Below are 127,510 nucleotides of genomic sequence, written 5' to 3'. Positions count from 1 at the left end.
CTTTATCCATTCATCTACTGATGGATACTTACTTAGGTTGCTTCCATTTCTTGGCTATTGTAAATAGTGCTGCGATAAACATAGGGGTGCATCTGTCTTTTTCAAACGGGGCTGCTGTAGTCTTAGGGTAAATTCCTAGGAGTGGAAATCCTGGGTCAAATGGCATTTCTATTTTGAGTTTTTTGAGGAACCTCCATACTGCTTTCCACAATGGTTGAACTAGCTTACATTCCCACCAGCAGTGTAGGAGGGTTTCCCTTTCTCCACAACCTTGCCAACATTTGTTGTTGTTTGTCTTTTGTATGTTGGCCATCCTAACTGGTGTGAAGTGATATCTCATTGTGGTTTTAATTTGCATTTCTCTGATGATTACCGATGTGGAGCATCTTTTCATGTGCCTGTTGGCCATCTGAATTTCTTCTTTGGAGAAGTGTCTGTTCAGCTCCTCTGCCCATTTTTTAATTGGCTTATTTGCTTTTTGTTTGTTGAGGTGTGTGAGCTCTTTATATAATTTGGATGTCAACCCCTTATGAGATGTCATTTACGAATATATTCTCCCATACTGTAGGATGTCTTTTTGTTCTACTGATGATATCCTTTGCTTCTCTGATCTTTATTATGTCCCTCCTTCTACTAACTTTGGGCCTAATTTGTTCTTCTTTTTCCAATTTCAATAATTGTGACTTTAGACTATTCATTTGGAATTGTTCTTCCTTCTTTAAATAGGCCTGGACTGCTATATACTTTCCTCTTAGAACTGCTTTCGCAGCATCCCACAGAAGTAGGGGCTTTATAGTGTTGTTGTCATTTGTCTCCATACATTGCTTGATCTCTTTTAATTTGTTCATTGATCCATTGATTATTTAGGAGCATGTTGTTAAGCCTCCATGTGTTTATGAGACTTTTTATTTTCTTTGTACAATTTATTTCTAGTTTTAAACCTTTGTGGTCTGAGAAGTTGTTTGGTAGAATTTCAATCTTTTTGAATTTACTGAGGATCTTTTCATGGCCTAGTATGTGGTCTATTCTGGAAAATGTTCCATGTTCACTTGAGAAGAACATGTATGCTGCTGCTTTTGGATGTAGAGTTCGGTAGATGTCTGTGAAGTCCATGTGTTCTAGTGTGTTGTTCAGTGCCTCTGTGTCCTTACTTATTTTCTGTCTGGTGGATCTGTCCTTTGGAGTGAGTGGTGTGTTGAAGTCTCCTAGAATTAATGCATTGCATTCTATTTCCTCCTTTAATTCTGTTAGAATTTGTTTCATATGTGTTGGTGCTCCTGTACTGGGTGCATAGGTATTTATAATGGTTATATCCCCTTGTTGGACTGACCCCTTTATCATTATGTAATGTCCTTCTTTATCTCTTATTACTTTCTTGTTCTGAAGTCTACTTTGTCTGATACAAGTACTGCAACATCTGCTTTTTTCTCCCTATTGTTTGCATGAAATATCTTTTTCCATCCCTTGACTTTTAGTCTCTGTCTGTCTTTGGGTTTGAGGTGAGTCTCTTGTAAGCAGCATATAGATGGGTCTTGCTTTTTCATCCATTCTGTTACTCTGTGTCTTTTGATTGGTGCATTCAGTCCATTTACATTTAGGGTGATTGTGAAAGATATGTACTTATTGCCATTGCATGCTTTAGATTCATGGTTACCAAAGGTTCAAGGGTAGCTTCTTTACTATTAACTGTCTGACTTAACTCACTTATTAAGCTATTATAAACAGTCTGATGATTCTTTATTTCTCTCCCTTCTTATTCTGCCTCCTCCATTCTTTATGTTAGGTGTTTTATTCTGTGCTCTTTTGTTTCGTTTGACTGCTTTTGTGAGTAGTTGATTTTATTTTTTGCCTTTAGTTAGTATTTGGTTGGTCTGCTTTCTTTGTTGTGATTTTATTTTCTCTGGTGACATCTATTTTGCTTAGGAGTGCTTCCGTCTAGAGCAGTCCCTTTAAAATATCCTGTAGAGGTGGTTTGTGGGAGGCAAATTCCCGCAACTTTTGCTTTTCTGGGAATTGTTTAATCCCTCCTTCATATTTAAATGATAATCATGCTGGATACAGTATCCTTGGTTCAAGGCCCTTCTGTTTCATTGCATTAAATATATCATGCCATTCTCTTCTGGCTTGTAAGGTTTCTGTTGAGAAGTCTGATGATAACCTGATGGGTTTTCCTTTGTAGGTGACCTTTTTTCTCTCTCTAGCTGCCTTTGAAACTCTGTCCTTGTCCTTGATCTTTGCCATTTTAGTTATTATGTGTCTTGGTGTTGTCCTCCTTGGGTCCCTTGTGTTGGGAGTTCTGTGGGATTCCATGTTCTGAGAGACTATTTCCTCCCCCAGTTTGGGGAAGTTTTCAGCAATTATTTCTTCAAAGATACTTTCTATCCCTTTTTCTCTCTCTTCTTCTTCTGGTACCCCTATAATGCGAATATTGTTCCATTTGGATTGGTCACAAAGTTCTCTTAGTATTCTCTCATTCCTGTAGATCCTTTTATCTCTCTCTGCATCAGCTTCTCTGTGTTCCTGTTCTCTGTTTTCTATTCCATTAATGGCCTCTTGCACCTCATGAAGTCTTCTCTTCCGTTCTTCCAGAGATTGGTTTATTTCTGTATTCTCCCTCCTAACTTGATCTTTTAGCTCTTGCATATTTCTCTGCAGGTCCATCAGCATGGTTATGACCTTTATTTTGAATTCTTTTTTAGGAACATTGGTAAAATCTATCTCCGCAGGCTCCCTCTCAGGGGTTGTCTGGTTGATTCTGGACTGCATCAGATTCTTCTGCCTTTTCATGGCTATAGAGGTAGTCATGGGCAGTCGGCGTGTGTGTTTGCTGGGAGAACAAATTCCCTTCCTGCTTGCTGGTTGCCTTGCCCTCCTCGGAGCAGCTTCCGGTTTTATTTCCTGAGCTGCCATGGGTGGGGCAGCCGTCGGGGCTGCCCAGAGCCCTGCTGCAAGGCACAGGTGTGCCAAGTGTGCTCTCCTGCAAGAACGGCGACTCTTGGCATGCTGTCCCAGCTTCCTCTGTCTGTTCATGCCAGCGGGGCCTCTGAGTCTGGTCCGGGCGGCTGCAGAGGAGGTTCTGGGCAGTTTCTGTGGGCATGGCTGCTCTCAGGGTGCTCTCCTGCTATGGCGGGGCCACATTAGAGGGGGAATGGATGGGAGGCTGTTTATCGCCATGAGGGGCTTCAGAGCTGCGCTGCCTCCCAGGGGGCTGGAGCACCTGAATTTCCCCGGATTCCCAGCTGCTGAGCTGTGTGCTGGGACACTGCCATCCAGCTGTGAAGCCCCTTTCCCTTTAAGACTTTCAAGAAGCACTTGCTTTTCTTTTGTCCCAGGGGCGCCGACTGCAGGGACCCGCTCACAGATTTTACTGTTCCGTTTCTCTAATATCCAGCTCACCATGCAGTGTGTGTCTGTGCTCCTGGTGCAGATGACCAGGGCTGGGTATTTAGCAGTCCTGGGCTTCCACTCCCTCCCCTCTCCAACTCCTTTCCTCCCACCAGGGAACTGGGATGGGGAGGGTGCTAGGGTCCCGCTGGGCTGCAGCTTGTGTTTTTTCCCCTTTGTGAGGCACTGAGTTCTCACAGATGTAGATGTAGACTGGCCGTTGTACTGTATCTTCTGGTCTCTCTTTTAGGAATAGTTGTAGTTGTAGTTGTTGTAGTTCAAAAATATATATGGTTTTGGGAGGAGATTTCTGCTCCCCTACTCACGCCACCATCTTGGCTCAAGATCAACATGTAGTCTTTTGTGACTGTCTTCTTTCAAGTAACATGTTTTCAAACTTCATCCATATTGTAGCATGTATCAGTACATCATTCCTTATTATTACTGAATAACATTCCACTGTATGGATATACTGCATTTGATTATCCATTCATCAACTGATGGACATTTGGGCTGTTTCTACTTTTTGGCTACTATGAATAATGCTGTTGCGAACATATGTGTACAAGTTTTAATATGAACATGTTTTCATTTCTTTTGGGTGGATACCTAGGAGTGCTCTCTGTTTAACATTTTGATAAACTTGCAAACTGCTTTCCGAAATCGCTGCACCACTTAACATCTCACCACCAATGTAAGACAGGTCCAATTTTTCTACATCCTCATCAATACTTGTTTATCCTTTTTATTCCAGCCATATGGTGGCTGTGAAGTGATACCTCATTGTAGTTTTGATATTCATTTCCCTGATGCTTAATGATATTAAACAGCTCAGCTTTTCATGTGCTTAGGCCATTTGTAGATCTCATTTGGAGAAATGTCTATTCATATCCTTTACCTATTTTTAAGGAGCTGTTTATGTTTTATTACTGAATTATAAGAATTCTTTACATATAAATACAAATCTCTTATCATATATGATTTGCAAATATTTTCTCTTATTCTGTGGTTGACTTTTTACTTTCTTGACAGTATCACTTGCAGTACAAAAGTTTTTGATTTTGATGAAGTCCAACTTTCTTCTTTTTGTTTTACAGCATGTGCTTTTGGTGTTATATCTAAGAAACCATTAAGGGGCAGGATTTGAATACAGATTTCATTCCAGAGTTCATGTTTTTTATCATTATACTACATTGCTTGTCTAGAAATTAAATCACTGTTAGTTAATATTATACATAAAGTTATTATTATTAGAGTTTCATATTTTCACCTAAAAAAATGCCAAGGCAAAAACACCCATTAATCATCTTCGAACCCTAGCACAGACCACAAAAGGATTCTGGGTAGGGACTCTGAGGCCCATTTCTTAGGCTGGGAGTGAAGGAAGAGCCAACAACCAGGCTACCCACTGAGCTGGACCCCATGCTGCACATGCCACAGGGCTGTCACCCTCATGAGCTTCCTCTCAGCCATCAGTCTCTCCCCAACAGAGATTCACACACAGATACATGGAAGGCTGGGTGCTGGTTGGGGTGGGGTTTGTTAACTCATTTTACTGTAATTTTCTAGAAGGGTAATGGGAGGAAATGTAGTGCCTCTAGGACTACAGATATCCTGCCAGGAGCTACACCAGGCTCTGAAGTAGGCAGCCTCTCCATAGGGTCTGCTGCTCCCTAACAGCCGCAGCCAAAGGGATCTACCTGGAAGGTGTGCCCTGTGCAGCCTGCAACTCCCACCTGCTGTTTAATGCTCTCAGCCAAATCCAGAGTATACAATAGTCCTCGGTGTTGGAAAACAGCTGGAGAAACCAGAAAAAAGGCATTAGGAAGTGTGAACATAACGAGGATTGAGGTAACAACTGGGAGAGTAAGGTAACCTATTCCAGGGGAATAGGTAGAAGCAGCAGGAACAGTCTGGAGTTCCAGGCAATAGGCCAGGGCTGAGGTACTATCCCAGGACACTAGGAAACACACATGGGGACCAGGGAAGTCACTGCAGTGATGTGAACAGTCAGAGGGACTATCAAAAAGTCAGAGGGCCAGTGAACAGTCCTTGTCATTAGAAGACAGTCAGAGAGACCCTAGAAGAGCCAAAGGGAAGAGGAAACCATCCTTAAGTGTCATGCAACAGCCAAAAACATGTAGGAGAGCCAGAGAGTTAAGGGAACAATCTCAGGCTGAGAGAACAGTCAAAGAAACAGGGAAACAGCTGGAAGGACAAAAGAAGTGTCTGGACCTGAGGCAGCGGGATCATCAAACATCAGGAGAGACCACAAAACAGTCCTCACATCTGCAAGACACTCAGAGGGACTACAACATAGCCAGTGCAACAGGGGATAGATTGTGAGGACCAAGCCACAGTCCCAAAGACCAGCAAACAGTCTCTGAAGCGCAGGTAACAGGAAAACAAGGAAGCGGTCTCAAGGCTAGGGAACCATGAGAGTCCAAGGAACAATTCCAAGGATTGAAAGAACAGCCAGCAAACAGTGTACAGAGATCAGGGAACAATGACTGGTCCTGATATAGGGTGATCAGAAACTATAGGCAGAAATCACAGAGATCAAAGACACTATATTGATAACTAGTGGGAATTCAACAGATACAGTCATGGGAGCTAATATAGCACCAGCAGACATGTCTAAGGGGACACATGGGGATCAGACACTGTACTGTGGCTAGTATAGGAGCATCTGAGACCATGATAGGCTCTAACACAGGGTAGGCACCAATGAGTCCCATGCATTATGCTGGGGCTCATGAAGCCAATACGCTGAAGTAGGGGATAATGAGGGAGCAGCATCCACAGGGATGGGGTAGTGAATGGCCTAATGCTGGGGTGGAGACTAAATCACTTTAGAGGTATCAGCAGTGACTAAGGGCTAATACGGGATCAGCAGACACTGGACTGATTTTTAATGCTCAAAAGCACTGTACTTGTGACCAGTATTAGGAGACATAGTGATGACACTAATATAGGGTCAGAGCAGATACCATAACTGAGAAAGATGAAGCAAAGACTGAACTACTGAGCAGTCAGTGTTGAGGCTAATACATTTAACCTTTGAACACAGGTTTGAACTGTGCAGGTCCACTTATATGCATATTTTTCAATAAATGTATTTGAAGATTTTTTGGACATCTACAACAATTTGAAAAAACATTTTCTCTCTAGCTTACTCATTTTAAGAATATAGTATGAAATACATGGTATGTGCAAAATCAGTGTTGACTGTTTATGTTATCGGTAAGGCTCCTGGTCATTAGCAAGTTTTAATAGCTAAGTTTCTGGAAAGTCAAAGTTATATGCAGCTTTTCAACTGCAGAGGGGGTCAGCACCCCTAACCCCTGCATTGCTCAAGGTCTAAACTATACTGGGTTAGCATACATGGTGTGAGCTCTAATGGCTGGAGCATTGTGTTCAGACACTGTATTAGTGGCTCATGAGGCATCAGCAGGCACAATGATGAGGGCTAATGTACGGTCAACAACACAGTAGTTGGGGCTTATCAGGGTCAAAGACAGTGTGCTCAAGGCTAAAGGGTGATCTGCAAGGTGAGGCTAGTGTAGAATCAGCAGATACTTTCTGGAAGCTCACACAGGTTAGTCTTTGTTCTTGTGGCTAACTAAAGATCAGCAGACAGTGACGGTAGCTAAAGTAGCAAACACACTGCTGGGGCCTCATGGATCTTGAAGAAACTGTACTGTCAGCTAACATAGTCTCAACAGACACTGTGATGTGGGCTGATGTGGGGTCACGAGACCCTACTGAGGCCTCAATGGGTCAGAGACACAATACTAATGGTTAAAGCAGGGGGATTCAGCAGACACAGTGATGTGTCTTAAGGCAAAAAACATGGTGATGACTCCTCAAGGAAGTCCTAATAAATCAAAAGATATTGGTGTTTTGGTCAGTAGATATGCGGAGAGGCTGTAGAGTAGCATCAGAATGTTAGGCAGAAAGACAGAAATGAGCAGGATGGAAAGGAGAAAGGGCCCCCCAAAGATGACTTGGGGAGTTGATCAGGGGAACCAGAAAGCCAGAAATGACTCCGAGTTAATTAGATGAAGCCACAGGGTCCAAGGATGACTTAGGAAATGTCCAGGGTCCCCCAGATAAGAAATATCAGAGGCACAGGCACAGCACAGCCCCTGTCCCCATTTCACCAATCAGAACAAGCCTAGAGAGCTGACTGCTGTCAATCACGGACCTCTCTGCCCTGCCAGAGCCACATAAAAGAAGTCTCAGAATGAGCATCCAGGCCTGTCTTATCTTAGGCAGGCCCGCTTTGCTACTCTATGCAGAGTGTATTCAAACTTACTTTGCTTTCTTGACTTTGGTCTCTCATCTCACTATATCTGACTTCCCTGCGACACCGAGCTGAGTTCTTTCCTTCCCAACATATTTTGGTGCCATGCCTCAGAGAAAGCAGTGGTAAGTCACTCTTACTTTCAATTTCTGTTGGGCAGCCATTCTGGCCAAAAGCAGGCACGGGTCAGCCACACTAAAATGCCACTAGGGCAGGCCACCACTAGAAGACTCCCATGATAAGGTAAGATGATCGCAGATCGGGGACAGAGCATTAGGCTCCCCACCACCCGTAAGACAACATCTGCACAACCAGGCACACAGTAAATCACACCCAAGTCCAACCCTGGCCATCTCCAAAGTAGGTTTTTTTGCTGCCTGACACTACACCCTTTCCAGTTTCCATATGGTTGAGCCACCTTCTGGCACCCATAAATACCTGCCAGCCTTGATTTTCACTGTCTCCAGCTCTCGGGATCATCTCAGATCACTGTAAGCCTCCTTTAACCCTTCACTAGGAAGCCACAAGACTAGTCCTCCATATCCCACTTGGAGATGTCTGACGCGGAATGTATTAAAGTCCTGGGCAGCTAGCTGTGCCAGGACCTCTGGGATAGACCCTGGGACACTGGGCTCTCTAACCCATTCCACAGGATTAGTCTTTCAGTCCTCCGTCCTGTTGCCAGAGACGTCCGAAACAGGAATAGATTTACAGGTCTTGGAATGCTGAGACCTCTGAGATAGACCCAGGAATACTAGGCTCTCTAACCCATTGGTTTCTTCCTAGATGGGCAACCAGGAATCCATTCCGGCTACCATGCCACTAGGCTGTATCCTTTCTCATTGGTCCCAAATAGATGCAGAGACACTTAAAAAGAAAAGCCTGATATTCTTTTGCAACACAGCCTGGCTCCAATATCAACTAGGGGACCAGGAACAGTGGCCAATTAATGGAACTCTTAACCCAAGTCTCTGCCAGACTTGTAAGTTAAAAAGTCCTCCCAGCCTTCTCTCTGCTCCACTGCCTGCTTTACCTCCACCCCAGTACCCAGGACCACCCAAGGGCAAAGTGTCACAGCCAGCCCCACAGGGCCATCAAGAACAGAGTCCTGGGTACTCAAATCTCCCAAAGGCACCTGCTAAAGTTTTCCCATTAGTAGAAATGGCAGGTGGAGAATTTGGCACAGTACTAGTCCACAAACCTTTTTCACTAACTGAATTAAAACAGCTTAAAGCTGATCTTGGCAGCTATACTACCAATCCATATAACTGTTGTCTTGCCAATGGGTTTCAGCCCCGGGCAAGTTCGCTAATTCAGTGTGACCAAAGAAAATGACAGCAAAACGTTCTTGGGGTGAAAGGATTATACCCAACTTTATTTTCACAGTGGCAGGCCAGTCACTAAAATCCCGTTCACTCAGAGCGAGTCTGCATGCAGCAAGCCAATCTCTGCCTCTGGGACCCTCTGTCCGCATAGCCGTCCTCTGGGCTTCTCTGCACAGCCATCCTGCACAGCTGTCCTCCGGGCCTCTCTGCACAGTCATCCCTCACAGCTGTCTTCTGGGCCTGTCCTCGGCACTGCCACCACTCCAGCCTCTGCTCTGCTCTCCTATAGCCTTGCAGCCCTGCCACCGTGTATCACACAAAGCACTGGGCGGAGCTCTTTATATAGAGTCAACAGCCATGTATTGCCCACAGGTGTGCAGTGAGCTAGTCAACCACGGCTAGGTGAGAATCCTGGCCACAGGAACTCTCCTTTTATCCACACTGTATTGATCAATTCCAGCACATCAGTCTAGCTTATGACTTCACCTGGAAAGATGTCATGATAATCCTGGGATAGACACTCTCTGACCCTGAACAAGAGAGACTTATTAAAGAAGCCTGTAAATTTGCCAGTAGTATCCACTTATCAGATACTAAATTTCCCACTGGGGAAACAGCTGTCCCCTTTACAGATCCTAATTGGGATTATAATGATAAAGACAATATGTGGGGAAGAAACAACTTCCTCTTTTTCATAAAGACAGGGCTAAAGAACGCCAGGCAAAAAGTTATTAACTATTCGAAAGTTGCTGCCATTAGTCAGGGACCAGAGGAAAATCCTGTTACTTTCTTAGAAAGACTGAGAGACACCCTCACTAAATATACTAATCTAGATTTAGACACATATGAAGGACAAGTAATTGTGAGAAATAAATTCCTCTGATAGTCATCATCTGACATCAGGAAAAAATTACTAAAACAGACCCAGGCAAACCCTAATAGCAGTATAGGTGAGCTCCTGACCACGGACAATACTGTGTTCTATGGCCATGATCAGGAAGAGAGGCTAGGGCTCAGGAAAAGGAAAGAAGGAAGGAGACCCGACATACTCAGCTACCAGCCGCCCTTGCGGCTCAGTCCATGTCCAGAGGCTCACCAGGTCCTGACCAGAATTCTAAGAGAGATAATAAGTGTAACATCTGTCGTAAGACTGGTCTTTGGGCTAAGAGTTGTCCTAATAGAGATAAGCCTCCACAGTCTCTCTGCTACAAGTGTAAGGAAATGAGTCACTGGGCTGCCCTTTGCCCCATGGGCTGCAGGGCCCCTGGGCCATTGGAGCCGCCCATGGTCATTGAGCTCCTTTTGCAGGAATGAAGAGGCCCTGGCCAGTCGGCCCCAATCCATAACATTGACATCACTGGACTAGAGCCTAGGGTAACTCTGGATGTGGCAGGTAGGACAATTTTCTTTTTAATTGATACTGGGGCCTCCTACTCTGTCCTCAGTTCCTATTCTGGACCCCTATCCTCTCGAACTTGTATAGTACTCGGAGTGACAGGGACCCCTACTACTCGGCCCTTCACTCCACTTAGGATGTCTCCTCCATAGCCATTATTTTTCACATCCATTTTTAGTTGTAAAAGAATGCCCTATTTCCCTCTTGGGACAAGACATACTAGTAAAATTACACACTAGGATGATTTTTAGCTTTCCCCCAGCTAGTCAGACTCCTCTACAACTTTTAGTTGTTCCCAAAACCCCCTCATCAGCTTTTCAATACTGGGAACAGTCTATCAATCCTGATGTTTGGGATAAGGGAATCCCAGGAAGGACTAAGTGTGCCACCCCAGTAGTCATCCAGCTCAAAGATCCAACTAAGTTTCCTAGCCAAAAACAATATCCTATAAAGCCTGATGCTCCTAAAGGCCTCTAGCCTCTAATTTTCAATACCTTAAACATGGGCTGCTAGTTCCAACTAAGTCACCTTACAATACTCCAATCGTGGCCATCAAAAAAAAAGTCCAGACTTATCGTCTAGTCCAGGATCTAAGAATTATCAATGAGGCAGTTGTGCCTCTCCATCCAGTGGTTCCTAACCCATATACTGTATTAGGAGCTATTCCACCTGACACCTTGTGGTTTACAACTCTAGATCTCAAAGATGCTTTCTTCTGCATCCCCTTAGAAAAAGAGTCACAGTCACTATTTGCTTTTGAATGGACCACTCCAGGAAACACCTCTAGCCAGCTAACTTGGACTGTCCTTCCCCAGGGGTTTAGAGACAGTCCTCATCTATTTGGACAAGGCTTGTCCCAAGACTTAGCCCACCTGCACCTGAACAATGGGGCACACTCATACAATATGTAGATGATCTTTTAATCTGTTCCCCCACAAGATTCCATTAATCATACCATTCAAACCCTTAATTTCTTAGCTGAGCGGGAATATAAAGTTTCAAGGGCCAAAGCTCGGTTAGTACAACAAAAGGTCACTTACCTGGGATTAATCTCTACTCCAAGAAAGAGAAGCCTTTCTCCAGACCAAGTTCAGGCCATTTCCCTTCCTCAACCTATTACCCACAAACAACTCAGGGCTTTCCTAGGACTAACAGGATATTGCAGGTTGTGGATCCCAAATTATGGACTCATTGCACAGCCTCTTTATGAAGTCCTAAAAGGAAAGGATGACTCTAAACCTTTAGACTGGGGACCGTCACAGCAAAAAGCTACAGGTCTGCTTAAGAACCTGTTAACACGGGCCACTGCCTTAGGACTCCCAAACCCAGCCAAGCCATTCCAATTGTACTCCCATGAAAAACAAGGAGTAGCTGTTGGAGTTCTAACTCAAAAATTAGGCCCAACTCACCAACCTATGGCTCATCTGTCAAAATATCTCAACCCCATAGCGCAGGGGTGGCCTCCTGTTTTAGAGCTACTGGGGCCCTTACTCTTTTGCTAGAAGAAACCCTTAAACTAACTCTAGGGGCTCCCATCCAGGTTTATACCTCCCACAATATCCCTAATCTTTTACAATACAGTGGGTTCCAGTGGCTATCTGACAAGACTCCTCAAATATCAAGCCATGCTATTAGAAAATCCTGATATCACACTAGCTACATGCTCATCTCTTAATCCAGCTACCTTGCTCCCAGATACCCAGGAAGAGCCCATCCATTCATGTGAAGAAGCACTATCGCTCTCTCTTGGCCCTAGGCCTGACCTTACAGACCAACCATTAGATAACCCAGATCTTACCTGGTTCATTGATGGGAGCAGTTTTTTTCTTAATGGGCAAAGAAAAGCTAGATATGCTATAGTCTCCCTACATGAAACAAGAGAGGCCCGGTCTCTGCCTCCCGGAACTTCAGCTCAATTAGCTGAGCTCATTGTTCTATTGGGGGCCTTAGAACTAGCAGAAGGAAAAAAGCTTACCCTTTACACTGACTCCAAGTATGGATTTCTTATTCTCCATGCCCATGCGGCCATCTGGAGAGAAAGAGGATATTTAAATACTAAAAACAGTCCTATTAAATACAAAGATCAGATCTTAAGGCTGCTTGAAGCAGTACACGTCCCCCAACAAGTAGCTGTAGTACATTGCAAGGGACACCAGAAGGGAGATACTGAAATAGCAAAATGCAACTGTCTAGCCGACCAAGCTGCCAAACAGGCGGCTCTCCAAGACCCCTCAGCCTCAGGATACTCTTTTTTTTTTTTTTTTTTTTAGATAATTATTTTTTATTGAAGGGTAGTTGACACACAGTATTACATTACATTAGTTTCAGGTGTACAACACAGTGATTCAACATTTATATACATGATAATTCTAAGTACCAGCTATCACCAAACCAAGTTGTTACAATATTTTGACTATATTCCTTATGCTATACATTACATCCCGGTTACTTATTTATCTTACAATTGGAAGTGTGTACTTTTTCTTGGTTGTTGTTGTTAGGGCATCTCTCATATTTATTGATCAAATGGTTGTTAACAACAATAAAATTCTGTATAGGGGAGTCAATGCTCAATGCACAATCATTAATCCACCCCAAGCCTAATTTTCGTCAGTCTCCAGTCTTCTGAAGCATAACGAACAAGTTCTTACATGGAGAACAAATTCTTACATAGTGAATAAGTTCTTACATGGTGAACAGTACAAGGGCAGTCATCACAGAAACTTTTGGTTTTGATCACGCATTATGAACTATAAACAATCAGGTCAAATATGAATATTCGTTTGATTTTTATACTTGATTTATATGTGAATCCCACATTTCTCCCTTATTATTATTATTATTATTTTTTTTAATAAAATGCTGAAGTGGTAGGTAGATGCAAGATAAAGGTAGAAAACATAGTTTAGTGTTGTAAGAGAGCAAATGTAGATGATCAGGTGTGTGCCTGTAGGCTAAGTGTTAATCCAAGCTAGACAAGGCCAATAAAACATCCACAGATGCAGAAGATTTCTCTCAAAACAGGGGGGGTGAGGTTCTAAGCCTCACCTCTGTTGATCCCCAATTTCTCACCTGATGGCCCCCCTGTGAATGTGCCTGTCTTAGGTTGTTCCTCCCTTGAGGAATCTTACCCGTCTCTGGCTAACCAGTCATCTTCCGGGGCCATACAGGGAAATGTAAAGTTGGTAAGTGAGAGAGAAGCCTTATTGTTTGAAATGGTTAGCTTTTTATTTCTTTGCATATTTATGCCCTGTGGCTTCTATGCCCAGCATTTGTCTTGAGGTATCTTTACCACTTGGAGGAGTTATGATACTCGGTAAATTTGATATGAGGCACGAATTCTATTTAAGAATTCGTTGTAATTAGGAAGGAAGAAGAAAAGCTATAGAAGTAGCAGGCGGGAGAAAACATGGGAAGATTGATTATTTCTTTGACATATCTTCTTGTAGAGTAACTTCAGCATGTATAGATTTTAAGCTACTACTTAAATTGCGCACACACATTAACATAATAGGAGTATAGTTACATAACCAAAGCATACCTGTAATTACCAGCCATCTCCAGTGAAACCAAGAAAACCAGTTAGGCACCCTAGGCATTTGTGAAAACTTATCAATGATATGATGGTTATTATCTAACTGAATTTGAATAGTTTGAGAAAAATCAGACAAATTAAAACAACCCATTCCTGGGCACTGTTCACATCCCATATGTTCTTTTAACAGTAAATAGTCTGTAGTTGTAAGATTTTGGAGCGCTACAATTTGCACTTCTCCTAATTCTTGGTTGAGTTCCAACAGTATAGATCCAGTCAAATTTGTTGTTTTACTGTATGCACAGGCCAGCTTAGATATCTCCTTCATTCCCATGGCAAGTCCAGGAGCTGGTGGGATGAGTGCATCTACAGCTGTAGCAGTGCGTGGATCTTTGTTGGGGTTTTTTGATGATCATCTTCTGGCATGAGTCTTCCCGAGAGTGCTGATGTTGGAAGTTCTCTTTCATATCGTTTCTTAGTTCATTTTCGGGGTAGCCAAATTAGGCTTTGATCCTCTGTATAAACACAAACAGACCCTTTGCCTACACTTTTATATGTCCTTTATATCATTGTGTAGAACTCATTAGAGGTCACCACATAGGAACTGCATTTTTTTTTTAATCATTAATCTACACTTACATGACGAATACTTTGTTTACTAGGCTCTCCCCTATACCAGGTCCCCCCTATATACTCCTTTACAGTCACTGTCCATCAGCGTAGCAACCTGTTGTAGAATCACTACTTGTCTTCTCTGTGTTGTACAGCCCTCCCCTTTCTCCCACCCCACTATGGATGCTAATCTTAATACCCCCCTACTTCTCCCCCCCTTATCCCGCCCTACCCACCCATCCTCCCCAGTCCCTTTCCCTTTGGTACCTGTTAGTCCATTCTTGAGTTCTGTGATTCTGCTGCTGTTTTGTTCCTTCAGTTTTTCCTTTGTTCTTATATTCCACAGATGAGTGAAATCATTTGGTATTTCTCTTTCTCTGCTTGGCTTGTTTCACTGAGCAAAATGCCCTCCAGCTCCATCCATGTTGCTGCAAATGGTTGGATTTTCCCTTTTCTTATGGCTGAGTAGTATTCCATTGTGTATATGTACCACATCTTCTTTATCCATTCATCTATCGATGGACATTTAGGTTGCTTCCAATTCTTGGCTATTGTAAATAGTGCTGCGATAAACAAAGGGGTGCACTGATCTTTCTCATACTTGATTGCTGCATTCTTAGGGTAAATTCCTAGGAGTGGAATTCCTGGGTCAAATGGTAAGTCTGTTTTGAGCATTTTGATGTACCTCCATACTGCTTTCCACAATGGTTGAACAAGTTTACATTCCCACCAGCAGTGTAGGAGGGTTCCCCTTTCTCCACAGCCTCGCCAACATTTGTTGTTGTTTGTCTTTTGGATGGCAGCCATCAGGATACTCTTTTGAGGGAGGCCTCTTCCCCCCACTAATCTCCCAACACCTCAGTATGCTGAGGAAGAGAGGACTTGGGGTCAGCAACAGGGATATACTTTACAGACCAATGGGTGGCTCACCAAAGACAGTCTCCTTTTTATACCATCAAGCCTACAATGGAAAATCATCAAATCACTACAAGATGCCACCTATATAGGACAGCCATCTTTCACTACATTAGTCCACTGCCTATTTACTGGTAAGGGGCTAAAAAATACCATCAAACAAGTAACTGAAGCTTGTCATCTCTGTACCATTAATAATACACAAGGAAAACCATGATCCCACCTAGTACAGCCTATTCAACAGTGAGGATCTTATCCTGAAGACTGGCAGTTAGATTTTACCCAAATGCCTCTATGTCAAGGATACAGATTTCTCCTGGTATATATAGACACCTTTACTGGGTGGATAGAAGCCTTCCCTACACGGACAGAAAAGGCCAGAGGGTTGCTGGGAGCCAACCTACTCTGCCTGCCTGATGGCACAGCCCAGGAGGCCGATGGATGGAAGCTGCATAGCGGGCCTCCAAAGGGAAAGCTACTGATATCTCTTCTATTGCTTAATTTGACCATTCCCCTAGATTTGAGCAGCCCTCATGAATCAGAAAAAGTCCCTAGAGAAAGGACTGTTAGGAGCCATAGAGCAATCATAAAACTCAGCTTGTGACTCTGCACATTCCTCTCAGGCCAGTGGGTTATTATCCCCGGGTTGGGAAATAGAAGAAAGCTCAGGTGAATTCAGGGTACAACTCCCTGGCCAACTTGGCCCCCAGGAGAAACAAGAGGTGACCAACATGGGGTGTGGATCAGGAAAGCAGGTGGAAAAATATTGGTAGAGTCCCCTTATGAATCATTACTATAGAACTTAGAGCACACATTGTTATAGTCAAGATCAACAGAAGGAACGCTGCTCATTCTACTGTAAATGGTTTCAGGAAACTGGAAAACACATGCCCCCACAGCGAGTTTAGGTGGGAGTCCAGTTAAGCAAGTTTTAAGACACATTCAGAAGACATTGTGGTGCCTTGTAGAAATTTAACCTGAGATTAGAGTAACAGAAAAATCTTGAGGAAAAGACCATAATGACCTTTCATGCTTGGGAAAGCAGGGGAACATTCCGAGAAGTAGAGTATGCCATAAATCACCTAATGACACATGCTTTATGATGATTTTATGTAACCAATCCCCTATATATTGCTTGAAGTTTCTATCAATAAACAGGCCAGCTTAGCATCTTTGCTAGTGTCTATGTCCTCACTCACCGACACCGTTCCTCCTTCAGGGACCCCTGGACTTGCTGGAGCTGGACTCCAGCAAGTAGTGGCAAAAACTTTACTACATGAAATCATTCCACGGTTTGGGCTCCCAAAATCACTCCAGTGACAACGGTCCTGCCTTTGCATCCCAAGTTACCCAATTTATTTCACAAGTGCTGGGCATCTCCTACCACTTACATTGTGCCTGGAGACCCCAATCTTCTGGGCAAGTAGAACAAGCTAATCAAATCCTTAAGGCTACTATTCGAAAGTTAGTACAGGAAACCTCTCTAAATTGGGTCAAAGTTCTACCCATAGCCTTATTAAGAGTTCGAGTAGCTCCAAAAGCCCGTCTTAATTTCAGTCCATTTGAAGCCACCTACGGACAGCTTTTTCTATACACTGACCTTTTATTAGACCCTGAGGCCAGTGACTTATCAGAATATGCCACTTCCATACACTAGTTCCAACAGGCTCTGAGAGAATTTGGACTCACCCAGGTCCCAGTCTCTAATCAGAGGACAAGCCTCTGTTTAGCCCAAGAACCCAGGTCCTCATCAAAGTCTGGAAAGATGGGTCACCTCAATCTCAGTTACAGCCCATTTGGAAAGGACCCTACCCTGTCCTTATGTCCACTCCTTCAGCTGTCAAGGTCCCTGGAGTCACCAGCTGGATACATCGCTCTTGAGTGAAACCTTGGAAAGAACTGACCGCAGAGGACAATATCACCCGGGACCCCAGCTATACCCATGAACCACTAGAAGACTTAAGACTTCTTTTCAGATGACAACTGCCCAAATAAGATAAGTCACTCATGACTGAGCTCACAAATTGTCAGTCAACTTTCTTTGCCTTATTTTTCCTTCTTTGGGAATTTTCCCTCCCTTGGGCTCTTCTGTCTTATGTCTGTGGAGATAACAGCTTGGTCCCTGTGCTTAAACATAGCTTTTCAAAAGTGGAGTTAAACTAATTATACTATAACCAATACCACTATACCATAACCAATACCTCGGCTATGAATATGAATCTCTCAAGACTTTCCCTTTAGAAAAACTCACTGGCCTTTGCTTTCACACTTATTCTCATTTCCTGGCACATAACCAGCCATGGGCTACTCCTAAAAGAATTCATGGACACTGGATCCCTTCACAAAACCCTAAACTTAACACATCACCTCTTAAATATTACCAATCCTCAGCTAGCACGTGACTGCTGGATATGTCTCTCTATGTCCTCTACCAAGTACACAGCTGCTCCAATTCCAATCCTCTTATGGCCTAACCTTACCCTCCATTCCAAGTACGAATGGGAAGCCCCTCCCAACTAATAAATTTAAATAGTCTTTATGACTTCCAAATCAGTGAATATACAAAAAGAACAATTACAGGAAGAGCAGTCCAACTCTTCCGATCCTATTTAGACAATTTAACTCAAGCTTCCGCTACTGACCTGCCTGTCTGGGCACCAATAACTTCCCACACTTTTCAGGCACCACTGTGCATAAAAAGATATCAAACTTCAGGCCAAAAGTTAGGAGAGCTTGAAGAGCATCTCTGTAACTTCACCTTAGAGATCAAGCCCTCAAACAACCATGCCAACTTTCAAGTCACTCAAGCAGCCCCTTTTTCCAAACCTGTACGATTTTCATGGAAACCTTCCTTACAGGTCAATACATTAAAAAATAAGCAGTCAGGATATTGACAAGGCAGACCTGCCTCTTGGATAAATATTTTCCCTTGGGAAGTATGTTCCTATCCTACTCAACATGAATGCTTAGTAGTCCCCACTTGAGAAAATTCTTCTGAGTGGGTTCTAATAGATACCAAAAGGAATTTCATACAATGGGAAAACAAAACTTCTGGAGCAGTTCACTACATGCCTCAGGGCCCTTTTCAACCCATAACTGGAGCTGTATTAGCAGGAACCCTATCTGCCTGAGAAAATGAAAACAACAAACTCACCCACTTATTTTTCATTGAAACTAATTTCTGCCTCAAAAACCAAGGAGTCATTTTCTTATGTGGATTAAATACCTATTTATGCCACCCAGGTCATTGGTCCGGGACCTGTACCCTAGTCCACCTGGCTCCAGACACTGACATAGTCCCCAATAACCAATCACTAAGCAGTCCTCTGTCCTCTCACATAAGAGCTAAAAGAGCTATACAGTTCATTCCTCTCTTAAAAGGCTTAGGAATCACCACAGGACTAAGCTCTGACATAGCTGAACTATCTTGCTGTCCTATTATGAAAGCCTGTCCAAAGATTTTTCTGACAGCCTAGAAGAAATTGTCCAAAGTATTATAACTGTTCAAAATCAGATAGACTCCTTAGCAGCAGTCACGCTTCAAAACAGAAGAGGATTAGACCTCTTGACTGCTGAAAAGGGAGGCCTATGCCCCTTTCTAGAAGAAGAATGTTGTTTTTATGCTAACCAGTTAGGCCTAGTTAGAGACACAGTCCAAAAGCTTTCTGAATGTGCCTCCAGAATCTGACAACAACTATCAGAATCCTGGGGCAACTGGTCCCAGAAATGGAACTGGGCATCCTGGTTACTTCCCTTAACAGGACCCCTGCTGATGCTTCTCCTAGCCCTACTATTTGGACCATGCTTACTAAATCTCTTAACTAAATTTGTTTCTTCCAGACTAAAGTCCATCGAGGCCAAAATCCTGTTGTCAGGATTCAAGCCCTTGCCAACTGATGAATCAGCTGTCTTCCTGGGACCCCCTAGATGGACACCCTTACTGTCCTACTCTTCACCATCCCAACAGTCAGCAAGCAGAGGGACCCAAATGACCACACTGTCCCTCACTAACAGGAAGCAGCCAGAGTAGTCGTCGTACCTCATCCCAATGACTTGGGTCCTACCTGCTTGAGGGGGGAATCTTAGGCAGAAAGACAGAAATGAGCAGGATGGAAAGGAGAAAGGGCCCCCCAAAAACTCAGGGAGTTGATCAGGGGAACCAGAAAGCCAGAAATGATCAGAGAGTTAACCAGATGAAGACACAGGGTCCAAGGGTGACTCAGGAAATGTCCAGGGTCCCCCAGATAAGAAATATCAGAGGTGCAAGCACAGCACAGCCCCTGTCTCCATTTCACCAATCGTAACAAGCCTAGAGAGCTGACTGCTGTCAATCAAGGACCTCTCTGCCCTGCCAAAACCACATAAAAGGAGCCTCAGAATGAGCATCCAGGCCTGTCTTATCTTAGGCAGGCCCGCTCTGCTACTCTATGCAGAGTGTATTAAAGCTTACTTTGCTTTCTTGACTTTGGTTTCTTGTCTCACTATATCTGACTTCCCTGTGACACCGAGCCAAGTCCTTTCCTTCCCAACAAGAAGACAAAGTGATGGGGGCTATTTTAAGGCAAGCATACACCACTAGATCTTAAGGTTAAAAAACCTGAAACTTGGTTAATGGGGTATCAGGAGGCAGAGCGACATGGTCATATGAGTTCTGCTGGGGCTCAGGAGGATCAAAGTCACTATATTGGTGGTTAACTGGGGAACAGCAGATAGGTACTGGTACAAATATAATGTGCTATGGGTTCACTGAGGTCAGGCACTACCAGAGGCTAACAAAAAATCAGCAGACATAGTGATGGGATCTAATGTAGGGTGAGCAGATGCTGTGATTAGAACTCACTGGGTTAAATACATTGTATGGTAGTCAATGGGGGATCAACAGATAAAATAGTGAGGGCCAATGTGGTTAAAAGACAGTAGGTCTAAAGGAAGGTATAAGACACATTGCTGTATGTGAATGGAAGGTCAGCAGTCACCATGCTGAGTCTAAAGAAGGACAAAAAGACATGACACTGAATTAATGGAGGATCATCAGTCACTAAGCTGGAGGTTAAAAGGTGAAAAGACACTATGCTATAAGCAAATGGGGGTCATCAAAAGTTGTAATGATGGCTAAAAGAGGTTGTAAGCCATGAGGCTATGAGCTAATAAGGGTGGGGAGTCAGCAGACTGCTGAAGCAAAAAGTTTTGATAAGACAAAACATTCTGAGTTAATGGTAGGTCAGCAGACATTGCACTCTGGGCTAAACGAGGTAATAGAACTGCTGTAAGCTAATGCAATATTAGTAGACACTGTGTTGATTTGTCATGGGGGTAGAAACTACTGTGGAAGTGGTTAATGGAACATCAGGAGAAACTGCTTACGCTATTGGGAGTGAAATATACACAGCAGTGTTGGCCAGTGGGGGATCACCACATAAGGGACAGTAGCTAATGGAGGGCCAGCACAATCCATCAGGCAGCCTCAGTAAATGTCATTTCCATGGAGCAAGTCCACTTCTAAGCCTTGGGAGGACTAAGTCTCCCATTTCCAGTGTCTTTCATGTGCTCTAGTGATCAAGATTCCTCATTTTTCCCAGGCAACCCACATCTGACTCCCGGTGTGGGAACAGGGAACTTAATATTGTTTTTAAATTTTAAATGAGATATAATTTACATACAATAAAATGCACAAATCTTAAGTTTACTCACTGATTACTATTGTATACACCCATTAACACACATTCCAGTCAAGACAGAGAATAGTTCCATCCCCAGAAGTTCCCTCCTACCCCTTATGAAAGAATTCTCACCCCAGAGGCAACCACTTATCTGCTTTGTCACTAAACATTACTTGTATATATGTTTGAAATTTTCCATAATAATTATAAGACATCAAATTTAGTATTTTTAATGGATGAGCTGAAGATTGGAAGAACTAATGAGATGGCATCTTAATAAATTTAATTAATACTTAGCAAATGAGTGCGAGGGCATGCTATATACAAACTGCAGAAATTAGAATATGTATATTCATGTGTATGCTGTATTTGGGGGCATCTGATGATTAATTCAAATATCCTAGGTTATCATAATCATTATGGAAGATTCAGGAAAAAAAAAGCAAGAAGGTCTTTAATTTAGCATCAAATTATCATGGCATAGTGCTACCAAATACTAAAGGTATTCATTTTTGCTTATCAAAAAAGGTGCAAGAGACTTGATTATGGGGGAAATCTAGTAACCACAATGTTGCTCATGTGACTGTATATTAATGATACCACAATAAAAAAAAATTTTTTTAAGGTGCAATAGAAAACATTCTCAGACAAAGTTGAGAAGTTTGTCCCTAAAAGGTGCTCTTCAGGCAAAATAGAAAATAACCTTGGATGGAATGCAGAAAGGAATGAGAGCAACCAAGATGGTGAATATGTGGGTAAAATGAAATAAAGAAATGAAACAAAAATGTTTTCTGAGTAGATGTGTGTGTGCATGCACATGTGTGTGTGTGTAGACACATATATTACATAAATAAATACCGCAATACGTTATATTTAAAAATATATATGTATATACATGTATATAAGCAAAGTTTATATTAAAAGATTAATTTTCAAAGACAGTTTCTTGGAGAAAACCATAAAATACTGAAGGTCAAAAGATGAGTTACAAAAAAAAAAGACAAACCACATTTATGGATGGAAAGACTTAAGGCCATTTTTTGCCTTTCACATTAGTAAAAATTTGAAAGACTGATAATAAGTACTGGTAACTATATAGGAAAATGTAAACTTCTCTTAAACTGCTCATGAGAGTATAAATTAGTACAATTTAGAGGGAAAAATTCCATTATTGAATAAAGCTGAAAAAACTCTGCATCAATCAGAACCCAGCTAGGAAACAGAAACCATACCAGTTATTTTAACAGAGAGAACTTATTATAAAGAATTTTTGACTAGTTATGAAGTTATTAATCACATAACTAAAAAACAAAAAGAAAACATTAAAATTACCATGGAGGTAGCAACTGGTACCTGCCAGGTTATGGTAACAAGGGAAGAAATTGGAATTATTAAAAATTAGGAGATGGGAGGAGGGGTTTCATGTGGCCGAAGTCATATCTCTAAGGAGGTGGCACCAGTCTGAGTGTGTGGGGTGCCAGAAAGCTGTTCTGTGCATGTGGGAAAACCACATACTGGATTAATCTGCTGCTGCCATGAGGAACTGCTTTTCCCAAGGTAAAAAGCAATGCCAGCTGACACTCAGATGAACAGAGAGCCAAGGGGAAGAACAAAAATGGATCAAGTCCCTTCTTCCTTCCCCAGGCTCAGAGTTTACAGTTAGCATCTCTTCTTGGCAAGGTCCAACAGGGAGCACCTGGCAAGGCAGAAACACTTTTTGTAGTGTCACATACCAGAATCACAAAACAAAGGTGGATTTGGCACTAGGGCACAACATAATAACTGCACACTGCCTACACTTGGCGACCCATCAGTTCTGCTTCTAGATTTAGATACTGAACATAGAAACAATTCAAATGTCTTTCATGAGGGGACTGAAGAGATAAATGAATAAACCAGACATATTTATTAACACGGATTGATTGTGGACATTCACGTTCATACATAATTGTATAACATTACATGAAAAGATCCAGCTGCAGAACTTTAAACATAGTGTGATACCATTTATGTGAAGGTTTAAATTGCAGTATGGTTTTCCATACTGCATACTTTATACTATACACAGAAAAAAACTCAGGGTAGATTAAAATTCTAAATATTGAAAGGAAAACTTTAGAGGAAAGTATAGGAGAATATTATCACATTGAAACTGGTAATATTAGAACATAAAACCTCAGCAGAAGAAAAGAGTTCATGAAATTAAAGAACCAGCCACAGTCCAGGAGGCGATATTTGCAACATACATGACTGAAAAAGGATTTTCATATTCTCACATATGAAAAAATAACACTTAAACCAAGAAGTAAAAGATAAACAGCCCATTAGAAAACATTGAGCAAAGGATATATACAGTCAATGCAAAAAAAACCCCAAATGGTCAATCAACAGATAAGATGTTCAACCTCACCACTAACTAGGGAAATCCAAAAGAAATGAAAACAATGAGCTACTCCTTAAGGGGATCAGGACATATTTTCACACCAGCATAAAAGCCAAATTGTTACAGGTGCACTCTGTGTGCCCTGATGGTCAGATGGTTCAAAGGGTGTGATCAAATGGTGAGGGGAGTCTTCACAGAGAAGCTTTCTCCATGGTACAACACAAATGCTGGCCTACATGAGTTCTTTGATGTTCTGCGAGGTGTGCTTTCCGGTAGAAGGCTTTTCCACATTCTTGACACTTGAAGGGTCTCTCTCCTGTATGAATTCGCTGATGTTCAACGAGGCGTAATTTCTCATAGAAGGCATTTCCACATTCACCACATTCATGAGGTTTCTCTCCTGTGTGAGTTCTCTGGTGTTGACGAAGGGATTTCTTCATACTGAAAATTTTTCCACACTCACTACATTCATAGGGTTTCTCTCCTGAATGCATTCTCTGATGTTCAATGAGGCGTGCTTTAACATAGAAGGCATAACCACATTTAATACATTCATAAGGTTTCTCTCCTGTGTGAATTCGCTGATGTATCCTGAGAGATGAATGCACCCCAAAAGATTTCCCACATTCATTACACTGATAGGGTTTTTCACCTGTGTGAGTCCTCTGATGATTATTGAGAGTCATCTTAATTCTGAAGAATTTTCCGCATTCACTACATTTATAAGGTTTCTCACCTGTGTGAATTCTTTGATGTTGACTTAGGGATTTCTTCGCACGGAAGCTTTTCCCACAATCGCCACATTCATAGGGTTTCTCCCCTGTATGAGTTCTTTGGTGTTGGGTAAGGGATATCTTAACTCGAAAAGTTTTCCCACATTCACTACATTCATAGGGTTTCTCCCCTGTGTGAGTTCTCTGATGAATCATGAGGGTTGCCTTCTCAGAAAAGGTTTTCCTACACTCAGTACATTCATAGGGTCTCTCTCCTGTGTGTGTTCTCTGATGTAGAAGGAGTTGTGACTTCCTGCCAAAAGATTTCCTACATTCATTACATTCAAAGGGCTTCTCCCCTGTGTGGGTTTTCTGATGAGCAATGAGGTATGATCTTGCACTAAAGGTTTTCACACATTCACTACATCTATAGGGTCTCTCCCCTGTATGTTTTCTCAGATGTTCAATAAGGTTTGATTTCCTGCAGTAAGTTTTCCCACATTCATGACATTCAAAGTTTTTTTCTCCTGTATGTGTTCTTTTATGTCCAACAAAGCCTGTTTTCTTGTAGAAGACTTTCCCATATCCTCTGTATTCAACAGTTTGACCCAAAGTTTGAATTTTCTGATGGTGAAGAAGGTCATTATCATGACTAAGAGCATTACCCTCAACAGAATTGTTGCCACACAGCAGTGAGAGAGATCCTTTAAAAACAAATTAGATCAGATCACACTTTCACTTAAAACCTAACAATGGTGTCCCTTGTTACAGTAGGGAAATTAAAGTGATTAACAGAGCCTAGAAAACTCACATAATTTGGCTCCTACCTAACTCTCTGATACCACCTTTTAACACTCTCATCACCTACCCTTAAGCTACAACAGCACCGTTGGTATTCCTGGGATATGTCACTCAAACTAGGCTTGGCACTTAGTGTTCTCTCTCTGACATATACATGGTTGCACCTCTCACTTCACTGATGTTGGTGCAGTAATGTCAACCTTACCGAAAAATTTCCCAACCACATTCCCTAAAAGCACATACCCCAGCATTGTCTATGCCTTTTGCACATTGATTTTCTTTTCTCCACCAAATGTTATGTGTTTACCTCTGGTCTCTTTCCCGCATTAGACTGTATTCAACTCTGCTCCAAGAGAACAGAGATATTAATATATTCACTGCTGGATCCCCATACCTAGAACATGACCAGAATATAGTTGATACTCATTTAAGATTTGGTGGATCAGTAAATGGATGCATGAATGAATGCCTGACAACAGAAGGCATCCAAGGCGATGGAGGGAAGGAAGACAATTGAGAATACTAAAGAGAAAGTGTCTAGCTAAGAATAGATGTTTAAAATGGGGTGGGCAGGAACAGATAAGAGTGGTAAATAGCCACAAAAATCAATATAAAGTAGGAGAGAACACTTAAGTATGAGCAGTTATATTGGCATGTGTGATTTAGGTATATGAAGCATGTAGACCTTCTTCCCTCCAGTCATTTTCAAAGAACCAGGGGGCTTCTAAAAAGAGACTCCTGAAAAATCTGCCCCAAGTGTTTTGACCTTAATTCCAGTGTTCTTATTTCCTGTTTTCTACATGTCTAGTTCTTGCTCACTCACCTAGGTATCCACGGCCTGAGGATTCCTCCTCTAATATCCACAGTTCTTCTCCTCGCTCCAATTTGAAGATCATCTCTGGTTTGGCCACGCAGAGGCCTGTTAATGGAAAATGGCACAGGACATGGGCCAAATTGTCTGAGCTTTAGGGACTCTGATGGAAGAGGAAGGTGCATCTTCATGAGCTGCACAAGGAAGGGGGCCCATTTAAATCTTTCAGTGGGAGAAGTGAGAACACACACATTCTTTCTGGTGCCCCAAACTGATCAATCATCTGTGACCCTTGAATTTAAGACTAAAGTATCATTAAAGTCTATAAGGGCTACACACACTATAGCAACCACATAAGGAAATACATGCAACCAAGAGTTATACAGACAATAATCCTTACCCACAGATGCCAAGTTGCTGTAGTTCTCCAGCATTACATCCTTGTGCATGGTCCTCTGAGCAGGGTCCAGTCTGTGCCACTCCTGTCGGGTAAAATGCACAGCCACGTCCTCAAATGACACAGAACCCTGTAACAACAATCTTCAATGATCAGAATGGGACACATGGAAAAGCTGTGTGGGAACTAATTCTCTCAAAAGAGCACTATTGAGAGTTGACTATAAAAAGCTCCACTGGACACCAAACTCTGTGTCTTGCTTGGTATTATACTTCGTGGGAGAACCCAGAACCAGCCTGTTACTGTGTTAATTTATCAATTCATGAAAAGACTACTGACTACTGAGTTAACACTCTGTGCTTGGACCTGTCTCAATCAGTGGGGAAACCAAAAGGAGTAAGATGGTGTACCTTCTGTCAAGGAGCTCATTGCCCGGTAAGGAGACTTGTATATGAATACATATCTGTGGTGAGGTGTTACAGGAGCTATGGGGAAATGTGCACAGGGCATGATGGGCTTTCACAAGGGACGGAACAGAATTCTACTTTGTGTTATCAGATTGAACTTCACTTGGGGAGGTTTAACGGGAATAACATTTCCTCACAAACATGGGGCAACAGACACAGTCAGGCAGTGGAGGGATTTTCAACTTTTTTCCCCTATAGATGTTTAGTCTCTATAATACTTGACTCCTTACACCATCAGAATATTTTCTGAACTTCTCACAATATATTTATAGTTATATAGAAGTACCACACAGTGGAAGAAAGGGAGAGAACATTACTCCTAGGTTAATGGCATGAACAGCTAGGTTGAGGCTGGTGCCATATATTGAGATTAGCAAAACAGGAAAGATGATGGGTTGGCAGAAAGGGAAAGTGAGACAGATCTTGAACCAGAGCTGGAGTGTTTATGGCACAGATAGAGACATCCAGCTATCAAGTAGATATGATTCTGAGGTTCAAGAGAAGGCTAGGATAGACCAAGGATTGGGAAACAATAGCATTTTAGTACTAGCTGAAGCCACCAGAATGAAGTGGTGGGCTAAGAGAGAACAAAGAGCTTGAGAGAAGCAGCAAGTACAGGGCCATGAGGAACACCAGTATGACTAGAAGACTTGAGAGGGTTGGCCCTATGGGATAGAGAACACAGGAGAAATATTTTTTCTCATGCATCCTGCCTCAGAGTAAGCCCCAGTGCCAGAGCTACAGTCTTGCAGTAGCAGGCATCTCAGACTCTAAAGGAAAGGATACTTTTCTGTGGCCAGAGGTATAGTGGTCTGAAGAGTGTGGGAAAGGAACCTCATTTCCTTCGTCCTAACCCCCCACCACTTGGCCCTAAAAGCAAACCTAGTTGTAGAAAGTGAGTGCCAGAGTGGAGAGACTGATACCCCAACTGTCCAGCCAGAGGACAAGGAAGGGAGCATCCTGGGAGCAGGAGAATGGGGGAAACCACCCTAAGACTGCACCTTCAAAATACATGAAGCCAAATGGAAAGAACTGAGAGGAGAAACAGGCAAATCCACAATTACGGCTGCTGACTTTCAACACCTCTCTCCTAGCAGACAGAAAATGAACAAGGATATAGAAAAACTGAACACCACCAACCAACTGACTTTGCAGAACATTCTACGCGAAAATAGAGAGATTAACAGTTTCTTCAAGTCTACATGGAATATTCACCATGCTATACCATATTCTGGACCATAAAACAAACACAATCAAAGGGCCCACTAGGTACCAAAGAAAATTAACCTAGAAAATTAACTCTGAGATATGTCTTAATAAAACTATTAGAATTTAAAGACAAATAAAAAATCCTTCAGAGCCTTCAGGCAAAAAGATGAAACAACTTACAAACCAAGAGAATTAGACAGGCATCAGTTTCTCACACACAAAAAAACATACAAGGCAAAGCAATAGTAGAACGGCATTTTCAAGAAACTTAAGAAAATACAAAGGAAATTATATTTCTAGCCAAGATATCCTTCAAACATTAAAACCATTAGAAAAATAGTTGAATATGCCAGAATACTTGTTCCCTTCCTAAAGAATTTAATAGAGCTGCACTATCCAATATGGTAGCTGCCAGCCACATGTGGCTATTGATATTTAAATTTTGATTAATTAAAATGGAATAGAATAGAAAACTCAACCTTCAGATATACTAGGCACATTCACAGTGCTCAATAACCACATGTGGCTAATTACAGTACTGGACAGCATAGATACAGAAGAACATTCCCATCACTGCAGGAAGTTCTACTGGACAGCACTGTACTAGAAAAAGAGCTTCAGTCAACCAAAAAAATGAATGGAAATGTTTTGGCAGAAGGACTGACAGTGAGCATTTCATATATTTAATTGTAAAGCTAAGACTAAAACAAGGCTGGGTCATGGATTGAAGGACAGTGTAGAAACATTTAGTGTTCTGACAAAGTAGAAAAACTGCAATTAAAAAATGGGAGGAAAAGAGCAAGAAATAGGGGAAAGCTGAATAAGATAATTGACTGTTGTATAGGTATAGGTGAGAGACAAATTAGATGATAAGATTAATAAAGAAAAAAGGTAAATTGGTATAGTCATTCTGGAAAACAGTAAGGAAGTTCCTCAAAAAAATTAAAAATAGAAAATACCGTATGATCCAGCAATCCCACTTCTGGGTATTTACCCAAAAGAATTAAAATCAAGATCAGGAAGAGATATCTGCACTCCCACATTCCCTGCAGCATTATTCATAACAGCCAAGATTTGGAAACGATTTAAGTGCCCATCAACAGATGAATGGATAAAGATGTGGTAAATACACACACACACACACACACACACACACACACACAAGAATATTATTCAGCCATGAAAGGGAAATCCTGCCATTTGTGACAACATGGATCAACATGGAAGGTATTATGCTATGTGAAATTGTCAGAGAAAGACAAATACTGCATGATCTCACCCATATGTGGAATCTGGGGGGAAAAAGTAGCAAACTCATAGAAGCAGAGAGTAAAATGGAGGTTAGCAGGGGAATGGCGGCAATGAGGAGATACTCGTCAAACAGTATGAAGTTACAGTTATGCAGGATGAATAAAGCCTAACGTATAGGCATGATGGCTATATTTACACTCTACAATGGAAATATGCTAAGAGTAAATTTCAGGTATACACATCACACAAAAAATGATAACTATGTGAGGAGATGATATGCCAATAAGCTTGAGTGTAGTAATCATTTCACTATGTATAAGCATTTCAAATCATCATGTTGTTCACCTTAAATATACACAACTTGTATAAGTAAGTACTTAAGTAAGAAGAAAGAAAAAAGAAAAGGGTTGACAGTATTAACACAAAGGTAACCACCAGCATAAAAGTACAAATGTTCCAAAACCTTACCAAAAAAATTTGGAGGGAAGACTCAATAGAGAAAAAAACACAGTAAATATAACATATATTCACAGTAATTACATCTAAGATAAAATGAGAGAATTGACACCAAACATATTTGTATTAGTTTTATTATCAAACAGTTAATACAAATAAATGTGAATGGGCTTACGTTGCCTATTAACAGGAAAAAGTTTTCACAGTGCCTCATAAAGCAGAACCTAACACAATACTGTATACCAGAGATGGACAAGGAAATCAAATGAAAACAGTATAAAAACAGGGGTTGAAAGCAGAAAAAGAAACTAGAATTCTAAAAGCAACTGTTTGAGAGAAAGTAGGACACTCTGTAATGATATAAGCCCTGTCTACTGAATGAAACAGATTCAGTGGACAGAAAAAAAAGTAATGATATAGAAGACCCGAACAACATAATAAGGTAGAATTTATTCAAAAGACCTAGAATAATCAAAGCAATTTTGAAAAAGAGGATGTATAAAGCCACAGGTCTCATGACAGTGTGGTATTTTTAAAAAATAAATATCAGACAAAAATAAAGTTTAGTAATAGGCCCAACACATATATGGTCAATTGATGTCTGACAAAGGTATCAAGGATATTCAATAGGAGAAGAATACTCTTCTCAACAAATGCTCTGGAACAATTAGTCATATTTAAAAACACTTCAAAGTTCCTGAAGGATATTTACTTAACTGTTAAGATGATTATTTCCACAAGGTGAGATTATGAGGAATTTTCAAATTGAAATTTTTATATTTTTGATCATTTAGTTAAAGTAGTTTCTCTCAGGTCTCTCCACTGTAAAGTAACCAATTTTCCCTATGTAATTAATAAGTCATCTGTGGGGACATAACTTAAGACTCTGTAAATATTTTATTCCTCAGATAGGATTAAAGATGGTGGTGGGAGAGATGAGACAGAGGCTTCCTCCTGAAACCGCACATAATATGAAAATATAATTAATACAACCAATCCTGAAAAAGCAACAGGAAAGAGGACTGTGCCAGATTGCATACATCTGGAGAAAAGAGCAGACGTCATGGAAGAGGGTAACGTTCCAAAGCTGTGGCCTGGCAGGACCCAAGCCCTTCCCCCACCCAAGCTCACTGGCAGGAGGAAGAAAAACAGAGCTGGGAGGGAGTGGAGGCCTGGGACAGCTGAATACCTAACTCTGGAGATCTGCTCTGGGAGCAAAAACCTACATTTCATGGTGCTTGCATGATACTCTCATGATAAGGGGGTTGGAAAGCCAAAACAGGCAGAATTCCTGGAGAGACTGAGATTCCAGCTGCTTGTGGAAAGCAGGGATCCATATCAGGCTGCTCTGGGACAAAAGAAAGGCAGGCAGTCTGACAGACTTCTTAACAAGGAAGCCCTTAGCAAGAGGGCTGCTAAAGGGGCAAGGATTGCACAGAGCTTACTGCTCAGGACAGGTAGACAAAATTGTCTGGGTGTACTCTGCCCAGCAGGTTGGGAGCTTTCACGATCTTCAGGTGCTCCAGCTCCCTGGCTGGCTACACAGCTCCAAGGACCCCCTCCGTGATACGCAGCCTACTGTGCCTTTCTCCCAGCCAGCCCCACTGGGCTCGCAAACTGGCAAACACTACCCTGGCATTAGGCCAGCCAGAGGGAAGATCTGTCTACAGCAACTACAAACACAAAGCATAGAGGCTTATACTTGTGTGCTCAGACCACTGGTTGAGGCACTGGAGACAGGCATAGCAGCCTGGAAGCAGGAAACAGCTCTTTCCTCCCCCCAGGTACCAATACCACTCCCCTGAGACTCCTGACATTGCTTCAGGGGCTGAGCAGGTCCAGAGAGTAGAGCTTCTGGGCACTAGAGGGTGCCATAAACAAATATGAAATGCCAAAGGAACCTGATTCAGAGAAAAATTATTAATACAACTACTGAGAAAGATTTAGATGACATCAACCTCAGGAATCTTCCGGAAAGGGAGTTCAAAATAAAAATCATTAACATGCTCATGGAGGGACATAAAGATATTCAAGAACTCAGGAATGAATTCTGGTCAGAGATCCAATCATTGAAGCGCACAATGGAGGGTATTAAAAGCAGATTGGATATGGTGGAGGAGACGATAAATGAAATACAAACTAGAGAAGAGGAATACAAAGAAGCTGAGGCACAGAGAGAAAAAAGGATCTCTAAGAATGAAAGAATATTGAGAGAACTGTGTAAACAATCCAAATGGAACAATATTCGCATTATAGGGGTACCGGAAGAAGAAGAGAGAGAAAAAGGGATAGAAAGTGTCTTTGAGGAGGTAATTGCTGAGAAATTCCCCAATCTGGGGAAGGAGATAGTCTCTCAGGCCATGGAGATGCACAGATCTCCCAACACAAGGGACCCAAGGAAGATAACACCAAGACACATAGTAATTAAAATGGCAAAGATCAAGGATAAGGACAGACGATTGAAAGCAGCCAGAGAGAGAAATAAGATCACATAAAAAAGAAAGCCCATCAGGCTATCATCAGATTTCTCAACAGAAACATTACAAGCCGGAAGGAAGTGGCATGATGTATTTAATGCAATGAAGCAGAAGGGCCTGGAATCAAGATTACTTTATCCAGCAAGATTATCATTTAAATTTGAAGGAGGGATTAAACAATTTCCAGATAGGCAAAAGCTGAGAGAATTTAACTTCCACAAACAATCTCTACAGTGTATTTTGGAGGGACTGCTATAGATGGAAGTGTTCCTAAGGTTTAATAGCTGTCACCAGAGGTAATAAAACCAGAGTAAAAACTAGAAGAGCTAATTACTAAGCAAATGCAAAACTAAATTAACTATCCCCAAAGTCATTCAAGGGATAGACAAAGAGTACAGAATATGATACCTAATATACAAAGAATGGAGAAGGAGGAAAGAAAAAAAAAGAACCTTTAGATTGTGTTTGTAATAGCATTTTAAGTGAATTAAGTCAGACTCTTAGAGAGTAAGGAAGTTAACCTTGAACCTTTGGTAACCACGAATCTAAAGCCTGCAATGGCAATAAGTACATACCTATCGATAATCACCGAAAATGTAAATGGACTGAATGCAACAACCAAAGACATACAGTCACTGAGTGGATAAAAAAAACAAGACCCATCTATATGCTGCTTACAAGAGACTCACTTTAAATCCAAAGACATACACAAACTAAAAGTGAAGGGATGGAAAAAGATATTTCATACAACTAATAGGGAGGAAAAGGCAGGTGTTGCAGTACCTGTATCAGACAAAATAGACTTCAAAACAAAGAAATTCACAAGAGACAAAGAAGCACATTATGTAATGATAAAAGGGTCAATCCAACAAGAAGATATAACCGTTATAAATATCTATGCATCCAACACAAGAGCACCTACATATGTGAAACAAATACTAACAGAATTAAAAGTGGAAATAGAATGCAATGCATTCATTCTAGGATATTTCAACACTCCACTCACTCTGAAGGACAGATCAACAAGACAGAAAATAAGTAAGGACACAGAGGCAATGAACAACACATTAGAACAGATGGACATAACAGACTACAGAACTCTATACCCAAAAGCAGCAGAATACACATTCTTCTCAAGTGTACATGGAACATTTTCAAGAAAAGATCATATACTAGGCCAAAAAAAGAGCCTCAGTAAATTCAAAAAGATTGAAATTGTACCAACCAGCTACTCAGACCACAAAGGTATGAAACCAGAAATAAATTACGCAAAGAAAATGAAAAACCCCACAAACACATGGAGGCTTCACAACATGCTCCTAAATAACCAATGGACCAATGACCAAATAAAAACAGAGATCAAGCAATATATGGAGACAAATGACAACAATAATTCAACACCACAAAACCTGTGGGATGCAATGAAGGCCTTGCTAAGAGGGAAGTTTATTGCAATACAGGCCTACTTCAGGAAAGAAGAACAATCACATATGAGCAGTCTAAACTCACAATTAATGAAACCAGAAAAAGGAGAACAAATGCGGTGAAAAGTCAGTAGAAGGAGGGACATAATAAAGATTAGAGCACAAATAAATAAAATCGAGAAGAATAAAACAATAGAAAAAATCAATGAAAGCAAGAGCTGGTTCTTCGAGAAAATAAACAAAGTAGACAAACCCCTAGCCGGACTTATCAAGAAAAAAAGAGAGTTTACTCACATAAACAGAATCAGAAATGAGAAAGGAAAAATCACAACAGACAGCACAGAAATACAGATAATTATTAGAGAATACTATGAAAAATTATATGATAACAAACTGGATAACTTAGAAGAAATGGTCAACTTTCAAGAAAACTACAACCTTCCAAGGCTGACCCAGAAAGAAACAGAAAATCTGAACAGACCAATTACCAGTGATGAAATTGAACTGGTAATCAAAAACCTACCTAAGAACAAAACTCCTGGACCAGACTGCTTCACTGCTGAATTTTATCAAACATTTAGTGAAGACCTAATACCCATCTCCTCCTTAATGTTTTCCAAAGAGTAGAAGAAGAGGGAAGACTTCTAAACTCATTCAATGAGGCCAGCATCACTTTAATACCAAAACCAGGCAAAGGCACCACAAAAAAAGAAAATTACAGACCAATGTCACTGATGAACACAGATGCAAAAATACTCTACAAAATATTAGCAAACCGAATTCAAAAATACATCGAGAGGATCATACATCATGATCAAGTTGGATTTATCCCAGGGATGCAAGGATGGTACAACATTTGAAAATCCATCAACATCATGCACTACATGAACAAAAAGGACAAAAACCACATGATCATCCCCATAGATGCTGAAAAAGTATTCGACAAAATTCAACATCCATTCATTATAAAAACTCTCAACAAAATGGGTATAGAGGGAAAGTACCTCAACATAATAAAGGCCATATATGACAAACCCACAGCCAACATCATACTTAACAGCAAGAAGCTGAAAGCTTTTCTTCTAAGATCAGGAACAAGACAAGGATGCCCACTCTCCCCACTTCTATTAAACATAGTACTGGAGATCCTAGCCATGGCAATCAGACAACACAAAGAAATAAAGGCATCCAGACTGGGAAGGAAGAAGTCAAACTGTCCCTGTTTGCAGATGACATGATATTGTACATAAGAAACCCTAAAGAATCCACTCCTAAATTACTAGATCTAATATCTGAATTCAGCAAAGTTGAAGGATACAGAATTAATACACAGAAATCTGTGGCATTCCTATACACTAACAATGAACTAGCAGAGAGAGAAATCAGGGAAACAATTCCATTCACAGTTGCATCAAAAAGAATAAAATACCTAGGAATAAACCTAACCAAGGAAGTGAAAGACATACTCTGAAAACTACAAGACACTCATGAGAGAAATTAAAGAAGATACCAATAAATGGAAACACATCCTGTGCTCATGGATAGGTAGAATTAATATTGTCAAAATGGCCATCCTGTCTAAAGCAATCTACAGATTCAATGCAATCCCTATCAAAGTACCAACAGCATTCTTCAATGTACTAGAGAAAATTGTTCTAATATTCATATGGAACCACCAAAGACCCCAATAGCCAAAGCAATCCTGAGAAGGAAGAATAAAGCTGGGGGGATTATGCTCCCCAACTTCAAGCTTTACTACAAAGCCACAGTAATCAAGACAATTTGGGACTGGCACAAGAACAGACCCATAGACCAATGGAACAGACTAGAGAACCCTGATATAAACCCAGCCATATATGGTCAATTAATATATGATAAAGGAGCCATGGACATACAATGGGGAAATGATAGTCTCTTCAACAGCTAGTGTTGGCAAAACTGGACAGCTACATGCAAGGGAATGAAATTGGATTACTGCTTAACCCCATTCACAAAAGTAAACTCAAAATGGATCAAGGACCTGAATGTAAGTCATGAAACCGTAAAACTCAGAAGACAACATAGGCAAAAATCTCCTACATACAAGCATGAGCATCTTCTTCCTGAAAGCATCTCCTCAAGCAAGGGAAACAAAAGCAAAAATGAACTCATGGGATTACATCAAACTAAAAAGTTTCTGTATGGCAAAGGACACCATCAGCAGAACAAAAAGGCATCCTACAGTATGGGAGAATATATTTGTCAATGACATATCCGACAAGGGGTTATAATCCAAAATATATAAAGAACTTAAATGCCTCAACACCCAAAAAGCAAATAACCTGATTAACAAATGGGCAGAGGATATGAAGAGACAGTTCTCCAAAGAAGAAATTCAGATAGCCAACAGACACATGAAAAGATGCCCCACGTCACTAATCATCAGGGAAATGCAATTTAAAACCACAATGAGATATCACCTCACACCAGTAAGGATGGCCAGCATTGAAAAGACTAAGAACAACAAATGCTTGTAAGGATGCGGAGAAAGGGGAAACCTCTTACACTGCTGGTGGGAATGTTAAGTTAGTTCAACCATTGTGGGAAGCAATAAGGAGATTCCTCAAAAAACTAAAAACAGAAATACAATTTGATCAGGGAATCCCACTCCTTGGAATTTACCCAAAGAATACAAGTTCTCAGATTCAAAAAGACATATGCACCCCTATGTTTATCGCAACACTTTTTACCATAGCGAAGATATGGAAGTAAGTGTCCATCAGTAGATGAATGGCTAAAGAAAATGTGGTATATATACACAAAATGGAATACTATTCAGCCATAAGAAAGAAACAAATCCTACCATTTGCAACCACATGGATGGAGCTGGAGGACATTATGCTCAGTGAAATAAGCCAGGCAGACAAGGACAAGCGCCAAATGATTTCCCTCATTTGTGGAGTGTAACAACAAAGCAAAACTGAAGGAACAAAATAACAGCAGACTCAGAGACTCCAAGAAGGAACTAGTGGTTACCAAAGGGGCGGGGTGTGGGAGGGTGAGTGGGGAGGGAGGGAGGGGATTGAGGAGTATTATGTTTAGAACACATGGTGTGGGGGATCACAGGGAAAACAGTTTAGCACAGAGAAGGCAAATAGTGAATCTGTGGCATCTTACTACACTGATGAACAGTGCCTGCATTGGGGTATGGGTGGGGACTTGATAATATGGGTAAATGTAGCAGCCACATTGTTTTTTCGTGTGAAACCTTCATAAGAGTGTATATCAATAATAGCTTGATTTAAAAAAAGAATTAGGAAGGAGAAAGAAAAAAAAATTTTTATTCCTCATGAAAATTTCATCAAATAGCTTTGGCATTCATCAATGATTCTTGCTTGGCTCAGTTATTACTACAATGGTTGCAAAATGGTTTTCCAACTCTCATTATCTCCACATTGTTAATTGGCACTGAACCTTAAGGTTTCTCTCCTCTCTTGTTCACTCATTTTATCATCAGTAAGGACTCATGGTTTATCCTGGTCTCCAGCCAGGCTCAACACCCAGCTGGGTACCCAAAGCCATTTGCACAAGTGTGGGTAAAATGGCCAGGGGGCAGAGAAGAAACTTTTCAAGGACTCTTTGATAGGTAAGAATAATACACTATGATCCCAAAATCTGTTAGTGAAGTACTAACAAAGGCCAGAGTTAGACTAGGAGAATATAGGGATGCAACAGTTCATGCAACTAAGGTGAAAGTTTGGATGAAAATAAAAATGTGTAAATGGGCTTTATGTGAAGTGGTTGCATCTCCTTCATCTAAATATATTCCTGAGACATATTTTGTGTCTGACTAGGGAACACTTCTCCTACCTAGTACTGTAAAACAGAAGGAATCTGAGTTCACTCTTTGGCCAGTATTAACTGCACATGATAAATGAGAATCTTCAGAACTACCTGAGCCCATACAAGTTGTTATTTTGTAACAGTATAGAATACAGGGTAGCCAAAGAGAGGCTATTACTTTAATTAATGACACGTTAGAAGAGTCCTAGTTCAACAGTCTCTTAAATTAGTTCTGTGTGGCCCATGGAAAAGGTGGAGGGCTCAGGGAGACTAACAGCAGTTTTTTTTAAGACTAAAGGTTTGAAAAATTAGTATTGCCTATAGCATCAGTAGCCCCTGACATGGTTTCAACAGTGGAAAAATACAAAAAGCTCAAGAAGACTGGTTCTCCATGACTGATCCTGCAAATGCTTTTCTCTCTCTCTCAGTGTAAAACAAGAGTCAACTGCAGTTTGGTTTCACATGGGAAAGATACTAGTTTACATTTATTGTACTGTCATGGTATTACTTGAATTCACCAGCTGTTATAATTCAATAGTCACAATTTGGTTAGAAAGGATTTGGTCTTGATGCAGGTCCCAAGTACAGTAATACACTACACTGGTGCTGTCATGATAATATCAGAAACTGAAGCTCAAGCTAAGACTGACTTAAATGCAACAGTGATACACATGATCAACAGAAACTAGCTGATACAGTGACTGTGAACGGGGATGTGGGGGGACTTGGTGAAGGGGGGAGCCTAATAAACATAATGTCCTTCATGTAATTGTAGATTAATGATACCAAAATAAAATTAAAAAAAAAAGAAACTAGCTGATAAAGCTAACAAAAATCCAAGGGCCTAGTGAAATGGTGAAATTCTTAGGAATACCCTGTGTGGGCAGAAGCCACTCCTGACGTCTCACCGGCAACAAAAAATGAACTGCTGTTGCCTACCCCGGGTACAAGCAAGAAACATACAGCACTTGATCAGGTTACCTGGATTTTACAGGATGAATGCTCCACATCTACAAATACTGCTAGCTCTTCTCAATAAAACTATGAAAAAGAAAGCTGTATTTGAACAGGGCCTGAAAAAAAGTAAGCTATGTCTGAATTGCAGAAAGTGGTAGCTCTTGGTGCTTTGGAGCCCTTATGATCCACACTCAGACATGATTTTTACGAGGGTCTGTAACTTGTACTAAGACAGGAGCCCAGCAGGCTGGTGAACAAATGACCATGGTGACAGGGATGGAGGTTATGCATGGACTCAGCTACATGGAGTTGCTCACTCACCAAGGCCGACCTGGATACAATTTGCCAGTAGCAGAAACCAACACTGAGTCCCTATATGGCACCATTGACCAGGGTTATCCGCCAGCTATCTGGTGGCAGGTCAGTTACACAGAACTACTTCCATTATGAAAGGGGCAGCATATGGTTCTTACTGAAATAGACAGTTACTCTAGATATGGATTTGCTTTTCCTGCATGCAATGCTTCTGCCCAAACTACCATCTGTAGACTTACATTATGCCTTATTCACCACTGAGGTATCCCACATAGCATTGCTTCTGAGGAAAGAACTCACTTCACCACACATGAAGTGCAGCAGTGGGTCCATACTCACGAAATCCATCTGTCTCACCATGTTCCCCACCATCCTGAAGAGCTTCCTAAAGACTCAGTTACAGTGCCAGCTAGGTGGTAAGCCCTTCCCTGCAGGTCTGGGGCAAAGGCCTCCAGGAGGCTGTACAGCCTCTGGTTCAGCGTCTAATATATGGTGCTCTTTCTCACACAGACAGGAGTCACAGGTCCAGAATTCAAGAGTTAGAAATGGGAATGGCACCACTTACAATTAACCCTAATGATCAACTAGCAAAACTTTCTCTTCCCATCCCTGTGACCTTATACTCTACTGGTGTAGAGGTCTTAGTTTCAAAGGGATGAATGCTTCCCACAGGGAGCACAACAATGATTCCACTGAACAAGAACCTAAGACTGCCTCCCAGCCACTTCAGGCTCCTCATGCCTCTGAATCAAGGTAAGGGAGGGAGTTACAGTGTTAGCTGGCATGATTGATCTGACTGCCAAGGAGAAACTGGGCCACTGCTACACAATGGAGGTAAGGCTGTATATGCCTGGAATATAGAAGGTCCTTCAAAGCATACCATCATGCTCTATGATTAAAGTCAGTAGAAAACTACAACAACCGTATCCAGGAAAGTCTATTAATAGGTAGACCCTGTACGGGTGAAGGTTTGGGTCATGCCACAAGATAGAGAATCACGACAAGCTGAGGTGCTTGCTGAGGGCAAAGAGAACGTGGAATAGGTAGCAGAAGGTACTTATAAATACCAGCTATGACCACAGGACCAGTTGTAAAAATGACTGTAATTTTTATGAGTATTTATTCCTTCTTTTGTTATGAGTGTGTATGTGTATTTAAAAGAAATATTTCTGTTTTGTCTCCTCCTACCCTCATATCATCTACCATTAAATCTATTGATAATCGTTCGCATTATATCACAGTATTTAAGTTACAATATATCAGAAAGAGTAAACATCACTTAGTGAACTTTGCATCCTCCTCTAAGAAAAGTCAGCCTGTTTTCAGTTGTACACAACAGCTGTGTCATGTTAGGCAGAAGTATGACCTTGTTATTGTCTATATTTAGAGGTTAAGTATGATTTCAGAAGATGTGTGTCGGTGCCAAGTTGTGGGATATGTGTGGGATGGCCCAGGGTGTTCAGTTTTATGTGTCAAGTAGACTAGCAATAGTTTCCAGTTACTCAATATTAACGTAGGTGATGTGAAGATACTGTGTGGATTGATTAGCATCTATGATTAGCTGACTTTAGTAAAGGGGATTATCCTTCATAATCTGAACGGGTTTCATCCAATCAGTTCAAAGGCCTTAAGAGCAAAACTGGGGTTTCCATGAGGAAGAAGAAATCCTACCTGTGGATGGCAATGTCAGCTCCTGCCAGTTTCCGGCCTGCCTTTGCTGATGGTCTACACTGTGAATTTTAGACTTGCATAGCCAGCTCACACAACTGCTTAATCCAATTCCTTGCAATAAATCTCTTAATGTATATATACATACATATCCCCTACTAGCTCTATTTCTCTGGTAGAACCCTAGAGTATACACAGTACCCAGCTGGGCCTTTAATTCAATGACAGAGTCCTTACAAGACACAGATGAGGAACAGATAGACACAAGGAGCAGGTCATGTGAAGACAGAGGCAGAGACTGTAATGATATAGCCATAAGCCAAGGAATGCCTAGAACCACTAGAAGCTGGAAGAAGGAAGGGTTCCCCTAGAGCTGTAAGAGTAAGCATGGCTATGCTAACACCCTGATTTCAGACCTCTAGAACTGTGGGAGAACAAAGTTGTATTGTTGTAAGCCACCAAGTTTGTGGTCATTAGTTATGGCAGACCTAGGAAACTAACACAAATTTTTGTTACTGGAAAGTGCGATGCTGCTGTAATAAATACCTAAAAATGTGGATATGGTTTTGGCTTGGAATAACTGGTAGAAGCTGGAAAAATTTTGATGTGTATGATAGAAAAACCCTACATTGCCTTCAAGGAACTACTGGAAAAACTATAGACATTAAAGGCACTGCTGGAGAGGGCTCAGAGGAAGTAAGGAAGATGGTAGAGGAAGCTTCCATCACTTTAGAGACTAAATATACCATCATGAATAGAACATTAAGAGAAATAGAAACACTGAAGAAGCTTCAGGAGAGGTTTCAGACAAAATGAAGAACATGTTACTGGAAACTGGAGGGAAGAGTATCCTTGTTATATAGTGGCAGAAAACTTGGTAAAACTATGTTCTACAGTTGTGTGGTAAACAGAACTTTTAAGGAATGAACTGGGATATTTAGCTGACAGTTTTGAAGTGGAATATTGAAGGTATAGCCTGGTGTTGCCTTGTTGCCTATAGTAAAAGGAGAGACAAAAGACATATATTGAGTAAGGAACTATTAAGCAAAAAAGAACCAACACATGATGATTTGGTATATTCTCACCCTATCTATATTGTAAAGAATGCTAAAATGAGAAAACTCACTGTTGGGGACTAGTACTATGGAGAGAAAACTAAGCATGTGGCTAGACAATCTTCTGAAAAGATTAAGTATGTGACTCATGGATCCACTAAATCGTCACAAGCAGAATCCAGGAATAGAGATGGGAATGTCCAGTAAACATCTGTGCGGTCCCATTTGTCTAAAGGGCACATACACAGAAGAGTCACAAGGCTTTTGAGAATGTTTTGATAGAAACACTGTCAACTTGAACTGAAAAGGATAAAGGACAAAATGAGAGAAGGCTGTCAGACTTCCAAAATTTTATAGGCAGGAAAAGGGCTAATGGAACTGTCAGTGGGCAGTTAGTTAGAACATAAGCAGAAGAAGGGGACCAGCCCATCACCAAGGAAGACTCCTCCCTGGCCAACCCCTAAGCCCTCCTTACTGCTCAGTTCCACAGTCAAGGACACCTAGATTGTCAAGGGGCTCAGGACCACAGGGGCTCCCCTGATTACAGGGCATGCACAAGATCTAAAGACCTTGCCCAAAAGTAACCCCACCTCATTAAAATAACATCTAAATCTAATTAGCACTGCAGTTTTGGCCCCACTGTGGATCTCGTTTACTTATGGTAAGGTGCCTGAGCACTGAGGGAAAGGTTATATAACCTAGAGCTGCCAATCAACCTGTCAATCAAATGACCTAAAATGCAGGTCAGGACTTCCTGCATCTTAAGAAAAAATAAAAGCCAACCTAACCCTCATAGCAATGATGCTTCTGGTTTCCAGACAGCCTGCTCTCCACACTTCTTGAGAGTATACTTACACTTCGTGTGATAAACTACTGTTGTTTAAAACTGTCCTAAGTCTGTCTCTTGATTGAATTCTTTCCTTCAAGAAGACAAGAATTGGGGAAACACAATGCATTCTGCCAGTAACAGACCTACCTAGCTGTAAACATCTGCTATTCTACAAGAAAAAGAGTGACTTCAAGGGCACAGCCTCGGGTGCAGTCAAGACAGTGGAGGTGTGGGTCCAGAGGCACAGGCCAGTGGCGCCACTTCAGGCAGTGCAAGTGCAGCGGCAGCACGTGTTGCCACAGGTCCAGCAAATGAAACCACTATGGTCCTCAGGGGAGAGCATCCAGCCACAGAAGATTATTTCCAGGCCTTAAAACCTAATGGAATTGCCCTGCTGGATTTCGAACTTGCTTGGGAGCAGTGACCTCTTTACACCTCCCAATTTTCCCCTTTTGGGATGGGAATGTCTATCTTATGCCTATCCTACCATTGTATCATCGAAGTAAATAACTTGTCTTCTAGTTTCACAGATCAACAGATTGAAAGGAGTTTTCCCAGGATGGATCATACCTAGAGTCTCACCCCAACCATACCTGATTTAGATGATTTAAATAATATGATCTGGGGTTTTCTGAGCTGATGATACTTAGATGATATTTTGGACTTAGAGTTGATGCTATAATGGCTTAAGATTACTTTGGGGTATGATGCAATAAGGTGAATGCATTCTGTAAGTGTAACAGATGTGAATTTGGGGACCAGAAGGTAGACTGTAGTGGGCTGAATAGTGGCCCCACAAAAATATGTCCACATGCTAACACCTAGACTCTGTGAATTTTCCCTCATTTGGGAAAAGGCTCTTTGCAGATGTTGGTAAGGATTTTGAGTTGAGGTCATCCCAGATTACCTGAGTGGACCCTAAATCCAATGACATATGTCCTTATAGCAGACAGAAGAGGAGAAGGGAGTGATGCTGTGGCTCCAGGGCACCATTCAAGTTGCCATCACATTGCCTGAGAGGAGCGGCATGGTCTTCATGGTGTTCATGACAGGTGATGATGAGCGGTCTACACAGATGGCTGCAAGTTGGGAATATGAGAAAGTGACAGAAGCATTCTCAAAAAGTTCTGTTGCCATTAAAATCCACACCAAAAGATGCACTCACTAACACTGAAATGTCAGTTGCAAATGGGAGCCAGTAAGAAAGTTTAGTCTCTATTTCATCCCTCATTTGAACCCAGTAACACTTCTAGAAAGAGAAAAACTAGAAAAAAAGATGTTGACTATTAAAAGAAAGAAAGAAGAGTTGACAAACAGCATGTAAGAGCAAAGAAATAGAGAACACAAAAGATAAGGCAGCTCAAGGGCATGTAAAATAGCAGATTGCATTGAGCCAGGCAGGGAGTGCTGGCTCTTTTCACAAAGACAAAGGAAAACGTAGAAGCTGCCAGAGCTGTTGCTTTGCTGAAAACAGGAAATCTTTACTACAGAGGAATTACTGATTTCTCTGCAGCGCATTGTAATTCATGTGTCTGACTGCACTTCTTACCCTGTTATATCTTCTCAGAATATCAGAGAGAAATCTAGAATTCAAAGTTTCTAGCTGTACAGGACTTTAAACCAGCATGCCTACATTCTAAAACTTGTGTTGGTATTTTTTTCTTTTTACTTCACTTTACCCTAGTATTTATCTATGTATACCTAGAAGCTTCCTAAAAACCATGGAAAACAAAAGCAACAAGTAAAGAAATGAACAAATAAAAACTGACTGGGAATGTGGCCATTTCTAATTCTTCTTTGGAAGATCTGGGAAGGAAGAGTTGGGGAGGGTTAGGGTACTGATAAGGAGAAAGTTGCCATGCATGGCTCAATATTACCAGCTTCCAAGTAGTATTACCATGTGGAGTGTGAAGAGGAAGATTTTTCACTGTCTTCCACTGAATTCCTTACAATTTAGTGCCCCCTCTCCTATAACACAAAAATTCCATCTCTAGAAAAATATCTTTCACCAATATTCACGGATGTGCATAAAGAAATAAACAGGAATTTCACACCCAAATAGCTAATTATAATGAGAACAACTGCCACTGCAAATGCTCAAAGGATGGAATGCTGTCACATTTAAAATCATGTAGAAAATTATTCCTGAACATGCAAAACTATTTATGTAACACTCTCAATGTTTCTTATTTTTTTAGGAAAAGGCAACCATTCTTATTAGTTTTACTTTATCCTCCCATTATTTTTTATATTATAGGATAAACCAAGAAAGTAATTATGTAAATGGCATTATGACCCCTCCACCAAAAAAGGTACATAAGAAATAAATATTATGCAATTTTATCTGAATTGGAAATGAGTACTTTATTTTTTTTCTCTTAAGAAAAAGTAAGCTGACTTCTGCTTCCAGGAAAATATAGGAAATATACTTTTCCCTATTCCTCCTGTTCGGTAAAACTAAAAACCCTGGACACTAGATAAAAAAACAAAGAAGAGAAGAGGAGCAGTTGGAGAGAAGGCAGAATAGCAGGGGACCTCAGAACCTACAGAACAACACAGCAGTGATTCCCTTGTTTTCCTTTTACCTCACATATCCCAGACGAGGTGCTGGAGATGCCGGCAACCCCCAAATGCCAATGGGCACAGAAAAAGGCCGCTCCAAGAAAGCCTGCTTTCTCTAGTCAAAGGACCAGGAAGGGGACAACCTAGCAAGACAGAAAACTGTTAAATAATAACCACCTCACTCAGCCAAGCATCATGGAAAAAACTATGGGTCCAAACTCCATCCCATCAGCAAACACCAAGTGGAGCATACACTTCTGTTTTGGTCTGGTTGTAACAAGGTGTTACATCTGTACAACACCAGGCTGGTATCAGAAAAGACCAAGTGGGGAACTAAAGCTCATCCATTCTGGGTAATGAGTCTCCTCACTCAGTGCCGTCAGTGGAGAAAACATGGGGAACCTGGGCTTTCACCACAAATCAGCAGTAATGAGGCATCCTTCCTCTGTCCTGCTAAAACAGTTCAGAAAAGGCCTAGTGAAGAGTCAGAATTTTCACCGCTACCAACGTGTAGAAAGTCAAGCCTCCCACCCAGAGGTAATAGGAAGCAACAATTAGCCACTACTACCTCTCCCACCTGGGAAGGTATTAGGACAAACATAGTAGAGAATCACTCATACCAAGAATCAGAAAAGTCTCAAACTTTGAAATGAAAAAAAATCAAGACTAAGAAAACAGAGATAATTATCCAACAAAGATTTTTAATCAGCCATCACAAAAATACTCCAATGAGCAGGTCTCAGAAAAAATAAGGGAGCTATGAAGACCCAAATGGAAATTTTAGACCTGGAAAATAAATAACCAAAATTAAAAACTCCATCACTGCCCAGAAGTAATGAGGAGCTCTCTACCTTGGGTGTCAAGGGAATACAAATGGGAAACCTGGACTTCTCCCCCCCATCTAGCAATAATGAGGTGGCACCCTCTCTTCCCCAGCTAGAGTTAAATCAGAGGAAGCCAGCTACAACAGGTTTGAATAAGAACAGGATTCTCATAACATAATATCAAAAATGTTTAGGTTTCAGCTGAGAATCACTCATACCAAGAACCAGAAAAATCTCAAACTGAATGAAAAAAAAATCAAGACTAAGGTAACAGAGATAATTATCCAACAAAGATTTTTAATCAGCCATCACAAAAATGCTTCAATGAGCAGGTCTCAGGAAAAATAAAGGAGATATAAAGACCCAAAAGGAAATTTTAAATCTGGAAAATAAATAACCAAAATTAAAAACTCAATGAATGATCTCAACAACAGAGGAGAGGTGATAGAGAAAAGAATCAGTGAAATGGAACACAGAAGTATAGAAATTACCTAATCTAAATAGCAGAGACAAAACAGACTGGAAAAAAATAAGTGCCAAAGGGATCTGTGGGACCATTACAAAAGAACCAACATTCATGTCATCAGAAAACAGGAAGGAAAAGACAAAGAGGATAAGGCTTTAAAAGTACATTAATAAATGATAGCCGAAAACTTCTCAATTTGGCAGACATAAGTTTACAGATTGAAAAACCTGAGCAAACCCCAAACAGTATAAAACCAAAGAAAACCACACCTAGACACATCATTAAACTTCTGAAAACTAAAGATTAAAAAATACATATTGAAAGCCATGAGAAAGAAATGACACCTTACCTACAGAAACTATTTGAATGACAGTAGCTTGCACATCAAAACCCATGGAGGCCATAGGTGATAACATAAAGTTCTCAAGAGCTGAAAGAAATGAACTTTCAATACAAAATCATATATCCAGTGAAAATATCCTTCAGGAGGGGAACCCTCCTATACTGTTGGTGGGAATGTAAATTAGTTTAACCATTGTGGAAAGCAATAGTTAAACTAGTTTTGTGGAGGTTCCTCAAAAAACTAAAAATAGAAATACCATTTGACCCAGGAATTCAACTCCTAAGAATTTACCCAAAGAAAACAACTTCTCAGATTCAAAAAGACATATGCACCCTTATGTTTATCACAGCACTATTTACAATAGCCAATATATGGAAGCAATCTAAGTGTCCATCAGTAGATGAATGGATAAAGAAGAGGTGGTACATATACACAATGGAATATTATTCAGCCATGAAAAGAAAATAAATCCTACCATTTGCAACAATGTGGATGGAGCTAGAGGGTTTATGCTCAGTGAAATAAGCCAGGCAGAGAAAGACAAGTACCAAATGACTTCACTAATTTGTACAGTATAAAAACAAAGCAAAACTGAAGGAACAAAACAGCAGCAGACTCACAGACTCAAAGAAGAGACTAGTGGTTACCAAAGGGAAGGTATTAGGGAGAGTGGCTGGGGAGGAAGGGAGAAGGGGATTAAGGGGCACTATAATTCACAATCACAACATAGGCAGGTCACAGGAAAGGCAGTACAGCATGGAGAAGACAACTAATGACTCTGTAGCATCTTACTATGCTGATAGACAGTGACTACAGTGGAGGGGTGGTGAGGACTTGATAATATAGGTGAATGCTGAAACCACAATGTTGTTCATGTGAAAACTTCCTAAGATTGTATACTGATGATACTTCAATAAAAAGAAAGAAAGAAAAGATGCTCCACATCACTGATCATCATGGAAATGCAAACTAAAACCACAATGAGATATCACTTCACACCAGTTAGAATGACCACTATCCAAAAGACAAAAAACAACAAATGCTGGAGAGGATGCAGAGAAATAGAAACCCTTCTACACTGCTGGTGGGAATGTAAATTGGTGCAACTGCTGTGGAAGGCAGTATGGAGATTCCTCAAAAAACTAAAAATAGAAGTACCATTCAACCCAGTAATTCCACTCCTAGGAATTTACCCAAAGAAGACAAAATCCCTGATTTGAAAAGATATATGTACCCACTATTTATGTTTATGACCATACTATTTGCAATAGCCAAGATATGTAAGCAACCTAAGTGTCCATCAGTACAGGAATGGATAAAGAAGATGTGGTACATACATACAACGGAATATTAGTCAGGCATAAAAAGAAAAGAAATCCTGCCATTTGCAACAACATTGATGGGGCTAGAGGGTATTATGCTCAGTGAAATAAGCCAAGTGGAGAAAGACAAATACCATATGATTTCACTGATTTGTGGAATATAAAAGCAAAGCAAAACAGAAGAAACAAAACAGCATTAGACTCAGACACTGAGAAGTGACTAATGATTACTAAGGAGGAGGGGAGGGGACAGGGGAGATAAAAGGGCAACAATAATTCACAATCACAATATAAGTTGGTCATAGAGACTGCTGAACCACTGTGATATACATTTGAAACCAACACAAGATTGTATATGAAGGGTACTTTAACAAATAATAATGAAAAACAAAACAAAACAAATCAAAGAAAATATCCTTCAAGAATGAAGGATAAAGATTCTCTCAGATAAAAGAAAACTAATAGAATTTGTCATCAGCAGACCTACCCTAAAAGAATGGCTTAAGGAAATACCCCAAACAGAAAATAAAAAATAAAAAAAGGAATCTTAGAACACTATAGAGAAGAAAGAACACAGTAAACAAAATATGGGTAAGTACAACAGACTTTCCCTCTTCTCTTGAGTTTTCTAAATTATGTTTAACAGCCGAAGCAAAAAATTACAGTAGCTTAAATATGGTTCTAAATGCATGTAAATGAAATATTTAAAACAATTATAAATAGAGGACAGAAAAGGGGAATAAAGGGAGGCAAGGTTTCAACATTTCACTCGAACTGGCAAAAAGATGACAGCAACTGACAATGATAAGCTATGTGTATATGATGTAATTCCTAGACCAACTATTAAAAAACATATGAAAAGAGATACTCTCTAAAACACTATAGGTAAATCAAAGTGGAATTCTAAAATAGGTTCAAGTAACTGACAGGAAGACAGGGAAAAATAAAACAGAAAATATAACAGAGAGAACAAACAAAACATAAAAAGTAAAATAGCAGAGGTAAGGCCTAATGTATCATTAATTACATTAAATGTAAATAATTTAACTGCATCAATTAAAAGACAGAGACTGGCAGAAAGGATTAAAAACATGACCCAACTGTATGGTATCTAAAAGAAAGTCATTTCAAATACAGCAATATAGGCAGGTTGAAAGTAAAAGAATGGAGAAAGCTGTATCATAAATATTAATCAAAAGAAAGCAGAAGTATTGTCAATTATACCTCAATACAGCTGGAGAAAAAAGAAAGCAGAAGTAGCTATATTAATATCAGATAAAGTAGAATTCAGAGAAAAAAGTTACTAGAGACAGAGAGAGACATATAATGATAAAAAATGTCAATCTACCCAGAAAGACAAAGAAATCCTAAATGTATATGCAGCAACCACAAAAGCAAAAGCTGATAAAACTGAAAGGAGAAGTAAGTTATACTTGGAAACTTCAACACCCCTTCTCAATAATTCACAGAACAAGTAAACAGAAAATGAGTAAGAATATGGAAGAACTGAACAACACAATGACTCAACAGAATTTGACATTTATAGCCACCCTTCAACAGTAGAATACACATTCCTTTTAAGTGTCCATGGAAAATATATCATATCTTGGGCCATAAAACAAATCTCAACAATTTTAGAAGAAATGAAATCATACAAGGTATGTTATCTGACCACAGTGTAATCAAAATAGAAATCAGTAACAGGAAGATAACAAGAAAATCTCCAAACATGTGGAAACTAAACAATACACTTCTAAATGATCCATGGTTCAAAGAGGAATTCTCAAATTTAAAAATAAAATAAATTCATAAGGGGCATTATAATTAGCACTCACAATATAGGTAGGTCACAGGGAAGGCAGTACAGCACAGAGAAGACAAGTAATGACTCTACTGCATCTTACTATACTGATAGAAGGTGACTCCAATGGGGTGGAGGGGGGACTTGATAATATGGGTGAAAGTTGAAACCACAATGCTGCTCATGTGAAACCTTCTTAAGATTGTATATCAATGATACCTTAATTTTAAAAAACCTTAATAAAAAATACAATGAATTCAATGAAAATGAACATACAACATTTTTTAGAACTTATCTAAAACAGTGCTGAAAAGGAAAATATATGACACTAAAATGCATACATTTGAAAAAGGAACATCTCAAATAAAAATATCTAAGACCCTACACCTCTAAAACTTAGAAAAACATTCTATATTGGGGATATGTTGTTTAAGGGTACAAACTTGGAACTAGTAGATAAATAAATCCTGGAGAGCTGGATTATAATCACAGCATAGCAATTATAGCCAACAATCCCATATTATAAACTTCAAAGTTTATAAGACACTAGCTCTTATCTGTTCTCACCACAAAAAAGAAATGATGCTTATTTGATGTGATACAGGTGTTAGCTCTATGTTGGTAATCATATTGCAATATATAAATTTATCACATCAATACAATGTATTCATGTAATCATATTGCAATATACAAATGTATCAAATCAAAGTTTAAGGTGTGTACAACTTAAACTTACACAAAGTTATATGTCAATTCTATTTTGATTTAAAAAGGAAAAGAGTGAAAAAAAGACCAACATAAACCCAGAGCAAGCAGAAGGAAGGCAATAATAGAAATGAGCAGGAATTAATGAAGTTGAAAACAGAAAAATGATAAAAATCAATGAAAAAAAGGGCTGAGACTTTGTAAAGATCAATATAATTGACAAACTTTTAGCAAGACTGACAAAAAAAGAGGGAAGACAAAAATTACCATATTAAGAATGAAACAAAAAATATTGATGCAGACTGAGCAGGCATCAAAAAGATAATAAAGAGAGTACATAAACAATTCTTCACACATAAATTTGATAACTTAGATGAAATGGAAAAATCACTCAAAAAATACTATACCACAAATCACCTGATATGAAACAGATAATTTGAATAGCCCTAACTATTAAGGAAATTCAATCCATAATTTAAAACTCACGAAAAAAAGAAATCTGGGGCAGAGGATTAAAGATGGCAGCATGAGACGTGAGACAGATGCCAACTCCAAAAAACCGCATATAATATGGAAATATAATTAATACAACTAATCCTGAAAGAGCAACAGGAAAGAGGGAAAGAGGTCTGTCCCGGACTGCATACATCTGGAGAAAATAATGAACCTCACGGAACAGGATAACGAACCAAAGCCGTGGCCCAGTGGGATCCAAGCTCTTCCCCCACCCCAGTTCACTGGCGGGAGGAAAAGAAACAGAGCTGGGAGGGAGTGGAGGCCTGGAACTGCTGAACACCTAGCTCTGGAGATCTGCTCTGGGAGCCCAAACCTACATTACATGGTGCTCTGGAGTTGGAAAGCTTAGACAGGCAGAATACCTGGAGAAACTGAGATTCCAGCCACTTGTGAAAAACAGGGATCTATATCGGGCTGCTCTGGGACAGAAGAAAGGTGGGCAGTCTGAGAGACTTCCTAACAGCAAGAGGGCTGCTAAAGGGGCAAGGACTGCACAGAGTATACTGCTCAGGAGAAAGGACAGGTAGACAAAATTGTTCAGGTGCACTCTGCCCAGCACGGTGGGAACTTTCACTGTCTTGAGGTGTTCCAGACACCTGGCTGGCTACACAGCACCAAGGTCTCCCTCCATGATACACAGCCTGCTGCACCTTCTTCCTGGTCAGCCCACACCTGGCTCACAAAATGGGAAACCCTGTCATGGCATCAGACCAGCCAGAGGGAAGCCCCGCCTACTGCAGCTACAGGCGCAAAGCACAGAGGCTTATACCTGTGTGCTAGGCCCACTCGTTCTGACAGTGGAGACAGACAGAGCAGCTGGGAATTAGGAAACAGCTCTTTCCTCCCACCAGGCACCATCAGGGCAATAGAGGGTGCCACATAAAAATATGAAACGTTAGAAGACACTGGTTCAAAGCAAAATCATAAATACACCAGAGAAAGAGCAAAATGAAATCAACCTAATGAATCTTCCTGAAAGAGATTTCAAAATAAAAACCATAAACATGGGGAGCGGAAGATGGTGGCGTGAGTAGAGCAGCGGAAATCTCCTCCCAAAACAACATATATCTATGAAAATATAACAAAGACAATCCTTCCTAGAATAAAGACCAGAGAACACAGGACAATATCCAGACCACATCTGCACCTGAGAGGACCCAGCACCTCGCGAAGGGGGTAAGATACAAGCCCCGGCCCGGCGGGAGCCAAGCGCCCCTCCCCCCAGCTCCTGGCGGGAGAAGAATAGGCAGAGCGGGAGGGAGACGGAGCACAGGGCTGCCGAACACCCAGCCCCAGCCATCCAGGCCAGAGTGCAGGGCCCTCGATACTAGGAAAACAGGGCAGCAAGAACAGTGAGCGGGCACTGGAGGCCGGGTGCCGGAGGACATAAGAAAAGCGCGCGAACATTTTTTTTTTTTTTTTGCTTTTTTGCTGTTTTGTTTTGGCGAGGGCTTTTTGGAAGCCTTAAAGGGATAGGGACTCCAATACTACGGAAACAGTGCAGCAAGAACAGTGAGCGGGCACCGGTGGCCAGGTGTAGGAGGACACCAGAAAAGCGAGCGCCCATTTTTTTTTTTTTTTTGGCAAGCGCTTTTTGGTAGTCTTAAAGGGAAAGAGACCAAATACTAGGGAAACAGGGTAGCAAGACCGTTGAGCAGAGGCCTGAGGATGGCACCGGAGAATAAAGAAAAACGAGCGACCACTTTTTTTTTTTTCATTAAAAAAAATTTTTTTTTTTTTAATTTAAAAAAGTTTTCGTTTTTTTTTTTTGGTGGTTGTTGTTTTGTTTTGGCGGGTGCTTTTTGGAAGTCTTAAAGGGGCAGGGCGGGACACTTAATCCAGAGGTAGGGAATCCGGGGATCTCTGGGCACCCTAACCCCTGGGCTGCAGGGAGCAGGGAGGCCCCTTACGGAGATAAATAGCCTCCCAGCCGCTCCTGCTCCAACGCGACTCCACCACTTTGGAGTAGCCGCCCGAGCCAGGCCATGCCCACAGCAACAGCGGAGATTAACTCCATAGCAGCCCGGCAGGAAGCACAAACCCTGTCTGTGCGCAGCTGCGCAGCACAAGCCACAACAGGTCGCTGTTCTCCCAGGAGAGGAGGGCCACAAACCAACAAGAAAGGAAGTCCTTCCAGCCGTCACTCGTCCCAGCTCTGCAAACTATTCCTATCACCACGAAAAGGCAAAGCTACAGGCAGACAAAGATCACAGAGACAACAACAGGGAAGGAGACAGACCTAACCAGTCTTCCTGAAAAAGAATTCAAAATAAGAATCATAAACATGCTGACAGAGATGCAGAGAAATACGCAAGAGAAATGGGATGAAGTCCGGAGGGAGATCACAGATGCCAGAAAGGAGATCGCAGAAATGAAACAAACTCTGGAAGGGTTTATAAGCAGAATGGATAGAATGCAAGAGGCCATTGATGGAATTGAAATCAGAGAACAGGAACGCATAGAAGCTGACATAGACAGAGACAAAAGGATCTCCAGGAATGAAACAATATTAAGAGAACTGAGTGACCAATCCAAAAGGAACAATATCCATATTATAGGGGTCCCAGAAGAAGAAGAGAGAGGAAAAGAGATGGAAAGTAACTTAGAAGAAATAATTGCTAAAAACTTCCCCACACTGGGGGAGGAAGTAATCGAACAGACCACGGAAATACACAGAACCCCCAACAGAAAGGATCCAAGAAGGGCAACACCAAGACACATAATAATTAAAATGGCAAAGATCAAGGACAAGGAAAGAGTGTTAAAGGCAGCTAGAGAGAAAAAGGTCACCTATAAAGGGAAACCCATCAGGCTAACGTCAGATTTCTCAACAGAAACCCTACAGGCCAGAAGAGAATGGCATGATATATTTAATACAATGAAACAGAAGGGCCTTGAACCAAGGATACTGTATCCAGCACGACTATCATTCAAATATGACGGTGGGATTAAACAATTCCCAGACAAACAAAAGCTGAGGGAATTTGCTTTCCACAAACCACTTCTACAGAACATCTTACAGGGACTGCTCTAGATGGGAGCACTCTTAGAAAGAGCACAGCACAAAACAACCAACATATGAAGAATCGAGGAGGAGGAACAAGAAGGGAGAGAAGAAAAGAATCTCCAGACAGTGTATATAACAGCTCAATAAGCGAGCTAAGTTATGCAGTAAGATACTAAAGAGGCTAACCTTGAACCTTTGGTAACCACGAATTTAAAGCCTGCAATGGCAATAAGTACATATCTTTCAATACTCACCCTAAATGTTAATGGGTTGAATGCACCAATCAAAAGACACAGAGTAACAGAATGGATAAAAAAGCAAGACCCATCTATATGCTGCTTACAAGAAACTCACCTCAAACCCAAAGACATGTACAGACTAAAAGTCAAGGGATGGAAAAACATATTTCAAGCAAACAACAGTGAGAAGAAAGCAGGGGTTGCAGTACTAATATCAGACAAAATAGACTTCAAAACAAAGAAAGTAACAAGAGATAAAGAAGGACACTACATAATGATAAAGGGCACAGTCAAACAAGAGGATATAACCATTCTAAATATATATGCACGCAACACAGGAGCACCAGCATATGTGAAACAAATACTAACAGAACTAAAGGGGGACATAGACTGCAATGCATTCATTCTAGGAGACTTCAACACACCACTCACCCCAAAGGATAGATCCACTGGGCAGAAAATAAGTAAGGACACGGAAGCACTGAACAACACAGTAGAGCAGATGGACCTAATAGACATCTATAGAACTCTACATCCAAAAGAAACAGGATATACATTCTTCTCAAGTGCACATGGAACATTCTCCAGAATAGACCACATATTAGATCACAAAAAAGCCTCAGAAAATTCCAAAAGATTGAAATCCTACCAACCAACTTTTCAGACCACAAAGGCATAAAACTAGAAATAAACTGTACAAAGAAAGCAAAGAGGCTCACAAACATGTGGAGGCTTAACAACACACTCCTAAATAATCAATGGATCAATGACCAAATCAAAATGGAGATCCAGCAATATATGGAAACAAATGACAACAACAACACTAAGCCCCAACTTCTGTGGGACACATCAAAAGCAGGCTTAAGAGGAAAGTATATAGCAATCCAAGAATATTTAAAAAAGGAAGAGCAATCCCAAATGAATGGTCTAATGTCACAATTATTGAAATTGGAAAAAGAAGAACAGATGAGGCCTAAGGTCAGCAGAAGGAGGGACATAATAAAGATCAGAGAAGAAATAAAATTGAGAAGAATAAAACAATAGCAAAAATCAATGAAACCAAGAGCTGGTTCTTCAAGAAAATAAACAAAATAGATAAGCCTCTAGCCAGACTTATTAAGAAGAAAAGAGAGTCAACACATATCAACAGTATCAGAAATGAGAAAGGAAAAATCACGACAGACCCCACAGAAATACAAAGAATTATTAGAGAATACTATGAAAACCTATATGCTAACAAGCTGGGAAACCGAGGAGAAATGGACAACTTCCTAGAAAAATACAACCTTCCAATATTGACCCAGAAAGAAACAGAAAATCTAAACAGACCAATTACCAGCAACGAAATTGAAGCGGTAATCAAAAAACTACCAGAGAACAAAACCCCCGGGCCAGATGGATTTACCTCGGAATTTTATCAGACATACAGGGAAGACATAATACCCATTCTCCTTAAAGGTTTCCAAAAAATAGAGGAGGAGGGGATACTCCCAAACTCATTCTATGAAGCTAACATCACCCTAATACCAAAACCAGGCAAAGACCCCACCAAAAAAGAAAACTACAGACCAATATCCCTGATGAACGTAGATGCAAAAATACTCAACAAAATATTAGCAAACCGAATTCAAAAATACATCAAAAGGATCATACACCATGACCAAGTGGGATTCATCCCAGGGATGCAAGGATGGTACAACATTCGAAAGTCCATCAACATCATCCACCACATCAACAAAAAGAAAGACAAAAACCACATGATCATCTCCATAGACGCTGAAAAAGCATTTCACAAAGTTCAACATCCATTCATGATAAAAACTCTCAGCAAAATGGGAACAGAGGGCAAGTACCTCAACATAATAAAGGCCATCTATGAGAAACCCACAGCCAACATTATATTGAACAGCGAGAAGCTGAAAGCATTTCCTCTGAGATCGGGAACTAGACAGGGATGCCCACTCCCTCCACTGTTATTTAACATAGTACTGGAGGTCCAAGCCACGGCAATCAGATAAAACAAAGAAATGCAAGGAATCCAGATTGGTAAAGAAGAAGTTAAACTGTCACTATTTGCAGATGACATGATACTGTACAAAAAACCCTAAAGACTCCACCCCAAAACTACTAGAACTGATATCGGAAAACAGCAACATTGCAGGATACAAAATCAACACACAGAAATCTGTGGCTTTCCTATATACTAACAATGAACCAACAGAAAGAGAAATCAGGAAAACAACTCCATTCACAATTGCATCAAAAAAAATAAAATACCTAGGAATAAACCTAACCAAAGAAGTGAAAGACTTATACTCTGAACACTACAAGTCACTCTTAAGAGAAATTAAAGGGGACACTAACAGATGGAAACTCATCCAATGCTCATGGCTGGGAAGAATTAATATCGTCAAAATGGCCATCCTGCCCAAAGCAATATACAGATTTGATGCAATCCCTATGAAACTACCAGCAACATTCTTCAAATAATTCAAAAATTCATATGGAAACACCAAAGACCCCGAATAGCCAAAGCAATCCTGAGAAAGAAGAATAAAGTAGGGGGGATCTCACTCCCCAACTTCAAGCTCTACTATAAAGCCATAGTAATCAAGACAATTTGGTACTGGCACAAGAGCAGAGCCACAGACCAATGGAACAGACTAGAGAATCCAGACATTAACCCAGACATATATGGTCAATTAATATTTGATAAAGGAGCCATGGACATACAATGGCGAAATGACAGTCTCTTCAACAGGTGGTGCTGGCAAAACTGGACAGCTACATGTAGGAGAATGAAACTGGACCATTGTCTAACCCCATATACAAAAGTAAACTCAAAATGGATCAAAGACCTGAATGTAAGTCATGAAACCACTAAACTCTTAGAAGAAAACATAGGCAAAAACCTCTTAGACATAAACATGAGTGACCTCTTCTTGAACATATCTCCCCGGGCAAGGAAAACAACAGCAAAAATGAGTAAGTGGGACTATATTACGCTGAAAAGCTTCTGTACAGCAAAAGACACCATCAATAGAACAAAAAGGATCCCTACAGTATGGGAGAATATATTTGAAAATGACACATCTGATAAAGGCTTGACGCCCAGAATATATAAAGAGCTCACACGCTTCAACAAACAAAAAACAAATAACCCAATTAAAAAATGGGCAGAGGAACTGAACAGACAGTTCTCCAAAAAAGAAATACAGATGGCCAACAGACACATGAAAAGATGCTCCACATCGCTAATTATCAGAGAAATGCAAATTAAAACTACAATGAGGTATCACCTCACACCAGTAAGGATGGCTGCCATCCAAAAGACAAAAAACAACAAATGTTGGTGAGGCTGTGGAGAAAGGGGAACCCTCCTACACTGCTGGTGGGAATGTAAGTTAGTTCAACCATTGTGGAAAGCAGTATGGAGGTACATCAAAATGCTCAAAACAGACTTACCATTTGACCCAGGAATTGCACTCCTAGGAATTTACCCTAAGAATGCAGCAATCAAGTATGAGAAAGATCAGTGCACCCCTATGTTTATCGCAGCACTATTTACAATAGCCAAGAATTGGAAGCAACCTAAATGTCCATCAATAGATGAATGGATAAAGAAGATGTGGTACATATATACAATGGAATACTACTTAGCCATAAGAAAAGGGCAAATCCAATCATTTGCAGCAACATGGATGGAGCTGGAGGGTATTATGCTCAGTGAAACAAGCCAAGCGGAGAAAGAGAAATACCAAATGATTTCACTTATCTGTGGAATATAAGAACAAAGGAAAAACTGAAGGAACAAAACAGCAGCAGAATCACAGAACTCAAGAATGGACTAACAGGTACCAAAGGGAAAGGGACTGGGGAGGATGGGTGGGTAGGGAGGGATAAGGGGGGGAGAAGTAGGGGTGTATTAAGATTAGCATGCATGGGGGGGTAGGAGAAAAGGGAGGGCTGTACAACACAGAGAAGGCAAGTAGTGATTCTACAACATTTTGCTATGCTGATGGACAGTGACTGTAAAGGGGTTTATAGGGGAGACCTGGTATACGGGAGAGCCTAGTAAACATAATATTCGTCATGTAAGTGTAGATTAGTGATACCAAAAAAAACAAAAAACAAAAAAAAACAAAAAAAAAAGGGCAGTTCCTGTGTGGTAACCTCCAATGAGTTCTACACAAGGGTATAAAGGGCATATAAAAGTGTAGGCAAAGGGTCTGTTTGCGTTTATACAGAAGATCAAAGCCTAATTGGGCTACCCCGTAAATGAACTAAGATACGATATGAAAGAGAACTTCCAACATCAGCACTCTCTGGAGGACTCATACCAGAAGATGATCATCAAAAAACCCCAACAAAGATCCACGCACTGCTACAGCTGTAGATGCACTCATCCCACCAGCTCCTGGACTTGCCATGGGAATGAAGGAGATATCTAAGCTGGCCTGTGCATACAGTAAAACAACAAATTTGACTGGATCTATACTGTTGGAACTCAACCAAGAATTAGGAGAAGTGCAAATTGTAGCGCTCCAAAATCTTACAACTACGAAGACTATTTACTGTTAAAAGAACATAAGGGATGTGAACATTCCCCAGGAATGGGTTGTTTTAATTAGTCTGATTTCTCTCAGACTGTTCAAGTTCAGTTGGACAATATCCACCATATCATAGATAAGTTTTCACCAATGCCTAAGGTGCCTAACTGGTTTTCTTGGTTTCACTGGAGATGGCTGGTAATTACAGATACGCTTTGGTTATGTAACTATACTCCTATTATGTTAATGTGTGTGCGCAATTTAAGTAGTAGCTTAAAACCTATACATGCTGAAGTTACTCTACAAGAAGATATGTCAAAGAAATAATCAATCTTCCCAGGTTTTCTTCCGCCTGCTAGTTCTATAGCTTTTCTTCTTCCTTCCTAATTACAACCCTTAAATAGAATTCATGCCTCATATCAAATTTACCGAGTATCATAATTCTTCCAAGTGGTAAAGATACCCCAAGACAAATGCTGGGCATAGAAGCTACAGGGCATAAGTATGCAAAGTAATAAAAAGCTAACCATTTCAAACAATAAGGCTTCTCTCTCACTTACCAACTTTACATTTCCCTGTATGGCCCCGGAAGATGACTGTTTAGCCAGAGACAGGTAAGATTCCTCAAGGGAGGAACAACCTAAGACAGGCACAGTCGCAGGGGGGCCATCAGGTGAGAAATTGGGGATCAACAGAGGTGAGGCTTAGAACCTCACCCCCCTGTTCTGAGAGAAATCTTCTGCATATGTGGATGTTTTATTGCCCTTGTCTAGCTTGGATTAACACATAGTCTACAGGCACACACCTGATCATCTATATTTGCTCTCTTACAACACTAAACTATGTTTTCTACCTTTATCTTGTATCTACCTACCACTTCAGCATTTTATTAAAAATAATAATAATAAAGAGAGAAATGTGGTATCCACATATAAATCAAGTATAAAAACCAAATGAGTATTCATATTTGAACTGACTGTTTATAGTTCATAATGCATGAGCAAAACCGAAAGTTTCTGTGATGACTGCCCTTGTACTGTTCACCATGTAAGAACTTATTCACTATGTAAGAATTTGTTCTCCATGTAAGAACTTGTTTGTTATGCCTCAGAAGATTGGAGACTGACGAAAATTAGGCTTGGGGTGGATTACTGATTGTGCATTGAGCATTGACTCCCCTATACAGAATTTTATTGTCTTTAACAACCATTTGATCAATAAATATGAGAGATGCCCTCACACACACAAAAAAAAACCATAAACATGGTCATAGAGGTACAGAAAAATATTCAAGAATTCAGGAATGAACTACAGTCAGAGATCGAATCATTACGGAACCCAGTATCAGAAATGAAACATACAATGGAAGGGTTTAAAAGCAGATTAGATATGGTGGAGGATATGATAAATGAAATAGAAATTAGAGAAGAGGAATACAAAGAAGCTGAGGCACAGAGAGAAAAAAGTATCTCTAAGAATGAAAGAATATTGAGAGAACTGTATGACCAATCCAAATGGAACAATATTCATTTTATAGGAGTACCAGAAGAAGAAATGAGAGAAAAAGGGATAGAAAGAGTCTTTGAGGAGGTAATTGCTGAAAACTTCCCCAATCTGGAAAGGAGATAGCCTCTCAGGCCATGGAGGTACACAGATTTTCCAACACAAGGGACCCAAGTAGGACAACACCAAGAAATATAATGATTAAAATGGCAAAGATCACGGACAAGGACAGACTATTAAAAGCAGCCAAAGAGAGAAAAAAGATCACATACAAAGCATATTATCAGACTTCTCAACAGAAACCTTACAGGCCAGAAGGGAGTGGCATAATATATTTAATGCAATGAAGCAGAAGGGCATTGAACCAAGATTACTTTATCCAGCAAGGTTAACACTTACATTTGAAGGAGGGATTAAACAATTTCCAGATAAGCAAAAGCTGAGAGAATTTACCTCCCACAAACCACATCTACAGTGTATTTTGGAGGGACTTCTATAGATGGAAGTGTTCCTAAGGTTGAATAGCTGTCACCAGAGGTAATAAAACCACAGTAAATAAAGTAGAACAGTTAATTACTAAGCAAATGCAAAACTAAATCAACTACCCCAAAGTCAATCAAGGGATAAACAAAGAGTACAGAATAAGATACCTAATATATAAAGAATGGAGGAGGTGGCCCATAGGCTCAGACACCAGAGACAGGAACTGCAAATGGGAATCAGGAAACAGATCTTTCCTCCCCTCAGGCACCAGCTCTCCTTCCCTACGGCCCCCTAGGGGCTGAGAAGCTCCAGAGAATGGAGCTTCTGGGCACTATTGGGCACCACACAGAAATATGAAACGTCAAAAAAACATGGTCCAGACCAAAATCTCACAAACCCCAGAAAAAGGGTCAAATGAAACTAAACTCACCAAATCTGCCAGAAAGAGAGTTCAAAATAAAAATCATAAATATGCTTATGGAGGTACATAAAAATATTCAAGAACTCAGGAATTAATTTAAGTAGGAGATTCAATCACTAAGAAATTACATATCTGAAATGAAACATACAATGGAGGGATTTAAAAGCAGAATAGATGTAGTAGAAGAGATGGTAAATGGAATAGAAATTAGAGAAGAGGAATACAAAGAAGCTGAGGCACAGAGAGAATAAAGAATCTCTAAGAATAAAAGAATATTGAGAGAACTGTGTGACCAATCTAAACGGAACAATATTCCTATTATAGGGATACCAGAAGAAGAAGAGAGAGAAAAAGGGATAGAAAGTGTCATTGAGGAGGTAATTGCTGAAAAATTCCCAAATCTGGAGAAGGAGATAGTCTCTCAGGCCATAGAGGTGCACAGATCTCCCAACACATGGGACCTAAGGAAGACAACATCAAGACATATAATAATTAAAATGGCAAAGATCAAGGATAAAGACAGATTTTTAAAAGCAGCTAGAGAGAGAAAAAAGATCACCTACAAAGGAAAACCCATCACGCTATTATCATACTTCTCAACAGAAACCTTACAGGTCAGAAAGGAGTGGCATGATATATTTAATGCAATGAAGCAGAAGGGCATTGAACCAAGAATACTATACCCAGCAAGGTTATCATTTAAATTTGAAGGAGGGATTAAACAATTTTCAGATAAGAAAAGGTTGAGAGAATTTACCTCCCACAAACCACCTCAACAGTGCATTTTGGAGGGACTCCTATAGATGGAAGTATTCCTAAGGCTAAATAGATGTCACACAAGGGATAGAAAAAGAGTACAGAATATAATTCATAACATACGAAGAATTGAGGAGGAAGAAAAAGGAGAGAAAAAAAAGAACCTTTAGGTTGTGTTTGTAATAGCACACGAACTGAGTTAAATGAGACTGTTAGATAGTAAGGGAATTACCCTTGAACCTTTGGTAACCACAAATCTAAAGCCTGCAATGGCAATAACTACATACCTATAAACAATCACCCTAAATTTAAATGGTCTCAATGCACCAATCAAAAGACACAGACTAACAGAATGGATTAAAAAAACAAGACCCGTCTATATGCTGCTTACAAGAGACTCACTTCAAACCTAAAGACATACACAGACTGAAAGTAAAGGGAAGGAAAAAAATATTTCATCCAACTAACAGGGAGAAAAGAGCAGGAGTTGCAGTACTTGTGTCAGACAAAATAGACTTCAAAACAAAGAAAGTAACAAGAGACAAAGAAGGACATTCCATAATGATAAAGGGCTCAGTCCAACAAGAATATATGTCTATTATACATATTTATGCACGCAACAGAGGAGCACCTACATATGTGAAGCAAATACTAACAGAATTAAAGGGGGAAATAGAATGCAATGCATTCATTTTAGAAGACTTCAACACACCACTCAGTCCAAAGGACAGATCAAACAGACAGAAAATAAGTGAAGAGACAGAGGCACTGAACAATGTACTAGAACAGATGGGCCTAACGGACATCTACAGAACACTCCATCCAAAAGCAGCAGGATACATATTTTTCTCAAGTACACATGGAACATTTTCAAGAATAGATCATATACTAGGCCACAAAAAGAACCTCAGTAAATTTGAAAAGATTGAAACCATACCAGTCAGCTTCTCAGATCAGAAAGGTATGAAACTAGAAACAAATTACAAATAGAAAACAAAAAAGACCACAAACACATGGATGCTTAATAACATACTCCTAATAATCAATGAATCAATGACCAAATAAAAACAAAGATCAAGCAATATATGGAGACAAAGTACAACAATAATTCAACAACAGAAAATCTGAGAGATGCAGTCAAGGCTGTTGTGGGATTAATGGGCTTAATATATAAATCAAGTAATATAGAAATCAAATGTATGAAGATTTGTGACTTGATTGTCTCTCCTATGACCTCTGATGTTTGGTCAAGGAAAGAGTGATTAAAGCCATAAAAAGTTCCTACAGCTCGTGACCACCCTCGCTCGTGACCACCCTCACATGGTTTCGGTATTCTTAAGGAGTGTCCCTCCCTTGGGCGGGACTCAAACATAGATGTTGATCATGTGCTGAACCCCCTACTCAGAATTCTTCAGATACTCATTTACTCAATAAATATGAGGAGTGCCTTCCCCGCATTACTTTTGAGCTGTTACACCTTGAGTCCCCTGGCTGGTCCGTTCAGGTCTTCGATATCTCATCGCATTGCCTCCTTAATCTGTGGGTCAGAGATAGGGAGGAGGCCGACAAGTGGCACCCGAACAGGGACCCTTGAAACTCAGACCAGGAAGCTCCGAAGATCGTTGACCAGGTAAGGCTCCCGAGAAAAGCATACGTCCCTAACAGGGTCGAGATGTCAGGGACACTATAATGGGCCATCATGAAACTAAAGCAGCTAAACTGGAGGATCATTTAAAATTACTCCGTGCCCTCCTAAAAACATCAGGAGTGAAAACATCAAAAAGGGATTTGCTCAACTTCATAAATATATTAGGAAACATTGTCATTGGTTACCGCCACAAGGAACTCTTAAACAGGCTGATTGGAATAATGTGTTAAGAGATTTTAAGAAGGCGCACAGACAGGGGGATGTTATCCCTGTGCCTGTCTGGTCTTTATGTAATCTGATCACTCTCGCCTTACAGCCTCTACAATCTCCCCCACTTTCTGATGCTAAATCAGACACACATGAGCAAGACAGAGAATTGCCAGATGATGTGGTAAAATCAAGTAGATGTTCCTCATCCCCACATTCACCTGACTCCTCTTCATCCTCCTCCTCTTCCTCTTCAGAGAGTGAGGATGAGAGCCCTGTGCGCCTCTGTAATCATAAAAAAAAACCTCAGCTCCTGCCTCTGCTGCGTCTGCCTTCGCAGCAGGAATACGCAAAGCCCAGAAGGAAGGTGACATAGATGCTTATCTGGCACCCTTAGTGGCACCAATTAACTTGACTCCTTATGGGTCAGGTGAGGATCCTGATTTTCCAAAAGGCGCAGTCAGAGCACTTTTCACACCTATTCCCTATAAAATATTGAAAGATTTCAAGCAAGTCATCTCTACTTACGGCACTAACTCGCTGTATGTAGTGGGTCTTCTGAGAGGATTAGCAGAACAAGAAAGGATGATTCCTCATGATTGGGATTTATTAGTTCGTACCTGTTTAGACTCTTCTGAGTTTTTACAATTCAAAACATGGTGGTATGAGGAAGCAAAGGCACAAGCTCTGAGAAATCAGCATGCCAATCCTTCAATTCTTATAACTACTGAACAGCTAGCAGGACAAGGAGATTGGCTACAGCTAGAAAGGCAAGCAAGGTATGAGGACACCGCAGTGACACAGGTGCGTCTGTGTTGCCTGAAAGCTTGGGGAAAGGTACGAGAGGCTGGACAGCCCGCTTTACCATTCAGTAAGCTTAAACAGGGTTTCAATGAACCATATGTTGATTTTGTTGCAAGGTTGCAAGATAACTTGAGACGAACAGTAGCACATCCAGATTTGAGGGATTTGCTGTTGCAAATGTTAGCCTATGATAATGCAAATACAGAATGTCAGAGAGTTCTTAGACATTTGAAAGCTGCAGGAGCTAGAATGGAAGATTATATCAAGGCCTGTGCTGATGTGGGTTCTCCTACATACCAAGCTAATCTGCTAGCAGCTGCTATGAGAGGAAAGTCAAGAGAAAGATTTAAAAGTCTGACATGTTTTGGTTGTGGCAAGCAAGGGCATATGAGGAGAGATTGCCGATCACAAAAGAGGGCAAGAGAGCCAAACTTTAAAAATAAACTATTGTCTGTTTGCCCAAAATGTAAGAAAGGGAGACATTGGTCTACTGAATGCCGTTCAAAATTTGATAAGGATGGTAATCCTATCAATGAGTCTCAGCCTTTAAACCTTCAATCGGGCCAGCCTCTGAGGCCCTAGAAAATAATACAGAGGCATTTTCCCCAGTTAAAAGAACATGGCATGATTTACAAGCAGCAACTAGAGGAAGTGCTGCTGTAGATCTTGCCTCTTCTCAATCTGTATATTTATATCCATCACAAGGAGTCCAATTACTTAAATCAGTAATTTTTGGTCCTTTACCAGCTAATTCTGTAGGATTACTTTTAAGCTGCAGTAGCTAGACACTAAAAAGATTAATAGTAAAACCAGGACTTATTGATCAGGATTATATGGGTGAGATTAAAATAATGGTATCATCAGATAAAGCATTATATATATCTCAAGGAGAAAGAGTTGCCCAGTTACTTTTGCTTCCCTGTATCACACCGTTAACACCACCTTATGAAAGGGGACAAGGTGGATTTGGAAGTACAAATAAACAAATATGACTTAATACAAAAATCACATCTGACAGACCTCAATGTAAAATCAGCATTCAAGGGAAGTCTTTTTTTTTTTAAATTTCGGTATCATTAATCTACAATTACATAAAGGACATTATGTTCACTAGGCTCCCCCCCTCACCAAGTACCCCCCCCACATACGCGTTCACAGTCACTGTCTATCAACATAGTAAGATGCTGTAAGATCACTACTTGTCTTCTGTGTTGCACAGCCCTCCCCATGCCCCCCACACACTATGCATGCTAATCGTAATGCCCCCTTTCTTTTTTCCCGCCCTTATCCCTCCCTTCCCACCTGTCCTCCCCAGTCCCTTTCCCTTTGGTAACTGTTAGTGCATTCTTGGGTTCTGTGCTTCTGCTACAGTTTTGTTCCTTCAGTTTTCTTTTGTTCTTATACTCCACATATGACTGAAATCATTTGGTACTTGTATTTCTCCGCCTGGCTTATTTCACTGAGCATAATACCCTCTAGCTCCATCCATGTTGTTGCAAATGGTAGGATCTGTTTTTGTCTTATAGCTGAGTAATATTCCATTGTGTATATGTACCACCTCTTCTTTATCCATTCATCTACTGATGGACATTTACGTTGCTTCCATATCTTGGCTATTGTAAATAGTGCAGCGATAAACATAGGGGTGCATCTGTCTTTTTCAAACTGCAGTGCTGCATTCTTAGGGTAAATGCCTACAAGTGGAATTCCTGGGTCAAATGGTATTTCCATTTTGAGCATTTTGAGGAACCTCCATACTGCTTTCCACAATGGTTGAACTAATTTACATTCCCACCAGCAGTGTAGGAGGGTTCCCCTTTCTCCACAACCTCACCAACTATTGTTGTTGTTTGTCTTTTGGATGGTAGCCATCCTTACTGGTGTGAGATGATATCTCACTGTGGTTTTAATTTCATTTCTCTGATGACAAGCGATGTGGAGCATCTTTTCATGTGTCTGTTGGCCATCTGAATTTCTTCTTTAGAAAACTGTCTATTCAGCTCCTCTGCTCATTTTTTAATTGGATTATTTGCTTTTTGTTTGTTGAGGTGTGTGAGCTCTTTATATATTTTGGATGTCAACCCTTTGTCGGATCTGTCATTTATGAATATATTCTCCCATACTGTAGGATACCTTTTTGTTCTATTGATGGTGTCCTTTGCTGTATACAAGATTTTCAGCTTGATATAGTCCCATTTGTTCATTTTTGCTTTTGTCTCCCTTGCCCGGGGAGATATGTTCAAGAAGAGGTCACCCATGTTTATGTCTAAGAGATTTTTGCCTATATTTTTTTCTAAGAGTTTTATGGTTTCATGACTTACATTCAAATCTTTGATCCATTTCGAATTTACTTTTGTGTATGGGGTTAGATAGTGATCCAGTTTCATTCTCTTACATGTAGCTGTCCAGTTTTGCCAGTACAATCTGTGGAAGAGACTGTCATTTCCCATTGTATGTCCATGACCCTTTTATCGAATATTAGTTGACCATATACGTTCGGGTTAATGTTTGGAGTCTCTATTCTGTTCCATTGGTCTGTGGCTCTGTTCTTGTGCCAGTACCAAATTGTCTTGATTACTGTGGCTTTGTAGTACAGCTTGAAGTTGGGGAGTGAGATCCCCCCCCAATTTATTCTTCCTTCTCAGGATTGCTTTAGTTATTTGGGGTCTTTGGTGTTTCCATATGAATTTTTTTTTTTGTATTTGAAGATAATTATTTTCTATTGAAGGGTAGTTGACACACAGTATTACATTACATTAGTTTCAGGTGTACAACATAGTGATTCAACATTTATATACATGATAATTCGAGGTACCAGCTATCACCATACCAACTTGTTACAATATTTTGACTATATTCCTTATGCTATACATTACATCCCGGTTACTTATTTATTTTACAATTGGAAGTGTGTACTTTTTTTTTTTTTTGGTGAGGGCATCTCTCATATTTATTGATCAAATGGTTGTTAACAACAATAAAATTCTGTATAGGGGAGTCAATGCTCAATGCACAATCAGTAATCCACCCCAAGCCTAATTTTCATCAGTCTCCAATCTTCTGAGGCTTAACAAACAAGTTCTTACATGGAGAACAAATTCTTACATAGTGAATAAGTTACATAGTGAACAGTACAAGGGCAGTCATCACAGAAACTTTCGGTTTTGCTCATGCATTATAAACTATAAACAGTTCAAATATGAATACTCATTTGATTTTTATACTTGATTTGTATGTGAATGCCACATTTCTCTCTTTATTGTTATTATTTTTAATAAAATGCTGAAGTGGTAGGTAGATACAAGATAAAGGTAGAAAACATAGTTTAGTGTTGTAAGAGAGCAAATGTAGATGATCAGGTGTGTGCCTGTAGACTATGTGTTAATCCAAGCTAGACAAGGGCAATTCCCATATGAATTTTTGAACTATTTGTTCCAGTTTGTTGAAGAATGCTGTTGATATTTTGATAGGGATTGCATCTAATCTGTATATTGCTTTGGGCAGGATGGCCATTTTCATGATATTAATTCTTCCTAGCCAGGAGCATGGGATGAGTTTCCATTTGCTAGTGACCTCTTTAATTTCTCTTAAGAGTGTCTTATAGTTTTCAGAGTATAGGTCTTTCACTTCATTGGTTAGGTTTATTCCTAGGTATTTTATTCTTTTTGATGCTATTGTGAATGGAATTATCTTCCTGATTTCTCTTTCTATTAGTTTATTGTTAGTGTATATGAAAGCCACAGATTTCTGTGTGTTAATTTTGTATCCTGCAATGTTGCTGAATTCCGATATTAGCTCTAGTAGTTTCGGAGTGGAGTCTTTAGGGTTTTTTACGTACAATATCATGTCATCTGCAAATAGTGACAGTTTAACTTCTTCTTTACCAATCTGGATTCCTTGCATTTCCTTGTTTTGTCTAATTGCCATGGCTAGGGCCTCCAGTACTACGTTGAATAACAGTGGGGACAGTGGGCATCCCTGTCTTGTTCCCGATCACAGAGGAAAAGCTTTCAGCTTCTTGCTGTTCAGTATGAAGTTGGCTGTGGGTTTACCATATATGGCCTTTATTTTGTTGAGGTACTTGCCCTCTATACCCATTTTCTTGACAGTTTTTATCATGAATGGATGTTGAATTTTGTCGAATGCTTTTTCAGCATCCATGGAGATGATCATGTGGTTTATGTCTTTTTATTGATGTGGTGGATGATGCTGATGGATTTTTGAATGTTGTACCATCCTTGCATCTCTGGGATGAATCCCACTTGGTCATGGTGTATGATCCTTTTGATGTATTTTTTAATTCGGTTTGTAAATATTTTGTTGAGTATTTTTGCATCTACGTTCATCAGGGATATTGGTCTGTAGTTCTCTTTTTTGGTGGGGTCTTTGGTTTTGGTATTAGAGTGATGTTGGCTTCATAGAATGAGTTTGGGAGTATTCCCTCCTCTTCTATTTTTTGGAAAACTTTAAGGAGAATGGGTATTATGTCTTCTCTGTATGTCTGATAAAATTCCGAGGTAAATCCATCTGGCGTGGGGGTTTTGTTCTTTGGTAGTTTTTTGATTACCGCTTCAATTTCGTTGCTGTTAATTGTTCTGTTTAGATTTTCTGTTTCTTTCTGTGTCAGTCTTGGAAGGTTGTATTTTTCTAGGAAGTTGTCCAATTCTCCTAGGTTTCCAAGCTTGTTAGCATATAGGTTTTCATAGTACTCTCTAATTATTCTTTGTATTTCTGTGGGGTCCGTCGTGATTTTTCCTTTCTCGTTTCTGATTCTGTTGATGTGTGTTGACTCTCTTTTCCTCTTAATAAGTCTGGCTAGAGGCTTATCTATTTTCTTTATTTTCTCAAAGAACCAGCTCTTGGTTTCATTGATTTTTGCTATTGTTTTATTCTTCTCAATTTTATTTATTTCTTCTCTGATCTTTATTATGTCCCTCCTTCTTCTGACCTTAGGCCTCATTTGTTCATCTTTTTCCAATTTCGATAAATGCGACATTAGACCATTCATTTGGGATTGTTCTTCCTTCTTTAAATATGCCTGCATTGCTATATTCTTTCCTCTTAAGACTGCTTTTGCTGTATCCCACAGTAGTTGGGGCTTTGTGTTGTTGTCATTTGTTTCCATATATTGCTGGATCTCCATTTTAATTTGGTCATTGATCCATCGATTATTTAGGAGCATGTTGTTAAGACTCCATGTGTTTGTGAACCTTTTTGCTTTCTTTGTACAATTTATTTCTAGTTTTATGCCTTTGTGGTGAGAGAAGTTGGTTGGTAGGATTTCAATCTTTTGGAATTTACTGAGGCTCTTTTTGTGGCCTAGTATGTGGTCTATTTTGGAGAATGTTCCATGTGCACTTGAGAAGAATGTGTATCCTGTTGCTTTGGGATGTAAAGTTCTATAGATGTCTATTAGGTCCATCTCTTCTAGTGTGTTGTTCAGTGCCTCTGTGTCCTTACTTATTTTATGTCTGGTGAATCTGTCCTTTGGAGTGAGTGGTGTGTTGAAGTCTCCCAAAATGAATGCATTACATTCTATTTCCTCCTTTAATTCTGTTAGTATTTGTTTCACATATGTTGGTGCCCCTGTATTGGGTGCATATATATTTATAATGGTTATATCCTTTTGTTGGACTGAGCCCTTTATCATTATGTAATGTCCTTCTTTATCTTTTGTTACTTTCTTTATTTTGAAGTCTGTTTTATCTGATACTAGTATTGCAACACCTGCTTTTTTCTCTCTGTTGTTTGCATGAAATATCTTTTTCCATTCCTTGACTTTAAGTCTGTGCATGTCTTTGGGTTTGAGGTGAGTCTCTTGTAAGCAGCATATGGATGGGTCTTGCTTTTTTATCCATTCTATTACTCTGTGTCTTTTGATTGGTGCATTCAGTCCATTTACATTTAGGGCGACTATTGAAAGGTATGTACTTATTGCCATTGCAGGCTTTAAGTTTATGGTTACCAAAGGTTCAGGGTTAGCTTCTTTACTATCTTATTGTCTAACTTAACTCGCTTATTGAGCTATTATAAACGTGGTCTGATGATTCTTTGTTTCTCTCCCTTCTTATTCCTCCTCCTCCCTTCTTCATATGTTGGGTGTTTTGTTCTGTGCTCTTTTTAGGAGTGCTCCCATCTAGAGCCGTCCCTGTAAGATGCCCTGTAGAGGTGGTTTGTGGGAGGCAAATTCCCTCAACTTTTGCTTGTCTGGGAATTGTTTAATCCCTCCTTCATATTTAAATGATAATCGTGCTGGACAAACTATTCTTGGTTCGAGGCCCCTCTGTTTCATTGCATTAAGTATATCATGCCATTCTCTTCTGGCCTGTAGGGTTTCTGTTGAGAAGTCTGATGATAGCCTGATGGGTTTTCCTTTATTGGTGACCTTTTTTTTCTCTCTGGCTGCCTTTAATACTCTGTCCTTGTCTTTGATCTTTGCCATTTTAATTATTATGTGTCTTGTTGTTGCCCTACTTGGATCCCTTGTCACGGGAGTTCTGTGTACCTCTGTGGTCTGAGAGGCCATTTCCTCCCCTAGTTTGGGGATGTTTTCAGGAATTATTTCTTCAAAGACACTTTCTATCCCTTTTTATCTCTCTTCTTCTTCTGGTACCCCTATAATGCAGATATTTTTCCATTTCGATTGGTCACTCAGTTCTCTTAATATTCTTTCATTCTTGGAGATCCTTTTATCTCTCTCTGCATCAGCTTCTCTGCGTTCCTGTTCTCTGTTTTCTAGTCCATTAATGGTCTCTTGCATCTCGTCCATTCTGCTTTGAAGTCCTTCCAGAGATTGTTTTATTTCTGTATCCTCCCTCCTTAGTTCTTGCATATTTCTCTGCAAGTACATCAGCATGGTTATGACTTTTGTTTTGAATTCTTTTTCAGGAAGACTGGTTAAATCTATCTCCCCAGGTTCCTTCTCAGGGGAAGATGTAGCAGATGCCGAAGCTGTCTGGGTTAGTCTTGTCTGGATCGAATTTTTTTGCCTTTTCATGTTGATAGGTGCAGTGGTATGCGATTGACACGTCTGTCAGTTGGGAGAGCCTAGACTTTGTCCACTAGCTCCTGGCCTTTCTTTACTGGGACAACTGCGACCCCTAGTGGCTTGTGTTGTGCAATTGCGTGTATACTGGGTCTCTGAATCTTGCCCAGCCGGTATGGAGGAAGCTCCCTTGCTGTGGGCGTGGCCAGCCTCAGGCCACTGCTCTGCTATGGCGGGGCCCCGGAGGGGTAATGGACGGGGGGCTGTTTGGCTGTTTACGTCCGTGAGGGGTCTCAGAGCTATTGCCCAGGGGGTTACTGCACCCGGAGTTCCCTGGAATTTCCAGCTGCTGGACTGTGACCTGGTAGGCTTCCGTCCAGCTGTGGGGTCCCTGTCCCTTTAAGACTTTCAAAAACCACTCGCTTTTCTTTGTCCCAGAGGCGCCGGTTGCGGGATCCGCTCACAGGTCTTACTGTCTTGCTTCCCTAGTTTCCAGCACCCCATGCATGCACTGTGTGTCTGCGCTTTGGTGCAGATGGCTAGGGATGGGTGTTTAGCAGTCCTAGGCTCCCTCTCCCTCCCCGCTCCAACTCCTCTCCTCCTGCCAGGAGCTGGGGTGAGGGGCCTCGGGTCTCGCCGGGCTGCGGCTTGTATCTTACCACTTTCACCAGGCACTGGGTTCTCGCAGGTGTGGATGTAGTCTAGCTGTTGTCCTGTGTCTTCTGGTCTCTCTTTTAGGGATAATTGTATTTGTTGTATTTTCAAAAATATATATGTTTTTGGAAGGAGATTCCCACTGTTCTGTTCATGCCGCCATCTTGGCTCCGCCCCCCGAGTAGCCTCAAGAAAAGTCTTTTACAGGGTTGTTAGACACAGGAGCTGATGTGTCTGTAATTGCTCTTAAACACTGGCCAAAAAATCGGCCCAAACAAGAGAAGCATATTCAAGTGTCAGGTATTGCTACAGCTTCTCAGGTATGGCAGAGTTCGGCTACGTTACATTGCTTAGGCCCTGAAAAACAATTAGCTTTACTAAGACCTTTAATTGTTGATGTAGCAATTAATCTCTGGGGACAAGACTTGATGCAACAATGGCACACTACACTGTCTTTTGATGAACCTTCCTCAATTCAATCTTTTTCTTAGGGGTCATTGATACACGGCTGCCAGCTCCTATACCATTACAGTGGACCACTCAGACGCCTGTTTGGGTGGATCAATGGCCCCTCAATAAAGAAAAACTGGCAGCCTTACACACATTAGTTCAAATCCAACTTCAGCTAGGTAGGTTAGAATTTTCCACAAGCCCATGGAAATCCCCTGTACTTGTTATAAAGAAGAAGTCAGGAGATTGGAGACTCTTACATGATTTAAAACAAATTAATGCAGTTCTTAAACCTATGGGGCCTTTACAATAAGGTCTCCCTTCTCCAGCTATGATTCCAAAAGACTGGAATATGTCTATCATTAATCTTAAAGATTACTTTTTTACGATTCCTTTGGCCATGGCGGACAGAGAAAAGTTTGCTTTCACTGTCCCTTCCTTGAATTTGCAGGCTCCTTCAGAAAGATTTCAGTGGAAAGTCCTTCCTCAAGGAATGTTGAACAGCCCTACAATTTGTCAAAATTATGTGCATAGAGCTCTTCAGCCTGTATGTGAAAAATGGTCTTCTGCTTATATCATTCATTATGTGGATGATATTCTCATAGCCCTGCCCAAGCATTTGTCCTTCACGACTATTCTCAATGAGAATGAGATTGAGTTAAAACAATGGGGCTTACAGATAGCTCCTAATAAAATACAAATACAATATACAATGGATTGTTTAGGAACTAAAATCCAGGAAACCTCAGTAATTCCTCAGAAAATTCAGGTTATGAGAGATCATCTTAGAACTTTAAATGATTTTCAAAAGTTTTAGGAGATATTAATTGGATTCGACCATTATTAGTTATTCCTACTTATAAATTACAACATCTTTTTAATACCTTAAAAGGACCCCCAGATCTTAATAGTCCAAGAAATTTAACCTCAAAAGCTGAGGAAGAACTCAAATTGGTAGAACAACACATTCAAAAGGCTCAATTATCAAAGGTTGGTTTACATAAACTCTTACTTCTATTAATTTATTTTACTCCCCATTCTTCCACAGGACTGCTCTGTCAGTACAACGATTGGTTGGAATGGATATTTTTACAATATCAATCTAAACCCTCGTTACAACCTTACATTGACAAAGTAGCCTCCGTCAACCTCAAAGGATGGCAGAGACTAAGGCAGATGATTGGTTACGATCCTCATCCCATTGTTCTTCCACTATCTAAAAAATATATCATACAAGTATTTCAAGAGAATACTCAATGGCAAATTGCGCTCTCTAAATTTTTTGGAAATATTGACTGTCATTACCCTAAAAATAAGTTATTTTCCTTTTTTCAGCATCATCAGTGGATTCTTCCTCATAAAACTTCCCCCAGTCCACTAATAAATGCTGTGACTTGTTTTACAGATGGTGCAAAATCTTTTAAAGCAGCCTATATGACTTGTTCTGGTCTAGCAAAAACCTTTCAAACATCTTTTACTTCTGCACAACAAAATGAGTTATACGCTGTATTGCAAGCTCTGCAAGACTTTCCAAGTCCTCTCAATATTGTTATTGACTCTGCTTATACTGCCTTTTCTATTCCTTTATTAGAAACTGCGACGTTGGGCACCGTACAATCTCCTATTAACACTTTATTTTCTCAATTGCAGGTGTGTATCTGTCAGCGTCTGCACCCTTTTTTATCAGTCACATATGATCACATTCTAATTTACCAGGTCCTTTATCATATTGTAATGATAAATTGGACAAACTTGTTTCTCCAGTTCATTACTCACCGACTCAACATTCTCACGACCTAACACATGCTCCTTCCTTTCCTTTGCAAAAGCGTTTTTCCCTTTCAGACTCTGAAGCTCAGGATATCTTGAATTCCTGCTCAACCTGTTCTCAAATCAACTCTCCCCATTTACAGGCTGGAACCATTCCCAGAGAAACAAGCCCTAATGGCCTATGGCAAATAGACGTTACCATTGTTCCTGAATTTGGAACTCTTAAACATGTTCATGTTTCTATAGATACGTATTCTTCTGCTTCTTAGGCCACTGTTTTAACAGGAGAATGATCTTATCATGTCATTACTCATCTCTTATAAGCATTTGCAGTATTGGCGCTTTCCTGCTACCATAAAAACTGATAATGCTCCAGTTTACCTCTCCTCTACGCTAAAGAAATTTTTTCAGCTATACAATATCACTCATAAAACAGGCATTCCTTACAATTCTACAGGTCAAGCTCTAATTGAACATCACCATCTTACTCTTAAACATTATTTATTAAAACAAAAAGGGGGATTGATCCCCGACATGATCAAATTAACTGCAAATCAACGATTAATGCATGCTTTACATATTCTTAATTTTGATCTTTTACAAGGTGACAGACGATCAGCTATGGAAGTACATTTTTCTGACACTATTTCTTTTTCTAAAACAACAGCAATTCCTGTATGGTGGTCTCCAATAGGTTGTTCACAGTGGTATAAAGGTCATATTAAAGTATGAGGCAAAGGGTTTGTTAGCGTTGTTGCAGAGGATCAACATCCGATCTGGCTACCCAAGAAGAGAATTAAGATACGATATGAAGAACTCCCAATATCAACACCTTCAGAGAAGTCAACTCCGAGAGATGATCATCAACAGACCTCATCAACAGTTTGTATGCAGCCCACGGAGAACTGAAGCTCACCAGATAATAAGATTTTTATTCCTGACAATAACATTTACACATACATACACTGCACAAGCTTGCACTATCACAGCTAGTGTAAGCAATCCTCCATATTTAGGTCAAGGAGTAGTCCTTCATTGTGTATCCACCTGCTATACTCCAGCAGGTCCAGTAGTATGGAAAAAGAATGGTGAGGAAATATATAGGCAAACAAGTGGAGGAAGATTTGGGTGGCATAATGCTACAGATCAAACTCATAGAGAGTATAGTCGATATGGTATTTATAAAACAGTTTTGACTCGAGAAGATATTGGAATTTATACCTGTGAAAAATTCCAAAAAGGATCTCCTGACATATCATATAAGAGTAGTCATGTGTATTTAAATATATCACTTGTTACAGAATGGAAGTTCTCCTCACCTAACCTATGGCTGCAACTAGCAGGCCAAGGATTGAATAAGCCATCCTTTTGTATAGCAGGAGATTCTTCCATTAGTGGATTGTTAACATAGAATTTAATAGGAATAGGACTTCCTCCCATGGTGTTTACTAATATATCAGGTATAAATATTACCCGTTCTCCTGACATTCTTGTGCATAATATTCAATTAAATTTACCTGTTAGGACTACCATAATCACTGATTGTATATGTATTAATTGTACTCAAATACCTTCTTATTGTAACTCTTCTATTCCTGTAAAATGGCCATACGGATATAGACTCCCAAATGGCTGGGTATTTTTATGTGATAGCAAAACACATCAAGCCTTTCTTCACAATATCAAGGTGTTTGTGGTGTGGGATGTATTCTTCCTGCTCTCATAGATCATCCTGGATATACACATAGAAGGTTTCCTTGAGCTTTGCCATCTAGCTGTGACGACAACGTGAAGCTGTTGACTCCTACTGCTGTTGCAGTTGCTGCTGCATTTCTTTTGCCACTTCCTGGACTTGCTGCAGGGATGCAAAACGAAATGTCTAAACTGGCCTGTGCATACAGTAGAACTACAAATGTGACTGCTTCTATATTATCTGAACTGAACCAAGAACTGGGAGAAGTATGAATTACAGTACTTCAAAATCATGCTACCATAGATTATCTATTGTTAAAAGAACACATGGGATGTGAACAATTTCCAGGGATGTGTTGTTTCAATCTGTTTGATTTTTCTCAAATTATTCGAAATCAGTTGGATGACATTCATCATGTTATTGATAAGTTTTCACAAATGCCTGGATTATCACACTGGTTTTCTTGGTTTCATTGGATATGGCCAATACTTACAGGTTTACTTCTATTATGCGTTTGTCTTCCTGTTCTTATAATGTGGGCACTTCATTTCACTACTAGTCTGTTGAAGCCTATTCATGCTTATGCTATTTTTCAAGAAATAATGTCTAAAGAATGATTGTTCATGAGAGCCTGTGCAATGAATTTTTGTGCTTTATGATTTTTATGATTGTAGCTGGACACAAGAATATGAGAAGAGCATCAATCTACTTCAAATGCCTCTTTTTCCCGTATACTATCACCCTGTATGGCCCCGGAGGATGGCTGGTTAGCCAGAGATGGGTAAGATTCCTCATGGGAGGAGCAACCTAAGACAGGCACAGTCGCAGGGGGCCAACAGGTGAAGGCAAGGGGGCCAACTGAGGCGAGGCTTGGAACCTCGTCCCCCCATTTATGTGGGGCATTCTCTACTGCTTTCACCTAGCTAAGTTGATACCAAGACCTAAAAACGGACTTCTCGCTTATATTGCACCTACTGTTTTGGTGTTCTTTATTTAAAAAATAAGGGGGAAATGTGGGATTAATGGGCTTAATATATAAATCAAGTAATATAGAAATCAAATGTATGAAGATTTGTGACTTGATTGTCTCTCCTACGACCTCTGATGTTTGGTCAAGGACAGAGTGATTAAAGCCATAAAAAGTTCCTACAGCTCGTGACCCCCCCTCACATGGTTTCAGTATTCTTAAGGAGTGTCCCACCCTTGGGTGGGGCTCAAACGTAGATGTTCATCATGTGCTGAACCCCCTACTCAGAATTCTTCAGATATTCATTTACTCAATAAATATGAGGAGTGCCTTCCCGGCATTACTTTTGAGCTGTTACACCTTGAGTCCCCTGGCTGGTCCGTTCAGGTCTTCGATATCTCATTGCATCACCTCCTTAATCTGCGGGTCAGAGACAGGGAGGAGGCCAACAGCCGTGCTGAGAGGGAAATATACTGCAATACAGGCCTACCTCAGGAAAGAAGAACAATCCCAAATGAACAGTCTAAATGCACAATTAATGAAAATAGAAAAGGAAGAACAAATGAGGACCAAAGTGAGTAGAATGAGGGACATAATAAAGATTAAAGCAGGAATAAATAAAATTGAGAAGAATAAAACAATAGAGTCAATGAAACCAGGAGCTGGTTTGTCGAGAAAATAAAATAGATAAACCCCTCATCAGATTTATCAAGAAAAAAAGAGAGCCTACACACATAAACGGAATCAAAAATGAGAAAGGAAAAAACACAACTGACACCACAGAAAAACAATTATGAGAGAATACTATGAAAAATTATATGCTAACAAACTGGATAGCCAAGAAGAAATAGACAACTTTCTAGAAAAATACAACCTTTCAAGGCTGAAGCAGTAAGAAACAGAAAATCTGAATAGACCAATTACCAGCAAAGAAATTGAATTGGTAATCAAAAAACTACCTAAGAGAAAAAATGCCTGGACCAGATGGTTTCACTGCTGAATTTTATCAAACATTTAGTGAAAACTTAATACCCATCCTCCTCAAAGTTTTCCAAAAACTAGAAAAAGGAGGGAATACTCCCAAACTCATTCTACGAGGCCAGCATCATTCTAATACCAAAACCAGGCAAAGACACCACAAAAAAAGAAAATTACAGACCAATATCTCTGATGAACAAACATAGATTCAAAAATACTCCACAAAATACTAGCAAATCAAATTCAAAAATACATCAAAAACATCATCCACCACGATCAAGTGGGATTCATCCAAGGGATGCAAGGATGGTACAACATTCGAAAATCCATCAACATCATCAACTACATCAACAAAAAGAAGGACACAAAAACCACAAGATCATCTCCATAGATGCTGAAAAAGCATTAGTCAAAATTCAACATTCATTCATGATAAAAACTCTCAACAAAATGGATATAGAGGGCAAGTACCTCAACATAATAAAGGCCATATATGACAAACCCACAGCCAACATCAAACTTAACAGCAAGAAGCTGAAAGCTTGTCTTCGAAGATCGGGAACAGGACAAGGATGCCCACTCTCCCCACTATTATTCAACATATTTCTGGAGGTCCTAGCCATGGCAATAGACAACACAAAGAAATAAAAGGCATCATGATTGGCAAGGAAGAACTCAAACTGTCCTTATTTGCAGATGACATGATATTGCACATAAAAAACCCTAAAGAATCCACTCTAAAACTACTGGTTTCTAATATCTGAATTCAGCAAAGTTGCGGTGTACAAAATTAATACTCAGAAATCTGTTACATTGCTATACACTAATGATGAAAAAGCAGAAAAAGAAATCATGAAAACAATTCCATTCACAATTGCATCAAAAAGAATAAAATACCTACAAATAAACCTAACCAAAGAAGTGAAAGACCTGTACCCTGAAAACTATGGGACAGTGTTAAGAGACATTAAAGAGGACCCTAATAAATGGAAATTCATCCCATGCTCTTGGCTAGGAAGAATTAATATTGTCAAAATGGCCATCCTGCCTAAAGCAATCTACAGATTCAATGCAATCCCTATCAAAATACCTACAACATTCTACAATAAACTAGAGCAAATAGTTCTATAATTCATATGGAATGACAAAAGACCCAAATAACCAAAGCAATCCTGAGAAGGAAGAATAAAGCAGGGGGAATTATGCTCACTGACTTCAAGCTCTACTGCAAAGCCACAGTAATCAAGACAATTTGGTACTGGCACAAGAACAGACCCATAGACCAGTGGAACAGAATAAAGAGTCCAGATATAAACCCAATCATACACAGTTAATTAATATATGATAAAGGAGCCAAGGATATACAATAGGGAAATAACAGCCTCTTCAACAGCTGGTGTTGGCAAAACTGGACAGCTACATGTAAGAGAATGAAACTGGATTCTTGTCTAACCCCATACACAAAAATAAACTAAAAATTTATCAAAGACCTGAATGTAAGTCATGAAAACATGAACTTCTTAGAAGAAAATATAGGCAAAAATCTCTTGACATAAACATGAGCAACTTCTTCATGAACATCTCTCTCTGGGCAAGTGAAACAAAAGCAAAAATGAACAAGTGGGACTATATGAAACTAAAAAGCTTTTGTACATCAAAGGATACCATGAGTAGAATAAAAAGACACCCTACAGTAAGGAAGAATATATTCATATATGACATATCTGATAAGGGGTTGATATCCAAATTATATAAATAGTTCATAGACCTCAACAAACAAAAAGCAAATAAGCCAATTAAAAAATAGACAGAGGAGCTGAACAGACACTTCTCCAAAGAAGAAATTCAGATGGCCAACAGGCACATGAAAAGATGCTCCACACTGTAATCATCAAAGAAATGCAAATTAAAACCACAATGAGATATCACCTCACACCAGTTAGGATGGCCACCATCAAAAAGGCAAACAATAACAAATGTGGACAAGGTTGTGGAGAAAGGAAAACCCTCCTATACTGCTGGGGGGAATGTAAACTAGTTCAATCATTGTGAAAAGCAGTATGGAGGTTCCTCAAAAAACACAAAATACAAATACAATTTGATCCAGGAATTTCGCTCCTATGAATTTACCCTAAGAATGCTGCAGCCCAGTTTGAAAAAGACAGATGCACCCCTATGTTTATTGCAGGACTATTTATAATAGCGAGGAAATGGAAGCAACCTAAGTGTTCATCAGTAGATGAATGGATAAAGAAGATGTGGTACATATACACAATGGAATACTATTCAGCCATAAGAAGAAAACAAATCCTACCATTTGCAATGACATGGATGGAGCTAGAGTGTATTATGCTCAGTGAAATAAGCCAGGCGGAGAAAGACAAGTACCAAATGATTTCACTCATCTATGGAGTATAAGGACAAAGCAAAAACTGAAGGAATACAACAGGAGCAGACTCACAGAACCCAAGAATGGACTAACAGTTACCAAAGGGAAAGGGACTGGGGAGGATGGGTGGGAAGGGAGCGGTAAGGGGAACAAAAAAAGGGGCATTACAATTAGCAGACATAATGTAGGGGGTGGGCATGGGGAGGGTTGTACAACACAGAGAAGACAAGTACTGATTCTATAGCATCTTACTATGCTGACAGATAGTGACCTTTATGGGGTATGTGTGGGGGAGTGGTGATGGGGGTAGTCTAGTAAACATAATGTTCCTCATGTAATTGTAGACTAATGATACCAAAATATAATAAATAAATACATAAAACAAGAACCATCTATATGCTGCCTACAACAGACTCACTTTAAACCCATAGACATACACAGACTAAGAGTGAAGGGATAGAAAAAGATACTTCATGTAACTAATAGGGAGAAAAAAGCAGGAGTTGCAGTACTTATATCAGTCAAAATAAACTTCAAAACAATGAAAGTCACAAGAGAAAAAGAAGGACATTACATAATGACAAAGGGGTCAATCCAACAAGAAGATATAACGATTATAAATATCTATGCTCCCAACACAGGAGCACCTACATATGTGAAACAAATACTAACAGAATTAAAAGGGGAAAGAGAATTCAATGCATTCATTCTAGGAGACTTCAACACTCCACTCACTCCAAAGGACAGATCAACCAGACAGAAAATAAGTAAGGAGACAGACGCACTGAACAACACATTAGAACAGATGGACCTAACAGACATCTACAGAACTCTACACCCAAAAGCAGCAAAATACACATTCTTGTCAAGTGCACATGGAACATTTTCAAGAATAGACCACATACTAGGCCACAAAAAGATCATTGGTAAATTCAAAAAGATTGAAATTGTACCAACCAGTTTCTCAGACCACAAAAGTATTAAACTAGAAATAAATTACGCAAAGAAAATGAAAAGTCCCACAAACACATGCAGGCTTCATAACATGCTCCTAAATAACCAATGGATCAATGACCAACCTAAAATATAGATCAAGCAATATACGGGGACAAATGACATATAATTCAACACCATAAGATCTGTGGGACAGAGCAAAGGCCATGCTAAGAGGGAAGTATATTGCAATACAGGCCTACCTCAGGAAAGAAGAACAATCACATATGAACTGTCTAAACTCACATTTAATGACACTAGAAAAAGAAGAACAAATGAGGCCCAAATCAGCAGAAGTAGGAACATAATAAAGATAAGAGCAGAAATAAATAAAATCGAGAAAAATAAAACAATAGAAAGAATCAATGAAATCAGGAGCTCGTTCTTTGAGAAAATAAACAAAATAGATAAATCCCTACCCAGACTTATCAAGAAAAAAAGAGAGTCTACACACATAAACAGAATTAGACACGAGAAAGGAAAAATCACTACTGACACCACAGAAAAACAAAGAATTATTAGAGAATATTATAAAAAATGATATGCTAACAAACTTGATAACCTAGAAGAAATGGACAACTTTCTAGAAAAATACAACCTCCCAAGGCTGATCCAGCAAGAAATAGAAAACCTGAGCAAACCAATTACCAGCAACGAAATAGAACTGGTAATCAAAATACTACCTAAGAACAAAACACCTGGACCAGATGGCTTCACCGCTGAATTCTATCAAGCATTTAGTAAAGACTAATACCCATACTCCTTAAAGTTTCCCAAAAAAATAGAAGAAGAGAGAATACTTTCAAACTCATTCTATGAGGCCAGCATCATGCTAGTACCAAAACCAGGCAAAGACACCACAAAAAAGAAAATTACAGACCAATATCCCTGATGAACATAGATGCAAATATACTCAACAAAATATTATCAAACCAAATTCAAAAATATATCCAAAAAATCATCCACCACATCAACAAAAATGACAAAACCACATGATCACCTAAATAGATGCTGAAAAAGCATTTGACAAAATTCAACATCCGTTCATGATAAAAACTCTGAACAAAATGGGTATAGAGGGCAAGTACCTCAACATAATAAAGGCCATATATGACAAACCCACAGCCAATGTCATACTTAACGGTGAGAATCTGAAAGCCTTTCTTTAAGACCGGGAACAAGACAAGGATTCCCACTCTCTCCACCTTTATTCAACATAGTTCTGTGGGTCCTCGCCACAGCACTTAGACAACACAGAGAAATAAAAGGCATCCAGATTGGTATGGAAGAAGATAAACTGTCACTGTTTGCAGATGACATGATCTGCAAAACCCTAAAGAATCCACTCCAAAACTACTAGATCTAATATCTTAATCCTGCAAAGTTGCAGGATTCAAAATTAATACACAGAAATCTGTTATATTCCTATTCACTAATGATGAAATAGCAGAAAGAGAAATCAGGAAAACAATTCCATTCACAATTACATCAAAAACAATAAAATACCTATGAATAAACCTAACCAAGGAGGTGAAAGACCTATACTTTGAAAACTACAAGACACTCATGAGAGAAATTAAAGATACCAATAAATGGAAACACAATCTGTGTTCATGGACAGGAAGAATTAATATTGTCAAAATGGCCATCCTGCCTAAAGCAATCTAGAGAGTCAATGCAATCCCTATCAAAATACCAACAGCATTCTTCAATGAACTAGAGCAAATCGTTCTAAAATTTATAAGTACCCACAAAAGACCCCAAATAGCCAACGCAATCCTGAGAAGGAAGAATAAAGCTGGGGGCATTATGCTCCACAACTTCAAGCTCTACTATAAAGCCACAGTAATCAAGACAATTTGGTACTGGCACAAGAACAGAACAATAGACCAATGGAACAGACTAGAGAGCCCTGATATAAACCCAACCATATATGGTCAATTAATATACAATAAAGGAACTATGGATATACAATAGGGAAATGACAGCCTCTTCAACAACTGGTGTTGGCAAAACTGGACAGCTACATGCAAGAGAATGAGACTGGATCATTGTTTAACCCCATACACAAAAGTAAACTCGAAATGGATCAAAGACCTGAATATAAATAATGAAACCATAAAACTCTTAGAAAAAACATAGGCAAAAATCTCCTGAATATAAACATGAGCAACTTCTTCCTGAACACATCTCCTCGAGCAAGGGAAACAAAAGCAAAAATGAACACATGGGACTACATCAAACTCAAAAGCTTCTGTACTGCAAAGGACACCATAAACAGAACAAAAAGGCATCCTACAGTGTGGGAGGCTATATTTGTAAACGACATATCTGACAAGGGGTTAACATTCAAAATATATAAAGAACTCACATGCCTCAACACCCAAAAAGCAAATAATCCGATTAAAGAATGGGCAGAGGATATGAAGAGACAATTCTCCAAGGAACAAATCCAAATGGCCAAGAGACACATGAAAAAATGCTCCACATCAATAATCATCAGGGAAATGCAAATTAAAACCACAATGAGATACCACCTAATACCAGTTAGGATGGCCAGCATCAAAAATCTAAGAACAACAAATGCTGGCGAGGATGTGGAGAAAGGGGAATCCTCCTACACTGCTGGCGGGAATGTAAGCTAGTTCAACCATTGTGGGAAGCAATATGGAAATTCCTCAAAAAACTAAAATTAGAAATACCATTTGACCCAGGAATCCCCCTCCTTGGAATTTACCCAAAGAATACAACTTCTCTGATTCAAAAAGACCCCCCTATGTTTATCACAGCACTATTTACAATAGTGAAGATATGAAGCAACCTAAGTGTCCATCAGTAGATGAATGGATAAAGAAGATGTGGTACATATACACAATGGAATACTATTTAGGCATAAGAAAGAAACAAATCCTATCATTTGCAACAACATGGATGGAGCTGGAGGGTATTATCCTCAGTGAAATAAGCCATGCGGAGAAAGACAAGTGCCAAATGATTTCAATCATTTGTGGAGTATAACAACAAAGCAAAAGTGAAGGAACAAAACAGCAACAGACTCACAGACTCCAAGAAGGGACTAGGAGTTACCAAAGGGGAGGGGTGTGGAAGGGCAGGTGGGGCGGGAGGGAGAAGGGAATGGAAGGGTATTATGTTTAGTACACATGGTGTGAGGGGTCTCGGGGAAGACAGTGTAGCACAAAGAAAACAAATAGTGAATATGTGGCATGTTACTACACTGGTGGACTTACAGTGACTGCAAAAGGGTATGGGTGGGGACTTGGTAACATGGGTGAATGTAGTAACCACATTGTTTTTTCATGTGAAACCTTCATAAGAGTGCATATCAATAATACCTTAATAAAAAGAGAGGGGAGGAAGATGGCGGCGTGAGTAGAGCAGCGGAAATCTCCTCCCAAAACAACATATATCTATGAAAATATAACAAAGACAACCCTTCCTAGAATAAAGACCAGAGGACACAGGACAATATCCAGACCACGTCTGCACCTGAGAGAACCCAGCGCCTCGCAAAGGGGGTAAGATACAAGCCCCGGCCCCGCAGGAGCCGAGCGCCCCTCCCCCCAGCTCCCGGCGGGAGAAGAGCAGGCAGAGCGGGAGGGAGACGGAGCCCAGGACTGCCGAACACCCAGCCCCAGCCATCCGGGCCAGAGTGCAGGGCGCTCGATACTAGGAAAACAGGGCAGCAAGAACAGTGAGCAGGCACTGGAGGCTGGGCGACAGAGGACATAAGAAAAGCGTGCGACCATTTTTTTTTGCTTTTTTGCTGTTTTGTTTTGGCGAGCGCTTTTTGGAAGTCTTAAAGGGATAGGGACCCCAACACTAGGGAAACAGGGCAGAAAGACCGGTGAGCAGAGGCCTGAGGCTGGCACCGGAGAATAAAGAAAAACGAACGACCACCTTTTTTTTTTTTACTTAAAAACTTTTTTTTTTTTTTAATTAAAAAAATACATATTTTTTTTTTTTTTTTTTTTTGGTGGGCGTTGTTTTGTTTTGGCGGGTGCTTTTTGGAAGTCTTAAAGGGGCAGGGTGGGTCACTTAATCCAGAGGTAGGGAATCCGGGATCTCTGGGCACCCTAACCCCTGGGCTGCAGGGAGCAGGGAGGCCCCTTACGGAGATAAATAGCCTCCCAGCAGCTCCTGCTCCAACGCGACTCCACCATTTTGGAGTAGCTGCCCGAGTCAGGCCACGCCCACAGCAACAGCGGAGATTAACTCCATAGCAGCCGGGCAGGAAGCAGAAACCCTGTCTGCGCGCAGCTGCGCAGCACAAGCCACTAGAGGTCGCTGTTCTCCCAGGAGAGGAGGGCCACAAACCAACAAGAAGGGAAGTTCTTCCAGCCATCACTCGTCCCAGTTCTGCAGACTATTCCTATCACCATGAAAAGGCAAAGCTACAGGCAGACAAAGATCACAGAGACAACACCAGAGAAGGAGACAGACCTAACCAGTCTTCCTGACAAAGAATTCAAAATAAGAATCATAAACATGCTGACAGAGATGCAGAGAAATACGCAAGAGAAATGGGATGAAGTCCGGAAGGAGATCACAGATGCCAGAAAGGAGATCGCAGAAATGAAACAAACTCTGGAAGGGTTTATAAGCAGAATGGATAGAATGCAAGAGGCCATTGATGGAATTGAAATCAGAGAACAGGAACACATAGAAGCTGACATAGAGAGAGACAAAAGGATCTCCAGGAATGAAACAATATTAAGAGAACTGTGTGACCAATCCAAAAGGAAAAATATCCGTATTATAGGGGTCCCAGAAGAAGAAGAGAGAGGAAAAGAGATGGAAAGTATCTTAGAAGAAATAATTGCTGAAAACTTCCCCACACTGGGGGAGGAAGTAATCGAACAGACCACGGAAAAACACAGAACCCCCAACAGAAAGGATCCAAGAAGGGCAACACCAAGACACATAATAATTAAAATGGCAAAGATCAAGGACAAGGAAAGAGTGTTAAAGGCAGCTAGAGAGAAAAAGGTCACCTATAAAGGGAAACCCATCAGGCTAACATCAGATTTCTCAACAGAAATACTACAGGCCAGAAGAGAATGGCATGATATATTTAATACAATGAAACAGAAGGGCCTTGAACCAAGGATACTGTATCCAGCACGACTATCATTCAAATATGACGGTGGGATTAAACAATTCCCAGACAAACAAAAGCTGAGGGAATTTGCTTTCCACAAACCACCTCTACAGAACATCTTACAGGGACTGCTCTAGATGGGAGCACTCCTAGAAAGAGCACAGCACAAAACACCCAACATATGAAGAATCGAGGAGGAACAAGAAGGGAGAGAAGAAAAGAATCTCCAGACAGTGTATATAACAGCAAAATAAGCGAGCTAAGTTAGGCAGTAAGATACTAAAGAGGCTAACTTTGAACCTTTGGTAACCATGAATTTAAAGCCTGCAATGGCAATAAGTACATATCTTTCAATACTCACCCTAAATGTTAATGGGTTGAATGCACCAATCAAAAGACACAGAGTAACAGAATGGATAAAAAAGCAAGACCCATCTATATGCTGCTTACAAGAAACTCACCTCAAACCCAAAGACATGTACAGACTAAAAGTCAAGGGATGGAAAAACATATTTCAAGCAAACAACAGTGAGAAGAAAGCAGGGGTTGTAGTACTAATATCAGACAAAATAGACTTCAAAACAAAGAAAGTAACAAGAGATAAAGAAGGACACTACATAATGATAAAGGGCTCAGTCAAACAAGAGGATATAACCATTCTAAATATATATGCACCCAACACAGGAGCACCAGCATATGTGAAACAAATACTAACAGAACTAAAGGGGGATATAGACTGCAATGCATTCATTCTAGGAGACTTCAACACACCACTCACCCCAAAGGATAGATCCACTGGGCAGAAAATAAGTAAGGACACGGAAGCACTGAACAACACAGTAGAGCAGATGGACCTAATAGACATCTATAGAACTCTACATCCAAAAGCAACAGGATATACATTCTTCTCAAGTGCACATGGAACATTCTCCAGAATAGACCACATACTAGGCCACAAAAAGAGCCTAGGAAAATTCCAAAAGATTTAAATCCTACCAACCAACTTTTCAGACCACAAAGGCATAAAACTAGAAATAAACTGTACAAAGAAAGCAAAGAGGCTCACAAACACATGGAGGCTTAACAACACGCTCCTAAATAATCAATGGATCAATGACCAAATCAAAATGGAGATCCACCAATATATGGAAACAAATGACAACAACAACACTAAGCCCCAACTTCTGTGGGACACAGCAAAAGCAGTCTTAAGAGGAAAGTATATAGCAATCCAAGCATATTTAAAAAAGGAAGAGCAATCCCAAATGAATGGTCTAATGTCATAATTATCGAAATTGGAAAAAGAAGAACAGATGAGGCCTAAGGTCAGCAGAAGGAGGGACATAATAAAGATCAGAGAAGAAATAAATAAAATTGAGAAGAATAAAACAATAGCAAAAATCAATGAAACCAAGAGCTGGTTCTTCGAGAAAATAAACAAAATAGATAAGCCTCTAGCCAGACTTATTAAGAAGAAAAGAGAGTCAACACAAACCAACAGTATCAGAAACGAGAAAGGAAAAATCACGACGGACCCCACGGAAATGCAAAGAATTATTGGAGAATACTATGAAAACCTATATGCTAACAAGCTGGGAAACCTAGGAGAAATGGACAACTTCCTAGAAAAATATAACCTTTCAAGATTGACCCAGGAAGAAACAGAAAATCTAAACAGACCAATTACCAGCAACGAAATTGAAGCGGTAATCAAAAAACTACCAAAGAACAAAACCCCCGGGCCAGATGGATTTACCTCGGAATTTTATCAGACATACAGGGAAGACATAATACCCATTCTCCTTAAAGTTTTCCAAAAAATAGAGGAGGAGGGGATACTCCCAAACTCATTCTATGAAGCTAACATCCCCCTAATACCAAAACCAGGCAAAGACCCCACCAAAAAAGAAAACTACAGACCAATATCCCTGATGAACGTAGATGCAAAAATACTCAACAAAATATTAGCAAACCGAATTCAAAAATACATCAAAAGGATCATACACCATGACCAAGTGGGATTCATCCCAGGGATGCAAGGATGGTACAATATTCGAAAGTCCATCAACATCATCCACCACATCAACAAAAAGAAAGACAAAAACCACATGATCATCTCCATAGATGCTGAAAAAGCATTTGACAAAGTTCAACATCCATTCATGTTAAAAACTCTCAGCAAAATGGGAATAGAGGGCAAGTACCTCAACATAATAAAGGCCATCTATGATAAACCCACAGCCAACATTATATTGAACAGCGAGAAGCTGAAAGCATTTCCTCTGAGATCGGGAACTAGACAGGGATGCCCACTCTCTCCACTGTTATTTAACATAGTACTGGAGGTCCTAGCTACGGCAATCAGACAAAATAAAGAAAGACAAGGAATCCAGATTGGTAAAGAAGAAGTTAAAATGTCACTATTTGCAGATGACATGATACTGTACATAAAAAACCCTAAAGACTCCACCCCAAAACTACTAGAACTGATATCGGAATACAGCAAAGTTGCAGGATACAAAATCAACGCACAGAAATCTGTGGCTTTCCTATATACTAACAATGAACCAACAGAAAGAGAAATCAGGAAAACAACTCCATTCACAATTGCATCAAAAAAAATAAAATACCTAGGAATAAACCTAACCAAAGAAGTGAAAGACTTATACTCTGAAAACTACAAGTCACTCTTAAGAGAAATTAAAGGGGACACTAACAGATGGAAACTCATCCCATGCTCGTGGCTAGGAAGAATTAATATCGTTAAAATGGCCATCCTGCCCAAAGCAATATACAGATTTGATGCAATCCCTATGAAACTACCAGCAACATTCTTCAATGAACTGGAACAAATAATTCAAAAATTCATATGGAAACACCAAAGACCCCGAATAGCCAAAGCAATCCTGAGAAAGAAGAATAAAGTAGGGGGGATCTCACTCCCCAACTTCAAGCTCTACTATAAAGCCATAGTAATCAAGACAATTTGGTACTGGCACAAGAGCAGAGCCACAGACCAATGGAACAGACTAGAGAATCCAGACATTAACCCAGACATATATGGTCAATTAATATTTGATAAAGGAGCCATGGACATACAATGGCGAAATGACAGTCTCTTCAACAGGTGGTGCTGGCAAAACTGGACAGCTACATGTAGGAGAATGAAACTGGACCATTGTCTAACCCCATATACAAAGGTAAACTCAAAATGGATCAAAGACCTGAATGTAAGCCATGAAACCATTAAACTCTTGGAAGAAAACATAGGCGAAAACCTCTTAGACATAAACATGAGTGACCTCTTCTTGAACATATCTCCCCGGGCAAGGAAAACAACAGCAAAAATGAGTAAGTGGGACTATATTAAGCTGAAAAGCTTCTGTACAGCAAAAGACACCATCAATAGAACAAGAAGGATCCCTACAGTATGGGAGAATATATTTGAAAATGACACATCCGATAAAGGCTTGACGTCCAGAATATATAAGGAGCTCTCACGCCTCAACAAACAAAAAACAAATAACCCAATTAAAAAATGGGCAGAGGAACTGAACAGACAGTTCTCCAAAAAAGAAATACAGATGGCCAACAGACACATGAAAAGATGCTCCACATCGCTAATTATCAGAGAAATGCAAATTAAAACTACAATGAGGTATCACCTCACACCAGTAAGGATGGCTGCCATCCAAAAGACAAACAACAACAAATGTTGGTGAGGCTGTGGAGAAAGGGGAACCCTCCTACACTGCTGGTGGGAATGTAAGTTAGTTCAACCATTGTGGAAAGCAGTATGGAGGCACATCAAAATGCTCAAAACAGACTTACCATTTGACCCAGGAATTCCACTCGTAGGAATTTACCCTAAGAACGCAGCAATCAAGTTTGAGAAAGACAGATGCACCCCTATGTTTATTGCAGCACTATTTACAATAGCCAAGAATTGGAAGCAACCTAAATGTCCATCAATAGATGAATGGATAAAGAAGATGTGGTACATATACACAATGGAATACTACTCAGCCATAAGAAAAGGGCAAATCCAACCATTTGCAGCAACATGGATGGAGCTGGAGGGTATTATGCTCAGTGAAACAAGCCAAATGGAGAAAGAGAAATACCAAATGATTTCACTTATCTGTGGAATATAAGAACAAAGGAAAAACTGAAGGAACAAAACAGCAGCAGAATCACAGAACTCAAGAATGGACTAACAGGTACCAAAGGGAAAGGGACTGGGGAGGATGGGTGGGTAGGGAGGGATAAGGGGGGGGAAATAGGGGGGTATTAAGATTAGCATGCATGGGGGGGTAGGAGAAAAGGGAGGGCTGTACAATACAGAGAAGGCAAGTAGTGATTCTACAACATTTTGCTATGCTGATGGTCAGTGACTGTAAAGGGGTTTATAGGGGAGACCTGGTATAGGGGAGAGCCTAGTAAACATAATATTCGTCATGTAAGTGTAGATTAGTGATACCAAAAACAAAGCAAAAAAAAAAAAAAGGGCAGTTCCTGTGTGGTAACCTCCAATGAGTTCTACACAAGGGTATAAAGGGCATATAAAAGTGTAGGCAAAGGGTCTGTTTGTGTTTATACAGAGGATCAAAGCCTAATTGGGCTACCCCGAAAATGAACTAAGATACGATATGAAAAAGAACTTCCAACATCTGCACTCTCTGGAAGACTCATGCCAGAAGATGATCATCAAAAAACCCCAACAAAGTTCCACGCACTGCTACAGCTGTAGATGCACTCATCCCACCAGTTCCTGGACTTGCCATGGGAATGAGGAAGGAGATATCTAAGCTGGCCTGTGCATACAGTAAAACAACAAATTTGACTGGATCTATACTGTTGGAACTCAACCAAGAATTAGGAGAAGTGCAAATTGTAGCGCTCCAAAGTATTACAACTACAGACTATTTACTGTTAAAAGAACATATGGCATGTGAACAGCCCCCAGGAATGGGTTGTTTTAATTTGTCTGATTTCTCTCAGACTGTTCAAGTTCAGTTGGACAATATCCACCATATCATAGATAAGTTTTCACAAATGCCTAAGGTGCCTAACTGGTTTTCTTGGTTTCACTGGAGATGGCTGGTAATTACAGATATGCTTTGGTTATGTAACTATACTCCTATTATGTTAATGTGTGTGCGCAATTTAAGTAGTAGCTTAAAACCTATATATGCTGAAGTTACTCTACAAGAAGATATGTGAAAGAAATAATCAATCTTCCCATGTTTTCTTCCACCTGCTACTTCTATAGCTTTTCTTCTTCCTTCCTAATTACAACCCTTAAATAGAATTCGTGCCTCATATCAAATTTACCGAGTATCATAATTCTTCCAAGTGGTAAAGATACCTCAAGACAAATGCTGGGCATAGAAGCTACAGGGCATAAATATGCAAAGAAGTAAAAGGCTAACCTTTTCAAACAATAAGGCTTCCCTCTCACTTACCAACTTCACATTTCCCTGTATGGCCCCGGAAGATGACTGGTTAGCCAGAGACGGGTAAGATTCCTCAAGGGAGGAACAACCTAAGACAGGCACAGTTGCAGGGGGGCCATCAGGTGAGAAATTGGGGATCAACAGAGGTGAGACTTAGAACCTCACCCCCCCTGTTCTGAGAGAAATCTTCTGCATACGTGGATGTTTTATTGCCCTTGTCTAGCTTGGATTAACACATAGTCCAGAGGCACACACCTGATCATCTACATTTGCTCTCTTACAACACTAAACTATGTTTTCTACCTTTATCTTGTATCTACCTACCACTTCAGCATTTTATTAAAAATAATAAAGAGAGAAATGTGGTATCCACATATAAATCAAGTATAAAAACCAAATGAGTATTCATATTTGAACTGACTGTTTAGAGTTCATAATGCATGAGCAAAACCGAAAGTTTCTGTGATGACTGCCCTTGTACTGTTCACTATGTAACTTATTCATTATGTAAGAATTTGTTCTCCATGTAAGAACTTGTTTGTTATGCCTCAGAAGATTGGAGACTGACGAAAATTAGGCTTGGGGTGGATTAATGATTGTGCATTGACCATTGACTCCCCTATACAGAATTTTATTGTCGTTAACAACCATTTGATCAATAAATATGAGAGATGCCCTCACAAAAAAAAAAAAAAAAAAAAAGGACAGACTTCCAATGGTAAAATAAATAAGTAACCGGGATGTAATGTATAGCATAAGGAATATACTCAAGATATTGTAACAGCTTGGTAGGGTGATAGCTGGAACCTAGAATTATGTATATAAATGTTTTATCACTGTGTTGTACACTTGAAACTAATGTAATGTAATACTGTGCGTCAACTACCCTTCAATAAAAAATAATTATTTAAAAATAAAAAAAAAAGGTATCAACATCCTAATCCTCATAATTTGTGAATATAATCTTATGTGGCAAAAACAAAAGGCTTTTGGAAATGTGATGAAGCATATTGAGATGAGAGAATCCTGCATATCCAGATGGGTCCTAAGTGCAATCACATCTATCCTAGTAAGAGGAAGGTAAAAGAAAATTTTATGTATGCAAGGAAGGCAGTAATGTGAAGAGAGAGCAGAGAGAGATTTAAAGATGCTGGCCATGAATAATGGAGTAACACAGCCACAAGACAAGGAATAGCTGCAGCCCCCAGAGGCTGGATTAAGCAAGGAACAGATTCTCCCCTAAGGACTCTGCTGAGACTATAGCCCTGCCAACACCTTGATTTTGGCCCAGAGATACTCATTTTGGATATGTGGCCTCCAGAACTGTGAAATAATTTTCACTGTTGTAAGCCACCAAGTTTGTAGTAATTTGTTGTAGCAGTCACATGAAACTAATACATTCACTGATTATGAAATCAGAGAAATACGCTACAAAAAAAGAAAACTACACAATAGCACTATGAATAGAGGCAAAAATTCTTGACAAAATATTAACTAATATAATTCAGCAATATATTTAAAAAATTATACACTAAGACCATCCAGTGATGCGAGGCAGGTTTAATATTCAAAAGTCAATCTATATAATCCACTGCATTTGACAAAAATTGAACACTCATTCCTGCAAAAAAAAGTACAGAGGTAGGAATAGAGAGAAACTGCCTCAAGTTGATAAAGAACATCTAAAACACAACTACAGCTAACATTATTCTTAACAGTGAAAGACTAAAGATTAAGAGGAAGGAAAGGATGTCCATTCTCACAACTCTCATTCAACATAGTGCTGGAAGTTCTAATCAATGCAATAAGGCAAGAAATGGAAGTGAAAGGATTACAGAATAAAAAGGAAGAAATCAAATTGACATGATTTGTAGAAAGTTGTAAAGTCTATGTAGAAAGTTGTCTGTGTAAAAAATCCCAAAGAATCCACAAAAAAAATCTTAGAACTAATAATTGAGTTCAGCAAGGTCACAGGAGACAAGATAAATGATAAACATACAAAAACCAACTGTATTTCTACGTTAGCAGAAAATGTGGACTCTAAAAATAAAAATATAAAACCATCTATAATCACATAGAAATAGGAAATCCTTAAGTATAAATCTTACAAAACACATACAAGGCTTTCATATTTAATACTGCAACCCGGGAAGGAGCCAAGATGGCGGCATGAGTAGGACAGCGGAAATCTCCTCCCAAAAACATATTTATTTTTGAAAATACAACAAATACACTATTCCTAAAAGAGAGACCAGAAGATACAGGACAACAGCCAGACTACATCCACACCTGCGAAAACCCAGCGCATGGTGAAAGGGGTAAGATACAAGCTGAGGCCTGGTGGGACCTGAGCACCACCCTTACCCCAGCTCCCTGGTGGGAGGAGAGGAGTCGGAGCGGGGAGGTAGAGGGAGCCCAGGACTGCTAAACACCCAGCCCAAGTCATCCGCACCAGGAGCGCAGCCACACAGTGAGTGGTGTGCTGGATACTAGGGAAACAGAACAGTAAAACCTGTGAGTGGGTCCCCGCAGCCAGTGCCCCTGGGACAAAAGAAAAGTGAGTGCTTTTTGAAAGTCTTAAAGGGACAGGAGCCTCACAGCTGGACAGAGGCATCCCGACACACTCAGCCCAGCAGCTGGGAAACCCGGGGAACTCTGAGCGCCCTAACCCCCTGGGTGGCAGTGCAGCTCTGAGGCCACTCACGGCAATACACAGCCTGCTGCCCGTTCCCCCTCCAGCATGGCCCCATCATAGCATAGCAGCTCCCTGAAAGTGGCCATGCTCACAGCAACTGCGCAGAGCTCACTCCACAGCAGCCCAGGCACAAATCAGAGACCCCGTCTGCGCGCAACTGCCCAGCAGAAGCTGCTAGGGGTTGCAGTTCTCCCAGGAAAGGAAGGCCAGGAGCAAGTGGAAAGGGACTTGGTTCTCCCAGCTGACACACACACATGCGCCAACTGCCCACAACAACCTTTATCACCATGAAAAGGCAGAAGAATTTGATCCAGACCAGAATAACCCACACATCTTCCCGTAAGAGGGAACCTGGGGAGATAGATTTAACAAAAATTCCTGGAAAAGAATACAAAATAAAGGTCATAACCATGCTGATGGACTTGCAGGGAAACAAGCAAGAGCTAAGGAGGGAGAATACAGAAATAAAACAATCTCTGGAAGGACTTAAAAGCAGAATGGACGAGATGCAAGAGGCCATTAATGGAATAGAAATCACAGAACAGGAACGCAGACAAGCTGATGCAGAGATCTCCAGAAATGAAAGAATATTAAGAGAACTGTGTGACCAATCCAAAAGGAACAATATCAGCATTATAGGGGTACCAGAAGAAGAAGAGAGAGAAAAAGGGATAGAAAGTGTATTTGTAGAAATAACTGCTGAAAACTTCCCCAAACTGGGGGAGGAAATAGTCTCTCAGAAAACAGAAGCATACAGAACTCCCAACACAAGGGACCCAAGGAAGACAACACCAAGACACATAATAATTAAAATGGCACAGATCAAGGAAAAGGACACAGTATTAAAGGCAACCAGAGAGAGAAAAAAGTTCACCTACAAAGGAAAACCCATTAGGCTATCATCAGACTTCTCAACAGAAACCGTACAGGCCAGAACAGAATGGCATGATATATTTAATGCAATGAAACAGAAGGGCCTCGAACCAAGGATACTGTATCCAGCTCGATTATCATTTAAATATGAAGGAAGGATTAAACAATTCCCAGGCAAGCAAAAGTTGAGGGAATTTGCCTCAAACAAACCACTTCTACAGGGTATTTTAGAGGGACTGCTCTAGATGGAAGCACGCATAAGGCGAAACAGATGTCCCCAGAGAAAATAAAATCACAGCAAAGAAAGCAGAACAATCAAATACTAACGAAAGGCAAAAAACAAAATCAACTACCCACAAAAGCATTCAAAGGAAACACAAAAGAGCACAAAATAAAACACCTAACATACAAAGAATGGAGGAGGAGGAATAAGAAGGGAGAGAAATAAAGAATTATCAGACTGTGTTTATAATAGCTCAATAAGAGAGTTCAGTTAGATATTAAGATAGAAAAGAAGCTAACCATGAACCATTGGTAAACACGAACCTAAAGAATACAATTGCAATAAGTACACATCTTTCAATAATCACCCTAAATGTAAATGGACTGAATGCACCAATCAAAAGACACAGAGTAATAGAATGGATAAAAAAGCAAGACCCATCTATATGCTGCTTACAAGAGACTCACCTCAAACCCAAAGACATGCACAGACTAAAAATCAAGGGATGGAAAAAGATATTTCATGCAAACAATAGGGAGAAAAAAGCAGGTGTTGCAGTACTAGTATCAGACAAAATAGACTTCAAAACAAAGAAAGTCACAAGAGATAAAGAAGGACATTATATAATGATAAAGGGGTCAATCCAACAAGAGGATATAACCATTATAAATATATATGCACCCAATACAGGGGCACCAACATATGTGAAACAAATAATAACAGAACTAAAGGAGGAAATAGAATGCAATGCATTCATTTTGGGAGACTTCAACACACCACTCACTCCAAAGGACAGATCCACCAGACAGAAAATAAGTAAGGACACAGAAGTACTGAACAACACACTAGAACAGATGGACCTAATAGACATCTACAGAACTTTACATCCCAAAGCAACAGGATACACATTCTTCTCAAGTGCACATGGAACATTCTCCAAAATAGACCACATACTTGGCCACAAAAAGAGCCTCAGTAAATTCAAAAAGACTGAAATTCTACCAACCAAATTCTCAGACCACAAAGGTATAAAACTAGAAATGAATTGTACAAAGAAAGCAAAAAGGCTCACAAACACATGGAGGCTTAACAACATGCTCCTAAATAATCAATGGATCAACGACCAAATCAAAATAGAGATCAAGCAATATATGGAAACAAATGACAACAACAACAGAAAGCCCCAACTTCTGTGGGGTGCAGGGAAATCAGTCTTAAGAGGAAAGTATATAGCAACCCAGGCATATTTAAAGAAGGGAGAACAATTCCAAATGAATAGTCTAAAGACAAAATTACAGAGATTGGAAAAAGAAGAACAAATGAGTCCTAAAGTCAGCAGAAAGAGGGACATAATAAAGATCAGAGAAGAAATAAATAAAATTGAGAAGAATAAAACAATAGAAAAAAAATCAATGAAACCAAGAGCTGGTTCTTTGACAAAATAAACAAAATAGATAAGCCCCTAGCCAGACTTATGAAAAGAAAAAGAGAATCTACACACATCAACAGAATCAGAAATGAGAAAGGAAAAATCATGACGGACCCCACAGAAATACAAAGAATTATTAGAGAATACTACAAAAAACTATATGCTAACAAGCTGGAAAACCTAGAAGAAATGGACAACTTCCCAGAAAAATACAACCTTCCAAGACTGACCAAGGAAGAAACACAAAATCTAAACAAACCAATTACGAGTAAAGAAATTGAAGTGGTAATCAAAAAACTACCCAAGAGAAAAAGCCCCGGGCCAGATGGATTTACTTCAGAATTTTATCAGACATACAGAGAAGACATAATACCCATTCTCCTTAAAGTTTTCCAAAAAATACAAGAGGAGGGAATACTCCCAAACTCATTCTATGAAGCCAACATCACCCTAATACCAAAACCAGGCAAAGACCCCACCAAAAAAGAAAACTACAGACCAATATCCCTGATGAACGTAGATGCAAAAATACTCAACAAAATATTAGCAAACCGAATTCAAAAACACATCAAGAGGATCATACACCATGACCAAGTGGGATTCATCTCAGGAATGAAAGGATGGTACAACATTCAAAAATCCACCAACATCATCCACCACATCAACAAAAAGAAGGACAATAATCACATGATCATCTCCATAGACGCTGAAAAAGCATTCGACAAAATTCAACATCCATTCATGATAAAAACTCTCAGCAAAATTGGCATACAGGGCAAGTACCTCAACATAATAAAGGCCATATATGAAAAACCCACAGCCAACATCATACTGAACAGCAAGAAGCTGAAAGCATTTCCCCTAAGATCAGGAACAAGACAGGGATGCCCACTCTCCCCACTGTTATTCAACATAGTACTGTAGGTCCTAGCCATGGCAATTAGACAAAACAAAGAAATAGAAGGAATCCAGATCGGTAAAGAAGAAGTCAAACTGCCACTATTTGCATAAAAAACCCTAAAGACTCCACTCCAAAACTTCTAGAACTGATATCGGAATACAGCAAAGTTGAAGGATACAAAATTAATACACAGAAATCTGCGGCTTTCCTATACACTAACAATGAACTAATAGAAAGAGAAATCAGGAAAACAATTCCATTCACAATTGCATCAAAACGAATAAATACTTAGGAATAAACCTAACCAAGGAAGTGAAAGACCTATACCCCGAAAACTATAAGACATTCTTAAGAGAAATTAAAGAGGACACTAACAAATGGAAACTCATCCCATGCTCTTGGCTACGAAGCATTAATATTGTCAAAATGGCCATCCTGCCCAAAGCAATATACAGATTTCATGCAATCCCTATCAAATTACCAACAGCATTCTTCAACAAACTGGAACAAATAGTTCTAAAATTCTTATGGAACCACAAAAGTCCCCGAATAGCCAAAGCAATCCTGAGAAGGAAGAATAAAGTGGGAGGGATCTCGCTCCCCAACTTCACGCTCTACTACAAAGCCACAGTAATCAAGGCAATTTGGTGCTGGCACAAGAACAGACCCACAGACCAGTGGAACAGTATAGAGACTGCAGACATTAACCCAAACATATATGGTCAATTAATATATGATAAAGGAGCAATGGACATACAATGGGGAAATGACAGCCTCTTCAACAGTTGGTGTTGGCAAAAATGGACAGCATTATGTAAGAGAATGAAACTGGATCATTGTCTAACCCCATACACAAAAGTAAATTCGAAATGGATCAAAGACCTGAATGTAAGTCATGAAACTATAAAACTCTTAGAAAAAAATATAGGCAAAAATCTCTTGGACATAAACATGAGCGACTTCTTCATAAACATATCTCCCCGTGCAAGGGAAACAAAAGCAAAAATGAACAAGTGGGACTATATCAAGCTGAAAAGCTTCTGTACAGCAAAGGACACCATCAATAGAACAAAAAGGCATCCTACAGTATGGGAGAATATATTCATAAATGACAGATCCGATAGAGGGTTGACATCCAAAATATATAAAGAGCTCATGCACCTCAATAAACAAAAAGGGAACAATCCAGTTAAAAAATGGGCAGAGGAGCTGACAGTTCTCCAAAGAAGAAATTCAGATGGCCAGCAGACACATGAAAAGATGCTCCACATAGCTTGTCATCAGAGAAATGCAAATTAAAACCACAATGAGATATCACCTCACACCAGTAAGGATGGCCACCATACAAAAGACAAACAACAACAAATGTTGGCGAGGTTGTGGAGAAATGGGAACCCTCCTACACTGCTGCTGGGAATGTAAATTAGTTCAACCATTGTGGAAAGCAGTATGGAGGTTCCTCAAAAAGCTCAAAATAGAAATACCATTTGACCCAGGAATTCCACTTCTAGGAATTTACCCTAAGGATGCAGCACTCCAGTTTGAAAAAGACAGATGCACCCCTATGTTTATCGCAGCACTATTTACAATAGCCAAGAAATGGAAGCAACCTAAGTGTCCATCAGTAGATGAATGGATAAAGAAGATGTGGTACATATACACAATGGAATGTTATTCAGCCATAAGAAGAAAACAAACCATACCATTTGCAACAACATGGATGGAGCTAGAGGGTATTATGCTCAGTGAAATAAGCCAGGTGGAGAAAGACATGTACCAAATGATTTCACTCATATGTGGTATATAAGAACAAAAGAAAAACTGAAGGAACAAAACAGCAGCAGAATCACAGAACCCAAGAATGGACTAACAGTTACCAAAGGGAAAGGGACTGGGGAGGATGGGTGGGAAGTGGGGGAGAAGGGGGAGGAAGAAGAAAGGGGTCCTTACGATTAGCATGTATAATGTGGGGGGGCACAGGGACGGCTGTGCAACACAGAGAAGAGGAGTAGTGATTCTACAGCATCTTACTACACTGATGGACAGTGACTAATGGGGTATGTGGGGGGGATTTGCTGAAGGGGGGAGTCTAGTAAACATAATGTTCCTCGTGTAATTGTAGATTAATGATACCAAAATAAAAAAAATACTGCAACCCAGTAAGATTCTTAAGAAAGAACATGTTGGAGGCATTATGCTAAGTTCAAACTATATTACAAAGCTGTAGTAATTAAAACAATATATTATTAGCATAAAAACAGACACATCGATCAACAGAACAACCCAGAAATAATCCCACACATATATGGCCAATTAATTTATCATAAAGGGGGCAAGAATATACAATCGGGAAAGGACAGTCTCTTCAGTAAATGGTGATGGAAGAACCAGACAGACATATGCGAAAAGAAAAAAAAAGAAATTGTGTCTCTGTGTTACACCACACACAAAAATTAACTCAAAACAGTTTAAAACCTTGAATGTAAGAACTGAAACCATAGAACTCCTAGAAGAAACCATAGGCAGTAAGCTTTCTGACATCAGTCTTGGCAATGATTTTTTGGATTTGACTCCAAAAGCAAAAATAAACAAGTGGGACTACACTGAACTAAACAGCTTCTGCACAGCAAAGGAAATCATCAACAAAATGAAAAGGCAACCTATTGAATGGGAGAAAATATCTATAAATTGTGTATCTGATAAGGGGTTAATATCGAAAATATATAAAGAACTCACAACTCAATAGCAAAAAACAAACAATCCAATTAAATAATGTGCAGAGGATATGAACTAACATTTTTCCCAAGAAGAAATAAAGACAGCCAGCAGGTACACGAAATGATGTGTAATATTAGTAATTATCAGGGAAACACAAATCAAAACCATAATGAAATATCACCTCACACCTGTTAGAATGGCTATTATCAAAAAGACAAGATCACAAGTGTTGGTGAGGAAGCTGTACACTGTTGGTGGGAATGTAAACTGCTGTAGCCACTACGGAAACCAGTATGAAGGTTCCACAAAAAGAATTTAAAAAAGAATAACGACATGATCCAGTAATTCCACTTGTGGGTATTTATCTGAAGAAAGGGAACATATTAACTGAAAAAGATACATGCACCCCACACGTTCATTCCAGCATTATTTAATATAGCCAAGATATGGAAACAACTTAAGTGTCCATTGACAGATGAACGGATAAAGAAGATGTAGTGTGTTCTGTGTGTGTGTATGTATATAATTCAGCTATAAAAAAGGAGGAAATTTTTCCATCTAAAAGAACATGGATGGATCTTGAAGGCATTATGCTAAATGAAGTCAGACAGAGAAAGAAAAATACCATATGATCTTACTCATACGTGGAGTCTAAAAAAAAAAACTAAGCTCATAGATTAAAAAAAACTGATAGGTGGTTGCCAAAGGCAGAGGTTGGGGGGCAGGCAAAATAGGCAAAGGTAGTCAAAAAGTACAAACTTCTATAAGTCATGGGGATGTAATGTACAGCATGGCAACTACAGCTAATAATACTGTATTACATATTTGAAAATTGCTGAAAGTAAATCGTAAAGGTCTCATCACAAGAAAAAAATATTATAACTACATATGGTGATTGATGTTAACTAGACTAACCTGGTGATCATTTTGTGCTATATACAAATATCAAATAATTATGCTGTATACCTGAAACTAATATAATATTGTAAGTCTACTACACTTAAAAAATAAGACAACATAATATTGGTTAAAGAAAAGACAAATACATCAATGGAATAAATAGAGAGCCATAGACCACACAAATATAGTCAACCAATTTTTGACAAGGGAGCAAAGTCAATTCAACAAAGAAAGGATACCTCTTTCAACAAAAAGCACTGAAATAACTGGACATCTATATGCAAAAAAAAATCTAGACACAGTCCTTACACAAAAATTATCTCTAAATTGATCTTATAACTATATGCAAAATGTAAAACTATAAAACGTCTATAAGATAACAGGAGAAAACCTAAGTGATCTTGGGTTTGGCAATGGTTTAAAATACAACAAAGTCACCCCTATGTTTATTGCAGCACTATTTACAATAGCCAATATATGGAAGCAATCTAAGTGTCCATCAGTAGATGAATGGATAAAGAAGACATGGTACATATACACAATGGAATATTATTCAGCCATAAGAAGAAAACAAATCCTACCATTTGCAACAACATGGATGCAACTAGAGGGTATTATGCTCAGTGAAATAAGCCAAGTGGAGAAAGACAAGTATCAAATGATTTCACTCATCTGTGGAGTATAAGAAAAAAGAAAAAACTGAAGGAACAAAACAGCAGCAGACTCACAGAACCCAAGAATGGACTAACAGTTATCAAAGGGAAAGGGACTGGGGAGGATGGGTGGGAAGGGAGGGATAAGGGGAAAAAGAGGCATTATGATTAGCACACATAATGTACTGGGGGGGGCACGGGGAAGGCAGTATAGCACAGAGAAGACAAGTAGTGATTCTATAGTATCTTACTACACTGATGGACAGTGACTGTAATGGGGTATGTGGGGGGGACTTGATAATGGGGGGAATCTAGTAACCACAGTGTTGTTCATCTAAGTGTATATTAATGATACCAAAAAAATTAAAATAAAAAAAGTACAGCACAGGGAATATCATGAATAATATTATAACTTTGGAGACACATGATAACTACACTTATCATGGGGAATCATTTCATAATGTATAAAAATTTCAAATCACTTTCATGTATACCTGAATATAATAGGGTATCATATGTCAATTATACTCCAATTTTAAAAATAGAAATAAAAGGAAATACAGCACCAAACTTAAGAAAAATTGACAACTTGGACTTTATTAAAATTTAGAAATTCTGCTCTGTGAAAGACACTGTTAATACAATAAAGAGACAAGCCACAGAATGGGAGAAAAATCTGCATAACAGATTATCTGATAAAGGATTTATATTTAAAATATACAAAAAAACCAAAACTAAACAATAAGAAAACAAACATCCCAATTTAAAAATGGGCAAAAGATCTGAATAGACATTTGACCAAAGAAAATATACAGATGCCAAATTAGCACATAAAACTATGCTCAACATAATTTTTCATTAGGGAATTGTAAATTAAAACAACAGTGAGATACCATTACACACCTACTAGAATTTTTAAAATCCAAAAAACTGACAATACCAAATGCTGACAAGGATGTGGAGTAACAATGCTCATTGTTGGTGAGAATAAAAAATGGTGAATAACTTTGGAAGACAGTTTGGTAGTTTATCAGAAAGCTAAATAGTCTTACAACCCAGGAATTGCACTCATAATTATTTACCCAAATGAAATGAAAATTTATATCCATACAATAACCTATACATAAATGTTTATAGCAGCTTTATAATGAATAGCCAAAAACTGGGAAAAACCCATATGTCCTTCAATAAGTAAATGGATAAGCACACTGTGGCACATTCATTCAATGGAATATTATTCAGTGATAAAAATAAACAAGCTATCAAGCCTTGAAAAGATGTGGAGGAACCTTAAATGCAAATTGCTACATAAAAGAAGCCAATCTTAAAAGGCTACAGGCTATATAATTCCAAACTATATGACATTTTAGAAAAGGCAAAACTAACAGACAGTGAAAGAATCAGTAGTTGATGGAGGTTCCGGAAGAGAGAAAGGAAGGATGAACAGCTGAAGCACAGATGAAACAATTCTGCAAGAAACTGGATTAGTAGATATACTACATTATGCATTCATCAAAACCCATAGAGGATGCAACACGGAGTGAACATTACTATAAACTGTAGACTATAATTAATAATAATGTTTCAGTATTGGTTAATTATAACAAATGTACTTGGATATTAATAATAGGGGAAACTATACCAAAGGAGGTGGAGTCAGAACAGTATATGGAACTATATATATACTATTTTCTTAATTATTCTGTAAATCTGAAACTACACTAAAAATATGTCAATTAATTGTTTTAAATGTGCTTAGTATCTTAGTATATAACCCAGCAATTGCACTCACGTGCATTCATCCCATACAAAAACCTTACACAATCTTAGCATCTGTATTCACAATAGCCAAAAACTGGAAACAACAAAGATGTCCTTCAACTAGTGGCTGGTTAAGTAAACAGTGGTACATCCATACCAAGGAATACTATTCAGCAATAAAAAGGAACAAACTATTCAATGCAACAATTTGTATGAATCTCCAGAGAATTATGCTGAGTTTAAAAAAAAAAGCCAATCCCAAAAGGTTACACTGTATGATTCCATTTATATAACATTCTTGAAATGACAAAATTCTAGAACTGGAGCACAGATTAGTGGTTGCCAGGGGAGTTGAGGGAGTCGGTGTGGTGGGAAGTAGGTGTGGCTATTAAGGGGATAACCTGAGGGATCCTTCTGACAGAAATGTTCTGTATGGCAATATTCTGTTTGTGATACAGTACCAAGGTTTTGTAAGATGTTACCATTGGGGGAAACTGGGTAAATGGTATACTGCATTTGAATCTACAATTATCTCAAAATTAAAATTTATTTAAGAAAAAAACAGGCAAAATGTAGGCTCGTCCCCCTTACCTCAAATGATCTGCCATGTTGTCCTGAAACCAGGGCCGGGAACCTCTGGGGTGATTTCCCATTTGCTAGCATGTTCACCCTGGGTCTCAGCCCACCTTCCAAAGCTCGAGTGTGGGGGGTCTCTTTGTGAGCTGTGGTCAGAATGAATGCAGCCTCCAGTATAGGGAAAACTCAACAGCTCCACAGAGTCACCAATAAATCCTAAAAGGACAGTATCCATGTCATTATTGCCATCCATATTCACCCCACAAAGTTCAGCAACCCCCACTCTGAGAGTTATAGTGGACTATGGAAACAGTCATGATTGGAGTCAAATTAATGAGTTCAGAGTACTCTTTGAGTGGCTCCTCCAGGGGCTTCATACCTTACACAGCCAGACCATCCCTCAATTCAAGGTTCAAGGCATGTCTGGGTTTGTTGGGAGGGTGGAAATGGGGCAATGAATGCTGCTGAAGCCCCATGGGGTGGGCAGGGGAAGGACTTGTCCATGGGGATGTGGTAGGTGGAAGTGGAGGCAAGAAACCTACAAACCTGGTAAACTGAATGAAAGGTATCTCTTCTTCCTTCTTTAATTATTTTGCCATTTTAGGATGGAAAGTCCCCCTTAAATTCTTCTATAGGAAGCTCTTAGCCTCCTCTTTCCAGAAGATGGTTCCACATTAATAATATTTTTTAAATCAACAAATTGGGGGTGGGGGTGTATGTGGCTATTAACTTACGCAAAAAAATATTTGACACAATTCAGCAGTCATTAATAATAAAAACTCAAACTAAAATTAGGGAAGAAGCATATCACTTAAATATTACAAAAATCATTTACAAAACACAGCCCTGAAATACTATGCTAAAAAGTAAAATGATGAAGCTCTCACTACTAAAATTAACAAGATAGGGATGTCTGATACAACTCGAAATTGTTTTGCTGGCTGTAGCTCACCCAAGATAAATCAATCAGAATAAATATTGCAAAGACGTAAAAATGTAGCTTTCTTTGCCAGTAATGATTTTATACATAGAACATACCAGACTCTGCTAGAATTCACAGGGTAATTTGATAAGGGGCTGGATATAAGATAAAATTGTAAGAGCAGATAGTTTTTCCTCTATAATAGCAACAATCAAATAAAAACAGGAAAAAAAACTTGTAATGATAGCAAGAAATATATAAAATATATAAAGTCAACTTTTTAAGGAACTGGACCTATACAATTCTAAAAGTTTTTAAAAACTGACGAATATAAAATAGTCACACAGACATACCATCTCCGTGGATAAGATTTAATAGAAATGTCAACCCTCCCAAAAGCGTTAATGTAAAAAATAAATGTTAAAAAAAGACAAAAACGAAGCTCAGTAATAAGATGGTGTATATGAAATTTTGTGCAATACAGCTAAAAAGATTCTTAAAGGGAATTTCATGCACTCAAATTTTTTTTAGAAAGAAGGCTGAACAATTAATGAAATAACACCCAATTTAAAAAGGTAGATAAAAGGAAAATAGCACAGATAAGAGCAGAAATTAAAAAAATAGAAAACAAAGGTCCATCAGAGAAGATCAACTAGGCCAAAAGTTGGTTCTCTGGAAAGGCTAATAAAATTAGCAAACGTCTAGGGAGACTGATAAGGAAAAATCTAAGCACACACAGTATGACTTGACAAGACATAGCAAGGAATCTAAAAACTGACTACCCCGGAAGCCCCCTTCCCAGACCCGCATAAATTCCCATTCACCAGAATCTTTTAATTCCTCACCAACTGACCCTACAAACTGACAATTTATCATTCCCGAAAGCCAACAAAGCCATCACCTCAAAATCACTGATGACTGTCACGCCATAAACCCTCGTGCACAAGCTTTTGCGCCGCGCGCCAACAAGACTTTAAACAGCCTCTGAGGGCCACTTCCGTTTCCTGTCCTCACGCCGACACTGTCCCTTCTGGGGCTGCTGGTCTCGCACCCGAGCGTAAGAGGTGTGAGGCTGTGGCCCACTCGCTCCGAAGGAGGTGCAATTTTAGGTCGGGGGAGACTTTGTCCGGAGTGGCATTGCCGGGCGGGCGAGGAACATGGCTGCGTCAAGCGTTCCTCCATGGGGGCAGCCATCTTGGCGACCATTCCGTACAGTGGGCTGTTCCACAGAAGGCGGGGGCGGGGGGCGTTCAGGAGGAGACACCTTCGCAGGGCAAGCTTCTGAGGAGCTGGTCTTTGACACTGGATCCTATAGGTCTGTGCAAAGTTTACAGAAGCAGAGGTGCCAACCCCTGTCCTCGTGGGGAGGGGACATGTGTCCTGATCTGCAAGGGAGATACCACTGCGTGGGGGAGTCAGAATTACATTTTCCTCCAGGTTGATGTCACTCCAAGGAAAGAAGAATTTAGGATGGTATAGTCCCCCTCCTTGCCGAGTTGGGGGGGCTAGAAATAGATTGAATTAAGAGTGGTACAGTCCTCTCTTTGGAGATACCACAGAGAAGAGGGGGAAAAGTCATGTTAATGCGGATCCCCTCCTGGGTGAGACCACTGGAAAAGAGTTGGGAGGAGTCAGGGTGATAAAATCGCCCACTTTTTTAAAAGTACAAATGTCATACAATATTATATTACTTTCAGGTGTACAACATACTGATTTAACAATTATATACATTACGAAATGCCCACCATGATAAATGTGGTTACCATCTGTCACCTTACAAAGGTATTACAGTATTAGTGACTACATTCCCAATGCTCTGCCTTTCATCCCCTAACTTACTTATTTTATAACTGGAAGTTGGTACAATCTCTTCTTGATGTGCTGGAATTGGTATGGAGGTGACTTGAATCCCCCTCAAACTCCACTACCCCCATTACTAAACTAAAATGATAGTAATGAGGAATCATAATAATAGCTTTTGATATGGGCAGCTAATGTTTTTCAGCAGATTGTCAACAGAAAAATATTTAGAAAACACTAAAAGCATCTTTCAATGAAAATACATCTCTAAGACATGCCCCCAACCAGGTTGCAGCCACTTAGCCTCAGGAGCTGCTATGTTCGCCTGTGAACTCCTACACATTTTTCAGAACCTAGTCCAAGTATACCCTTCTGCGGGAAGCCTTCTCTGACAAGAGGCTGAGGGCTCTTCCCCCTGCTGAAGGTGTTTCAAACACAACAGGTAGGCCCTGGATAAACTTTGGTATAGATGGCCAGGTACCCTAAGGACATGCAGATCCTCTCTGGGACTCCTGCTCCCCTACAGTATTTGTGAATTGAATGGAAAACAGAATGGCAAATGTGAGGACATTGCCAGAATACACCTACTTTTACAGAAATTTCCGAAACTTATTGTCATGACTTCTGGTCAACATCTCAAATCCTGGAATCTTCTAACTTCCACCATCAATGCATCCTGGGCTGATCTCAAGCCTGGGCCTCTCTTAACTCTACCAACATCTATGTTGCACTCTTCTGATCTAGATTCATGTTCTCTATTAATAATTCCATCTTCAGTGTCCCCATATTTTGGCCCTGAATCCAAGCTGCAACTAACTATTGTGCCATATGTGCCCACCTTTTATAGACTGAGAGATTAGGCATATGTCAATTTTCCACTATCAAAGCCTCTCTGTTCTAGATCTCAACTATTAGACCCTTGTTTACTTTTCTACTATCAATGTCCTTTTGATTAAACCTCCAGAACACACCTGTGTTCAAGTTCAAACCAGAAGGGAAATGATAGTTGTGGAGGAACAGAGGCCCAAGTTCAAGAACTGGACCTGTGGACCATTGAAGATAGAAGACTTTTTGCAGGCCTGGGCTACAGCCTGTAAACAAGATGGTGATTTCTGGCAAAATCATTAACCGATGTTTTCAGTTCAAACCAGGGAGACTGATGGTGTTGAAAAGTTAGTATTTTCCTAATATATAGACACGGAATAGTTAATCGAAGCCCAGTGTTCAAGGTCAGAAGTGATGGTTTGCCATTTCAGAGATTAGACTAGAAAAGACTGTGGCTTCCATTTTGTGTTCTCTTCTCCTCAAATCACTCCCTCTAGGAGAAACCAGCCGCTATATCATAATGACACTAAGACAGCCTTTGGAGAAGCCCATGTGCCAACCACTCCTGCCAACAGCCAGTAAGGACCTAGCCCCTAACCAGCGAGACCTCTAGCCTATAGCACTACGAATGAGCCATGTTGGAAGTGAAACCTTCAGCCTCAGCTGACTGTGGCCCAGTTGACAATTTGACTGCAAAATCAGGAAAGACCCTGTGACCACTCAGCCACGCCATTCTCAAGTACTTCACCCCCCAGACACTGTGAGATAATTAATATTTGCTTTATACTTCTGTGTTTAAGGGTATTTCATTATGCACCAGTTGGTAACTAATACAGGAATTTAAAGTTGTGGTATTTTGTTCATCATGGATTTGTGCACTAATTTTGACTTTTCTAAATATCAAACTACAATCTTTTTTATCTAGATTACTGAGCTTTTTGGTGTCCCCTTAAGTTGTGTACTTTTAGGTGAGCACCTCACTTCCTCACTCTAGTCCCAGCCCTGCTGAGAAACCTTGTTCTCTAACATCATAGACTATCAGAAACTTTGCTTTGAAGTATGTCAGGTAAGAATAAGACATCCCACTCTTGCCTGGAAGATCCAAGTTGCTTTGGCACAGAGAAGCAGACTTGGCTTGAATCCAGGTTCAGAGCTTCAAATAAGTGGCATCTGGAGTGAACATATCACATCTATTTTTACTTCAGTGTTTCTTAATAAAAAGAACCCTATATCCACTTCACAGTCCAAACTTGACATTGACCCTTTTATATACCAATGTACTTTGCTTTGGGCTAATGGAAACAGTGCCTCACTTAAATTTTAACTGAATTCCACTCTTCCCCAAAACCCTATAGTAATCCCATTCTTTCTCTGTTTGGTGAGACTAAGTTGATCAACCATCCCTGTTGGCCCAGGACTGAAGGGTTTACTGGGACAAAGGACATTCAATGCTAAAACCAGGAGAGTCTCAGGCAAACTGGAACAAGTTGGCCACCCTAGGTGAGATCCCCCCAGTTCCTATGTTGTGTGGTTTCCTTTGCTGCAGCAAATTAATAAACCCATTTCTGTTGGACTACAGGTGTGAACCTGGTAGTCTCTATCAGATGGGCTTTGTCAAGGTCATTAATGTTGGAAGAGTTCACAGAGGTTGGTTTGAGATCAGTCCTAGCATACACTGATGGTAGGAAAACTAACAGGCCTGAGTCTGAGGTCCCAATCAGAGGCGCACTGATGGAAGAACGGTTAATTGAAGACTCAATGCTAAACCATACCAGAAAAGCATTGATGGTGAAAGAAATCAGAGCCCTTGATTAGAGGTCAGACTACAGCAATACTGATAGGGTTAAGAATTGGTCCAGAGATGGTGGAAATGTTAACAGGGGCCTGGATTTTAGATTTTGACAAGAGTCATTTATAGTGAATTAGATAATAAATGACCAAGTTCAAGGACCAACCAGAAGAGCAATGGTGGTGGAAGAGTTAATAGAAGCCAGAAATTTGAGCTCTTTTGTCTAGACCAAGTCTGAGGGGTTGTAGATAGATGGTGCAGCTGGCCAATGACTGCATATGAGAGGTAGGATCTGGTTTCTGGTATCCAATGGGATGAAGCAGCAGCCTGTTACCAAGGAGAAGACCCTGTTGCTATGTACAGAGAGAAGCAGGGTCTAGCCTGAGTTGCTACAGACAAATAGTTAGCCAATGACTGCAGAAGATGAGTTTTAGCCTCTTCAGCCTATGGTAAAGTGTTGCTAGGTAGTAACCCCCATTCCCACATGAAATGAGGCAACCAAAGTGGTACCTGAGAGGCTATAGACAGAAGTAGCAGTTAGCCAATGGCTGGGTGTAAGAATCTGGCTCTGGCCTCCCTAGTCTGATGAGGCTGCCAGGTCTGTAAATCAGCAGAGGCCCCCACTGTCCAGTGCAGGGAGTGGGTAGGGCCTAGCCTGAGGGGGTACAGAGCAATAACATGGCTGTGTCAAGGAAGTGGAAGTGGGTGGGGGTGAGGCCTGAGGTTGCTTTGGACAGATGGTATAGCTGGCCAAGGGCTCTGTGTGGGAAGGAGGCAGGCTTTAGTCTCCATGGCCAATAAAATGCAAACATCCATGTTACTATGCAGAAATAACTTTGCTGTTCCAAATTATATCAGTAAGAATGAATCCTTTCACGCTCGCCCAGAGAATCTGAATCAATTTGACACACAACAGCAGCCTCAATTTCCAACCCACCTGGAAGAGACAGAAGAAACTTAGGATATGAGGCTGCTGACAGATGACACATTAAAAAGAAAAAGAAACAAATGAAATTTAATAATATATTTTACTTAAACTGCATTTGCAAAATTTGTCACATCAATATGTGTAAGGCTGGAGGCACCGGAGGGAGGAGTGAGCACGTCGGACACTGATGACGTGCCAAAGTCCCCGTCTGTTGCCCCCTCCCAACCTGAAAAATGTGCCTTGGGCTAGCCAATCCTCGCACCACTGTAAATCTAAGCTCTGCCTCCCCCTACCTTCTTTAAAAACTCACTGCCTGTCTACTTACGCACGACCTCTCCAGCCTCTATTTCCATAGACTGGGGAACATCGCCCGGGAACTGCGCTCAAATAAACTACCTGGCCCTTCGTTGCCTCTCTTCGCCTGCTTATTTTGGTTAGAATTTATCTTACATTGGCATTTATCTTACATTTGGTGCCAAAAAACCCGGGAAAGAGTGTGAGCGCGGGGCCCCAACCAGCCACTGGTGGCCCTGCCCCCTCCTTCCCCGACCTGGGACCTCAGCCTGCTCTCCACTGCATGGACTATTTTCCAGTGAGTCCCTCAGTTTCCCCTGGTCTGTTTCCCTTCCTAACTCCGTTTCACCGGGTCCATCTGAAATCGTAGCTACGTCCAGGTTTGGGCATCCAGCCCATCTGCTGCGGGCATCCAGGATACCTGTCCCTGGCCCTGCAGTGTGAGAGACATCTCTACCCCAGGCCCCAGGACGTCTGCGGGCATCCGGCCCACCCCTGGCCCTGTGGTGTGGGACATGTCCCTCACCCAGGCTCCCAGGCCATCTCCCCTGACTTGGCGCGCTTGGGACGCTGGGCGCTCCTCTCAGCAGGATTAGTTGGGGAGTGGCGCAGACATGGGGAACCAGCCCTCAAAAGTGGAGGCTCAGACCCCATTGCGGTGTCTCATTTCTAATTTAGTTACTCTATATTTGTCCAGGGAAGTTCACAAATGGAAGCTGGTCTTCCTTTGCTCTCAGGCCTGGCCTCAGTATCCCTTGGACAACCAGTCTCGCTGGCCCCCTGAGGGAACTTTCGATTTTAGCCTCCAACTGACTTGACTAATTATTGCCAACGGAGCAGAAATTGGGGTGAAATCTCATATGCGTAGGCCTTTTGGACTTTGCTCGCCCACCCAGATCTGTGTGTTAAGTGTACTCCTTCCCAAGTTTTGTTGGCCCAGGCTTCCGCCAAGGACCGCCAAGCTCTACCACTCCTATTACTGGGAGGCTCTTCTCTGGCGGACTCAGTGGAAGATCTCGGCTACCCCCCTTCCCACACCTCCAGGCCCACTGCGGGGGCCGGCTCCCTTTCTCAATGTTCGTGTCCTCACCCCTCCTCCTCCTCTCTCTCTCTGCCATCTTGTCCCCCTTCTCCTCCCGCCTCTTCTCTTTCGGTCTCTCCACCATCTTGTTCCCCTTCTCTTCCAATCTCTCCACCATCTTGTTCCCCTTCTCTTCCGGTCGTGCTGCCATCTTGCTCCACAGGTGCCAACTCCCATTTGGATAAAATGGATAAAATTCCCCCATATCCTGGTCCCCAGCCTTCAAGTTCCGCATTGATTCCCAGGTTGTATCCCCCACTACTAGTGTCGCCTCCTCCATCCCCTCCTTCAAACCCGCCACCGTCTTACTCACTGCGGCTAACGCCCAAATGGTGTAGCCCTCCCATAACCCGCTCTAAATCACAGCAGTCTCAAGCTCATGTGATGGCTCCTCTGAGAGAGGTAGTGGGGGCTGAAGGGGTGGTGCAAGTTCATGTTCCCTTTTCCCTGGCAGACTTGTCCCAAGTAGAGCAGCGATTGGGGTCCTTCTCCTCCAACCCTGTAATGTTCACTAAACAGTTTAAATATCTCACTCTAGCTTACAAGCTCACCTGGCACGATGTACATGTAGTCCTCCAATCCACTCTAACTCCAGAAGTATATGACCATGTCACGGCGGCGGCACAACACTGTGCCAATGAAGCCCATGCCACAGATGAATGGGAACCTATGGGTAGAGAAGCTGTTCCTCTACAGGAACCCCTGTGGGATTATAATTCTCCCGATGGTGAGGCATTCTGAGATCACATGGTTCGCTACTTGTTGGCGGGTATGAACTCAACCACCCAAAAGGCCATCAACTATGATAAGCTTAGAGAGATTACCCAGAGGCCTGATGAAAACCCATCAGAATTCCTCAAGTGCCTCAAGGAAACCCTGGGGGCTTTTACTAAGATTGACCCGGCCTCAGCATTGGGTTCCTCTCTCCTGGCCATGCATTTTATAACTCAGTCAGCTCCCGACATCAGGCGCAAGCTTAAAAAGGCTGAGGATGGTCCCCAGACCCTTCTAGGAGACCTGGTAGATATGGCATTTAAAGTTTTTCATGCCCGAGAGGACGAGGGCGAGAGGAGGTCAGCTGCCCGACTGGCAGAACAGACTCGTGCCATAACAGCTGTGCTATGGCCGGCTCATGGAGATTGTCGGGGAGTCCCTGAAGATTGACTCAAACCTCTGGGCCCTTGCTTTCAGTGCGGCAAAGGGCACTGGGCACAGAAGTTCCCCAACCCACACAGAACGACCAAACCGTGCCCCAGCTGTGGTAAGTAAGGTCATTGGAAAGTAGACTGTCCACTAGGGTTGGTCCTCCTCTGGCAGCAGAGCCCCATGGAGGGTGGAAGCCCTCGAAAGACTACACTTCAGACCTGCTGGGCATCCTCGAAGATTGAAGATGCCTGGACTCGGACACCCTGATCACCCTCGCCGAGCCCAGGGCCAAGCTGTGGGTAGCGGGTAAGCCCATCTCCTTCTTGGTGGACACAGGGGCTACCTACTCTGTTCTCCCCTCCTTTAAAGGGTTTTTATACCCCGCCAAAGTCTCCATAGTTGGAGTCATGGGAACCCTCTCCAAGCCTCTAGAGACAGGCCCGGTGGCCTGCACTTTTCAAGGTATCCCGTTTACCCATTCTTTCTGGTCATGCCTTCCTGTCCCACCCCTCTGTTAGGACAGGATTTGTTCTATAAGTTAGGGGCCTTTATTTCCCTCCCACCTTTTGAATGCTTAGGTTCCCTCATTGCTTTAGTCAGCGAAGGAGAATTGCACAACAGCAATCTGAGTCTCCCAACTCCCTGGACTGCTGTCAGTCTGGTCGTGTGGGACATCTCCACCCCTGTAGTGGCAACCCACCACACCAAGGTTTTAATACGCCTTAAAGACCCATCCCACTTCCCTTCTCGGCCTCAATTTCCTATTTTTCAGGCTCACTGAAGGGGTCTACAGCCTATTATTAATCATCTGCTCTCGCAGGGGCTTTTAGTACCAACTAACTCCCATCTTGCTGGTAAAAAAAGCCTTCTGGAGCATATTGCCTCGTTCAGAAACTCCAAATAATTAACGAGGCTGTTATTCCCTTACACCCAGTAGTGCCTAGCCCATATACTCTTCTGTCTCAGGTCCCTTCCGGTACCTCTCATTTTACTGTACTCTACCTTAAAGATGCCTTTTTCACTATACCTCTCCACTCAGACTCGCAGCCGCTATTTGCCTTCACATGGGAAGACCCTGACACCTGTCGATCTAGACAACTGACCTGGACAGTTCTACCTCAAGGTTTTAGAGATAGCCCCCATCTTTTTGGACAGGACCTGGCAGAGGACCTCTCGCAACATTCAACAGGCAAGAGTACTCTCCTCCAATACATGGATGATCTTTTACTTTGCAGCCCCTCAAAGGAGGCCTCAGTTCTGGACAGCACATCTCTTCTTAATTTCCTGGAAGACATGGGATACAGAGTATCCCCTGCCAAAGTACAGCTATCTCTACCCCAAGTTACATACCTCGGGCTAACTCTAACTCCCACCACTAAAGCCCTGATGGCAGACCGAGCGGCTGCGATTAAAGCTCTCTTGCCACCTACTTCAGGAGCCAAGATACTATCCTTTCTAGGATTGGTAGGGTTTTTCAGACACTGGGTGCCTAACTTTGCCCTTCTGGCCAGACCGCTCTATGCGGCTGCCACAGAGACTCCTACTGGGCCGCTAACTGCACCCACCGAGGTGGCTTCTGCTTTCAATCAGTTGCAGGCTGTGTTGCTCTCATCTCCCCCACTGATGCTCCCTGACTTAACTAAGCCCTTTACCCTATATACAGCAGAGAGGGCAGGGATGGCAACCAGAGTGCTGGTACAGCCAGTGGGGCCTGGGTACCATCCCGTTGCCTTTCTCTCCAAACACTTGGATACCACCGCCAGGGGGTGGCAACCTTGCCTCCGAGCCCTGGCAGCTGCAGGAAGTCTGGCCCGAGAAGCCCTGAAATTAACTCTCCAACAGCCCATTACTGTGTATTCCTCACACCGGTTACAAGATCTCTTAAGTCATAAATCCCTGGCCTCCTTGAGTCCTTCAAGGGCACAGGAATTCCATCTTCTGTTCATTGAACATCCACAGGTAACCCTACAAGTCTCTCCACCCCTTAACCTAGCTTCCTTGTTTCCCATCAGCGATCAGGCAGATCAGCCCACACATTCCTGTGTAGCAATTATAGAGGCTCTTGGAAAACCTAGATAGGGCCTACAAGACGTGCCCCTTGAAGACCCTGACTTGACTTTTTTTGTGGATGGAAGCTCGGTGAAGGGGAGTGATGTGGTGCGAAGGGCAGCCTATGCAGTGGTGACTCTGTTGCAGGTAATAGAAGCAAACCTACTCCCATCTGGGACCACCTCCCAGAAAGCCAAATTAGTGGCTCTTATCCGGGAGTTACAGCTGGCAGCTGGGAAGAGGGCCACAATTTATACTGACTCTAAATATACCTTCCTAATTACACACACTCATGCTGCGATTTGGAAGGAAAGGGGCTTCCTTACCACTAAGGGAACCCCAATCATCAATGGCAGGGCTATCAGCCATCTGCTACAGGCCCTACAGGACCCCAAAGAAGTAGCCATCATGCATTGTAAGGGACATCAGACTGGAAACTATCCAGTAACCAGAGGTAATGCATTGGCAGACACCACAGCCCAACAGCTGACATCCGAGTTTAGCCAACCCTCTGTGCTGTTTCTTTCCCCCTCTCTATTGCCCCAATACCCCGATTACGAATGGCAACTGCTTCTACATCAAGGAAGGACATTGGGAGATCAGGGATAGATATACCTTGGGGGACGAATTGCCCTCCCCCAAGCTCAAGGCAGAGGTATCATATCCGAAATTCATCAGTTTCTACACATCAGGCCAGAGGCCATGCACCAGTTTCTCTCCCCCATATTTGCCCCTTATAGTCTCCACAAGGTAATAAATCAGGTGCACCAGACCTGCACTACTTGTCATCGCGTCTCATCTCAGAGTGCTCTGAAGACCCAGATAGCCCTCCACCAAATGAGAGGAACAATCCCTGGACAGGACTGGCAGGTCGATTTCACCCATATGCCTAAGCATAAAAAGCTCCTGTATTTACTACTTCTGGTTGATACCTTTTCAGGGTGGATTGAAGCCTTCCCCACCAGCCAGGAAACCACTTCGGTAGTGGCACAAACATTGGTGGTGCATATCACCCCCCGTTTTAGCCTGCCTACCTCGGTACAGTTGGACAACTGGCCCACTTTCATCTCTCGGATCACTCAGCTAACAGCCAAGGCTCTCAATATCACCTGGAACCGCCATATACCCTATCATCCCCAATCATTGGGTAAGGTCAAAAGGGCTAAAGGTCTCCTAAAAGACCAACTAACTAAGCTGTCTCTGGAGGTAAAACTCTCGTGGCCTGACCCTCTTCCTGTTGCCCTTGCCCGACTGCGTGCAGCCCCTCAGGGGCCCTCTGGGTTGAGTGCATTTGGATTGATGTATGGTAGACCCTTTTTGTTTAACACTGATCTGCCTTCTGATCCATCCCTGCTAGTTTCTTATCTCCCATACTTCTCAGTGTTGCGACACCTCCTCAGGGAGCAGGCAGACCAAGTCCTACCTCAGCCTGCCTCACCGACCAGCTCAACACCTGCTGAAGTCCTCCAACTGGGAGATCAGGTCTTGTTAAAAGAACTCCAACCAAAATCTCTCCAACCTTCCTGGACTGGCCCATACATGGTGATACTCACTACGCCCTCAGCAGCCAAACTTCTCGGGCATCCTTCTTAGTATCACTTGTCAAGACTTAAATGGGTGCCCAGACATGATGATTGGGTGTCTTGTGAGGTGAGTCCTCTTAAGCTGCGGGTTAGTCATGTCAACTGCAACCAGCCAGATGAATAGCCCGGTGGTCTCCAGGCAGAGCTACTCTGCATGGAAGTTTAAGCTCCAACTAGCTCTTCCTCACAGAGCCAAAGCCCGAGAAGTAGACACCCAAAGTTGCCCACGTGTGGGTTGTCAGGCACTGGTTCAAATACTGGTGCACACAGACATCTTAAACACTTTCTCAAACCCAACGCTGTGCTTTCCATATGTCCAAATCTCTCATACATGTACTTTCCAGTCCAACATGTACGGGGGATGTCATCCTGAATTAGACACATGTATAGTTCATGCAGTAGGAGATACAACAAGAGGAGTCTCTGACAACATGTTCGCCAGAATACAGGATAAGCTATACATTACCATCAGTGACCCATGAAATCAATGCTGGGAGAAAGGAGTACAGGGCAAGCTATATGATAGTTACCAAGCCTCCCCACAGGGCACAGTTTACTCTTGATTGCCCCATGTGTTTTCAGGTCCCTTCAAACAGCGCATGGCGGAAATATCACACATAAAGGTCAATCAACTGTTGCTGCACAAGTACTCGCCCCTCCCAACTGAGCCTCCAGCTGTCAACCAGCCTTAAACCCCCCCCCACATCGCCCCCCCTCAGCCGGAAGTAACCAGATCGAGTCGGTGCCCATTATAACCAAAAGTTGGAATGTAAGGCTGGAGGCACCGGAGGGAGGAGTGAGCACGTCGGACACTGATGACATGCCAAAGTCCCCAGCTGCTGCCCCCTCCCACGTCGGGCACTGATGATGTGCCAAAGTACCTGGCTGTTGCCCCCTCCCAACCTGAAAAATGTGCCTTGGGCTAGCCAATCCTCTCACTGCTGTAAATCTAAGCTCTGCCTCCCCCTACCTTCTTTAAAAACTCGCTGCCTGTCTACTTATGCACGACTTCCCCAGCCTCTATTTCCATAGACTGGGGAACATCGCCTGGGAACTGCGCTCAAATAAACTACCTGGCCCTTTGTTGCCTCTCTTCACCTGCTTATTTTAGTTAGAATTTATCTTATATTGGAATTTATCTTACAATATGTAATCAATTTATTTTGTAATCAATTTTTAAAATTATTTCTAAGATATTTGGCATTCTTTTTGTTGTACTAAGTCTAAAATCAGATGTGTATTTTACACTTACAATACATCTCAATTTGAATGCCCAATTTCCATCAGAAATACTGGAAATCTAAAACGATTTCATAAGATTTACAGTTGAAAACATAGATTAATGTTCACAAGTTGTTCCCAAACATACTTTAAAAGTGTTCCAACAACTGAATTGAGTATCTGTTTTAAATTTTTAACAAATTAAAATAAAATTGAAAATACAGTTCTCATATGGGTGAATATACACTTGATAATATGGGTAAAGGTAGTAACCACATTGTTTTTTCATGTGAAATCTTCATAAGAGTACATATCAATAATACCTTAATAAAAAATCAAAACAAAAAGAAAGAAAATACAGTTCTCAGTCTCCCTAGCCTCATTTCAACTGAGAGAAAAGAGAAAATACAACATATCAAAACGTGTGCAATACAGTAAAGTTGTGCTGAGAAGGAAATTTGTAGCACTGGATACTTATATTAGAAAAGAGGAAAATTCTCAAGTCAATAGTCTAAGTTCCTACCCCAAGAAACTGGAAGAAGAGAGCAAAATAGATCCAAAGTAAGAAAAAGGAAAGAAATAATAAAGATAAGAGCAAAAGTCAGTAAAATTGAAAACAGAAACACAACAGATAAAATCAATGAAACAAAAAGCTAGACCTTTGAAAAAAATCAATAAAATTGAAAAACTTCTAATAAGACTGAGAAAGATAAAGAAAGAAGATACAAATCACCAATACCAGGAATGAAACAGGGATATCTCTACAGATCCTGCAGCTATTAAGAGGGTAAGATAATATTATGAACAACTTTATGTTCATAAATTCAATAACTTAGAAGTGGACCAAATATTGCAAAACCACAAACTACCAAATGCAGCAATAGTCCTATAACACTTAGAGATTTAATTTGTTATTTTGCCCTCAAAAAAGAAGTCTCCAGTCTCAGATGTTTTTCACTGGAGAATTCTACCAAACATTTAAAGAGAAATCAGTACCAATTTTGTAGAATCTCTTCCAGAGGAGAGAAGAGAACATTTCCCGACTCATTTTATGAGACCAGTTTTGCTTTGCTACCAAAGCCAGAAAAAAGCACAAAATAAAAAGGACACTATAGACTGATACCCCTCATGAACTTAGCCACAGAAATTCACCAAAACTTTAGCAAATCAAATCCAGCAATGTTTAAAAGGAATTATATACCACAGCCAAGTGGGATTTATTCTATGCATGAAAGGCTGGTTCAACATTCAAAAATCAATCCATGTAATCAATCTATCACATTGACAGAAGAAAAATAATACGATCATAGTAACTGATGGAAACCCCACTGCCCCCAGCATTTGACAAACTCTAACCACCAGACTTCTGGTTCTTGGAGAAGATGGAGTGGACACATTTCTCCCTATTTCTACCATTAAGTACAGCTAAAGACCCCAGGTATTATATATTAACAATACTCAAACTTAAAGGTAGAGAAAATACAGCAGACTGGCTAGGTTTCTCAAGGCTTGAGCAATGACATGGTGATGAGTTTCCTGGTTTTTTTGGCCTAACATATCTAGATAAGGTGCTGGAGAAACGAACAACCCCAGAACACTAAGCAGTGCAGAGAAGAAAAGACCCAGGAAAACCTTTTCTCCATAGCCCAAGAAGCAGGCAAGAGGCAACCTCGTAAGGGGGAAGAAGGTGAATGTCAGGATTGACAGACATAAATATACAAAAGTGCCTGGAACAAACTTGCTATGTGTAACTGTGTTAAGGAAAAATTTGTTTCTCCTGTGTGTGTCCTTTAGTTTCATACATAACGCTTCACTTCCCACACTCTGGTCACCAACTGTGTGGAGGATCTTCCCCACACCAAGCCACTTTCTGGGACACCAGCTGGGTGCCCTATGCCCTACAATTAACTCAATTCTGACACCATCTACCTGGGGATAGTGTCAGATCCCGCTGGTTAAGGGCTTAGTTGCACACTTCAGATGCCAGTCCCAAGTACTAGGTGCTCGGGTTCCCACACTTCTGTCCAACTTGGCTACAAATCAAAGTTTCCCATGACCTTCTCCCCCCTTGGATTTCATTATTTCCTAGAGCTGCTCACATAACTCAGGGAAACACTTAATTACATTTACCAGTTTATTAAAGGATAGGATAGAAGATACAGATAAGCAGGCAGAGGTCTGGAAAGGTCCCAAGCACAGGGGTTTCTATCCCTGTGGAGTTGGGGTATGTCACTGTAACTCCAGGAGGAAAATACCAGAGTAAAGTATTTGAAATAGAAATCAAAGGAGAAATAAAGTATGAGAAATCCATTTATTTCTTACAACTAGTCTGCTTCTGCTCTCCTGTGTCTCTCATGACCGGACTGAAGAAGAAGAGGCCCCATCCAAACTCTCCAGTCCAGATAAGGCCTTGCTGGCCTTTGTAATGGCCTATTGATATGGAGATGGTCTACTTCTCTCCATCCCTTGGAAACACTTACTGATATAGAGATGCATGAAAGCCAGGAAAGAGATTCTGGAAATATTGCAATTTTACCCATAGCCCACCCCTCCAGAAATCTCGCCTTACAATCTACTCATTCCCCATCTTCTGAAATGGCCCCTGGGCAAGAAAACTTGAGAATTGTAACCAGACTAATAACATAAAATAGCAACAGCAATAAAATCGTGATAATCCTCAAGCCAGAGGATTCAGCTTGGTTCAAAATCCTATGCATATTAAGTTCATAGCTTGCCCATTCCACAGGCAGTCAGTAGCTGAACAGGGAGGAAGTTCAAAGTAATCATCGCACAGCAGCAGCAGCCATGGGGCACATCCAGATCACAGGGACTGTAGAAGGAAATAACCTTAAGGGCGATGAGATACATGTTTTAATGACACCAGCATAGACAAATCTTGTCCATCAGGTAGGATGCATGCAAGAGAGTGGACAGTGGCAGGAATGGGATCTCATCCTGGTCTAGTATACCAGACTTTCAACCTCCTCCCTGTGGGAGTTACAGATGAGTCAATATACAGGGCTATGGGAGGTATACATGCACCACTGGCTATAAAGATAAAACAAAACTTCCCCCAAGATGTTCTTACCTTCCGGATGTTTTGGGTACACTTCCGTGATCTTTGGGGAAACCAGCAACCCCCGAACTTGTGTGTGACTCCAGAAACACACAGGAGGTCAGCTTCCAGGTCTTTTCCCCAAGGTGCCAAAAGGGCCAGCCATCACTCGTCCATGTGTTGAAATGTCCAGGGCCACATCCAGTCAACAGAGTCTCCAGAGTTTAATGCAGTTGGGGCTGGTAGCACGATGGTCCTCTTCTGGACATATCATGGCTTCAATAACTCCTCTTTGGTTTGCACACACAGTTGTATTGAACAGGCAGAAATGTGTGTTAGCATATCCACAGGGCTCAAGGCTTCTTTTCAGGGCTTCTCATTCAAATGCCTTAGCACTGTCCATAGGCGAACAGACTAGCCCAGGGAGTCCAACTTCAGGCCAGATTTCAACAAACCCTTTTATGTCTCTATCATGCCTGCCCCAGTAGGGTTATATGATACATGGAATTTCCACTTTATTCCTAACTGCTGCACCCATTCTCATAACTCATGAAAAATGGGTCCCTTGATTGCTCGATCAATCATCTGCAGCTGGCCATAAGCTGCAAATAGATGCTCTAGGCCCCTTTTGGTGGTTTTCTGATCAGCACAAGATGCAGTAAAAGCAACCAACAGTCCAGTAGCTGTGTCCACACAAGTCATGGCATACCAATATCCTTCTGATATGGGCAGAGGCCCGATACAGTCTATCTGCCACCTGACAAGGGGTATTGGCCCCCTTACTATTTTCCCATGTTGCTGTGGGACTCACTGCAGGCCCCTCTTAGAGCACACAAGGCACTCCTTCTGGGCTCTACTGACTTCTTCAAAGGTCAGTGGCAAGCCCCACCAATGGGCTACAGCCCACACTGTCTTTTGCCTCGTGTGCAACAAAAGCTGATGTAACCATTGGGACACATCAGAGGCAGGCTTTCCTTCTAGCCAGCGCACCTGGGCCAGTGTTTCTGCTTCATCATTCCCTGGGGATGCCAAAGGCAAATGGCCAGTCACATGATATACGGTAATTGCCTTACCCTGACCAGAGGCCCATAGGTCTTGCCACAACTCTTGCCTCCAAAGGGGTCAATGACCAACCAACTATCCAGTTGTCATGGTACCATGTCAGTAGCCACAGGGTCAAGCCCCAGTAGATGGCCTAGCTGTCAGTGCAGACAACTATAGGGGAAGGCTCCTGGGTGATCAAGAGCCATACTGCCTGCAACTCAGCCCATTGGCTACTTTTCCCCTCCCCATCCTCCATCCATATTGTCTCAGTTTTAGGGTGGAAAGCCACAGCACTCCATTTCAGGGGCTGCCACAACTGGAGCCATTTGTATACCAAGCACCTTCAGGTATAGGGGCTTTTCCCTCCTGGTAAGGACTCAGTTACCAATGGCTCAAAAAGCAAGTTCTTCCTGCTTTTAAGTGGTATATGTCACTGGCCCCAATAAGCATTGAACTTTGCCACTTAACAGGCTAGCAGAGAGGGTGCAATGCTGCTATAAATATGCACCCCATTTAGCCAGTGTAGGAATCTGTGCCAGGCCACTCTGTGGCCTTTGGGTCCAGTCTTGCTCTCACCTCACAGTGGGATAGGTGGTTGTTACCTTGGTCAAAGCTGTTTCAGTGATGGGCTCTGTAGCCAGCAAGGCATGGTACACAGCAGCACAGTTGCTTCTCAACCAAGATGAACTGGACCTCTGCTCTTTTCCATAGTTGTGACCAGAATCCAATAGGTTGACGTGGCTGTTCAAGCAGCTGTCAAAGACCCCATCCATAATCATCCTCACATGAACATCTAGCTCAGAGGGCCCTGATGAGTCCATTACACTCAAGGCCTGCACAGCCTTGACTGCTAGCTTAGAAGCAAAAAAAGCAGCTGCACAAAACTGGGCAGCTACATGCAAGAGAATGAAACTGGATTATTGACTAACTCCATACACAAAAGTAAAATCGAAGTGGATCAAAGATCTGAATGTAAGTCTTGAAACCATAAAACTCTTAGAAGACAACATAGGCAAAAATCTCCTGAATATAAGCATGAGCAACTTTTTCCTGAACGCATCTCCTTGAGCAAGGGAAACAAAAGCAAAAATGAACTCATGGGACTGCATCAAACTAAAAAGTTTCCATACGGCAAAGGACACCACCAGCAGAACAAAAAGGCATCCTACAGTATGGGAGAATATATTTGTAAATGACATATCTGACAAGGGGTTAACATCCAAAATATATAAAGAACTTAAATGCCTCAACACCCAAAAAGCAAATAACCCAATTAACAAATGGGCAGAGGATATGAAGAGTTCTCTAAAGAAGAAATTCAGATGGCCAACAGACATATGAAAAGATGCTCCACATCACTAATCATCAGGAAAATGCAAATTAAAACCACAATGAGGGGAGGCGGAGCCAAGATGGTATAATGAGTAGAGCAGCAGAAATCTCCTCCCAAAACCACATATATTTTTGAAAATACAACTCTTCCTAAAAGACAGACCAGAAGACACCGCACAACAGCCAGACTACATCCACACCTGCAAGAACCCAGTGCCTCACGAAGGGAGTAAGATAGAAGTCGCGGCCCAGTGGGACCCAAGCACCACTCACCGCAGCTCCTGGGGGAAGAGAGGAGTCGGAGTGGGAAGGAAGAGGGAGCCCAGGACAGCTAAATACCCATCCCTAACCATCCGCACCAAAGTGCAGATACAGTGCGTGCGTGGGGTGCTGGAAACTAGGGAAACAGGATAGTAAGACCTGTAAGCAGGACCCCGCAGCCAGCACCCCTGGGACAAAGAAAAGTGAGTGCTTTTTGAAAGTCTTAAAGGGACAAGGACCCCACAGCTGCACAGAAGCATCCTGGGACACTTAGCCCAGTGGCTGGGAATCCCAGGGAACTCTGGGCACTCTTACCCCCTGGGCAGCAGGGCAGCTTGGAGGCCCCTCACGGAGATAAACAGCCTCCCAGCCATTTCCCCTCTGATGTGGCTCCGCCATATCAGAGCAGCAGCCTGAGGCAGGCCACGCCCACAGCAAACGTGGAGCTAAACACCGTAGTGGCTGGGCAAGAAACAGAAGCCCCATCTGCGTGCAGCTGCCCAGCACAAGCTGCTAGAGGTCACTGTTCTCCAAGGAGAGGAAGGCCACAAACCAACAAGAAGGGACGTTCTCCCAGCCATCACTTGTGCCAGCTCCACAAACTATCTCTATTGCCATGAAACAGCAGAAAAATTTGATAGAGAGAAAAATCACAACCCCTGAGAAGGAGATAGACGTAACCAGTCTTCCTGAAAAAGAATTCAAAATAAAAATCATAAACATGCTGACAGAGCTTCAGAGAAATATACAAGAGCTAAGGGATGAAGTCCGGAGGGAGATTACAGAAGTGAAACAAACTCTGGAAGGATTTATAAGCAGAATGCATAAGACGCAAGAGGTCATTGATGGAATAGAAACCAGACAAAAGGAACACATAGAAGCTGACGCAGAGACAGATAAAAGGATCTCCAGGAATGAAACAATATTAAGAGAACTGTGTGACCAATCCAAAAGGAACAATATCCGCATTACAGGGGTACAAGAAGAAGAGAGAGGAAAAGGGATAGAAACTGTCTTTGAATAAATAATTGCTGAGAACATCCCCAAACTGGGGGAGGAAATAGTTGCTCAGACTAGATAAGCACACAGAAATCCCTACAGAAGAGACCCAAAGAGAACAACATCAAGACACATAATAATTAAAATGGCAAAGATCAAGGACAAGGACAGGCTATAAAAGGCAGCCAGAGAGAGAAAAAAGGTCACCTACGAAGGAAAACCCAACAGGCTATCATCAGATTTCTCAACAGAAACCTTACATGCCAGAAGAGAATGGCATGATATATTTAATGCAATGAAACAGAAGGGCCTTGAACCAAGGATACTGCATCCAGCACGATTATCATTTAAATATGAAGGAGAGAATAAAAAATTCCCAGACAAGCAAAAGTTGAGGAAATTTTACTCCCACAAACCACCTCTACAGGGTATTTTAGAGGGACTCCTCTAGATGGGAGCACTCCTAAAAAGAGCACAGAACAAAACGCCCCACATATGAACAATGGAAGAGGATGAATAAGAAGGGAGAGAAATAATCATCAGACTGTGTTTCTAATAGCTCAATCAGTGAGTTAAGTTAGACAGTAAGGTAGTAAAGAAGCTACCCTTGAACCTTTGGTATCCACAAATCTAAAGCCTGCAATGGAAATAAGTACATATCTTTAAATAATCACCCTAAATGTAAATGGACTGAATGCACCAATTAAAAGACACAGAGTAATAGAATGGATAAAAAAGCAAGACCCATCTATATGCTCCTTACAAGAGACTCACCTCAAACCCAAAGACATGCACACATTAAAAGTCAAGGGATGGAGAAAGATATTTCATGCAAACAACAGAGAGAAAAAAGCAGGTGTTGCAATACTAGTACAAAGAAAGTAACAAGAGATAAAGATGGACACTACATAATGATAATGGGCTCAGACCAACAAGAGGATATAACCGTTATAAACATATATGCACACAATACAGGAGCACCAATATATGTGAAACAAATACTAACAGAATTAAAGGAGGAAATAGAATGCAATGCATTCATTATGGGAGACTTTAACACACCACTCACTCCAAAGGACAGATACACCAGACAGAAAATAAATAAGGACACAAAGACACTGAACAACAAACTAGAACAGATAGACCTAATAGACATCTATAGAACTTTACATCCAAAAGCAACAGGATACACATTCTTCTCAAGTCCACAAGGAACATTCTCCAGAATAGACCACATACTAGGTCACAAAAAGAGCCTCAGTATATTCCAAAAGATTGAAATGCTACCAACCAACTCTTCAGACCACAAAGGTATAAAACTAGAAATAAATTGTACAAAGAAAGCAAAAAGGCTAACAAACACATGGAGGCTTAACAACATGCTCCTAAATAATCAATAGATCAATGACCAAATTAAAATGGAGATCCAACAATATATGGAAACAAATGACAACAATAACACAAAGCCCCAACTTCTGTGGGATGCAGCAAAATCAGTCTTAAGAGGAAAGTATTCAGCAATCCAGGCATATTTAAAGAAGGAAGAACAATCCCAAATGAATAGTCTAATGTCACAATTATCGAAATTGGAAAAAGAATAAATGAGGCCTAAGGTCAGCAGATGGAGGGACATAATAAAGATCAGAGAAGAAATAAATAAAATTGAGAAGAATAAAACAATAGAAAAAATCAATGAAACCAAGAGCTTTTTCTTCGAGAAAATAAACAAAATAGACAAGCCTCTAGCCAGAATTATTAAGAAGAAAAGAGAGTCAACACAAATCAACAGCATCAGAAATGAGAAAGGAAACATCAAGACGGACCCCAAAGAAATACAAAGAATTATTAGAGAATACTATGAAAACCTACATGCTAAGACACTGGAAAACCTAGAAGAAATGGACAATGTCCTATAAAAATACAACCTTCCAAGACTGACCCAGAAAGAAACAGAAAATCTCAACAGACCACTTACCAGCAATGAAACTGAAGTGGTAATCAAAAAACTAACCAAGAACAAAACCCCTGGGCCAGATGGATTCTCCTCTGAATTTTATCAGACATACAGAGAAGACATAATACCATTCTCCTTAAAGTTTTCCAAAAAATAGAAAAGGAGGGAATACTCCCAAACTCACTCTATGAAGACAACATCACCCTAATACCAAAACAAGGCAAAGACCCCACCAAAAAAGAAAACTACAGACCAATATCGCTGATGAACATAGATGCAAAAATACTCAACGAAACATTAGCAAATCGAATTCAAAAACACATCAAGAGGATCATACACCATGATCAAGTGGGATTCATCGCAGGAATGCAAGGATGGTACACCATTCGAAAATCCATCAACATCATCCACCACATCAACAAAAAGAAGGACAAAAACCACATGATCATCTCCATAGATGCTGAAAAAGCATTCGACAAAATTCAACATCCATTCATGATAAAAACTCTCAACAAAATTGGCATACAGGGCAAGTACCTCAACATAATAAAGGCCATATATGATAAACCCACAGCCAACATCATACAGAACAGTGAGAGGCTGAAAGCTTTTCCTCTGAGATCGGGAACAAGACAAGGATGCCCACTCTCCCCACTGTTCTTCAACGTGGTACCGGAGGTACTAGCCATGGCAATCAGAAAAACAAACAAGTAGAAGGA

General features: G+C 40.7%; 1 protein-coding gene across 8 annotated transcripts; it reads right to left on the bottom strand.

Annotated features, from left to right (window-relative positions):
• Window positions 1–23,016: 23,016 nt before the first annotated feature.
• ZNF157 (zinc finger protein 157) lies at window positions 23,017–106,644 on the bottom strand. Of its 8 annotated transcripts, none has more exons than XM_036907448.2 (5): window positions 106,332–106,644; window positions 104,524–104,724; window positions 26,242–26,368; window positions 25,854–25,949; window positions 23,017–24,933 (listed from the first exon to the last, which is right to left on the bottom strand). In XM_036907448.2, the coding sequence occupies exons 2-5, from the start codon at window positions 104,593–104,595 to the stop codon at window positions 23,708–23,710; spliced, it is 1,521 nt and encodes a 506-aa protein (XP_036763343.2). In that variant the 5' UTR covers window positions 104,596–104,724; window positions 106,332–106,644; the 3' UTR covers window positions 23,017–23,707. The 8 variants fall into 8 exon arrangements, with proteins under 8 accessions (XP_036763343.2, XP_057352061.1, XP_036763345.2 ...); XM_057496078.1 differs by having other exon boundaries at window positions 23,017–24,542; window positions 25,854–26,004; window positions 26,242–26,323; XM_036907450.2 differs by having other exon boundaries at window positions 26,242–26,323.
• Between the last annotated feature and the right edge of the window lie 20,866 nt (window positions 106,645–127,510).

The sequence above is a fragment of the Manis pentadactyla genome, chromosome X, assembly GCF_030020395.1.
Source record: "Manis pentadactyla isolate mManPen7 chromosome X, mManPen7.hap1, whole genome shotgun sequence".
NCBI lineage: Eukaryota > Metazoa > Chordata > Mammalia > Pholidota > Manidae > Manis > Manis pentadactyla.
The sequence above is the reverse complement of the archived record's forward strand: the minus strand, read 5'-3'. Positions and strand labels throughout refer to the sequence as shown.

Bases quoted from the DNA above. Each gene is read 5' to 3' on its own strand.
- ZNF157 (XM_057496075.1), bottom strand. From the start codon at position 104,585: ATGGGAAATCACCCCAGAGGTTCCCGGCCCTGGTTTCAGGACAACATG. The intron at 26,382-104,523 runs GTAAGGGGGACG...TGATCATTGAAG, and splicing joins AACATGGCAGATCATTTGAG to ATTGTTGTTACAGGGTTCTG. The intron at 25,950-26,241 runs GTAAGGATTATT...TTCCATTAACAG, and splicing joins CAGCAACTTGGCATCTGTGG to GCCTCTGCGTGGCCAAACCA.